This window comes from Onychomys torridus, chromosome 2, assembly GCF_903995425.1.
Source record: "Onychomys torridus chromosome 2, mOncTor1.1, whole genome shotgun sequence".
Lineage (NCBI taxonomy): Eukaryota > Metazoa > Chordata > Mammalia > Rodentia > Cricetidae > Onychomys > Onychomys torridus.
Window position 1 is genome coordinate 124,695,237 of NC_050444.1, and position 123,129 is coordinate 124,818,365.

General features: G+C 44.0%; 1 protein-coding gene across 1 annotated transcript; it reads right to left on the bottom strand.

Moving 5' to 3' along the window:
* Positions 1–7,439: 7,439 nt before the first annotated feature.
* Positions 7,440–97,187, bottom strand: Scp2 (sterol carrier protein 2). The gene is made up of 16 exons (XM_036179096.1): positions 97,001–97,187; positions 89,085–89,142; positions 87,609–87,680; positions 84,967–85,098; positions 81,771–81,835; positions 78,768–78,894; positions 70,763–70,826; positions 62,767–62,853; positions 61,607–61,757; positions 58,943–59,090; positions 49,858–49,965; positions 44,328–44,481; positions 34,114–34,216; positions 23,636–23,765; positions 11,397–11,476; positions 7,440–8,451 (listed from the first exon to the last, which is right to left on the bottom strand). The coding sequence occupies exons 1-16, from the start codon at positions 97,067–97,069 to the stop codon at positions 8,356–8,358; spliced, it is 1,644 nt and encodes a 547-aa protein (XP_036034989.1). The 5' UTR covers positions 97,070–97,187; the 3' UTR covers positions 7,440–8,355.
* Positions 97,188–123,129: the final 25,942 nt, after the last annotated feature.

Genomic DNA, 123,129 nt, shown 5'->3' on the forward strand with positions numbered 1-123,129 from the left:
GAACTAGTGATCTGCCTGCCTATGACTTCTCAAGTAAGTGAGCGTAAAGGCCTGCAACCATCACACCTGATGGAAGGCTCTTGACAGAGGCCAAGACTTGGGGTGGGGGAGACTGCTCAGTTGGTCAAGTGCTCACGTGAAGGCCTGAGTTCAGTTTCAAGCACCCACCCAAAAAAGTTGGGTGCAGTGGCATGTACCTACAGACTCAGAAATTGGAGTGGGGGCGGAGTAGAGACAGGATCCCTGGGGCTTTGGGGCAGCGAGTCTAGCTTAATTGGTGAATTTGAGGCTCCCAGAGAGACCTTGTCTCAAAATAAAGACTAGACACACAGATCATTTGGTAAAATGTTTGTATGCAAGCCTGAGGACCTTAAGTTTGGATCCCCAGCATCCATGTGAAAACCAGTCATGGTAGCACATGTCTGTAAGGCACCCCAATATTGTGGGGCTAAAGACAGGCCAATCCCAGGAGCTCATTGGCCAGCCAGTCTTGCCAAATCAGTCATCTTGAGGGACCCTGTATCAAAAACCAAAGTGGAGAGCAATTGAGAAAGACACTTGGATTACACTTCTGGCCTCCAAGGACATGTGTACACATGTGCTCGTGAGCACACACAAAGACAAAACTCATCAAGGAAGCAGAGAATGATGGGAAAACCACAGGCTGGGTCCTATACAAAGAGGTCTGGACTCTATTACATTTCACACAAACTGTTATTGGATTTGTGTATTTTTAATGTCCTTCACTGGGTTGAGCCCTCCAGGACAAGAACCTTAAGTCATGCTGGGCAAGGTCACAGGTAGAATGTCACATACCACCCCCCCCAATATACACACACCAGAATGCCTGCCCCTTACTCTCCACAACTTGAAAATACATGACAAAAGAGGCTTTGCAGATGTGGTAAAGCCTGTGGACATTTTCTTTGGGGAGAGGGGCTACTGCTGGGGATGGAACTCAGGGCCTCAAACATTACCCAAATCTCTAGCCCAAGGCTGTGGATTTTCCTACTTTGGTCATGTAAACTTATCGATCCATGCTGAGCCATTTTGCAGACTTGAGACAGGAGAAATGAAACAGAAGGAGCCTTCAAAAAGGTCTGGCGTGTGAGGCTTCAACTGTTCAACTGGCTTTAAAGATGAAGGAGTTGTGATTCAGGGAAGGAAATAGTCTAGAAGCTACACACACACACACACACACACACACACACACACACACACACACAGCCACCAACAAGGGCCTTCGGGCCTGGAGCAGCAGAGCTGAGCTCTGCTGAAATCCTCGCCCATCACACTAGCAGATTTTCTGGTGGTCTCCTCATAGCAGCTCAGGGCCGCAGTCACTCAGCTTGTAAGACCCCAGGCAAAGCAGCCAGGACAACCAACCAGACATCCTGAACCATATGGTATTATCTACCCCTTACTTCAGGAAACCCATGTCCAGGGAGGAAATGAAACTTGCCCAGAGCACCCCACTAATGAGGGCTGGGGGTAGAATACATACAGGAACAGTGTGGCAACACACGGCAGGCTGCTTACACTGAAAACTTGAAAGCTTTTGAAGATTCAATTCCTTCCAAAATTATGAGCAAGTATTAAGAGTAAACAAGAGGAACAAGTCTTGCTGGCACACAGAAGTATTTTAAAGAAGCCCTCAAAAAAAGCCGCCAATGAAAGGGCTTCTTCTTCATTCAGACAATCCTTCAGCCATCCCTGAAGTCTGGCTCACAGTGGATGTCCTCAGGGGTGAGACACCTCTGTGGCTGGTACCTCTAGTCTACTCACTACCAGTTTTTATTACCAAGAAGTTCAACTGATTTTTTTTTTCTTAAAAAAATTCATCTTACTAATTTATGAGTTTCTGACCTGCTGTATGTATGTTGCATGTATGTAGCTGGTGTCCAGGGTGTCTGATCCCCTGCCACTGGAGTTACAGAGGGTTGTGAGCCACCATGTGGGTGCTGGGAATTGAACCGGGGTCCTCTGGAAGAGCCACAAATGCTCTTAATCACTGAGCCAACTCTCCAGCCCTCAACTGTTTCAACCAGAGATTTCTCATCCTGTATTTCTTTCCTTTACTTGTAATAGTTAAGCAAGCTTCCACCCTCCTTGGTCTTTCCTTTGCTCACATTTGCTGGTATCACACCTTGCCCTTGGGAATCATTTCACCAAACCTAAGATGCCTAAGTCAACCATTCACTTACGGAATCTCTATGTCCATTTATTTCCATCCCAATGAAGTATCTTGAACAGATCTGTGCCTTTCATACTACATAAGGTGTCATTCTAAAAAGTGAATTATAAAATAACTTGGAGAAAAAAGGTTAACATTGGGTAGTTGATTAGTACTTACTTGGCTGCCTTTAACTTATATAACCCTGTTTTCTTTAAAGATTAAATTTTAATTATTTGTATGTGTGGGGTTTTTTTTTTGGGGGGGGATGGTATATGCACCTGAGTGCAGGTGCCCAAGAAAACTGGAGACACTGGATCTCCCTGGGGCTGGAATTATAGACAACTGAGATCCATTTGATGGTGTGGTGCTGGGAACTGAACTCAGTTCCTCTATAAGAGCAGCCCACTGTTGTGGGAATTTGATCCAGTTAGCCCATGGTATTGGAGTGACTAGCCCTATGGGCGTGGTCTTCTGTGTATGTGACCTGAGAAGCACTGGGGATGACCCCAGTCTTCTCTTGGACATGGAAGGTTTCCTGACGCCACAGCTCGATGACCAGGTGCGGAGCTTTTGCCATCCTTCCCTGCTGGACGAAGAGGTAGCAGTGCTGCTTCATTCTGTATTTGTGAATGTATTATTTCCGTTTCATCCTTAATAAAGGGTGAGCCCAGGCTTCTGTGGATTCTCACTTTAGCCCACAACCTTAACCACTGAACCATCTCTCCAGCCCAATTTTTTTATTATTATTATTATTATTATTATTATTATTATTATTATTATTATTGGTGTGATCAAACCCAGGGCCTCGCAAATACCAGGAAAGCATTCTACCACCAGGCTATGTCCCAGTCTCTTTGCCTGCACTTTAAACAAACAGCACAGTATAATCAATTGCCCCTAGGTCATTGTCCCTAATGAATGTTATGGCCATAAGTGCAGCAACTATGGGTCAGACATTTGCCATGTCTACATACTGAAGATGGTAACATGAACACTGGCTGTAAAGACTCAAAAGAACTGACTTATATGACCTCCACTGTGGGCAGTAAGTTTTGGATTTTCTTTCCTTTCTTTCTTTCTCTTTCTTTTTTTAATAGTTCTTCAAGAAGTCTGGCTAAAATCCCATACCAGATAAAACATCCAGCCAGGTGGAATCAGACCCCGCACTTCTCAAGGGCCAGAAATCTAGCCCAGTATCCTCTGCTCTTACCAGGAATTAAAGAGCTGTCTGTTGCAGTGGTCTCCAGACACATCTAAGATTGGACCATTCCACAAGATTTTGTAACTTTCTATTGAGAAAAACTCTAAAACTTGGCCAGACTTGGCTGTGGTTCCTGATAGCCCATAAATCTTTCAGGCCCCTCTCCGGCTGTCTAGTACAAATCCCTAATTCTTACCAGTGTGGGTCCGACCCATGGAGTACATGGAGGCACAGCCTGGCTGTTCCTTCTCTGGTCAACAATATCCGTGGACGTTGTCGTGTTCAGAAAGCAGCTGTTGCATAGGTCAACTATAACTGCAACATTTGGCAAAATCTAAGCCTCTGAATGTCACACTAAATAATTCTCTATCTGTTCATTTAGTTACTGTTTAGTTACAGAGGCAATTACATTTTAATGGTTCCTAGTTAGGCTTGATGAGGCACGCCTTTAATCCCAGCACTTGGCAGGCAAAGGCAGGTGGATCTTTGTGAGTTTAAAGCTAGCCTGGTCTACATAGAGAGACCCTATCTTAAAAAGATGGTTCTAAAGGAAAATGTAAGAATACATATGGTCAATAAAAGCAAACTGCTCTCACTCCTAAACTAAACTGGTTATTTGAACTCAGAATTCTCAGAATATCCCAAACCAGTAATTTCTTCATATAAAGAAACCTTTCTCAACCTTAGAATGATCTAGTGAGTACTAATGTGCACTTGACATTTTACTGCTAGCCTCACATACCTAGGGCAGGTACAATCACTTCAAGATTTATTATCTGTATGGGTGTGTCACGTGTGTATGGGTAGCCAAGGAGGCCAGAAGGCAGCACTGGATCCCCAGGAACTAGAAGCCACCCAACATGGATGCTGGGTCCAAACGTGGGTCCCTCAGTAGAGCAGCAAGTGCTTTTAAATCCAACTTAAAAAAAAGTGTGTGTGTGTGTGTGTGTGTGTGTGTGTGTGTGTGTGTATGTGTGTTGCTTACATGTACGTATATGAACCACGTGTGTCTGGTGCCTGCAGAGGTCAGGAGGGTGTTGGATCCCCTAGAACTGGAGTTAAGGATAGTTCTGAGCCACTGTGTGGGTGTTGGGAACTGAATCCAGGTCCTCTGCAAGAGCATTGAGTACTCTTAACAGCTGAGCCAGCTCTCCAGCCCCTCAATTTTTTCTAAAAAAGATGTATTATTGTTTTTATTTGTACATATATATCTATGTGAGTGAATGCCACATGTGTGCACGTACCCTAAGAGGTCAGAAGGGAGTGTCAGGTCCTCTGGAGCTGGAGCTACAGGCAGGTGCCAGGTGCTGGAGCCCAGGTGCTGGGATCGGAGCTCGGATACTCTGCAAGAACAGCCGGTGATCTCACTATTCTACCTCTTCTCCCTTATTACCGAAGGTCAAACTGGATCTTCATTTCCTATTAACTCAAGGTCATAAAGCTGTTAACTGCCAGTGAGAACCAAACCACACACCTGACAGACCCCCAAGTTTCTCACAATACCCGGCTCCTCTAAATGTCTCGTTGTCTACAAGTCTCAGAGGAGAGCACCGTTCCTGTTTTATTCCCTTAAGGTGACACACAGAGAGAAAAACAGAACACTTATGGAACTACCTTTTACAAAGTATTTCACATTCTAAAGAGAGCTCTTAAACTGGATGTGGTGGTGCATATCTGTTCGTAATCCCAGCACCTGGGCTGTGGAGGCAGAAAACAGGAGTTCGAGGTCATCCTCAGCTACACAATGGGTTAGGGCTAGCCTGGACTACAGGAGACTGTTTCAAACAAATAAACACTTTAATTATTACTGTCTAATCTTCATCTCTTCAAGAAATAGTTATTGGGGCTGGAGAGGTGGTCCAGTGGTTAAGAACTTGTACTGCTCCAGCAGAGGACCTGGGTTCAGTTCCCAGCACCCACATCCAGTGTGGGGCGTTTCCCCACCAACCCCACAGCTCCCCAGTTTTCTTGAGTGTGAGCAGCAGGAAATATTAGGTAGAAGGATTTATAATGCGAAGATAAACAGATAGAAAATAAAGGATAGCCTCAAGAGGGCCTGGAACCTTTTCCAACAGGCCCCCTACTGTCTCTGCCCCAGGGTATTTATAGAGACGCCAAGGGGTGGAGCAAAAGACCTCCTCCCCCAGCACAGCCAAGTGCAGACCATTTCAGACACCTGCACTCAGGCCCGCACTCTATGCGGACCTGCTGGGTAAAGCCACCAGTAACCCGAAAACGGGCTCTCACAATCCAATGGCTCACAACTGCTTGTAACTCTGGTTTAAAGTTTTGTTTGTTTGTTTGTTTTGTTTTGTTTTTTAATTGGCCATAAAACAAATTGCTATTGGCTTACCTCTAATGGATAATATTGACACTAGAGATGAGTTTCTAGAATATTCAAGATATTTACAGTCTAAGGGACCTGGTTTCTTCTTTGTAAAGAAAGAAACTGAAAGCCAATATAACTTGAATGCCTTATGCTAACTTGGCTTACAGGAGGCAGAGACTTCCTGGTCAGGTACCAGTCAGTGTCTCAGCCCGGAGGCCTCTCTGCCTCCAGGCTCCGCCTACCCAGACTTTCCATTATTCCTCTGCTTATCCGATGCAGATGGTAGGAATCTATGTGAAGTCATCTGGAGCAAACAGCGAGGCTAATAATTAATGCATCGACAGCCCTGGGGCTGCCACTTTTACCCCCAAAAGCACTAATAAACTGATCTTTCTTACTACTTAATTCAGGATTCTGTTTTTAGTTGAAAGACTTAGGAGATTCCAAATTTTTTCAAAGATCAGGACAAGTCAGGCTAAGGAAGAGTTCCTAATGTTTGCTTTCATCATTAGTGTAGCAGATGGTCCATTTTAAGACTAATTCTGTGACCAGGTTTCCACCCTCAGACTTGCCCTTCTGTTGAAACTGTTGGTAAGTTATCTCCCTCCCTCCCTTCCCCTTCTTTCCTTTCCTTCCTTTCTTCCATTCATTCAATCAATGACAGTCAAGACTGGGGAGGGGACATCACATTAGATGCACGAGGAGATTTTGCCCCTAACGAGCTCTCTGATGAGAGACAGGAACACAACACTATGTGAAGCGATTAGTTCCCTTTTGTGACTCATGGGGGCAACTTCCTGAAAGGATGAAATCTGAGTTTTCAAAGTGTGTATGGGAACAGGGTCTGAGTGACCAAGGGTGACAGAGAACAGCATAAGCAACCTCACCTGGGTTGGACTTCAGTATATCAAATAATGTGCCTGCTCATTCTTGGGAACCAAGCGTACTACTTCCCAAGAGAATTCTCATCTTATGTCACTGAATTTAACAAAACCAATTTCAGTCTAGCCTTCATCCCTATTGTGCCATTGAACCAATTTTATTTTGGTCATCAATGATCGCCATGTTGCCAAATTCTGTCAGACATCAAACTACTGGACCTCACTGACCCTTCCCAATTTTGGCTGTGCTCTCTTCTGGAATTCTCCATCTACCCCTCTGACTTCTGTTTAACTTGACTTCTGGTTTACCCAAGGGTAACCCAAACCCTAATCCCCAACTCCACACAATACCACCCACTCCTGCGACTTTAAACTCCACCCTTTTGTGCACAGGATCCTAATGTGCTCCGAATAACTCGGCTGACCTCAATTTGTCTGCTCAACACCTTCCCAAATATTTCTACCTGGTATTCGGCTGACCTCAACTTGTCTGCTCAACACCTTCCCAAATATTTCTACCTGGTATTTCTTGGGCTCCCCAGACTCAAGTTCCAAAGATAAGTGTTTCAAACACTCCTGTTTCAGGTTTCGCTGTGGTCCAGCTAGGGTCCGCCCTGGGAGTAGCTAGTCACCGGCAGTTCATCTCACCTCGGTATCTAGTTGCCAGGTTGTTAGCTCTACCTACTCTCTACATCTGTCTCCATGACTGACCGACGCCCCAGTCAAGAACTAGCAACTGTGTTAGAGCCACTGGGAGATCATGTCCATGTCACACTGGAATTCTAAGGCCCCAACATTTTCTTTGCTCCATAGACTAGAGAGCCCCGGGGAAAAAAGAACATACACAATAAAAACGGAGATAGGAAGAGCTATTTTAATTTTCTTTTTAAATCTTCCAAAAGCATTATTTTTATCCAAACCTAAGTTATAACAAAGAACATTAGAATCAGAAAAACTAGGAAGAAAGAGAGATGTAGACAATCAAATGTGTGAAAATTGTGAGACTCAGTTTATCAACTTATTAATAGGAAGTTAGAATTTGAAACCTGTCCCTCTGGAAGAAACTTTATTCTAGTATCTTTAGCAATGGCATCCAATGGCTCTAGTACCCTGATTTTTCAAAGGATGCCCATTTAAAAAAATATTTTAAAAACAGTTCTGTTCAGCTGTGAATTCCCTCCTAAGCTCTGACCATAATTCTTGTATTTTACTTGGGAAGAAAAGAACTGTTTCTGGTGGCATGAGATACACATTTTCAAAGTTTTCCTTTCTTTTTAAACTTAGTACAGAATTTTATTTTAAGAACTATTAATGAGAACTTGATGCAGGTAATTAAGGGTGAGACACTAACTCCTGGTAACTATGGAAGTCTGTTTCTTCTCCAGTCCCCCAAGGGGAACTCTCACACCACGCGTTCCGCACAATGATCCTTAAATATACTTCCAAGCAAAACAAAAGCTTTGTTTACAGTCTTTAGATTTACTGTGCTGAATTTTATTCTGAAACGGAATTTACCCCAAACCATCATTGACACAGTAGCTCTGTCATGCACAGTTGTACTCAAGTTCTCAAAGCAGTAGCAGCAGCAGTAGTCTGGGAGGCCCTATTCGCCCCCAGCTCAGGAAAAACTCGATTGGCCACACCCACTTAGCAACAAATCTACCTCATGCTATCCAGGAAGTGTCAGTCTAAGCCCTGACAATGAGGCGTGGATATCTACATATCTACACATCTCATCGTGTGCTCTGAGGTTGCCAGAGGGAGCTCTTCACAGCTTGGCTTTGCCAGGCTGAAGCTGAAGGTTCTGCAATTTCATCGCCAGACCCATGTTACCAGCAATTTTCAGTTTACCTTGAAAGAAGGCCTGTGAGTAATAAAAAATACAATTTATTAGTTGGTGGGTTTTGTTCAGCATTTGCTAGTGTTTCTAGATGATTCAGACCTGAGATCATCTATCAGGTCCTTAACTTTCTGCAAAATACAAACCTTAGCTTCCTGGGACAGATTTAGAACAAGATCCCTTGAAAGGAAGAACTCCCAACAGCCATGCTTTATGTAAATGGAAAGGGATTAGCAAATTCCCTTTTCTTAAAAGTTGGGGTTCTCTACCTCAAATGTAGGCAAAACAGATCAACACTAGATGAATTTGCTTTAAAATATTACTGGGCTTAAAACATGAAATGAAAATTTCAACAGGTTGCTTGGAGAGAAAGCACACTCAAGCCCATTTGGAAAGTCCTGGGATTCAGTGGATGGTTGAAACTCCACCATTAGCTCTGCTCTGCTCAACCTTCCCCAAAGGACTGGTTCCTGCAAAGGACAGCCCATGCTCACGAGGTATTTCTGTTCCTCTGGCTCAGTGAGAAGCCTAAGCCACTCTGAAGGGCAGAGCCACAAACTGTTCCATTTAACAAGGCTGGGGATTAGATCATATGACATTTGCTAAATTTACTGTGTAACAAAATCCTAGGGAGACTCAGAAGTAGCAAAATGAGGAACATACATGATTTCTGCTATGACTTTAGTGTTTTAACTCAGTCTTTGAAATAATTAAGAGCTGTCTGAGAAAGATTTCTAGGAGTCTCAGAAGCAAGCAGCGTAGCTGGGTTTTCCACACCCTGGTAGAGATCATCAACACTCCGACTCCCCCAGTGGGGACAAACTAAATATTTCCTTTTTATATGGCACAACTCCTTCTGTCTGATGACTAAAAGGTCAGGTGTCTCAGAACACAATATATTTAACATATGTTATTTAAAAATACAAACCAGCTGTACAACTGAAATGCACCACCTTCTCCTTTTAAAGCTACAGGAGAAAATAACGGAGAAAGCATGAGCGTCCTCCACGAGAATCCAAGCCTGAGGACCATGTTAATCTGGTCCCTAGGTATTCTTTGTGCTTCTCTGTTGGCCAGATCACTGCTTTGTTTCAACTACAGCCAAACACTGGAATTAGAATTTCCACTGCACTTAATGATTCCCAGTCAAATCCTCTACCAAGCATCAGGAAAGGCCATTAGCACATTAACAGAAAGGTCTGCTGCTTGAATCTTCAGGCCCTCTGGGTGTTAACAGGTGCTGAAGGGAAGTAAGCTGATACCATGCCCCTCAAACGCTTGTTCCTAGCTAAACTATAGGAGAGCAAGGATGTCTGAAGGGCGAGCCTCTGCCAGAGCTGTGTGGAGTGCAGAATGGGCGCAGCAGCTGGGAAGGGGATGACAGCCGGCTCCTGCGCTGGTGGCCTCTGTCCCATCCAGGTTTCTGGAGTGGACTGTGGGTGGTGATGTCAGCACCGGGGTTTGTGTCGCACTGAAGTGTCATAGATGCACACTGCTCAGTCATGGCATTGCTGAGACATGCTTAGTTGCTAAGAAAACCCATTTAAAAAGGAATAGGAGCGGGAGCCAGATTCAGTTTTGTCCAATCATCAGTTGCCTGGGAATACCAGAAACAAGATCTGAAGCAGCTAAGCCAACAACAAAAAGTGACGTTAGAATGGAGGGAAGGTCTTGGGCTTCTTTTCTGCTAATGGAAGGCTTGCTCTATCTAGTCCTCTTAGACCCTATTGATAAAGAAGGTTCCTTGACAACTCTGGAACCAGGGAGAACCATATGAGCCATGTGTACATTTCAGATAACTACACTTTTTAATCTAACAACTGTTTATAGCAACCTAAAACCATCAGGCACTGTACTGTTGTAGAAACCCCAAGGACACATGATTTGTTTGGTCTTCAGTGGCACTCAAGACCTAACGGGGATGAGACAGACGCATAGGACTCAGCTCAGCCAGAAGAGGAACTGTACTCAACAACTCAGTCAGTCCTGGAGGAACTGATTCGAAAAGGCAAGTCTGTCAGGGAAGCGGAGTTTAGGCAAAAAGATCTTGGGCCCCAAGAGGAACACAGAAGGCCCTCTGTACATTCACCACCCCTCTTGTTCCCTCCATGTGTCCCTTTCTACCGAGCCTCGCTAACTCTGTATGTGAAGCCTTTCCTGAGGCTGTTCCTTCCTTCATGTGGGCTGACCACAGACAGGAACGGTACCTTGGGCCTTCCCATGGATCTTAGCAGCTGTGCTTGGTGTGTGTGTGTACGTGCGTGCGTGCGTGTGTGTGTGTGTGTGTGTGTGTGTGTGTGTGTACGTGCGTGCGTGTGTGTGTGTGTGTGTGTGTACGTGCGTGCGTGTGTGTGTGTGTGTGTACGTGCGTGTGTGTACATGCGTGTGTGTGTGTACGTGCGTGTGTGTGTACGTGCGTGTGTGTGTGTGTGTGTACGTGCGTGTGTGTACGTGCGTGTGTGTACGTGCGTGTGTGTGTACGTGCATGCTTGTGTGTGTGCGTGTGTGTGTGTACGTGCATGCTTGTGTGTGTGCGTGTGTGTGTGTGTGCGTGTGTGTGTACGTGCGTGTGTGTGTACGTGCGTGTGTGTGTGTACGTGCGTGTGTGTGTGTGTACGTGCGTGTGTGTGTGTGTATGCGTGTGTGTGTGTGTGTGTGTATGCGTGCGTGCGTGTTGTGTGTCTTCTGCAGTTGCTCTCCACCTTATTTTCCGAGACAGCTCTCATTGTGAGCTCCAAGGATTCATGTGCCTCTGCCTCCCCACACTGAGATGACAGACGTGTATACACTATGCCCAGCTTCTTTCCGTGAGTGCTGGCCATCCAAACTCAGGTTCTCATGTTTGTGCGGCACGCACTTCATAGAAATCTGTTTCTTAGCACACTAAGTACAGGGACTACCTCAGGTCACCTGGCACTTCTAACACACAGGATGGTATTGTTCACACACGTCTGTGACATCGTACTTACCGACTGAGGATTCATTTTCCCAGTCATCAAAGCCAGCAAGTCCGAGTCAGCCATGGTGATGGTGCAGTCAGCCTTCTTATCTACAGCAGACACACACAAGAGAAAAGAAGAGAAGAAAGCGTTCAGGACATGGCACTTGGAGACCACTCCGTGCACGAGAATCACAGCTGGAGCAGAGAGGACACCGGCACTCAGGGACCCTTCTGCGGCAGTCTGGTAAGATGGGGTAACCCTGATGTTCAGTAACAGGAATGAGTTAAGAAAGCATGGTACGTTCTTATACTGGAACACAAGGCGGCCAGGGTCTGGACGGCGAAGGTGTTGTATTTGTGGCAACAGTGACAAAGTAAACCCCAACTATGATCCCATTTTGCTTAAAAATAGTATTCAACGATAGAAATGAAAGAAAAACAACTGTCATCTTAGACACAGACAGGTTATGGTTACTGTGGTTGACAGACGCAGGGTGGCCTTCATGACCCCTGCCTACCTTTGCATAATCCCCTTAGGCCAGTGTGAGCAGGACCTGTGCCTTGCTTCAGCCAAAAGGTGGTGCTGGAACGGAATCCCCGGGATCTAATCTAGTGAGTGCCCATCTTGCTGGCAAACTCACACTTGCACCCCTCCGGCTCTGACCTGCTGGCTGTACACATCAACTTCCCCGAGAGGCCACACTTTCCGGGGGACGGGGCCGAAGCTGTCATTCTCAGGGGAAACAACAACCTGGCTTAGCTTGGATGCCGAAGCCAATTAAGCCTCCAGGTGGGGCCCAGACCTGGCCAATAACTTGATGGCAGTTTTATGCAACCCTGTGCAAGAGAATCCAGCTAGGTTGTCATCAGCTCCTTAACCATTGGAAACATGAGGTGATAAAGAAATGTGTCCGTTCCCCCACTATATAGCCCAGGCTGACCCAAAACTGGAATTTACAAATACACACCACCAAGACATTGAAGTCATGATAATCTGCTTTGCAGCTAGAAAAATTAACATAATTACATAAATATGGGATTAATCAACATTTCTGGTAACAGATAAGACACTAAATATTGTAGGCTTTGAAGGTCACCAGGTGTCTATCACAATTCTATATAGTGCAAAAGCAGCCACAGGTAATATGCAAATGAGTAGCTGGGTCCAGTAAAGGGTGTCCTTTTTTTTTGTTTTTGTTGTTTTTGCATTTATTTATTCATTTAGGGTTTGTGTGTGTTCATATACATGTGCACACACTTATGCCCATGTATGACATAGTGTCATACATACATACATACAAGACAACTTGACGGAGTAGATTTTCTCCTACTGTGAGTTCCGGACTCAGGCCATCAGGCTTGGAGGCAAGCGCCTTTACCCACAGAGCCATGTCACCAGCTTCCCCAACAAAAACACTCAGAGCAGTGTCAGAGGGAGGGAAAGGTACCTACAACTCACAGATCTACCAACAATCTGTGTCTAGGACACTGCAAGAATTCCTACCACTCAAGCTGCGAGAAGTTAGGGGAGGGCTGGGGAATGGCTTGGGTACTGCGAAAGTATAAGGACCTGAGTTCGGATACCCAGCACCCACATCAAAGCTGGGTGCAGCCGGGCATCAGTGCACACCTTTAATCCCAGCACTCAGCAGGTGGAGGCAGGTGCACTTCTTCTGAGTTTGAGACTGGCCTGGTCTACAGAGCAAGTTCAAGGACAGCCAGGGCTACACAGAGAAACACTCTCAAAAAACCAAAACCCTGGGTATAACCTCAGCACTGGGGGGGGGGGGGTGAGGAAGGGAGGAGACCTGAAGGTCACTGGTGCTTGTGGGCCTCCAACCCTGCTCCAGGCTTAGGTTCAATGAGAGATTTTTGTCTCAGAGGAACAAGGCAAAGTGACAGATCAGGACGCCTGCTGTCCTATCTGGACCCCACATGTGTGCACTTGAACGTACACATACAAATGTGCAAGGCCGCTCTGGAACTCTCAAGGTAGACCAGGCTGGCCTTGAACTCACAGAGATCTACCTGCCTCTGTCTCCCAAATGCTGGGATTAAAGGTGTGCGCCAGCACGCCCCAGCCTAAAGAGGTTTTGTTTTGTTTGGTAGATTTTATTGACTATAAATTATAGCCTGATAGACATGACTTTAAAAAAACTGCCAGTTCCAAGTACTATAAAAAAAATATGAGGCAACTGAATATAAAACAGGCACTATAGCAAAATCCCGACTGTGACGCACTTTATGACCTAACACTCCAACCCCAAAGAAATGTCCGAGGATGTGATAAAATGTTCAGAACAGCTTTCTTCAGAAAGACCTAAATTGGAAACAAGGCAAGGCAGGCGCAACCTACAACAAGTAAATGTTGGGGTTTGGGCATGGTAAGGACGAGCCGTAGCTGCCTGCCATCATTTGACCGCATCCTACACTGCTGAACAGGAGACCAACGTACAAAGAAGCAACTACCGGATGATTCCATCGACGGCTCCTAAAATAAGTAACACTCAATCTGTGGTGACAGAATCTGGAACAAGGGTTCCTTTGGGGTGGATGGTATGAGGAGCGGCCTTAGGGAGGCTTCTGGAATGCTGGAATGCAGCAACATTCCGAAGCCTCCTGATCTGGGAGGTGTATTATTCTGCAAACATTTACCAAGAGAGTACTTCAGAGCTATGCCCTTTGCCACAGGCTAGACTTCAATAAAAGCTACCCAGGTGAAACAAAAAACAGGCAGTGGGCTAGACCTGGTCCGTAATTTTCCACTTCCTAGACTAGATGGTAGAGCCGCAGGGAGGAAACATCTACCCTCTTTTTATTTCTCCATCTTTCTCTAACCTTCTATACTAAGTATCCATTACTTAAATTGTGTCTTAGGGAGTATTTATTTTGGTATCACCAAGTATAATGATAGAAGAAGACTGGACAACAAAGATTAACATCTCATTGTTAAATTAGCCATAACCATGGGCAGCCAGAGGTTTCCAGCAGAACTGACAAGCTCTCCTTAGCAGTCAGTGTTTTAGGCAATCAGCCAGCGGAACAGGGAGCCAATAGTTGACTCCTCATCTTATAAGAGATTAGCTCGGGGCTGGGGATTTAGCTCCGTGGTAGAGTGCTTGCCTAGCAAGCCCAAGGCCCTGGGTTTGGTCCTCAGCTAAAAGAGAGAGATTAGCTGAAATAAAAGTTGACCTTATTCCCAAACCAAATCATCTTCTAACCCTCGATCTTTTACTTCTTACATTTATCTAAGACTTTATTATGTACTTGTATATATTTTCTATCTGTATTTGTACAAAGAATGACACTTCAAGGGGGCAGGATCCAACTCGGTTTGTTTATTATTATGTCCCCAAGTCCCCAGAAGAGGGTGTCGCAAATAGAGAGCAGACAATAAACTGTTCAGACAATCTGGACCCGAAGAAAAGAGACAGGGGCCAGGACTAGCAAACCTGTAACTCCAGCACCCAGAAGGCTAAGGCAGGAGACTGCCCAGACCGGATGGATGCTCTCATCATTGCTAGGCAGGCCAGGGTGACAGTGAGAACCAAAGCAGGCCTGGCTGGGATGCACAGTAATACCTGTCTCTAAAAGACCAGAGAGCTAGAGATGACTCAGAGGTTAAGAGTGTGTACTGCTCTCACAGAGGACCCACTTTCAGTTCCTAGCACCCAGGTCAGGGGGCTCAAGCTGTCTGTAACTCTAGCTCCAGGAGATCCACAATCCTCCTCAGGCACTGACATACACTGACACACACAGAGATACACACATGAACGTATACTTAAGAAGAAAAAAATTCAAAAAGAGAGAGAGAAGATGGTTTACCCGGCATGGTAGTGAACACCTTTAATCCTAGCACTTGGGAGGCAGAGGCAGACTGATCTCTGTGAGTTCGAAGCCAGCCTGGCCTACAGAGTGAGTTCCAGGCCAGCCGGAGCTTTTTTATACAGAGAAATCCTGTCTTTAAAACAAAAAACAAAAAACAAAAAAAACAAAACCCAAATGGGGAAAAATAAAGACAAACAAACAAACGAATAAACAAAACGAAGGTGCCTGACGTGGTGGTACACACCTTTAATCCCAGCACTTAGGAGGGCGAGGACAGCCTGGTCTACCTAATGAATTCTAGGAGAGCCAGGGTACATAGTGAGATTGTCTCAAAAAGAGGAGGGGGAGGGAAAGACAGGGTAAAGCATTAGAGAAGGCACACCCACATTACTAAATAACTAAAGCAAGATGGAGAGAAGCTTTCACATTGGGGACTGACATCCAATGGCCATTTCCACTATAGCTGCTAACAAAATTTTCTAATTATGAGGCAAAAGGTCTGAAACTTTAAAAATGAAGACAATTTACTGCCTAGAAAATCAAGTCCTACTGCAAATACCTAATATCAAAGAGTAGGTATATGGTGATATTTTATTTGTACTGAAATGTGATTTTATTGTATGTTAATAAATAAAGTTGCCTGGGGGTCAGAGCTAATAGCAAGCCATAGCAGAAGGTGGGTGGCGGCGGTGGCAGCGGCGGCGGCGCACACACCTTTAATCTGATCACATGACAGGCAGATCTCTGTGTGTTCAAGGATACAGCCAGCATGGAGACACACGTCTTTAATCTCACTTCCAACCATAGAAGACCTGGAGGTCTGTATAGACAGGCATTGACAAGGAGGTCATGTGGTTGGGTTTACAACCAATGAGAAGGCAGAACAGAAAGTCTATAAAAAAACAGAGACACAGGAAGTGGTCTCTTGCTGAGGGGAAGGACAGCAGTGGCAGTGAAGGGTAAGAAAGGGTTTTAAGTCTCAGCTCTCAGCTACTGCTCTGACCTCTTGGGCTTTTAACTCTGCATTTGGCTTTGTGTTTCTTATTTAATAAGGCTGTTACATCTACATAGGTAGGGGGTGGAGAGTGGGGGAGCTAACTGAGACAGCTGAACCTGATTCTGTCATTTCCAGTGACTTTGGGAAGTGACATCTGCTCTGCAGTGACTACTGAGATCTCATCATGCTGAGCATGGACAACTCTGTCTCCTCTGACCACGTTTACTGAGATCTCACCATGTTGAGCATGGACAACTCTGTTCTCTGACCACATCTACTGAGCTCTCGCCCTGCTGAGCAGGACAACTCTGATCTCTGACAACATCTACTGAGATCTCGCCATGCTGAGCAGGACAACTCTGTCTCCTCTGACTTTATAAAAACCTCATGCAGGTGAGAGAGATCAAATGACAGTGGCTGCATCTAAGAAGAATTAGCATTTAGCATATTGATCATGAAGTCTTACGATGCTAGGTGCTTTATGACCCTGTATCACATTTAATCCCCACAACAGCTCTTCTGACAGAAACTGCCCTCACCCATTTTCCAGAGAAGACAATTAGATGCAGAGAAGCAATGTACCTTCTTGCCTAAGAGACTTGCCAGGATCTGAATCCAGGCTTGAGAGCCTCCAAAGGTTCATCCTAACGTACCTGGGGACGGGAGGCCCAGAGACTTTCTGTACCCTGTTGTCCATGAAGGGTGAGAACTCAGTAACTTAGGGCAGAAGGAAAGAATGAAGAAATAACATGTCGCGTTAGAAATCAACTTCTGGGAGAGACGCTAAGGGAGTTGTTTCAAAGAAGTCAAGGGAGAGAAGGAACTCAGAGAGAAGGTAATAGAAGGCATCCAAGAAGTCAGAAAAGATGATGGAAAACACATCTATAAGTATTTAACATAATCATGTGTATACCACTACCACACTCTTAGAAAGCAGATGAACAAAATACGTGTATAAACCTTACATTTTAACAGTAACAAAACCCTCCTGACACTAACGTACACACCAGAGGAACTAGCAATTCTCCTCACGATGCCAGTTCAAACTAGGACATGTTACTGAGGCTTTAACATAGCTAGTATCTAACAAATGGGCATTTGTTGTGGATGTAAGGTGAACTGGCACTTTCCAGTGATGGCTTTTACAGGCTAAGCCCACATTTCAACATGACTCCGGGCTGCCAACAGGTGTCAGGTTTAGCAGCAATAACCCTGCCCCAGGTTACCCCCTTCAGGTCTGGAAAAAGAAGGCACCTGAAACAGAGAGAACAGATGGCAGGTGTCGTGTGGGAGCAAGGCCTTTCCGACATCATTCAGTAGCCTTCTATAAGCAAACTACCTTTCACGACCAAACAAGCAGCTAAACAGAACAGCACAGGAGAGCTTTCAAAGTGACTTAGAATTCTAAGTAACTATGAGCCTTTATTTATGTTTTAATTGCCACTACTGCTGGATATGGTGGCCCATGCCTTTAATCCTAGTGCTTGGGAGGCAGAGCCAGGTAGAGCTCTACCAAAGCCAATCTGGACTACACAGCAAGTTCCAGGCCAGCCAAGGGCACATAGTAAAAACCCCTCCACCCCTGCAAAAGCCATTACTGTATTCCCCAAAGCACCTTCTATTTTTAAAAGCTGCATTTAGATGATACCTTTAACAGCTGTTCTTCCTATACTGCTTCATCGTGGCAGCTCATGGAATATGAACAGATAGTTTCTCTGCCCTCTCATTTTTTTTGTGGGGAAGGGGGGAACGATATATAATTCAGGAACCTTTGCAATAAAGCCATCCTGCCATACCTGGCAGGCTCCCTGATCATTGGTCCTATTCAACAGTACACAAAGCAGTACCCCTAGGCATCCTCTCTTGCTCCAAATGCATCACACTAATCTAGGACCTCTGCCAACCACCAACACCCCCGCACCCCGTGAGTCTGGATACCTAAGTACAATTACAGGGAAAGGAGCGTCCATCCCTTGTAAGATAGCTCCTCCCCCTGTGCTCCTGAGGGTGTGCTCTCCTCCAGGACCTCCTTACCTAAGGCGTCAGTCAGTGAGGCAGCATCATCACCGTCTGTGACACCTCTCCTCCCTCTGCACAGCATGCAGGTCACTCTCAGCCAACTGTTCAGGCACCCACCCTTGAGCACTCACTTTGCTCTCTGCCACACCAAGCTATCCCTTAGTACATGATGACACCATTTTCCTAAATGTTCTCTCTGGCCATGCTCACCCCCTTTCCAGTTCGTCAGGCCTATTAGAGCTTCCGTGTTGCCAGCTCACGTGGTAACGGCTGGATCCCCAGCTGGTGGTACTACTGAGAGGTGCCTGGGCTGGGAGGGCTCAAACTTCACTAGTTTTTCACAGATGAGTCCAGGGCTGAATGGGCTGCTAGGAGGCGGGGCCTATCAGAGGAGATCATTCACTGTGGCTGTCTGAGGGTACAGTGTGTCCCTGGTGCCTTCCTAGCTCTCTGGTCCCTGGCTGACACGCAGTGAGCTGCTTTTGTCTACCATGCCCTCCTACCCCGATGCTTTTCCTCAGATGTACAGGTCAGCTGCCCTTGAGAACTGTGGGCCAAACAAACTTTCTCTTCATTTTTACATCCGCACAGCATCGGAACTGACTAGTGCATCCACAAGCAACAGTTTCGTACTCTGAAACACAGTTCTTCACTTCTTCTTAAAAAGCTTTAATGAGGTTGGTGTGGTGGTCCACAACTTTAATCCCAGCACTTGGGACACAGAGGCAGATGGATCTCTGTGAATTCGAAGCCAGCCTGGTCTACATCCTGAGTTACAGGACAGCCAGAGAGACCATGTCTCTTGCTACCGCTGTGTCTGTGCATGTTTGCCACTGCCATTTTTCTCTGGTATCTGGCGTGGTGTGAATGCATGTGGGGGAACCCCCACTGCCCTTAATGTAGTATGATTATCTCATGGAAATATCTCATTCTACTGGGCAATTTTACCTGTGGATTACTATGAAGATGATTTCCTCCTAAGCTGTACTGTTTAACTGAAGCAATGATTTTATAGTTTAAATAGAATTTTAATTAAGAGTTTCTAATAAATATAGTAAGGGATTATGATAGTGGTTAGTTTAGTAGGAAAATTAATATAGGTAAAGGTAGTTGTCCCTGCCTCTGATAAAGCAGGGGCTGAAGAGGACAGAAAATAAGAACAAGGAAGTATCACACATCTAGGACTTGAGTTTCTCTTGAGTGGCTTAGGTTAATGATTAAGCAAAATAGGCTGGGCGGTGGTGGCGGAGGCCTGTAATCCCAGCAACGGGGAGGCAGTGGCAGGTGGATCTCTGTGAGTTTGAGGCCAGCCTGGTCTACAGAGCTAGTCCAGGACAGGCTCCAAAGCTATAGAGAAACCCTGTCTCAAAAAACAAAAAACAAAAACAACAACAACAAAACCAAAAAAGAAAAAAAAGAAAAAGAAAAGAAAAGAAAAAGAAAAACAGTTGTGTCCCAGAAGTTAGGCTAGCTCAAATTCTTTTTTTTTTTTCTTTCTTCTTTTTTGGTTTTTCAAGATAGGGTTTCTCTGTGTAGCTTTGCGCCTTTCCTGGAACTCACTTGGTAGCCCAGGCTGGCCTCGAACTCACAAAGATCCGCCTGCCTCTGCCTCCCGGGTGCTGGGATTAAAGGCATGTGCCACCAACGCCCGGCCTCAAATTCTTTTAATCTTAATGAACACATGTTTTGATGAGTATCACAGCTAAAACAAAGACTTAAATAGTGACTTTAGGTTAAGATGTTTTGGTTATTGGCTTTGAAGTAGAAGATCTTAGGGAACAATTTAAAGTTTAGAGAGGCGCATAGTTGAGTGAGGGACTCGTTGAGGTCAAGAAATAAGAACAAAGACGGCCCAGTTATTATTGGCTGACATACCTTTCTTGCTAGGATGGGTTGATCAAAAGTGATTATTAATTCCTTGTACCCATTCCTGCACTCTGCTTCCTGATATAAAAAACTGTTGATGAGGAGAGATGCCTCAGTGGTTAAGAGCACTGGCTGCTCTTCCAGAGGACCCAGGTTCAATTCCCAAGACCCACATAGCAGTTCACAACTGTCTGTAACTCTGGTTCCAGAGGACCCGACACCCATGGCAAAACACCAATGTACATAAAGGTAAATAAAAAAGAAATAAAAAAACCCGATGAATAGGTATGCACCCTGAGGATTTAGAGCTGACTGATTGTTTTTCATATATAAAAGTTTAGATTTGTGATTCCTTTAAGATTTTTTTATGATTACCTCTTAAATAATTAAGCAATTGATCCTTTCCTTGTAGCCGCAAAATGAAGCCTCAGTAAAAAACTGGCTGAGAAAAGTACCTTGCTTGCTTACACTCTGTTAATCTAGAACAAGTTGCTTGGACATGAATGTATAATTTGTTTTTCACCTGTAATAGGTAAAATGTTTAATCATACAAAGGATATGAAAAACATGTTGTGTTTTTACTTGTATTCATTGTAATCATTCACTTGAAAAATAGAATGCAACCACATTGTAATTTTTAAACTGCGCGAAAGATTTTGCTGGGGTATATAGGCTGTAAGGGAAAAATTAAGAACACACATGGAAGGGGTACATCTGGATAGAGGTAAGAAAAGAAATAGAGAGATGAGAAAGAGAGACCCTGAAAGTGAATGTGTGTAAGTGTGAATGTGAATGTGTGTATGTGTGAGTGTGTGTGTGTGTGTGTGTGTGTGTGTGTGTGTGTGTGTCCCTTTTCACAGTCCCCAGAAAATTAAGTTTTATTCCCTCAAATAGAAAAGTCAAATTGAGTGGTTAGTTCACCGACTGGCGCGTCCTCATGGCAGCACTCTGCTTTCACAGAATGGACTCGGGGGTGGGAGAGCAGCAGCAAATGAGGGCAACTAGCACTACAGAGGCATAAGGCAGAAAACAGCAGCAGGTGTGGTCAGGGAAGGAGACTTCCGGCATAGACGAGGCGATGAAGCTCTCTGGGGAAGACGGTTCCAGGCGGACAGGTCAGAAGTTCCCAAGTGAGAACACCCCATGCTCAAGCTATAGCAGGAGGCCACTTACTAAAGCAAGTGAGTGAGAACACAGCAAGACAACAAGCTGGCCAGATCATCGGGTGTTGTCACGGAAACTGATTCTGCTTAGAGCTGAAGGCTGGCATTGAGCAGAGAAGGATACAAATCTGACTCTGGTTTCTGATCATCAGGCTGCTGTGGGAAGAACTGTGAGGGACAAGGACAGGAACAGAGACACAAAGCTCGGATCCAGCAGGCTGTGGGAGAAAATGGGATCATGGAGTATGAGAAGAACTGGGCCAAGGGTGACCTCACAGCTTTTGGACTAAGGAACTAAGAAAACACAGCGTATTGAGAAGAGGGCAGACCACAGGAGTACATGCCCTAGAGAAGCAGGGGGCCCAGAGTTCTGTTTCACACATGCTACCTTTACGGTATCTGTTAGGTGTTGACATGGTTTAATGTGCCCTCTAAAACACATTAAAATCTAGTTTCCAGTGTGTGGTGATATTTTGTGTACCCTAATAAACTTGCCTGAAGATCAGAGGATAGAGTCAGAGCCAGCCACTAGATTAAACATACAGGCCAGGCAGTGGTGGCACACACCTTTAATCCCAGCACTTGAGATCTCATGCCTTTGCTTGGGAAGCACATACCCCTTTAATCCCAGGATTATATAGCAGGGCAGAAAAAGGTTTATAAGGCATAAGGAAACAGGAACTCAACTCTCTTTAGGCTGAGGATTTTGTAGAGATAAGAACTAGTGGCTGGCTGTTCTGTCTTCTGATCCTCAGGCAAGTTTATTAGGGTACACAATATATCACCACACTAGTGTAGCAGTATTAAGTGGTAAAGCCTTTTAAAGGGGCTGAGGGCCATGATGTCTCTGCCCTCAGCAACAGATAGTCTATTACCTCAGGAGTAGGCTCCTAAAAAGGGTGTTGTCCAGCTCCCATTGTCTCTCCTGTTTAGCTAACCTCCCTTGTCCTTCCACTGGATCAGACCAGGGTAAGAAAACCCTCTCACCAGATGCAGCTGCTCAGTATTGGGTTTCCAGCTTCCAAAAAGGGAGCCAACTAAACTTATAACTTAAGTTTATAACTAAAGTTTACAACCAAGTTTATAATTTGCCCAATCTGCCATGTTTTGTTATAACAGTAGAAAACGCCCGAAGACAGGTGTCCATAGATACTTGTCAGCTAAACAGCTATGCAGACACCTCTGGATTCAGTGGTGGGGCCATGGTGAACACATAAACCTGGGAGTCAACAGCAAATTGTTTTTAAAACATGAGGCTACATGAGATCCCCAGGGAGTGAATGAACCAGAACTAAGCCTTGCAACACTCCAATGCCTAGAACTTAGGAGATGGAGAAATTGTCAAAACAGGCCAAAATGAGCAGCCAGTAAAATAAAGCAAAGCAAAAAAACATCCCTGGACATGTGATATGAAGGCTGGAACTAACAACTGCATCTAGCAAGGTGGCAATCACTAGGGACCTTAGCAAGAACAAATTTGGGAGACTGGACAAAAGCTAGATGGAATGGGTTCAAGAAAGAATTGGATGAGAGAAAGTAGAGCTAGTGAACACAGCCAGATCTCCTGAGGTCATCCACCATGCCCTGGATAATGAGATCTGAAGCTAATCAAGAGAGAATGCTCTCAAGCCTCACGTACACTCTGTGAAACAGGCAATCTTTATAGCCATTTACAGGTAAGACCGCTGATGCTTGGTGTGCTGGCTAGTTTAAGTCAATCCACAGTTATCTGAAGGATGACCCTTGATAAAGAAAATGGTGCTAAGAGATCAGGCTGCAGGCAAACCTGTGGAGCATTTTCTTAATTAGTGATTGATGGGGGAGGGCCCAGCCCATTATGGGTGGTGCCACCCTGGACTGGTGGTCCTGGGTTCTATAAGAAGGCAGGGTGAGCAACCACGGGGAGCCAGCCAGTAAAGGGGCCTCCTCCATGGCCTCTGCATCAGCTCCTGCCTCCAGATTCCTGCCCTGCTTGAGTTCCTGCCCTTCCTGCTTCTGATGATGAACTGTTATATGGAACTGTGAGTGGAATAAACCCTTTCCTCCCCAAGTTGTTTATGGTTACTGTATTTCATCACAGCAATAGAAACCCTACTAATATACTCAGAAAGGTTAAATAACTAGACCAAGGTCAGAACTGGAGTGACCAAGCCAGAAATCCAAGCCAGATGTGTCTGCACCCAGTCTAGGACTAGTACCTCTTGTGTGGAGCTCCCCCAACTTTGCAGGGGTGGTCTGAACCTCCATCTCTTCCAAGGGTAGAAGAGTTCTTTTCAAGGACTTGTAACCTCTACCCTGGCAGGTCTTTGTGGGAACACCAAAGCGCTCTGATTTCCCCAGCTGAAAGCCTTGTGAACTTGCCATCACTCTAAGTGAAGTTACCATGGCACTGACCTGAGTTGGGAATCACTGATCCTTTGCCATTCTTCACGTCCACCACCCAGGTGGCTTCTTTGCCCCCAGGGCCATCCTTCACTTTGAAGGCAAAAATACCACCGATTTTCTTCACGAACTGTTCCCCTTCCTGGAAACAGAAGGAACACAGGGAGTTACCTTATGTCTCCTCCTCTGGCTTTAAATAAGTATTTTAACAGGTACATGTGAGCAGCAGGGACGGCAGAGTCCCAAGACTCCAGTAGGATCTCTACTCAGAAGTCAGAAAGAAAGCAGGGCAACAATTCTCCCATCTGTCAACTCTGAGAAACAGCTGTATAGGTGGAAAGAAGGGGCCAAAGGCATGGCAGCTGGCAGCGTCTTCTGGTGAAAGACCTCCATTTGCTCCAACAGTGTGAGAGTCATTCTGGCCTGCCTCAGTGTAGGCACACCGGCCTTTGAGCCAAATCAGCTCCTTAACTCCTGATTTTGGTTCCCTACAATCAAAACTTAAAGTGATTTTAAAACCAAAATTTTTTTAAAAGTTCAATTCCTGCTTAGTAGAAGGAACTACGTAAATAATATTCCATTTGCCTCTTAATTTTGGATCTCAGGAATGCAGTAGCCTAATACAGAACACATCCCAGTGATCTCTAGCGGACAGACCTAATACAGAAGACGTCCCAACGATCTCTGGAGGACAGACCTAATACAGAAGATGTCCCAACGATCTCTGGTGGACAGACCTAATACAGAAGATGTCCCAGCGATCTCTGGAGGACAGACCTAATACAGAAGATGTCCCAGCGATCTCTGGAGGACAGACCTAATATAGAAGATGTCCCAACGATCTCTGGTGGACAGACCTAATACAGAAGATGTCCCAATGATCTCTAGTGGACAGACCTAATACAGAAGATGTCCCAACGATCTCTGGAGGACAGACCTAATACAGAAGATGTCCCAGCGATCTCTGGAGGACAGACCTAATACAGAAGATGTCTCAGTGATCTCTGGAGGACAGATTCCCCTTTTCCTTTCCTTCCTCTTCACATACCACTTTGTTCCCACTCCCCTTTCTTCACCTTCATTGAAACATAAATGGCCCCCGACTCTGTTGCAGGCACCCAGACTGCAGCGGTGAGGGGGTCAGAAAGCAGGCTGGCAGCATTCTGCACTGCTGACAAAGCCATCCAATAAAAGGGAGCACAGGGGCACAGTTGGCAGGGTGGACAATGAGAGAGGACAGCGGCACATGCATGCTGCTCTGAAGAGAAGCCGGGCTGGCCAGATGGTTCAATGCTTGCCTGATGCCCCGAGCTTAATCCCCAGAACCCATTATGAAGTTGAAGGAGAGAATAGGCCCCACAAGTTGTCCTCTGACTCCACAGGGGAGTCGTAGCATATACTCCTCCCCCACATCATGCACATAGACACAGCCTCTAACTGTAAATAAAATCTCTAATTAAAAAAAAAAAAAAAGAAAACCAGAGTCTGGAGAGGTGACTAAGTGGTTAAAAGGTGGCTGTTCTTCCAGAGGACCCAGGTTCGATTTGTAGCAACCACTTAGCAGTTCACAACCATCTGTAACTCTAGTTCCAGGGGATCCAACCCCCTCTTCTGGCCTCCATGGGCACCAGACACCCACATGGTACAAAGACATGCATGTAGGCAAAAACACTCACACACATAAAATAAACTAATTCAAAAATAAATGAATTTTTAAAAAGGAAGCCAATTAATTTTTTTGAAATATTTTTCTTTAGAAAAGAAACACACAGAAAAACGAGCAAATATTGATAAACAAAAAGAAAATACAAATCATTTCTAGTTTTATCTAAAGAAAAAAATCACAGCTGGTATGAATTCCATCTTTTTTCTCCACACATAGTTTTTAAAATGGATGTGATGGCTGGGCATAGTGGTGTAATCCTTTAACCCTGTCACTCAAAAGGCAGAGGCAGATGGATCTCTATGAGTTCTAGGCTAGCCTGGTCTACATAAGCAAGTTCCAAAACAGCCATGGCTATATAGGGTCGGTCACTGAATCCAGCAGGGTGGAGGTGGGAAATTAATGTAATGGCATATGCCTGTAATCCTGCTGAGGCAGGAGGACTGAGGATTCAAGGCCAGCCTGAGCTTTTAAAAAAAAAGAGTTCTAGGCTACATAATGAGAACCTAATCAAAAAGAGGGGGGGATCATCTATCCACTTTTCTGCTGCAAGCCGCAGGAAAACCTAATGGAATTCAGCTACTATCACAAAGCTACTACTTGGAAAAGTCAAGGACTTCTCCAAAGGTCAAGCCATGGCTAAAGGAGTCTTAGTGATATTTTAGCTTTTGTATATATATATATTAGCTGGTTCCTAAAATGATTTTCTTGTGTGCTTCCAAGAACTAATAGTGTATTTATCTAAAATGCCTATCAAGCATCCATGACCATACAAAAGAACACCTGTGATAGCTTTATTTCTTGTGCAATTTAAGGTGAGACCCTCCTTTCTTATACAACCTTACTAACAGACCCCTAACTTCTCACCTAACCACTTCTAGGAATCTAGACTGAGCACATAGATCCCCTTTTGATATACTAACCAGTCATTAGCACTCAGTTGACCTCCTCTTTTGGCACTCCCATTTTGGATTGTAAAAGAAAGCCTGGTGGTCACTGACTGAAGGAAAATTCTTACCTGCCTTTATGACCATGTAGAATTCAAGCCTGGTGACCTTGCTTGACCAGAGGCTTGCTATTGCTTGGGTTTATAACTGGATTCCTGGGAGACTTAGATGGAACGTGGTGAACGGAGAGGGATAAGGAGGATTTTGACCAGAGAGTACGTGTGGACGAGATGGAAGATGAGGAAGAGTCAGATGGGGAAGTACTAGCTGGGTAAGAACAAGATGAAAAGGACCCAGATGAGGCAGAACTAAGACAAGAGACTTAAGTTAGAACTTAGAGGGAGCAATAGATAAGTATAAAGAGAAACCAGGCAAGAAAGGAGCTAGGCACGAGAACAGAACTGAAGCTGTGTATATCGGATGTTATCCCAAAGGAATTAAAGCAAGTGGACTATAGAGCTTGATGTGCTGAGATTCTATTTCCCGAAAATAGTCCTCGCCGTTAGCAGTTCTCTCTCCTGAGCCCCTGGGGTGTAGAATATTAAGGCTGGACCCGCTAATATTATACACCTTTTCTAGCTAATATAAGCTTCTGCCTCTGCCTCCTGAATGCTGAGATTTAAGGAATGGGCCAGCATGTCCAGTTGGCCCTTTTATTATTCTACAAAGAAAAATATTTTTTTTACATTTTTTTTTTTTTTTGTGTGTGTGTGTGTGTGTGTATGGTGTAACAGCAATTGAGGTTATAATTTAGATCCTACAAAATTCACTCTGTTACAGTACACAATTTGGTAAATTTTGGTAAAATACAGTATACTTTTTTGGGGGTATACTCTAAGATGTGTATGACAGTTCATTACCAACTGGCAGGAATTAGGGTTGTCTAGAAGACATACCTCACTGTCTGTGAGTGCATTTACAGAGGTTTAACTGAGGAGAGAAGCCCCACCCTGGATGTAGGTGGCACCATCCTATGTGCTAGGATCCCAGACCAAATAAAAAGAGAAACAAGGGTTGGGGATTTAGCTCAGTGGTAGAGCGCTTGCCCAGCAAGCACAAGGCCCTGGGTTCGATCCTCAGCAAAAAAAAAAAAAAAAAGAAAGAAAGAAAGAAAGAAAGAAAGAAAGAAAGAAAGAAAGAAAGAAAGAAAGAAAGAAAAAAGAAAAGAAAAAGAGAAAGAGAAAGAGAAACAGGCTGAATACCAGCACCTACTTCTCTGCTAGAAGCTCCTGGCTGCAGAGGTGATGTGACTCACAATCCTGCCACCGGCCTTCCCACTGTGCTCAGACTGTGCTCAGACTGTGCCCTTCGTAACCATGACCAAAATAAATCCTTCTCTCCTTAAACTGCTGCCTCGAGTATGTTTACATACATAGACGGGGAGAGTGACTAACGTACAGTGCGCCACCCAACATCACCAACTTCAGAACATTCTCATTTTCTCATGTAAGCTTACACTCATTTGCAGGTCACCATTTTCTGATACTAGCTTCTGAAAACCACAAAGCTACTTTGTTTCTGTAAACTGGCTCATTCTGGACATTTCCTATAAACGGAACCATATGGTGTGTTCTCTTGTGAGTGGCCTGTCTCACTTAGCATGTTCTCAAGGTTCATGCTGGATTGTGTATCAGCCAGGACCACTCTCTGCTCTCCTTACTATGGTCAGATAATAGTCAACTGAATGTAGCTTCTTTTGTTTATTTACGGTTTTGTTGATTGTGTGCCTGTGTGTCTGTGGTGTCTGCTGTGCACACACGGGAGGAGGGTGTTCACTCATGCAGGCACATGTGGATCTCGTGCAGGCACATGTGGATATGCACACACGGGAGGAGGGTGTTCACTTGTGCAGGCACATGTGGATCTCGTGCAGGCACGGGAGAACCTGCTTTTCTACTTTGCTTCTTTTTTATTTTCATTTTTTGGTTTTTTGTAATAGGGACTCTCTCTCTATGTAGCCCTCGCTAGTTCCGGAACTCTCTGTGTAGACCAGGCTAACCTCAAACTCACAGAGATTCTCCCAAGGAATGCTCCACTATGCCCAGCTGCCACCTTCTTGAGACAGGGTCTTTCCCTGGACCTAGAGCTCAATGTTTGAGTTTGTTTCTAGCCAGCAAGCTCCCAGGACCCACAAGTCTTCTTCCCACAAACACCAGGATGTCAGATGTCTCGCTGTACTCTGCTCAGGGAATCTCACCTTGGGTCCTCATGTTGTGCAGCAAGCTCTTAACCCCCTGAACCCTCCCAGCCCTCTCCCTAATGCTCTCCCTGGCCCTCTCCTCAGCCCCCTCCCCGGACCCCTCCCCAGACCCCCCCAGCCCTCTTTTACTTGTTTCCACGTTTTGGTTTGACAGTAATGCTGCTGTAGACATTTGTGTGCATGTTTTTATATGGACAACAGCTCTAATTTCCCTTAGCTGGGTAGTTAGAAGGGTGCTGCTTGACTCTTCAAGGAACTAGCCAACTTTTTTTGAAGTAGTTACACCAATACTCCAACCCTACCAACAGTGAGCAGGGGTTCAAATTTCTCCACATCCTCATCACTGATTGTTACCTCTTATTAGTCAGTCCGCTGGGTGTGATAATAGGTTTTGTTTTTGTTTTTGTTTTTTCAGAGCTGAGGACCGAACCCAGGGCCTGAGCTAAATCCCAACCCCCCAGTCTTTTTCTTAGAAAATTAGCCTTTCTTATTACTTCTTTCTTATTACCCTCCAGCCTACCAGAAAGCGGCCGTGGGTCTTACAGCAAAGTAGCTGTTCTAAAGTATTTAGTCTGCACCCACTTTTCTCAGGAGTCACGGGCACATTTCCCCTCAGTCCTAAAGATCACACTCAAGCCAGGTTTCTTCTGGGGCCAGCAGTCAGTGAATGACTACTTCTGGTTATTCTCGGCCTGCTTGCACAGCGCCTCTCGGATCAGCCAGGAGCAGACAGCACCGAGTTACAACAGGGAAACTCCAGCAAGGATTTAGAAGTTCTGCCTTTTAGATGCCCAAGGAATCCTGCAGCCTCACTTTACCTGCTCACTGAAAGAGATGTGAGCTCACCATTTGGAAAACCACCTGACTCTCTTACAAACCCACACTCTTCCCTCAACACAACATTTTCATTTGGAATGGGAGGGAAAGTGGGTAAGAGTTGAAAGAAAAAAATGCAGTTGCAAAACTGGAGACCATTATTACCAAGAAGTCCTAAGTGCCTCTCACGGGAGGAAAAGCACTTTCTGGGCGGAGTGAAGGTCAGGGAGCAGGGGCTGCTGCAAAAGCAACAGGACAAAAACTGGGGACAGAATTCCAAGAACACCAGTGGAGTATTGCTGAGAAAGACAAAGAGGGAAACACGACCTCCTGCTAGGTTGCCTCCACTAAGGCGGAAAATGCATTAATTGTCAAAGAATCCGGACTAGCGCCTTCCAGCGCTGCAAACACTGAGGAACCCGACAATCGTGGGAAGGCCCAGACAGACAGGGATAAGGTTAGGAAGGAGTTCAGAATTTTAGAGAAAGCAGGAGGCCTAAGCTTGTACAGCTAAAGGCACAGTGCGAAACTGAAACAACACCTCATTGTTAACCCCAGTAAGGAAGTCCTCCATGATGGATCCATGGCTGACCTCAGACTCCACAGCAGGTAATCTCTATCCCAATCTTCTACTGACCTTTGAACTAGGTCCTCATTTTACAGTGGACACTCAATAATGAAAGACATTCAAACCACAGTTATGAGCTATCATTTTCTGACTCAGCTGACAAAGATTTTTATATAATAAGCCAATACACTATTGGAGAAGGTGCAGAGAAAAAAGCAGTTATTCTCTTGAGTTGTTGGTAAGTCTGCAAATTATATTCCTCTTTCTGGTGGGAGTCTGGCAATCTAGACTAAAATGTAAAATGCACACACTTAACTACCCAATTCTGCCCTTAATTATTTACACTACTTAGTACTTGGAGTACACGAGGAAATTTACAACAGCAATGTTGCACTTGCAAAATTGAATATAATCTGATAGTCATCAATAAGAGGCCAATTAATAAATTATGGCACATATGTGCAAACTATGCTAAGGACCTATATACATGGCCACAAAGCACACTACAGACAAAAACAGAATGAAGGCATCCCCCACAATGGCAGCCTGATGGTCTTGTAGCCCCTGTCCCACTGCCATGTCTGGAGCCATGCCCCTGGCTCTGTTCCAGCCCCTGAAGACCCTAGGGAATGCTGGTCCTTTCACAAGGCACACTAGCCACAGTGCAGTCAGGTGTTAAGAAGTCCTCAGACCTACAGTAAGGAACTTAGACAATGTGCTCACCTTTCCCTCTGTGGCTTTAACAGGAGTGGAATGCCAGCCTAAAGGCCCTGACTCCTTTTGTTTAGTTCAGCCCATTTTAATCACCTTCTCAGATGTGTGCTCTGAACTGTGGCTGTGACTGTAACTGTGTCTGGCTGGTCTAAAATCTAAAATAGTGACTTCCCAAAAGATTTCACATTTCAAACAAAGAAATAAATACCTAATCTTGCCTAAGAGTACCTCTTTTTGATTGCCCTCAGATGACTTTTATCTATCAAGAACTAATGACGGGGGTGCTGGAGAGATGTCTCAGCCAATAAGAGGTGTTCTTCCAGAGGTCTTGGGTTCAATTCCCAGCACCCACATGGTGGCTCACAACATCTATAACTGTAATCCCATGGGATCCAACGCCCTCTTCTGGTATATAGACATACATGCAGACAAAACACTCATATACATAAAATAAATAAATAAATCCTTCAAACAAACAAAAACTTGTTCTTGTAGTGGGCCTGGATTTGATTTCTAGCACCCACATGGCAGCTCACACTTACACACACACACACACACACACACACACACACACACACAGCATAATTCCAGTTCATGATGGCAAAATACCCATACACATAAACAAATCTTAAAAAAAAATTTTAAAAAGAACTAATTATGGTACATAAAAATAGATTTTCAAGTATAGTGAGTACAATAAACCCAACATGTACCATACAGGGCCATGTAAAATTCTAAGTTTGTATACAGGATGAGGGATGACAAGTAGAATGTTCAGTATGCTAACATTTTAATGAACTCTGGGAAAATTTGACATTTTCATTTTTTAAAAAATATTTACTTATTTGGTTTTAGTTTTTTAAAATAATATATTGCTAATGGATTTAGATGTGATATTTTAATTAATTATTTACTTATTTTATATGCATCTGGTGTTTTGCCTGCAAATATGTCTGTGTGAGGGTGTCAGATTCTAATATGCATACACTGCACATGTGCCTGGTGCCTGGAAAGTCCAGAAGAGGGTGCTGAATCCCCTGGAACTAGAGTTACCACAGTTTCAAGCCATTATGTGGGTGCTGGGAACCCAACCCCCATCCTTTGCAAGAGCAGACAGGGCTTTTTTTTTTCTTTCAAACAGTGCTCTTAACCACTGAACCATCTCTGAAGCTATCTAAAATTTTTTTCCTTTTTTATGTGTTCCTGTATATTGTGAACTTTAATAATTAGAATTATTTTTTGCAAGAAGGAAGTAGCAAATAAAAAAAAAAAAAAAGACTTTGAAATCTGCCAACTAGACGCTGGGTAAAGTGGTGCACACCTGTAACCCTAGCAGGGGGCACAGAGGTAGGAGGGAGGTCATCCTTGGCCAGAAAGTTGGAAGCCAGCATGAACTATATGAGGTACAGTTCAAAGTGGGGGAAGTCAATAAATAATTCCACTTTAAAAATGGTTCTGAGGAAAGGGGGGTGAGGACAGGAGGAACAACAAAACAAATTTTGTTTGAAAATGACATTAAGAAATCTAATATGTATATGCTAATAAAAACATAGTAATAAAGAAGTCAGATGTCATGTAGACTTAAGTTACGGGGTAAGGGAGAAACCAGGTGCTAGGGAAATCCAGGAGTCCACAAGGATGACCCCAGATTAGACTGCTAGCAACAGTGGAGAGGGTGCCTCCGTAGTAATCAGAGTGGTGAACACCCTAACTGTCATCAGAGAACCTTCATCCAGTAACTGACGGAAGCAGATGCAGAGATCCACAGCCAAGCACCAGGCCAAGCTCCGGGAATCCAAAGAGAGGGAAAGGGACTCTATGAGCAAGGGGGGTCAAGATCATGATGGGGAAATCTACAGAGACAACTGAACCAAGCTCATAGGAACTCATGAACTTTAGACCAACAGGTGTGGAATCGACATGGGACCAGACTAGGCCCTCTGCATATGGGAGACAGTTGTGTAGCTTGGTCTGTTTGAGGGAACCCTGGCAGTGGGATCAGGATCTATCCATGCACCATTGCCTTGGTCACCCTTGACGCAGGGGGAAGGGGCTTGGTTTCTGAATCAACTGAATTACCAGGCTTTGCTGACCTCCCATAGGAGACTTTACCCTTTTAGAAGAGGGGATGAGGGAGGAGACTGGGGGGAGCTGGAGGAGGGATAAGAGGGAGATCTACGGTTGGTATGTAAAATGAATAAAAAAATTCTTTTAATTAAAAAAAAGACAAAAAGGAAGAATTGAGGAAATAAAAATTAAATTCACAGCTCAATTTAAAAAAAGAGCTGGGCAGTGGTGGTGCACTCCTTTAATCCTAGAACCCAGGAGGCAGAGGCAGGCGGATATCTGCGAGTTCGAGGCCAGCGTGGTCTCCAAAGTGAGTTCCAGGAAAGGCGCAAAGCTACAGAGAAACCCTGTCCCGGAAAACCAAAAATAAATAAATAAATAATAAAAAAAGAATTCCTGAAGCATCTTCAGCATAAGCATTATTAGACAGTATTCCTTTCAAATGTGCTGATCAAATAGAAAGATAACCTTGAACATTCTAGAGTTTTACCAACAGGAATTTCCACATTCAGTGCTCATATGCATTGAAGTCTCAAAGGAAAACAATTCTCTATGTGTGTTTTCTTTATCTACCAAGTCCTATGATTATTGTAACGAAATAATACAGTTTGAAAGGAAAACTAAAATTTCAATTTAATACATTGCCATGATTGTTTTTCCTCTACTATGTTGGGTAGGAGGGGTCAAGTGAGATAAATAAAGAACCAAATCATAGAAAAATAATAATTAGTAAAAGAATGCTGATGTCCTGTAGACTTTATTATTTGAAATATCATTTGGAACGATATTTTTTTTTTTTTTTTTTTTGAGCTGAGGATCGAACCCAGGGCCTTGTGCTTGCTAGGCAAGCGCTCTACCACTGAGCTAAATCCTCAACCCCATAAAACCTCTTTAATTCAGAAGGAAATTATAAAGCTGAGTGTGATATTACACTGTCAAATCCAGTACTCAAGAGCTGAGACAGAAGGACTATTGTGTGTTTGTGGCCAACAATCTATCAACAAGACAAAACAAAAGGTTATATCAAAATATGGTTTCTTATATCTGAACTACACCCACAACTGGATATCTTCCTGACAAAGAAGACTGAAAGGAAAATGATTTTAAACATTATATTTACTACAGCCTTTACACTCAAATCTGGAGATGCACGCAGGGCGGTGGTGGCGCACACCTTTAATCCCGGCACTTGGGAGTTAGAGGCTGGTGGATCTCTGTGAGTTCGAGGCCAGCCTGGTGTACAGAGAGTTCCAGGACAGTCAGAGCTACACAGACCAACTCTGCCTCAAAAAACAAAACAAAACAAAAAACAAACAAACAAAAAAGAAACAAAACAAATCTGGAAATGTTTACATTTTCAAAATGCAGTCTTACTAAAATTACAAAGAAGCCCTACAAAACACCCAGGATTCTGAAACACAGACTATTTCAGCACATGACATGCAATTTCACCTTGAGCTACCACCAGCATCAGGTGAAAGTGTGTGCCTCCCACCCCTGGCTCTGTTCTCTCACCTCTTCAAGCTTCTTCTCAATCTCCTTAAAGACAAGATCTGCCTTGAATCCATCACCTGCAGAGCTGGTGGGCGCAGCCTCGATCTGGTGTGCTCTGAAGGAGCTGCAGAAAGAATCAGGGTCAGCTCTGGGAGTCACAGAGGTACCTGGGTTTTCAATATTTCTGTAACTTTCAAAAGGCCCAAGAACGGAGATGTTGCAACTCTGACCTACAGAAAATCTTTAGTAAGTATATAAAACAATTACCCAACTCTCATCCCACAACATATACTTAGTTCTTACTAGGTGAAACTACCTTCATGAAACTTACATGCCAGAGAGATCATTAACAAAACAAACAAACAAAAAGCATACAGCTACCTGGAAAAAACAAAGCAGCTAAGTGGCTAGAAAGAGAGGACATGTATGTCAGGCATGATACTGTAGACAGTGGTCACAGGGAGCCCCTCTAGGAGGTAATATTTATGTTACATTTTCAAATGCTAAATGAACCAGGCCTACAAGGAGTTTTGGTGGGAAAGCCAATGCTAGCCTGAAGGTACTTAGGTGTAACAGTGGAGAGGAAACACAGGAAAGGTAAAGGAGACCCCAGGCTGCCATGGCTACAGCAGAGGAGAAAAGCAGGCTGTGGAAACCAAAGGGCGGGGACCAGAACGGGGCCTGGATTCATGGTTTCTGTTTCTTTGGTTTTCTTTTTGTCTGTTTATTTATCCATTTATTTGTAGTCCTGGGGATAGCATCCAGACTCTTGGGCATGCTAGGCAGGCACTCCACCACTAAAGTGCCCCCAGCCCCTAACATTTCAGTTCTAAGGGTTAGTGTGTAGCCCAGTGGTAGAACATGCACTTAGCATGCGTAAGAACGCTCATCAAAAAAACAGACAAATAAACAACCCCCCACCACCAAGTTTCAGTTTTAAGTATAACCAAAACACTAGAGTATGACCTAATTTATGTCTGAAAAAGAAATCTAGCTAGAAAATGGACCTTAAAAGGACCTTAAAGGAAAAAGGGACCTTAAAGGGATATCAAACTGAGTCTATTAAACATCCAATGGAGAGAGGTTGGGAATCAGAGCCAATTACAAGGAATTGGATGAGGCAGAGGGGCACAGGCAAGGCTGGACTAGAGATTCACTTTTACCTGTGATAGGAGATAATGTGTTTGCAGACCTAGGAGATAGCCACTGATAATGGATGGCCTGATGTGGCAAGAGCAACATAGCTCTTTCTTTTCTTTTCTTTTTTTTTTTAAATTGTGTACAGTGTTCTGCCTGCATGTGTCCTTCCAGGCCAGAAGAGGGCACCAGATCTCATTACAGATGGTTGTGAGCCACCATGTGGTTGCTGGGAATTGAACTCAGGACCTCTGGAAGAGCAGTCAGTGCTCTTAACCTCTGAGCCATCTCTGCAGTCCATCAACACAATTCTTAAAGCTCCTAATGGCCTCTTCCATTCACAAGCTGTGGGATTCTGAGCAAATGACTGACTTCATCCCACTGCACAATGGAAAGGAAGGAGGGGAGGAGGGAGGGAGGGGACAGTGTGACTACATAAGTCAGCAGAGCCTGAGAAGCACCTAGCAGTGTGAAGCCCGTGGAAAACAGTAGCCATGAATGTTGTGGGCTACAGGACCCCAAGAGTTAGGACTAAGGGGGCAGTCAACTTTTATCTGTCAGCAGTTAGATCATTCCTGACAGGCCAGCACAGACTGGCTGGTGAAGGCAGGGGAGCCCAGAAGTCACAGGAGGGAAGCACATCTACTCCCATCTCACTCCTCCCTCCCCTGCTTCTCCCCCATCCCAATACACTTCTCTCTTTCTTCTTTCCCTGTTTCTTATCATCCGTCTGTCTATCTATATCTATCTACCTACCTACCTATCATCTATCTATTTATGTCTGTCATCTATCTTCCTACCTACCTATCATCCATCTATCTATCTATCTATCTATCTATCTACCTATCATCTATCTATTTATGTCTGTCTATCTATCTTCCTACCTACCTATCATCCATCTATCTATCATCTACCTCTGTGGGAACTGAACCCAGGACCTCATACATGCTAAGCAGGACTTAACACTGAGCTACACTCCCATCCCTCTTTCAGACATTTCATAACTATCTAAGCTGGTATGGCAGCATATGCCTGTAATCCCAGTACTTAGCAGATAGTCTGGAGGATTGAGTTCAAAGCCAACCTTGGCTACAAAGTGAGTTTCACGCTAACCTGGGCTTCCTAGTTAAGACCTTGTTTCAGAAAAAAGAACTAGCTGGGTATAGTGGTGCATGTTTCTGATTCCAGCATTCGAGAGACAGGAGCAGGCAGATCTCTGGCCAGCCTAGTCTACATAGGAATTCCAGGAATATATGGTAGGACCCTGTTTGAAAGAAAAAGAAAGCAAGCAAAGGAAGGAAGGAAGGAATGAACAGATGAAGGAAGGAAGGAAGGAAACCAAACACCAGCCATTAAACACATTAGCAATGTCCAGTGACTGCCTGCAACATGTAAGGCAACAGTGTTCAAGGAATGATCTGAGAGGTAAGGTCCAGCTACTACCTTATTAGAGCAAGGAGGGGACCTGCCTCTCTACAGACTAAACTGCCAACATCTCCAGGGCAGAAACACAGCACATGGGAGACTGGCACAGCATGAGGGAGGAGAGCTGGACAGCAGACACCGGCGTCACAAAGCTAGGGATCTGGGAGTAGAAGGGTGCGTGGGGACAGTCCTCCCCACTGTGTGCAGAGCGATTCACAGGGGACATGAACACAGGTGGAGGGAGTGGAGGCTGCTGCGGTGCTCTGGGTATAAGTGACGGTGGCCTGGACTGTGGGCGCAGTCTGCTAATGGAAATGAAGAGAAGGAAACAGCTTCCACACAAAAAACAGAACCGACAGACTTTGCTGCTGGGGCGAGGGACACGGGAAGAGGGCAGAAGGCTGTCTGGGGAGTTTGGGAGTGACTGGGAATGACAGTGAACTCAGGTGAAGGAGAGTGGGGTGTGAGCACAGAGGACTGGATCTACCTGGAATCAGCTGGGGAGTCTGTGAGGGCACAGGCAGGAGGAGAGGAGCGTCCAGAACACACAGATCCAGGCTGGAGATCAAGTGGGGTAATAACCATCAAAAGTGTTGAAGTCAGGCTGGAGAGATGGCTCAGAGGTTAAGAACACCATGTATACTCTTCCAGAGTTCCTGAGTTCAATTCCCAGCAACCACATGGTGGCTCACAGCCATTTATAATGAGATCTGGCGCCCTCTTCTGGCCTGCAGGCATACATGCAGGCAGAATACTGTATACATAATAAATAAATCTGTAAAAAAAAAAAAAAAAAAAAAAAAAAAAAGGGGGGGGGGGGGGATTTAGCTCAGTGGTAGAGCGCTTGCCTAGCAAGCACAAGGCCCTGGGTTCGATCCTCAGCTCCAAAACAACAACAACAACAAAAAACAGTGTTGAAGTCCTAGAATGAACTATAGAGAAGATAAGGCAGGACAATGGCCTTTGGAACCAATGAGAATTCATTCAGAAATCAGGCAGTGTCAGAGAAGCCTGGAGCAGAGAAAGTATAGGAGATAAGAGTCAATTATGGGGGCTGGAGAGATGGCTCAGAGGTTAGAGCACTGACTGCTCTTCCAGAGGTCCTGTGTTCACTTCCCAGCAACCACATGGTGGCTCACAACCATCTGTAATGAAGTCTGGTCTGGTGCCCTCTTCTGTGTACATAATAAATATAAATAAATCTTTAAAAAAAATGATTAGACAGATTTGTTTTAAAAAAAAAAGTCAATTATGTCAAACACTGCCCCCCCCAAAAAAAAAAGGTTAAAGTACCTACGGGCATGTGAAAACACTAACCTGTTTTCTGAGACACCCATTTATGGAACAGTGAATTGAATCCATCCCTAGAGCAGTGATTGCTAGGAAGGTTAAAGCTTGTTTAGGGTGGGATAAAAATGGAATCTTTGGGTAACCCCTTACAGAAATGCAGCATTTCCTTCTGGGTGTAAACACAAAACAGTCCTATCAATTTGTAAGATCTTCTCCAGTATTTTAAGTGTGTTAAGATATATAGAGCACAGCCAGATATAGTGGTGTACCCTTGTAACCTCAGCACTTGGGAGGTAGAGGCAGGATGGAGACCTGAAGATCATCCTCAGGTCCATAACGAGTTCATAGCCATATTGGGCTTCAAGAGACCATATCTCAAACATAAAATAACAAAAACCTCACATCACATACACTTCATCACCCAAACCACATTTAACTACACAGTTTGGTATGGTGATATTTTATTTGTGTTGAAATGTGATTTTATTTGTATGTTAATAAATAAAGTTGCCTGGGGATCAGAGCTAATGGCAAGCCATAAGAGCCGGCGGTAGTACTTTAATCCGATCACATGGCAGGCAGAGTCAGAGTGTTCAAGGACACAGCCAGCTTGGAGACATACCCCTTCAGTCTCAATACCAACCATAGAGACCTGGAGGTCTGTATAGACAGGCAGTGATGAGGAGGTCATGTGGTTGTGTTTACAACCAATGAGAAGGCAGAACAGAAAGTCAATAAAAGACAGGACATAGGAAGTAGCTTTCCTTCTCAGGGCAAGGACGACAGTGGCAGCTGGGGTAAGAAGGCGGTCTTAGTCTCAGCTCTTAGCTACTGCTCTGACCTCTTGGGCTTTTAACTCTGCATTTGGCTCTGTGTTTCTTATTTAATAAGACCGTTACATCTACAGTTCAGTGATGTTAAATGTTTTCAGAATGTTGAATAGTTATCAGCACCATGTAGCTCTATAACCCTTTACATCTTATAAAACTGAAATTCTGGAGCTGGAGAGATGACTCAGCAGTTAAGAGCACTTGCTGCTCTTGCAGAGGACTCAGGTTCTAGTCCCAGAACCCACATGGTGGCTCACAACCATCTGCAACTCAAATGCACTCTGCAGGCAATGCATGAATGTGGTTCACAAGCATACATTCTGACAAAACAGACACACACATAAAACAAATGAATGAGTCTTAAGGAAAACACTGTCTCATGGGTCATACATGCCTTTAATCTCAACACTTCAGAGACATAGGCAGGTAAATCTCTGTAATCTAGGCCACCCTGGGCCATAGCAAGCTCCAAGCCAGCCAGGACTACATAGTGAAACCCTGCTTTAAATCAATCAGCCTGGCTTTTAACCTTTAATCACCAGTGTGTCCTTTTCTAAGATAAACACTTGTTGACTCTATCTGGTAAAACAATTGATCCTGGCAGCCCAAAAGTGTACAAAGTATCTTGACTATGTGGTAGGTCCAATCATGGCAGCCCAAAAGTGTACAAAGTATCTTGACTATGTGGCAGGTCCAGACATATTTCCAAAGGTCAAGGTCTCCCTTGTTTGAAAAAGCTCATCATTGATTAACCAACTCAGATTATCTAAATTTAAAAAAAAGTTAACATGAAAAATACTGTCAATATTTTCTGAACATCCTTTCTTGATACATACCTTATTTAAAAGAAACTGAATAATAACTTAAACTCAGATATCTCTCAAACAGAAGATGCTTCTCCTGATTTCTTTTTGTTTTATTGATTACTTTTTTGTCTTGCCATGTTGCCCAGGCTAGCTCAAGTGATCTTCTCCTCAGTCTCCCAAGTCCAAGGAATACAAGTGTATGCGTGCCATTGTGCCAAGAATCTCATAACTTCTTTTGATACAAAATTTTAGTAGAAACTAAATTGTGGTTGGTTTTTATTTGACTCTGGTAAATACAAGTTTACTGGAATAAGTCTAGCAGTGCATACTATTGGAAGGGGCTTCAAGATTAATTTAAAGAATATTGGAGTTTGTGTTTGGATTCCCACTAGATAGATGGCAAGGTTCCCTGCCAGGCCTTCCCAGGCTCTGTATCCACAGTCACAGGCTGGAAGTAGAGAGGTAAAATGTAACAGGAACTCTATACTGTGATGGTGGCAAAGACTTACTTCTTAATCTGAAACTTCCTTTAGCTCAACTGTCTTAACTCTGGTCTCCAGTTTATCTACAGTGAGCTTGGTACTACCTAGCACGTGGGGTTTTTATACAAAGAAATGGGGCCGCAGAAGCACTGCTCAGTGATAAAACACTTTCCTAGCTCACACAAAACATGCCCTGGGTTTAATATCCAGCAGAGCCAGGAAATAAAAATAAAATGTTAATACAAAGCACCTAGTGTGTTCATGGCACATGCCAGGCCTTTTTAAAGAACTCTTACAATTCAACAATAACCCAATTTTGCCCAAGGCTCTAACGGATAGTTCTCCAACTATGATACACAAATGGCGAATAAGCAGCCCAGAAAATGATGTTCAGAAAATGATTAGCTATGGAGGAGACACAAGCCAAAATTGTGAGGTGTCACTTCCCATGCACAAGGACCGCTAAAGTAAAGAAGACCAGTAACGACAAGAGTAAGGCCAGGCTTTCACAAAAGGGGTATTAGTCAGCCCTCAAAAGGAGTAAAGCTCCTTGGAAATACTACGTTAAATCAAAGAAGCCAGTCATGAGAGAATAATACCATATGACTTCCTTCACATGAAAAATGCAGAGTAGGCAAAGGGACAGGGAGTGGGTGAGCAGCTGCCAGACTACCAGGGACACAGACCGGAAGTGAAAGCATTTGGGATATGTGTGGGGAGTCGAGGATAATGAAAATGTTCTGAAAACTGGTAATCCTGTAAATCACTGAACAGACTTTAAATGGTGAACTGCACAGCATAGAAAGTGTGTCTTAATAGTTTCAAATCATTTCTAAAAGGGCTACAGTTATTCTTAGTATTTGAGATGCATACGAAAGTCCTCCAATTCAGTCATTCAGTCTCAAATAAGTAACGGGTCATCGCTTGCTTGTTCTGATTTGAGAGGGCTATGCAATGCATGACTGCACTGCGGAGTAAAGGTCACAAACAATCAGCAAGGTCCTCTGACCTCTGAGCTGGCAGAGGAGCCCACGTGCCATTACAGATATTCAGCCTCAAGAGCTGGCAGTTAAAAGAAACCTCTTCAGGATATGGTGGGAAGTGCAACCAGATCCTCCTCGACCAAGCTGTGGGCTGTGACAAGGGGAGAGTTCCCATTTTGTACTAAAAAAATATCAAGTTTGTTTTTTCCAAACTCCTGAGTGATACCTCAAACTCAATAAATAATTTCAACCACTTGGCCAGGGGAGTGAACTAGAGGCCCAGGGAAGAAGGAAGGCAAATGTGCTGGGGAATAAACTCACGGTTCACCCAACACCTGCAGTGTGTGCAGGCACACTCTGGAAGTCTTCTGAACTCTGTAGTAGATACCTTCAATATTTTCTAAGTGACAAAAAGGTTCACAGGCTCAAAATGGTGACGAAAAGGTTAGCAGGGTGCTCTTTGTGGTCACCTCTCCCTGTGTCTGGAGAACAACAGGTAGACAAACAAACAGCAACAAAAACAGCAAAAAAGCCCTCACACAACTAAAAGGACAGTCTACAGATGGTATTTAACTAGTTTTCTAAATTCCTATTCCAACTGCTAAAAACTGGTGGCTATGTGAGTATAGAGACACATAAATCACATCATATTGTCCCTAAATTTCTGTGTAAAAAGCTATGTCTAAAAAAAAAAAAAAAAAAAAACTATGTAAAAAGCTAAGCTGATGCATGTATGTGTCTCCTGAGAAGGTCCTGAAGGGGCAAGAACGAGCACCTAGCTAGCTAGCAGCTGTATACAGTGTCTCAGCATCATTCTCCACTAAAGGAAACCAAGATTCCTTGGAGAAATGACTGATGCTAGGGACGGGACGTGGAAAATGCAAGAGAGGCTGGAGAGATGGACCTGAATTTCCTTACAACCATCTACAATTCAAGCTCCAGGGAATCTGGTATAGTCACTCACCTGCATATGCATGCCCAAATACACACACACACACACACACACACACACACACACACACACACACACATAAATATTAAAACATTTAAAAAGAAAGTACAAGAAGAGATTGGACTACCTTCTTGAGCCAAAAAAAAGGGGGGAGGGGAGAAAGTACTACAAAGAATCATGGGACACAAGTGTCAGCTTGAGGGGGCTCCCACTGGCCAAACCAGGGGCATTCTGAGCACCAAAATAACTGATACTAAAGGAGTGTGACCCCATGGATAAAGGACTCATGATTTCATACAGTATATAGGAATACATTTAAAAACAGGAGAGGAGGGAACGTTTTTCTTAAACAGAATATCAGTTGATAAATACAGAAGGGAAAGTTAGAAAAGCCACCAATGGCACTAAAATGGAAGGAGTGCCCAGCTGTTTGCCTTCTTTATGAATTTACTTACATTCATAAAAAGAGCAAACAGCAGAGGCAGAAAACCTCTGGATCCCCCCCCCCCCGGGGGGGGGGGGCAGTATTTTTGTTGTTGTTGGGGTTTTCTTTTTTTGTTTTTCGAGAAAGGGTTTCTGTGTGTAGTCCTGGCTGTCCTGGAACTCACTCTGTAGACCATGCTGGCCTCGAACTCAGAGATCTGCCTGCCTCTGCCTCCCGAGTGCTGGGATTAAAGGTATGTGCCACCACCGCCTGGCTCATTCTGTATCCTAACTGTGGTTTATAGACTATATTTATAGTCTACAGACTGTAGACACCATTATGCATATGAGAACTTGCAAGACTATATTAAGTTGAAGCAGGAAGACCACTGCCTCTAAAACAAGGTTAGCCTGAGCTACAATGTGAGACTGTCTCGAAAAAGAAATCTGTGGACAAACTTCCTAATCTTACTCTGAAGAAAATGAAGTATCTATGTCAATTATACCATCTGTGTTGGCTCTTCATAGCTTGACTTTTACTAAGGAGTTTCAACTACAAGAGTGAACTGGGTGGTATTCCAAGGTCGTCAGCACAGAAGGGACGACTCAGAACAAGATTCAACTTCCTTTGTTTGATTCAAAAGCATTTACTCACTATGAGGCAGACCCTAGGGGCAGGAAAAGCCACAACTTTAATGAAGCCTCAAGAGACCAGAACTGGAGCAGGACCTAAGGACCACAAAAGGCTGTGGCCATGTGAAAGGAGATAGTCTGAGATGGGTCTTAACGTTGGAAACAAAAATAAAATTCTGAGCAGAGAAAGAAGAGTGAGATCTTGGAGAGGAAAACACCCCCAAGTCTGTAAAAGTAAAGACTACAATGGAGTCCGTAAGAGTACCCTACAAAGTAGGACAAAATGTGCGAATAAATGATTAAGCAATTACCAAGAATTTCAAGAGAAACAGAGCCCATTAGTGTTAAGAAGCTACAGTGCGGTTAAAGGCTTTTAAGGATGGAAAATACAGTCAAGGATAATCAATTCATTCGGCTCAGAACACAACCTGACCCCAATGCAGACCCTGAGGTATACCAGCACACACCAAAGTAAAAGCGGTTCACTGTAAGAGGCTCATCATGGCCAGTGGGCATGCCCTTGATCCCAGCAGAGGCAGGCAGATGTCCGAGTTTGAAGCTAGCCTGGTCTACAACGTGAGTTCCAGGACAGCCAGGGCTACACAGAGAAACCCTGTTTCGATGAAACAAAACAAAAGGCTCATCATGAAAAGGAATAATTAAAGCAAGAAGAAAAGAAAAACAGACTTTGTGGACCAGGGGAGATTGGCTGGTGTTTGGTAACAGGTAAGGAGCCAGTGAAGAGAAAAGAGAGGAAGAGTCCAAAGAGGGTAGACATACCCCGGAACTAGTTACAGAAGGTGGTTGGAAACCAGGCACACAGAGGAAAGCTGGGTCTTAGAAAAGGAGGAACCCTGAGGGGCTGCAAGAAGTTGAGGGGTCCGAGAGGCACCTGAAGGGGCAGGCCCGTCAGGAGAGGAAGGAAGCAAGACACAAGGAATTCGAGCAATGAGGGCCTGATTCGGAAACGGGTCTGCAAGGGTCCACGGGTTTCTCCAAGGGAGATCGCCAGCCGTGGAAAGAAAACCGAAAGGAGACCTGTCTGGATTCTGCAGGCGTGTGGGTCAGCCATCCCTGGCTTCGCTGCCTCCTTCTGAACAAAATGTTCCTAAGGCTGCCTGAGCTTACAAACGAACAGTCTCAACTTGTAAAGTCACATTAGAGAAGTAATGTCATACTTGCCCTCAAATGCTTAATCAAATTGTGGATCTGTTTAAATAGGCAAGCGGCACTTACACTCAGGACAAAGTGACAGAACTTGAAATGCCACTTACCTGGCAGCTTCAGGAAAACCCATCCTGTAGAGTGTAACCACCACGGCTCCTCCGAGGCCTAAATTGTGCTGCAGAGCCACCTTTGCCCCAGGAACCTGCCTCTTTCCGGCTTCGCCTCTCAGCTGCCAGCAGAGCTCCGAGCACTGAGCCAGACCTGGCGAGTCGAGCACAGAGCGTCCCGGGCCGCGTTAGAGCGAAGTCTCCGCCCACCCGCCCCACGCCAGCCGCTAGTCTGGACTTCCCGCCAAAGCCACCCTCGCCTCAGGCATTTAAAGCCCAAGATTCGCAGCTAGTTCCCACGCTAAGAGATCTAGCATTTAAAAGAGATCGTGAAATGCTCGCACGCTTTCTTCAACTCACTCTTTTCTGGCATGTGGAAATCGAAAACACTGCATCTAGCCGATCATCGATCCTGGTGGCGCACACCTTTGATCCCAGCACTCCCGAGGCAGAGGCAGGCGGATCTCTGTGAGTTCAAGGCCAGCCTGGGCTACATATTGAGTTCCATGACTGCTAGAGCTACATAGTGAGTTTCTAAAGTTAACTCACTTGGTTCTTTTGAGATGGGAGCATTTGAAAAGCAATGAGAAAGGCTGAACTGAGCTCTGGAGGGGGACTAGGAAGATGTCGGTGATATTAAGTGGGAAATAGAAAAACTGGGTAGGAGAAGGGGTTCAAATTGGAGAGAAGAGAAGGAGAAAATACAGATGGAGAGGGAGGGATCTATAACACTAAGAATGTTTGAAATAGTCATAAGGGATCATATAACTTTATATTTACCTAAAAATACCTACAGTGCATGTAAGTGTCTGTGTATACACACACACACACACACACACACACACACATACACACATACACACATACACACACGTATTTATTGTTTAAATGAAGTTACACCACTTGGGATGATAAATCTTCTCCCAAGGGCCATAGACTGTCTAACAAAACAATCCCAGTGCCAAGCATGAGAAACCTCCCTTTGAATTGCTGGTCAAGGGAGTTCAAGAGACTCCCAAAACAATGAAGGCCTGTTGCCCTTGGTGTCATCCCAGAAGTCAAAGGTGAGTGCCTGTTGCTAGAGACAGCACACACAGGACACAGGACTCAGAGGAGCTGAGCTGGATCTAACCCAAAGCCTCCTTCCCGAGAACTTTCATAGTACCAGAAGGTGCTGTGCAAGCTGGAAATAAAAACGAGGATGAGAAATCAACAGTCCTACACGCCTGTGGTGCCTATGAACCACAAAATGACCAGCACAGCAAGATATCCCTGAAGGTGCAATAGTGACTCATATCTTGATGGCCATCAACTGCTGTCTAATTAGACTGAAGGCCCACTCGACAGGAAGGAAAAATGGTGAGGTCATGTGTCTTAAGAGAGACTACCGCCCCCACTTCCTGAACCAATATAATTCCTAACTGCATTCTAAACACTTATCCTCATACCCACAGAGAAGTGGAGCTCCCGCCCTCAGAGTTCTCTTGCTCCACTCACATTCCTACCCTCACCCTGAAACACTTCAAGATCAATCTGAAGATCTCCGTCAGTAAGACGCCACACAAGCTTGAGGACCTGAGTTTGGTCACCAGAACCCACATAAAAAACAGACAAAAACCACATCATGGTAGTGGATGCCTGTAATCCCAGTGCTAGGGAGGCAAAGAAAGAAGGACCCCGGGGTTCCCTGGCTAGCCAGCCTATCCCACTTGGTAAACTCCCAGCCAGTGTCTCAAAAATCAAGTGGATGGGTCGGCACCCCAGTGACACGTGGCACTGTCCTCAGGCTCCCACAAGCACATGCACTCATGTGCACCCACACACACATATGTACACATACACCTGTGCATATACACACCACACATCCACACACATGTGAATGAACAACAGAGCTAAGAAATGATACTACGGTATGTTTGCGTCTACCTTCAAAATATTTTAAAACTAAGTGCATTCTATGCTCCTGCCTGTTTTGGGTTGGCTTTTTTAGTACCCCTGGAAGACAACTGTGCTGGTTAATTTTATTTATTTAAATTATTATTATTATTATTATTATTATTACTATTATTATTACTATTATTATTATTATTATTTTGTCAACTTGACATTTGGTAGAACCATCTTGGAAGAAGGAACTTTAATTGAGAAAATGCCATCATCTGATTAGCCTGAGGCAAGGGGGCGAGCAGCTAGCTCACTGTGGGCAGTGCCATTTCTGGGCCAGTGATCCTGGTTTAAAAAAAGAAGCTGAGTGAGCCGAGGAGAGCAAGCCAGCAAGCAGTGCTCCTCCACAATCCCCGATAAGTGCTCACCTCTAGGTTGGACTGTGATATGGAAGCATAAGATCAAATACACCCCCCCACTCCAGGCTGCTTTTGGTCATGGTGTTTATCTCAGCAATAGAAAACAGACTAGGACAACTGAATGGCATGGCAAATTTTGTCAAATTTGGTAGGAAAATCCAATGTTAACAAGATCATAGAAAAAGACATATTTTACCTACTCTATGGATGGCATGTACGCTGGTATAATTTTCTTTGGAAGAAAGTTTGGTAAGCTTGGCTAATTTGTAAGTGTGTATCTTTGACACATCTGGAATGATTCCTACAGGTGTGTACAAGCATGCTTACTGCAACCTGTTTGTGAGAATAAACTAACACAACCCAGATGTCTGTCAGTAAGTGATTTTATAAGAATACTATGTGGGCATTAAAAAGAATAAAGAGGCTGGGTGAGGTGAGGTGGCACATGCTTACAACCCTAGCGCCTTCCAGGCTAAGACAGGAGTTCAGGTCAGCCTTGGCTATATTGTGAGTGCCAGCCTGAACTAAACAGCAGATTTTGTCTCAGAAAGAGGTTAAAAGGATCTAAGATAGGTGAAGACATCACTATACAATATATGCACTTACATAAACAAAAACTTGGGGTATGGTTTTGTTTGATAGCAGAGTCTCATGTAACCCACCCTAGCTTTTCTATACGGCCAAGGATGACCTTTTCTATGTGCGCATGCGTGAGCACACACACATAATTAAAATAAAATAACTCTTACAAAAGTCTAATGTGAGGGGTATGACATTACTGGAAGGCAGACTCTGGCAAGAGGAAGATACATCCTGCTTATCCCAGAGCACCCATGACAGACTTTTATAAAGAAAAAATTCCATAGAAGAGAGAAAATAGTACACCCCTGCCAATTTTTTAAATGTCATAATAAGAAAAAAAAAAAAAACAAAAAAAAACCAAAGAAGAGATAATAAGAACACCAATAGCAAGGTAGCACATCACACTGCAGTTACCTGTGAATATGCAAGTCTGCCCACCTGGCCCTCCCTCGTTTACCTTTTTTCTCGAAGAGCTTGGTACAGAACTCAGCGCCTTCTGTATCCTAGACAAGTGTTCTACCACTGAGCTAACACGACAGACCCTGCAACCTGTCACATTTTCTTCCTCTCTCCTCCCCAATCCATCTAGCTTTCCTATTTTCTACTATGTTATAAGCTTATAAGATCTGTGCGGTTTCTTGTTGTTTGTTAGTTTTTTTGGCACAGAGTACTTTAAATAGACCTGGCTGTCCTGGAACTCACTCTGTAGACCAGGCTGGCCTCAAACTCAGAGATCCTCTTTCCTCTGCCTCCCGAGTTCTGGGATTAAAGGTGTGTTGTGCAGTAGTCTTTTTGAACACTGTGAAGATGTGTCATTCTGATTGGTTTAATAAAAATCTGAACAGCCAATAGCTAGGCAGGATTTTCAGGCACACAGGACACTGGGAAGAAGGGGGGGAATTGCCAGCCAGATGGAGAGAAGCAGCATGGGCAGTACAGAGTACAGGTAATAAAAGCCACAAGGCAAAAAGTAGATTGATAAAAATTGGTTAATTTAACTTGTAAGAGCTAGTTAACAATAACCCTAAGCTATTGGCCGAGCTTTTATAATTAATAATAAGCTCCATGTCATTATTGGGGAGCCGGTGGTCCTCACAAAAAAGCCCAACTGCAAAGGTGTGCACCACCATGCTCAGCTGAAATTTGAGTTTTAAACAGAAATAAAACAAGGTTAACTGCTTTAATAATACACTGTTATACCTTCTCTCTTGTGGGAACTGCAAGAAGTTAAAATATTCCATTAATCAACACGTACAAGCTAATAAAGAAAAAAACACAACCTGTCTACCTTTACAGAAACAAACCACTAAGTTATTTTAGAAACTGCAATACTAAAGTTCTCATTTTTCAGCTAAAGACCTAAGGGTCAAGGTGATTAATTGCTAACTGGTCAGAAGAATCATGTGGCCAGTGGGCAGCAGACCCACAGTGAAATTCTTTTCTTTAAAGATGTATTTATTATGTATACAGTATTCTACCTGCAGGCCAGAAGAGGGCGCCAGATCTCATTACAGATGGTTGTGAGCCACCCTGTGGTTGCTGGGAATTGAACATAGGAACTCTGGAAGAGCCATGGATGGCTCTTAACCTCTGAGCCATCGCTCCAGCCAGCCCCATAGTGACATTCTTATTTCATAATTTCTAGTCTGGTTTTCTCAAGAGAAGATGAGTTCCATGCAGTGCTAACCAACATGTAATGAATGTGCTCATCTGAAATGATCTTATCTGGTTAGTCTAGCAGCTGTTAGGAAACATCTTGAGAATTAAGTGCACTGCAGGTAAAGGGAAATCAAGTGACTGCAGTTAAGAAGCATGTAAAGCTCCAGACACAGGGATGGATGGGATGGAGAGATGACTCAGCGGTTAAGTTCACTCGCTGCTCTTCCAAAGAACCTGGGTTCAATTCCCAGCACCCACATGGCAGTTCACAACTGTCTGTGACTCCAGTTCCAGGGGACCTGGTATCTTCAAGCAGGCAAAATCCCAATGTACATAAAAAATAAACAAATAAATAAATAAAATAAAGAAATCTTTAAAAAAAAATAAGAAAAGGAAGGAAGGAAGAAAGAAAGAGAGAGAGAGAGAGAAAGGAAGGAAGGAAGGAAGGAAGGAAGGAAGGAAGGAAGGAAGGAAGGAAGGAAGGAAGAAAGGAAGGAAGGAAGAAAGAGAAAACAAGGCTCTCGTCACACAGACATACTGAAATCACAGACTTCAGTCACTCACAGTGGCCCATACCTATGATCCCAGCATTTGGGAGGGGCAGACAGGGGAGGAGCAGGCAGGGGGGACTGCTGAAAGTTTAAGGTCACCCTGAACTACACAGTGAGTTAGGTCAAGCTGAGTTATAGAGTTAGACTGTCTTGAAAAATAAAAAGAAGAGCAAGATGGCTCAGCAGATAAACGTACCACCAAGCTTGACGACCTGAGTTTAACCCCCAGGACCCATAGAGAATTGGAAAGAGAGCCGATTTTCTCAAACTGCCCTATGATCTCCACATGTGTGTACTATAGAACATGAATGTGTACTCTTACATACACAATATATAAATAAATAAGTGTAAAAAAGAATTAAAAGACAAATCAGGGTCTAAAGTATAATTTTGACAAAAGTAATAAAAATTTCTGAGATCTGCATGTGTTGTTACCTGTCGCTCCCAGTGGGTGTCCCTTGGAAATGAGTCCACCACTAGGGTTTATGACCCACTTTCCTCCATATGTGTTATCTCCTCTGTCAACCAGTGCTCCGCCTTGTCCTATAGAAAGAAAAATCAATATTCACAAAAGTTAAAAACTAACATTAGACCAGATGCACGTTTGCTTAACTTTTCTATATAGCCGAGGATTTCTTAATATAAACATTTCTTAAGAGCTTAATAATTTATTACAAACGCTTTCAAGTGTTGAGTAATGATATTGAGCAATAAAGGCTTATCTTTCAAAAATGTTTTGCATGAAGCAAAGCACTTACAAACAAAGCTAATAGCCCTGTAGCTTCCAAATTGAGCAACTGTTAACAGAGAGGCAGACAAGAACCAATACAGTCAAAACAAATGCTCTGCAACACTTTAACTGGAAATTATAGTTTCAAAATTCCTAAGTTTCCAAAATGCATTGATTTTCTCTCTGGTTTCAGCTGTATTACTGTGTAGTATATAGTTTTTTTAATTTAAAAAAAGAGCATGCTGATTGTGGTGGCACACACCTTTAATCCCAGCACTCAGAAAGCAGAGGCAGGCTATCCCTGTGAGTTCAAGGCCAGCCAAAGCTACATCTCAAAAAAACAAAACAAAAGAGCAGGACTGTAGGTGTGGCTCAGTGGTAGAGTGCTTACTTAGCATGCTCATGTCCTGGTGTTTGATCCCATAACCACCAAAAACAAAAGCAAAAGCAAAAACAAACAAACAGACAAAAAACCTCACTTTCATGAAATTAAGGAAGACTAAAAACACTGTTGAACCATAAGGGTTAAAAAAAATTATTTCACAGTCACAGGAATGGTGCACAGGCCTTTTATCATAGCACAGAGACAGGCATATCTTTGTGTGTTCAAGGCTAACCTGGTCTACATATTGAGTTCTAGAACAGGCAGGGCTATGCAGTGAAACTCTGTCTCAAACCAAAGTCCAAACAAAAACCAACTACAAATTTATTTCACATGCTTGGTGGCCTCCACATTGCCTGTTAATAATGTGTTGGTTGTTTAGTGGAGGTTACAAAATACATACAAGTGCAAGAATTACATAAAATATTCTTCCAGATACTTTTCTGATCAAATAATAAGACCTGGGGGCTCCAGGTGTGCTGTTTACGGTACGGGTGTGGTCCAGATGACGGTACACAGAGTAGCCACTGCACCATGGAGAGAAGGAAAGAAAAGAGTCTGCGGGAGTGGGGACAAGGAAGAGAGTCCTGGACAAACCATATGGGGTTCTGGACTCAGGACCTGAGGGGAAAATGAACCTAGAGTGTTTGAAAAAGGAGGCAACGTGGCTGCAGGAGAGTGGTCACAGAAAGAAGGGGCTGGGGTGCCTAGGTGAGGAGTAAAGAGACAACATTCGGCCTGTGCCTCTCTGTGAGTGGAAGAGAGGAATCACACCGACCTGCTTCTACCAACCAAAGAGCCTGAAGGAAGGCGTCCACGCGCACTGGGGCAGCTGAGATGACCACAGCCTATGAAACCGTGCCGGCAGTGACAAACCGGGCAAGAAGCGCTATACTCAGACTTCTCTGCAGGCGCTCCAGCGCCAACAGGACTCCACAGGGAGGGGGGGGGGGGCTGGTGTGAGGAAGAGGACTCATTGATTCTGCAGAGGCTGGAAGGATGGCTCCGCAGTGAAGAGCACCGCTGCTCTTGCAACAAGTTTGGTTCCCAGAAACAAACTTGAGCAGCTGACAACCTCTGTGACCAAGGACTCCAACAGCCTCTTCTGGCCTTTGTGAGTACTTCTACACACATGTGCACACACACAAATAATAACTATTTAAGAAGAATGATTCTACAGTCTCCAGTGTGAGCAACTGGAGGATGTCAAAGATGGAAGGTTTGAGACGATGACAAGCCATCAAAAAGCAAATCAAAACAGCACAAGAAAGAGCCTGTAACACCCTGAAAAGTGGGCAGCTTGCTCACTGAATCTAGATTTCAGGGAAGCATTCAGAGCTGAGCTATGAACCTGAAAGTCATCATCACGTATATTTAACTGGGTTCTGGTTCTGCTAACAAAGCATGTTCTCCATGGTGCTCCTTCCCCACAGCGCTCCTCCCCCACAGTGCTCTTCCCCTCACAGTGCTCCTCCCCCACAGTGCTCCTCCCCCAAGTGCTCCTCCCCCACAGTGCTCCTCCCCCACAGTGCTCCTCCCCCCACAGAATGCTCCTTCCTCACACACAATGCTCCTTCCTCACACACAATGCTCCTTCCCCACAGTGCTCCTTCCCCAGTGCTCCTCCCCCCACAGTGCTCCTTCCCCACACACAATGCTCCTCCCCCACAGTGCTCCTCCCCCACAGTGCTCCTCCCCCCACAGTGCTCCTTCCTCACACACAATGCTCCTCTCCTACGGCCACTGCTGAAGGCATGTATACAGTGCTCCCTCCGCACAGCTACCTGATGACTGGCAAACAAACAGAGACAGGAAGATTAGCAAGGGAAATCTCAGGGAAGCCACTGCACGGGGTGAACTCCAGTTTTAACTTCTCAGGCTGTCCTCAGCAGTTCTGCACAGGGGAGCAGCATCCTGAGACAGCCCAGCCCGGCAACACAGGCAGTGTCAGCACTACAGAGCTAAGCCTTCCCCACTCCCTTTCCACCCGAGCCCACGTTTGGCTTTTTCAGACTGGCCTTGAACTCGTGATCCTCCTGCCTCTGCCTCCAAAGTGCTGGGATTTCAGGTGTACACCACCATCCCACTGAAACCCCACCTTTCCACCCAACAGAACCAGGAAAAGAAAACCCATAGGCTGTAAGCAAAGAAGGCCACAGTAGAGCGCGCCCGAGCAGACGCCCACCCCCATGCCAAGTGCAGACTCATGCATGTCTGAGGCTGGCTCCTGATGCACAGGATGGCCCCAAACCAGCACAGCTCAGGCTCAGGAAGTAAACATGGGTAGGTCGTCACCTCAGAAGGCAAGACAGAACTTGTCACGACAAACTGGACTGACCGCTCTCTACATCACAAACAGTGTGGATCTGGGGAGATAACTCAGTCAGTGAACTGCTTACCATAGAAGCAAAAAGACTGAGTTTAGTCCCTAGTACCCACATAAAAAGCTGGATTTGGTGTGTGTGTGCTTATAATCCTAGTGCTGGGGAGGCAGAGACAAGTGGATTCCTGGGGCTCACTGGCCAGCCTGCCTAACCTAAAACCAGTGAGCCCCAGATCCCAGCAACAGACTTTGTCTCAAAAATAAAATGTGGAGGAGATAATCCTAAAGATTGACACTGGAGGTTGCTGCCAGGCTTCCCCACTGTCCATGTTATACAGGCCTCACGGTTCCTCTCTAGAGAACACTGGATAAAGTCACATTCATACTATCCAGGCTTCCCCACTGTCCATATTCCACAGGCCCCATGGTTCCTCTCCAGAGGATACTGGATAAAGTCACATTCATACTATCCAGGATGCAATCTAAAATTATTCAACCTGCAAAGAATCTGAACAGAATGTAACCAACCCCCAAGAGGGAAAGAGCATCAGTAGATACAAAAGCTGGAAGTCCAGATTACAAAGTTCTCAAGGACTTTCAAACTGATGCTAGAGATGCGAGGTGAAAGAAATAAACCCCAGGACAGGAGTTCTCAACAGAGCCAAGAAGCCAGAAAACAGATCCAATATAAATTTGAAAAGTGAAATGTTTGAAATAAAACACTAAGTCCAAATGTGGTGGCCATGCCTGGGACGCTAGCACACATCATGCAGAGGCAGAGGCTGCAAGGTCAAGGCCGGCTCCCTAATAGTGAGCTCCAGACAAGCTGCACAGAACAGCCCTGGCTCTTTGTTCCTTTGTTCTTATTTTTTTCAGTACTGGAGACTGAACTGAGGTTCTCCTGCATGTGAGGTGAACACTGTGCCTACTGAGCCTGATCCCCAGCCTGAGATCTGTCTCCAAAAAGAAAGAAAGGAAAGGAAGAGAAACGAGAAAAGAGAACAGAAGACATCCTACCACTCTGGAGGCTGCAGCACGAAGATGGTCATGTGACCAAGGCCAGCAAGACCGTCTCCAAAAAGAGAGAGAGAGAAAGAAACAAACAAAAAGAAAGAGAAAAGTCTTACTGCAGTGGCTCAGAGCAGGAAGGGATTTAAAAATGAACAGATGTGCACGGCCCCAGGTTTGGTCACTAATTCTACAAGAACAAACAAAACAAAAAAGTGTTTCACAGACTTGTGGGATAATATCAAAACTCTAAAGCAGACATCACTGTAATCCCAGATTGTGGAAAAGGCAATCAGGGCAGAACAAGTATTAGGAACAGGGAATGTGGCACATGCCCAGAGTCTGGACACAAGCAGGAAGGTCAGTAGCTCCAGACTAGCCTGCAAACCACACACACACACACACACACACACACACACACACACACAAACATAAAACCTAGGAACAAAATTAGAAAGGAAGGAAGGAAGAGAAAGAAAGAAAGGGAAAGGAAAGGAGAGGAAAGAAAAGAAAAGAAAAAATGGAAAATTACCAGGGCCAAACAACTCAAAAGACTAAAACAAAATATATTCAAAGCTATGATAGCCGGGCGGTGGTGGAGCATGCCTGTAATCCCAGCATTGGGGAGGCAGAGCCAGGTGGATCTCTGTGAGTTCGAGGCCAGCCTGGGCTACAGAGCTAGTCCAGGACAGGCTCCAAAGCTACAGAGAAACCCTGTCTCGGAAAAAAAAAAAAAAAAAAAAGCTATGAGAAAATGTATAACATCTCAGAAATCTAAGTGCAGCATATATTTCCTTTAGGAATTAAGGCTTACTATAGACATTTGCAGATGAAACGAAAAGATGATCATTCATCTATAAGACCCGCTTTATAAAGAATGCAATAAGAGGGGTGACTCAGTTGGTACAGCATTTGCCTTAGCATGCACAAGCACTTGGGTTCAATCTCGAGAACTGAAAGAACCAGGCATGATTATGTATGTATGTAATCCAGTGCTTGGGAGGAGGGGAAGACATGAGGATCAGGAGTTCGAGTTCATTACACACTATCTCACAAAGGAAGGGAGGGAGGAAAGAGGGAAAGAGAGGGGGAGAGAGGGAGGGAGAGAGGAGGGAGGGAGTGAGGAAGGAAGGAAGGAAGGAAGGAAGGAAGGAAGGAAGGAAGGAAGGAAGGAAGGAAGGAAGGAGAAAAATGCTGAAAGACTCCTCAGGCTAAAAATATCATGGGTGCTCATGGGTGCTGGAAAAATGTCTCAGTGGTTAAGAGCATGTACAGGCTGGGCGTAGAGATTCATGCTTTTAATCCCAGCACTTGGGAGGCAGAGGCAGGTAGATCTCTGTGAATACAAGGCCAGCCTGGTCTACATAGTGGATTCTAGGTCAGTCAGGGCTATATGTTGAGACCCTGTCCCAAAGGCAGGTGGTGGGGAGGGGCAGAGGGAGGACCTTGGAACATTCAGCCCTAAATGGAATGTCTCTATCAAATCCCTTCCATCAGGGCAGAGGAACACATCCATCCACCCACCCACCCCTACCTCTGAGGAAGTGGAAAGAGTATAAGATCCAGCAGAGGGCATGGAGGATGACAAGAAAACAAGGCCCTCTAAATCAATATGATCAAAGCTCGTATGAACTCAGAGAAACTGCTGCAGCATGCACAGGTCTGCACCAGGTTCTATGAGTATATATCATGGCTTTCAGTTTAGTGTTCTTATGGGAGAACGAGTGGGTCTCTGATTCTTGTGCCTTCTCTCAGGCTCTTTTTCTTCTCTTTGTTTGCTTTGTCCAACACCAATGTGATAGTTTTTGTTTTAACATATTATATTTTATTTTGTTTTATTTTAAAAAAAGTATACACAAGTCTTGCAGGGGACTCAGGCTTAGTTCCCAGCACACACAAGCAGTCACACAGCTTTCACTCCAGTTCCTGGGGATCCGATGCCCTCTTCTGGCCTGCTCAGGCAATAGGCATATACTTGGTGCACATACAAACATTGGGCAAAACACATACAGAGAATAAAATAAAGAAGAAACAACATGGGTCTTGTTGGCAGCCAGGCCCACCCATGGCATCCTCAGAGGCCCTGACGAAAGGACAAAGAGAATGCTACTTCTGTGTCCTTGCCCAAGGTAGACTTGGCAGGTCCAGTCTGGGACTTAAGACAGGCCCCTCAAGAGAGTTAAGGGTTTGGTTCCTGGAAACCTGGCCTTTTCCCCAGGAAGAGACTGGACTTATCAGTCTCAAAGATGCTGTGTGCTTGGCCAGTGACGCATTTCCTATGTTCCTTTTGTGCAAACTGGCTTGATTAGCTCCCTGGTGACTTTGACCACTGTATGGTAGCTTTCTGCTGACTGTGCTCATTTTCCCTGCACACTGTATATAAGATGCTGTACTTTTCAATAAACACCTTTACATGAGCCATGCTTGTATGAGACCTGATCCCAAACTTTGTCTTCTTATTTATCATCCTTTGGTCCTTTTCTCAGGAACTTGTCACTGAAGGAAAACCTGCCAGTCCGAGTCAGTCTTGGGCTGGGAGATGATGGCTCAGTGGGTAAAGTGTTGCCATTCAAACATGAGGGCCTGGATTTGAAACAGGAGAATCCCCAGATGCTTGTAGAGCCATGAGCAGTAAAAGAAAGACATCTCAAACATGAAGAGTGTCCTTGACCTCAATAAGCATTCTGTAACACACACACACACACACACACACACACACACACACACACACACACAGACACACACACAGACACACACACACACACACACACGATCTTTAAGAATGAAGAAAGTAACAAAAATTATAAATATCTAGGTAAATATAAAAGAGACTTTCGTCTTTTTTTTTTTTTTTTTTTTTTTTTTGGTTTTCGAGACAGGGTTTCTCTGTGTAGCTTTGCGCCTTTCCTGGAACTCACTCTGTAGCCCAGGCTGGCCTCGAACTCACAGAGATCTGCCTAGCTCTGCCTCCTGAGTGCTGGGATTAAAGGCGTGCGCCACCACGTGCAAGGTGTTCAAGACTTTCCTCTTAATGTCTTCAAGATATGATGAGGGCAAAACATTATTTCACCATGTTAATATTCTCAATATAAACAGATGCAATACATCTGGCAACTACAACAATGGGGTCCATGAAGGCAAAGATGGGCCTATATGGTGGCTTGGCTTCTTCCTTGCATGTGAAGAGGCACGACGTTACAAGGTCGCTGAAGGTTAAGTACACACCATGACCTGGAGCAGTAGTTCCTAACTGGGGAGATTCTGCCACAGGAAGAGACTTGGTAACATCTAGAGACATTTTTGGTTGTCACAACCGTGGGAGACATTTGCGGCATTTTGTATGAGAAGGCCAAGAACACCCTAAAAAGTGCAAACTCCCCCACAGAATGACAGGGCTCAGGTGCCAACAGTGCTGAGGCCATGCTATTAGCAGCCTCCAGAGAAGAAGAAGAAACAGAGGGCTAAGGATGTAGCTCGCTTTGTGGACTGCAGAACTTGGAAAATAGAAGCAGAAGAACCAGAAGTTCAAGGTCATTGTCAGCTATGTAGCAAGTTAGGGCTAGCCTGGGGAAAAGGGAGGGCCTATGGGATGGCTCAGCAAGTAAAGTGCTCATGGCACAAGCCTGGTGGCCTGAGTGTGATCCTGGAACCCATACAAAGAGTGAAAGCGGAAAATAGCTCCATGATGCTGTCCTCTGACCTCCTAACATGCACTATGCCATGTGCACGCCAATGAACACAATACACACAATAATCATAACTAATCATTTACAAAAATTTTGAAAAGTCAAGACAAAGAGCCAGTAAATACATTAAAATAGTGTATTATAAATGTTCAAATAATGCAAAAGAAAACAGAAGGAGAACGGAGAAGGAAAAGTACAGAACACAAGTAGAAAACATATTGAAACAGTCAATCTAAACTGGGCGGTGGTGGCACACGCCTTTAATCCCAGCACTTGGGAGGCAGGGCCAGGCGGATCGCTGTGAGATCCAGGACAAGCACCAAAACTACACAAAGGAACCCTGTCTCAAAAAAACCATAAATAAATAAATAAATACATAAATAAATAAATCGGTCAATCTAAACAGAAGACTATGTTCTTGGACTAGAAGAAAATGTTCACAACATAAATGATTATCATTGACCTGTATCTGGAAAATATATATATATATATATATATATATATAGTATATGTGTTAATATTATGTTATATATATATATATATATATATATATATATATAAATTCTTGCAATATAATAAAGACAAATAACAGACAAGCAAAGGGCAGAGATTTAAATAGATATACAGACATGACACATGATACATAAAAAGAAGGTACATGAGGCCTAGAGAGAAGGCTCAGCAGTTAAGTACATGCACTACTCTTCCCTAGAGGACTCAAGTTTGATTCCTAACACTCCATTGGGTGACTCACAATGTAACTCTAGCTCTAGGGGAGCACTGAAGTCACATGTTCACATACCCACACACAGGTATCAACATATATACATAATAAAGATAATATAAATCTTTTTTTAAAAGAAGATAAATGAATTACCAATAAGCACATAAAAAGATGTTCAATAGCATTAGTCATGAGGGATATGCAAATTAAAAGTAAAATAAGATGCAACTATATGCCCTTGAGCATGCCAGAAATATAAACAACCGACCATGGAGTGCTGACATGAAGTGAAGCAACCAAAGCTCACTCACTAAGAATGGTGTACTTTCGAAAGGGAGAGGACCCTTCCCACCCCACCCATCAGTTTTCCGCTTTCCTCTCTGCAAGTCTTTCCCAATAAATCCTCTTTAAAATGTAACCGTACAGTCTAAGTACTGATTTGCATAATGTAAATGAAGTATACCCTCTGTTATGCCCGGGTTGGTGTTGTCCAAGACTGGATGTTCTGAAAACTCTCCCACCAAAACTTCTTACATCCCATTTGCATGCACAGTGTGGCAGAGCCAACATGCAAGGAAAGGCAATTAGTGACTTCTATTGTTTAATGATGAAAGTGACTCCTCAGTGGGCTTTACACAGGGCAAGGAGCCCTCTTTGGAGACACTACCTTCTGGACAGAGCCCCAGTGCTTCGTAAGTAAGGAGTTCATTGGCGGAGAAGCAATCATGGAGCTCTATCACATCGATGTCACTCGGTCTCAGGCCGGATCTCTCATAGCACCTCCTGGCAGCTTCTTTACTCATGTCATAGCCAACCTAGGACCAAAACGCCATTCAGGGGTAAGCAAGGGCACCAACACAACATTAAACCCAAAATACCACATATATTGAAATCTCCGCTGACTCCGCATTATATAAAAAGTCTAAATAAAATAAAGCCCAAAAAGAAGAAAGTACACATTGAATTTTACACCAGAAAGTACCAAAGTTGAAATAAGATATTGAAAAGGGACTTAGTATCTCTGAGGTTCTATTATGCTGTTATGAAAACTATGGAGTCATGATGTATAGCTGTACTGATGAAATCAAAATGTATAGTTGGACCGGTTGAAGAGAATTTTCAATATATCACTATGAGTCAGACACTGAACGTAATAGGACGATTTCTATAGGAAAACATGCAACCTTGTTTTAGAAGAAACCACTTTTGCACAGGCCATGTTCAATTTCTATTCAAGGAACAAGACAGAAATAAAACGTGCTATGAGAAAACCGGAATAAAATCTATGTGCCATAACCTAATTTTATGATCTTAGCTTTGCTGGTCAATACCCTATTGCTGTAACAAAATACCTAAGAGGACAACCAAGAGCAGGAAAGCTTTTTTTGTTTGTTTTGTTTTTTTAGACAGGACTTCATGTAGCCCAGGCTAGCCTCAAATCCACTGTGTAGCCGAGGATGACCTTGTGCTCCCATTCTTCCTGCCTTACTTCTCAAGTGCTGAGTTATAGGTATGTGCAGCCGTGCCCTGTAGTGGTTAGCCATCCCAGCATTGGCCTGGAAGTTCCAACCCCCATTGAGGCTTCAGTAATGATCACGCCCACAAGGCGGGGCAGAAGAGGGTGCGGAAGACCGAGGATGAAGAGGAGGTCGCTCTCTTGGTTCGGGGACCCTGGACACAGGAGGTAGACCAAGCAGAGTTCTCCAGAGAACACCGCCAGACTGCGCTATACCTTTGCCAGACCCTGCAACCTACCCCTTCATTTGTAAGTTACCCCACAAAATAAACCTCCCTTTTAACTACGTGGAGTGGCCTTAATAATTTCACCAATAGTGCCCCACTGGAAAGAGTTATTTTGGTTCATAGTTTCACAGGTTTCAATACAGGGTCACCTGGTGCTATCACACCAGACTCACTGCAAGGTTTAAAAAAAAAAAAAAAAAAAAAGAGAACACAGCAGAGAACACATAGTCAAGTAAGGCTGCTCCCTTCCTGAAGGCCAGCGAGCAGATAGGGCTAGCTTTGTCAACAAAGCCTCTTCCCTGAAACCCATTAAACTATGAATCCATCAACAAATTAATCCTTTGATTGGGTTAGAGCCCCCATGATCTGATCACCTCCCAAAGACTCCACCTCAAAACATTGCTAGATCAGAGATTAAATCTGTAATATATGAGCTTGTGGGGAACATTTTGGACCAAATTAAAGCACTGGTTAAGTTATGTGGGCATTTCAAATTTGTAGCATGTTGTAAAAACTATTTTATAAACTCTATATACTATCACAATTGTTTCTGTAGTTGAGGGGCGAATCTTCAATTGTTCAACTTACTGTAGCTCTGAAATCTTTTATCTTCCCTTTAATAAGGGCACATGCCTTTAATTCCAGCATTTGGGTGGCAGAGGCTGGTGGATCTCTGAGTTTAAGATCAGCCTGGTATAGAATTCCTGGACAGCCAGGGCTACATGGAGAAGCCCTTCCTCAAAAAAACAAAAACAAAAACAAAAACACCCGAGCGTGTCTAATAAATTGAAATATCCATAGTTCCGTCCTAAGTAGCATCTGGTTAGCAATGTAGCTGAGGCTGGCCTTGAATTCCTGATCCTCCTTCCTCCATCTCCCAATTACAAGAGTACACCAAGCCAATCTCCTTCACAGGTTCTCAAGGATGGGTGTGGTGGTCTGAAAGAAAATGGCCCCAAAGGGAGTAGCACTATAAGGAGGTGTGGCCTTGCTGGAGGAAGTGTGTTGCTGTGGAGGCGGGCTTTGAGGTCTCATATATGCTCAAGATACTGCCCAGTGTCTTAGTCCACTTCCTGTTGCCTTCTGATCAAGATGTAACTAGCTCCATGTCAGCCTGCATGCCATCATGCTCCCTGCTATGATGATAATGGACTGAACCTGTGAACTGTAAGCCACCACCTCAATTAAATGTTTTCTTTTATAAGAGTTGCCATGGTTGGGCTGGAAAGATTGCTCAGTGGTTAAGAGCACTGACTGTTCTTCCAGAGAACCTGGGTTCAATTCTCAGAACCCACATGGCAGCTCACAACTGCCTGTAACTCCAGGGCCCAATCCCCTCACACAGACATACATGCAGGCAAAATACCAATGCACATAAAAATAAAAATAAAAAAATTATTTAAAAAAGAAGAGTTGCCATGGTCATGGTGTTTCTTCACAGCAATAGAAACCCTAAGACAATGGGCTACATAAGAACCTTTCTAGATCAAGTTTTTATAATACCTTCTAGAGCTAATGAGAATAAAATGTCAGGTTGCAATTTAAAATATTTCCTTAATTTGATTTTTTTTTAATGAATCAGGTATACCATTTTAATAACGCTTTTTTCTTCAAATGTGCTTGGCAAATCGGTCACCATCTCCTGTGCCACGATTTCCACAGCTTTGGCTTGCAGGCCATACTTGCGTACAAATTCTTCACTAGCCAAAACTGCCGCCGCAGCACCGTCTGAGGTGGGACTAGAAGGAAGTGAGAAGAATAACTTACTCCAACACCTTCTCCTAGGGGTTCGGACTGGGAGAAGAAAGACGCGTATGTCTCCTGGCCAATCCACAGTCTTCTCTGTGATGTTTACTGTTAAATTACACATGCAGCCCACGGAAGCTGAGCCTCCAGCAAGCCTTCAAATGTGCCGCTCTGCTGTCTGCAGCCTCTCCCTCAGGCTCTCACTGAAGAATCCTGGATATGCCTCCACTGATGCAGGCAGGAGGCCATTTCTGGAGACTTTCTGTGGAGTGAGTCTAAAAGGCTGTTTCCTGTGTTAATACTATGAAGACACTGCTATGGACTCACACCACTCCAGCTTTGCTATTTCCCAGAGAGCTCAGTCTGGAGATCTTTTAGAGCCTGGGACAGAATGGAATGGGGACACTAAAAATCCAGAGGTAAGACCCTTGCGATTGCAACATAGGTCTACAGTGAGCTGTGAGGCGAGGTGGCACACAAGAGGCCCTCAATGAGTTGGAAAGGGTCTTCTAAGTGGGCTGCCCCTAAGACTGTACCAGGTGATAACTGACCCATTTTTCAACTGCATCCCAGACAGTATCTCCAGAGCTCAGCCAGGAATGTAGGCAGGATTACACAGTACTCAGTCAATGTTCCAAGGAACAAGAGAGTGACAGGCAAGTCTCAAGGTATGACTGAGCACCATTAGAGCTATGATCCCTTCATTTCGCTCTTATCACAGAGAAAAATTTTCCGTATCAGAAGTCTACAGGAAAACAAATGTTCCAAGAACCTTGGGGCTGCACTGGCCTCCTAAAGCATGTTTTTAATGAATAAACACAGAAAACCCAAAGCAAGTAGCAGTTACTAGAGAAGGAAGAAGTAAACCATACTTTGTTCTAACAGGAGGGGCATCTGAGACATTGGTAATTCTATAAAAACTACAGAGCCTAACAGTTACCCACAGAGGGACGGACAGGGAGAGCACTTACGTTTAGGAAAATATTAACATGCTTTCCTTACCAGCATTGCAAGACAGTCAGAAAATCGAAAACCGTTTTTGATCTCATTATTTCGTCTAAGTTGTATTCATTTTGGAACTGGGAATACCTAAATACAAAATAAGCAGTTACAAGATGTAAGGAAGAAACTGCAATTTTTGTTGACGATATCTTGGTCCACTGTTACAGGAATTATGTGAATTTTCTTTTCACAACCCACAAACTTACATTAAGAAGTTCCAACCTTAAATAAAGTCATTTGAGTGAAGTTTTAAAAATCAAGGAAAAAAAACAAAACAAAACACTTTACTCCAAACTCCTATGTTGTGCATTAAAACTTCTGTCCTAGTCGGGCATGGTGGCTCATGCCTGCAACCCCAGAACTAACACTATACTAGGCACTAACACTCAGGAGGAGGCAGGAGGGTTACAAGTTCAAGGTCATCCTCAGCTACGTAGTGAGTTCAGGACTAGCCTATATTTCTTCTTGAAACAGTCTCAACAACAACAACAATAATAAACTCTGCCTGGTTTTTGTCACCAGAGTGCCTAAAACCATTTCCTAAGTGACAGGGCTAGCTTTGTTATGCTAGTAAGAGGGCGGAAGCAGGGCCCCAGGTCGTCATTCCCTCCCCACTCTTCTCTCCTCCCTGACCCTGCCCTAGGAGGGTTGACCTTGGACTCTTCATTTTCCCGCCTCTACCTCCCACAGCTGGAATCACAGGTGTGCCCACATGCAACCTTTAAGATCACCTGATCACCAAAGAGACCAACCCTGTAGATTCATCCTTTGCTGAGGAGAGGAGGGCGGGACATTAGGGTCAATCATGTGGCCAGTCATTTATGAAGCATGCCCATATAACAAAGCCAATAAAAATTCTAGACACAGAAGGTGGGGAACATCTGATGTGCTGAGGAAATAACAGTGGGGGAAACAGGCCCTCTCCATCAGGAGAGAGCCCAAAAACCACACTGGGACTCTCCCAGTTAGGATCCCATGAGCTCCAGACTGGATTCAATCTCTCCACCAGGAGAGAGCATAAAAACCACACTGGGATTCTCCTAGTTAGGATCCCATGAGCTCCAGACTGGACTCAATCTCTCCATCAGGAGAAAGCATAAAAACCACACTGGGACTCTCCCAGTTAGGATCTCATGAGCTCCAGACTGGATTCAATCTCTCCATCAGGAGAAAGCATAAAAACCACACTGGGACTCTCCCAGTTAGGATCCCATGAGCTCCAGACTGGACTCAAACTTGCTCTGTAAACTTGTGATCCTTCTGCTGGGATAAGAGGCCACCATGCCCTGTTTCATTTGGCTTTTTTCTGACTAACATCTTTTATAATAACACTATAATCACAAACACAGCACTTTCCTGAGTTCTGTGTTATTCTAGAATCATAAAATCTGAGGGGGTCATAGGAATCCCTAGATTGTAGCCAGAGAGCCAGCAGTGTGGGTGGGCTGGCCAACTACCAGCAACTGGTATCTGAAGCGAGGACAGTCTCCTGAAGGACAGAAGCTGAACCGGGGAGAGTCTGCTATCTTTGGGTGGCTCATGCCAGCCCCAAGTAACAATGTGCCCAGCTGGTGCTAACGCCAGTTAGATGCTGTAACAGAATACCTTATATTTCCCCTGGTCAATTATAAAATGCCAGTCATTAAAATGAAATGACTTGGGCTCAGTGAGATGGCGCTGGTAACATGAGTACAATATCCAGAGCCCATATAAAGATGAAAGGAGAGAACTGACTCCACAGAGTGGTTCACTAAACCCCGTACACATGCCACACGCATCATGCACACAGCACACAAAAATAATAAGTAAATAATTTTTAAATCAAATGACTTATTGGTTAGGAAGGTAGCTCAACTGGAAAAGTTAAGGTGAGTTTGTTTGCTTTTATATACAGGGTCTCTTCATGTAGCCCTGACTGTCCTGAAACTTGCCTTGTAGACCAGGCTGGCTTCCAACTCAGATATCTACCTGCCTCTGTCTCCAGAGTGCTGGGATTAAAGGCCTGTGTCACCACACCCAGCTAGAGTACTTTTTTAGGATGCTTGAAGCCCTGGGTTCCCAGCACCACATAAACTGGGTGTGGGGGCACATGCCAGTGATTCTGACACTCCGGATGTGGAGGCAGGAGGACCAGACGCTCAAGGTCATCCTCAGATACATATCCAGTTTGAGGACAGGCTGGGCTACATGAGACCCTGTTTCAGAAAGAAAGAGAAAAATCCCTTGCCTAGCCTATGTGACGCCCCAGGTTCCATTCCTGGCACCCACAGCATAAGTAAAGTAAACTTGGACCATGACTTTCAGAAACTACCTTATTTGAGCCATACCCCATGCGAGGCAAAAAAGACACATATACAGTTCCTACCCTCAAGGAATTCTGTATGATCCCACAGTAAAGAAATATTCTGTTCTAATATTTACAATATATTCCATACTATGGCAGGAATGTTATGTGGGAGCACACAGCTGTGCATTAAGTCCAGATGCCCCAAAACAACTAACAAAGGGGTCCTGGCAGAAGTGAGCAGCAAACGCAAAACATCCTGAGGTGAAAAACCCATCAAGACAGGCAGGCTTGAAGTCTGGGAGGGGTGAGGAGGCCAGAGGGAAGAGGTGGGGCAGGAGAATGACCCAGGATTAGAGCAGGAAAGCCCATTTTATGACGTTCAGATTTCATACTGAAAACATCGAGGCATGGGGTACCAAACTGGGCTATGGCATGGTGAGATCCGTAAATCAACAGAAAGACTTGATATGCAAAAGGGATAGAAAAACAACATCACCAAAGCAAATCAGCAAAGAGATGGGGCAATTAGTTAGGGCCAGAAATGAAAGGGCCTGATGTGGGAAACTCAAAGTGGAAGGTGGAGAAGAGGGATAGATTCCAAAGACGGTCAGTAGGGAGGCAGAAGCTGTGAGTTCATCCCCGGCTGCATGTAGGACACTGGGAGAGGCAGATTCAAGGAGGGTCCAGGGTTCTCTCTTAAATGACAAGGTATACATTGATGTCAGTGACCATGGTGAAGAACCATGAGGGAACGCCAGGGTGGAGGGAAATGACAAATTCAGACTAGACCCACCGGCTCTGAGGAACCTGTAGGACATCTAAGTGGAGCCAACCAGGAGAAATGTCGGACGTAAGTGCAAAGCCTCAGGTGGCACAGGCTAGCCCCAGTCCTTCCTATTTATCACAGATCCTCAGTGCCTTGCAATAGCCTTATATTTTGTGGAAATAGTCTCAAAAATAGGGGTCTTTGGTGTTTTGTTTTTTTGGTTTTTTTTCCCTCTTTTGCAGGTAGGACCTCATGGAGCCCAGGCTGGCCTCAAGCTAGATTAGTAACTGAGTATAGATGACCTCATGCTCCTGATCCTCCTGCCTCAGTCTCCTGGATGCTTACAGGGATGTGCTAACAATGTCTGACTCAAGAATAGTTTAACTCAATCTGACATAGACACATAATACTTACTAGACTGGTGAACAAACATAGAATTCTTTCCTGGTCAAACAAAGCTTAGCATGAGACATGACTGGCTACTATTTATTTCCTTATTTATTCATTTATTTCAAAGCAAAGTCAGCGTTCATAAGGAAAGAACAGATCTAAGCATGAGGAGAGATGCCCAAGGGTAGGAGAGAGTGCTTTAATGGTGGGTAGCTATCTATAAGAATTTGATGGCTGCTGAGGTATTTTGTTTAAAGGGTTTTAAAAATCAAGTAGAAATGCTTTGGGTTTATTTGTTTGTTTCCTTCTTTCTTTTGACAGGGTCTTGCTGTGCAGACTTGTACTCACTACATAGCCCAGGCTGGCCTCAAAGTCACAGTAACCCTCCTTCCTTAGCATCCAGAGTGCTAGGATTACAAGTGCACCACTGCATGCAGCTATGTGCTTACTGTGATGGAAAGACCCTTCTTTGGTAAATGAGATTGTAAAGGGCCTTTTTATAAGGGGCAGACTGGGGCAGACTGGTGCAGACTGGTGCAGACTGGTGAGGGAAAGGCAGGTCAAAGCTGTCACAGGAGAAATGAGGACATGACTCGGTTGGTAAAACACTCTCCTGCTCAAGCATGAGGACTGGAGTTCAGCTCTGCAGCACCCATGCCAATGCCAAGCAGGCATGGCAGTCCACCTGGGATCCTGGCAGTAGTGAGGCAGAGACAGGGGATCCCAGCAACAAGCAGCTGGCTAGACTAACCAATCAGCAAGCTCTGAGTTCAAGTAAGAGACTTTACCTCAGTGTGTTAGATGGAGAGTGACTGAGGAACACCTGACATCAACCTCTAGCTTAAGCAACACCTGTAGGAGGCTACTAGATAAATATTTATGGAACAAATAAAATGTCTTAAGGAGAGTGCTGTGGTAGGTGCATTAATGGGTGGGTGCCTAGTTAACCAGGGGGTTGAGATGAAGACTTGGGAGATGTGTGTGCTAGCGACTTTTCCTTGTCACTGTGACCAAAATATCTGACATACACAACGTACAAAAGGAAAGTGTGCTTTTGCTCATGGTTTCAGAGAGTTCACAGCTGCTCAGCTCCATGCACTTAGGCAGCACATCATAGCATCAGGAGTATATGGAGGGGGGACTTTACCTCATGATGGACAGGGGGCAGAGAGAGGAAAAAGGGCAGAGGCTGGAAGCAGGATGCCTCCAGTGACCTACTTCCTCCAGGCTGGCCCACCTCCTAAGGTTTTCAGAATCGTGTAAAATAGCTGGGGAACAAGAATTCAACCCATGGGGCTGTGTGGAATATTTGGTGCCATATTAATTTGATTCTCTAGAAGAAGCCAAAATCTGCCTTTGGGAGCCCCAAAACCAGAAAAATACAGTGTTGTTAATTCCTCCACAATCCAGGAAATCAGAAGGCTCTTTAATAAATCTCCAAGAACTAAGGATACAGATATCGGGTCTACGCATCTTCACAGGCTTCAGTAGGCTCATCCCAGCTCTACTGCTCACTGCCAGCATTTCCACTGCATGCTAACTCTGTCCCAAGTACACTGCTAGGATCAGACTAGCGGAAGGAGAAGAGGAAGAAAGGAAGGAAGAGGAGGAGGAGGAGGAAGGGGGAAGGAAGAAGAGCGAGGAGGTCCCTGCAGGAGTCACAGCAGGCAGGGAAAAACGAACCATGGAGAGGTGAGGATGAAAAATCGGTTCAGCCTGACTTACTCTGCCAGACTGGACCAAACTTCCAGAAAGTTCGATGCCAGGCAGCTAATTGCCATCATATTTAAATACAATATAATGTGAAAAAAAAAAGTTACCAGGCGTAACACTATCCCTGGTGCACAAGGAGGCAATAACTATATTGAAACTTAACTCAAAGTACATGCCCTTTCCTCCAAGAAGATGGGTTCTAGAGATAGGCTACATGTATTAGCTTAAGGGTCTGGCATGGTCTCAGTCATGCAGATACTATAGAGGTCATCTGGGCTATTAGCCACCTCCCGTCCTGGATGTGGGAGCTTAGGGGAGCCTCTGGCTGTACAGGTAATATAATAAAAAGGTCACTAGCCACCTCCAGTCCTGGTTGTAGGCGTTTGATATGTCGTGGACCAACAGATATCACAGATTACCAGGCTATTAATCACCTTCAATTCCTATCCTTCTGGAAAAACAGGTTACACATCTTTCCCTTTGAAAGGACAATTCTGGGTACTTAACATTCCTGGTCTCTGGAGATCTGTGGGTGCAAGGACCTTGTGCTCCCCACAGAGGAGGAGGGAAAGGTGGTAGAGGAGGCGGCTATTATACATCATATAAAAGAGTCTGGATTTACCATATACGAAATGGGATTCACCAGGGCTTTCACAATAGCCTTCAATTTTCTATAAAAGACCCTCAGAATTGGGGATGGAATTTGTCTCCATTTCTTCTCCTGCTGCTATGATAAATAACCTGACAGAAGTAATGAGGGGAAAGGATTTACTTCAACTCACAGTTCAAGGTGTAACCCATCACGGCAAGGCAGCCAAGGCTGCAGGTTTGAAGCGGCCCATCACACTCCAACCGAGGTTGGAAAGCAGAAAGGGGTGAATGAGGTGATGGGATCAGCTCCTCCACTTCCCGCTGCTGTGACTTCTCTGCAGTGACGGGCCTGGAACTGCGTGTGAGCCAAAATAAAATCTCCCTTAAATCGCTTTTGTTCCAGCGACACAAAAAGAAGCTTAGGACAGAATTAGGTGTGCCCTAAGGAAGCTAACAGCAGCATGAAGTATTACAAGTGTTCGATGATGATGATGATGATGATGATGTGTGTGTGTGTGTGTGTGTGTGTGTGTGTGTGTGAGAGAGAGAGAGAGAGAGAGAATACAACCCTATTACAGTGTTACATTTAGTAAATGTGGCAAAGATAGTTCAGAAACAATTTTCTGATTATTTCTGTGCTAAGCATTAAGGACATAAGGATGAGAAATGGCTGTTGCCCTCAAGGAGTTTGTAATCTAGGAGGAAGAAATCAATAAAAAGTAATGTCGTTCCTCTTCAGGATGAAGCAGGAGGAAGAAAAGGGGGAAAGAGCTAATCTGACTATGGGGTTCAGAGGTGGGTCCTTGGGAGGTGATCTGGATTAGATAAGGTCATTGGGGAGAGTCCCCATGACTGGATCCAGGAGGCTTTATAAGAAGTGCAAGAGACCAGAAGAAACACAGATATACATACATGGCCCTAGTATGTTATTATATATATGCACTGTCCTATACCTTCTCAGAATTCTGCCAATAATAGTCCATTAACAAGCTGGACATGGTAGCACATGTCTTTAATCCCAGCACTCGGGAGACAGAGGCCAGCAGATCTCTGAGTTGGAGGCCAGCCTGGTCTACAAAGTGAGCTCCAGGAAAGCCATGGCTACACAGAAAAACCCTGTCTCAAAAAAAAAGGAGGAGGAGGAGAAGGAGGAGGAGGAGGAGGAGGCGGCGGCCACTGTGAGGTTTAGAACTTTGACTTGAATGTTTAGAAGCACAAGGCAAAATAAATTCCTTTTCTTTATCCAGTCTGATATGGTGTTATTGGCAAAAGAAAATGATCCAACATGTGTGGCATTGCTTTCATAGAGATCCTAGTCATGTGGCATCAGTTCAGTTCCCATGGACCACTTCCCCCAGCAAACACTGAGTTCATGCTATGAACCAGGCATTGCACCACCACTAAGCATTCCGAGATTGCTGATGGACAATACACTGAATAATCCCATATCATTTCCTTCAGATTATTGTTGTTGTTGTTGTTGTTGTCACTTTGGCTTTTTGAGACAGGGTTTCTCTGTGAAACAACCCTGGCTGTCCTGGAACTCACTCTGTAGACTAGGCTGGCCTCAAACTCACAGAGATCCACCAGCCTCTGCCTCTTGAATGCTGGGATTAAAGGCATAAACCACCAACACCCAGCCCTTCAGATTATTTTTAGGATATAAATAATTATATTGTTCTTCCATTAATAATACTAGAGTGACTGAAATTAATCTCAGTTATAAAATTGATATTAATTAAAAATTTTTTTTTTTGTGCAAAGGAACAAACCAAAGACCTCATACATGCAAATCACTAGCTCTAGCACGAACCTACATCATCAGACTCAAGGAAATTTTTTAATACCTGTCATTCTTATTTAAAAGAATCATTAAAGTCAGGTGTGATAAACCATGCCTATAATCCTAGCACTTAGGAGGCTGATGAAGAAGGATTGCCACAAATTGGAAGGTGGCTAGGGGCTACACTCTCAAACTCTGCTTCCCCTCTCCAAAAACAAACAACCCTCAAAACATAAATAAAATTTAAAAAGCATCATTAAGCTTTAATAGTATTTTAAGTATAAATAAGCCAAGAACTAGAATGGCCAAAGCAGACAATGTATGATTTGGGCACAAGCCTTTCTTTTATAAAAATCAACATCCAAGCCAATATCTTTGAGATCTTCCATTTGTTTTCCAAGGATACAATTGCACATTATACAGTGGGATGGACCAGATTTTCAAGTCATGTCTCCGAAGTACTTACGGGTTATTAACTGAGTGTTTGTGATTTTTCCATCCAATTTTTGCAAAGTGTTCAACTTTTGTTCCTGCAGAGAAAGCGAACATCAATCAATGTGCTGTTTTCTTTGGTTCATTATCAAATGTCACAGTGGAACTCAGTGTTTTGCTAAATATTTCCATAGTTTCTCTTGCACTGCTATCAGGGTTAAAGACAGCAATCACTCACATGATTTGTTATAATTAAATCCAAGCATCACACGAATTGAATCAAGAGACATATGAGATAAAAACAGTTCAAATCTAGTTGATATAATTAGGATTCAGTTTCAAAAACTAGAAATATAGTCTGGACCCACAGTGCTTGGCTGGAAAGTATTGCCAGCAGTGACCCAGTGCCTGCCAGACATTCCCAAGCCCCAGAGAGTGGGTGTACAAGTCACATCCTCCACCGCCTGATAAACAACCCCACAACTTCCCTTTACAACACAGCAGAGGGTCTTTAGAAACGTTACGGCCAATGAATTATACACACTTTCCAGATCTTTTTTGGTTTGTGTGTTTGTTTTGTGTTTTGAGACATGGTCTCACTGTTTAGCCTTTTGGCCTGGAACCCAATATGATAAGTATGATAGCCTGGAATGTACAGAGATCTGCCTATATCTGCCTCCAGACTGCTAGGATTAAAGGCATGTGCAACCACATCTGGCTCCCAGTTCTACTTTTAACCCCAAATAACCTTGGCAAAGGACACAGTGGAATAGGTTCTATTCTGAGCTTCTACTTAACTACAGACTAGGTGAACTGTAACTGTTGTGTATCAGAGATTTGTGTCCACAGGATAGGACTTACATTGTTTTCCAGGAGTGGTGCCCAACACCTGCAATCCCAACATAGGAGGTGGAAGCAAGGAGGATCAAGATTTAAGGCCAGCCTGGACTACATTGAACATTATCTCAAAATACAAAATTAATCAGGGCCAGATGTTGTGCTACATACACATCTTTAATCTCAGTACTCAGAAGGCAGAAGCAGGTTCTATGAGTTTGACGCCAACCTAGCATACACTTTCAAATTCCAGGTCAGCCAAGGCTATACAATGAGATCTTGTCTCCGAATAAAATAAAATAAAGACTGTGGGATGGCTGGAGAGATGGCTCCAAGGTTAAGAGCACTTCCAGAGGTCCTGAGTTCAATACCCCACAACCACATGGTGACACACAACCATGTGTAATGAGATCTGGTGCCTCTTCTGACATGTAGAAATGCATACATGCAGGCAGAACACTGTATACATAAAATAAATAAATCTTAAAATAATAATAATAACAATAGTAATAATAATAATAAAAGACTGTGGGTAGAAACTATAGGGAGACAGACTTGAGGGTTCGTTGTAGTTTCTTATTTTGTTTGGGTTTTTTTTTTTTTTGGTTGTTTGTTTGTTGTAGAATATTATTTTAAGATGCGTTACATTTGCTTATATGGTAGACCATTTGTTTAATGATGCAAAAATGTGTTGCATTCTTTTATGTTGCTTTTAACTCTGTGAGGCTGTGTTACTTTGCCTGTCTAAAACACCTGATGATCTAATAAAGTGCTGAATGGCCTATAGTTAGGTAGAAAAAAAAGGATAGGTGGGGCTGGCAGGCAGAGAGAATAAACAGAAGGAGAAATCTGGGAGGAAAGGAAGAAAGATCAAGAGAAGAAGGAGAGGAGGCTAAGGGCCAGCCACACAGCCAGTCACAGAGTAAGACTGAAAGTAAGATATACAGAGGTAAGAAAAGGAAAAAGCCCAGACGCAAAAGGTAGATGGGACAATTTAAGTTAAGAAAAGCTGGCAAGAAACAAGCCAAGCTAAGACCCGGCATTTATAATTAAGAATAAACCTCTGTGTATGATTTATTTAGCATCTGGGTAGGGGGGAGGTAAAGACCAAAGAGTAAAAAAACAACAACAGTTGTTTTTTATTTTCTTTTCATGGCTTTGTGGCTTTCTATGGAATCCAATTTCACATATAAAAGACCATCTCGGCCAGGTGGTGGTGGCACATGCCTTTAATCTCAGCACTCGAGAGGCAGAGGCAGGCGGATCTCTGTGAGTTTAAGGCCAGCCTGGGCTACCAAGTAAGTTCCAGGAAAGGCGCAAAGCTACACAGAGAAACCCTGTCTCGAAAGAAAAAAGAAAACAAACCATCTCCTAGAAAAGGATTCTGCCAATCACTTGCCACGTATTTCTTAAGCCTGGCACTAATCAAAGGCTGATGACCACTAAATCAGAACTGCCAGCTAATCTTTTTGGCTGTTGCCAGGAATAGAACACACCTGTAATCCTAGTACTTAGGAGGTGGAGGCTGGAAGATGAGGAGTTCAAGGCCATCCTTAACTACAAGAATCCCTAACCCACCTCCCAAAAGATGTTCCACTTTAAAAAAAAAAAAAAAAAAAAAAGAATTTGGCTATTCAAAGAGTATGCTTAATATAGAAAGATTCAAATCTCCTAGAATCAAATTATAAAAGCCACAAAAATCTGCTGATTCTATCAAGTTAAGTTCTAAGATGTGGTGGTTCATGCCTATAATCTTAGCACTTTGGAGGGAGGCTGAACCAAGAGGACTACATCAATTCCAGGATAGCCTGGGTTACACAGTAAGCCCCAGGACAGCCCAGGCCACAGGGCAGACCCTGTCAACAAACAAAAACAAATTCAAATATTTCAAATTTTAGACTAGAAAATTATTGAGCTATTCCAAGTAATATAAAACTTAAGAAAACATGTAAGTTTAAAAATACATCAGTACCAGGATTTCCAAGGCCAATGGAAGCTGCTACATCTGTCTCTAGAGCCTCCAAAAATAATACAAATAAGAAGGAAAAGCATGAGTGTACAGTACCATATAATTAGCTAAACCAGAAAAATGGTGATGCCCAAACCTCAACATCTCCTTAAGTTAGGAAAAAAAGACAAAACAAACACACACAAAGGCCAAATCCCAACCACAGACCTTTGGGGAAACAGGAGCAGCCTGAAGGAAAAGGGTCCAAAGGAGAAAGGGGAGGTACTAATGGCAGCCCACAGTCACTCAAAAACCACCCTGGGAAGAGAACACGCTCGCCCCAAGTGCGAACACCCGGAGAAAAAGTTCCTATAATAGAAATAAAGGACTTGTTTTTAAATTTTTGCTTACTGTGTGTGCATGTGTAAGTGCTATATTTGTGTGTGATGTGTGGGTCCTGGAGACCTGAACTCAGGTCCTTATGCTTGTACAGAAAGTGCTCTTCTCTGAGCCACCTTCCCAGGCCTCTAGAAATAAAACTTTAAATTGTAAATGATTTTTTAAATCAGTCAATAAATAATAGACAGTAGTGTTTAGAGTCCTTATCAAGCTGATTTTGAAAATCTAAGTGACATGGATGATTTCTTGGAGAAAGAGAGATTTACTAAACTTGATACCATTGGAAATAGAATATGTAACCTAAAAGGAATACAGGAAATTAGGCTGAAGACGTAGATCAGTTGGTAGGGATCTAGCATTTGGAGACCCTGGTTTCAATCCCAAGGACTACAAAGACTGGACGGGTGATGCAACCCTGTAATCCCAGCACTCGGGAGATTTTGGAATCATCCGGAGTTCAAACTCATCCTCAGCTACTTAAGAGTTAGAGACCAGCCTAGGTGGGATACATTAAACCTGTCTCAAAAAAAAGGGGGGGGGGATGAGGGGAGGGGACGGGAGGAGAGGGGGAGCAAGGAAAGAGGAAAGAACAAAGGAAGGGAAGGGAAGGGAAGGGCGGCTGCTGTGGCACTCACTGTGATCCCAGCATGCAGGAGACAGATGCAGGCAGATCTCTGTGAATTTGAGGCCAGTCTGAAATCCTGTCACAGAGAGATAAAAGGAAGAAAGGAAAAAAGAAGGGAGAAAGAAGAAAGGAGGGAGGGAGAGAGGGAGGGAGGAAGGGAGGGAGGGAAGGAGAAAAAAAAGAATAGAAAAGAAAAAGAAAAAAGAAAGAGCACACAGACATTTGCTAGACCACTACCCAAACAAAAAGAAAAAAAAATTGGATTCAGACCATGTCACATCAAATTTTACCAAATCTATAAAGATCCTGTCGTCCCCATGCTCCATAAATGGCTGCAGAGCATTAAAAGTGGAAATCAATCTTCTTTTTACAAGGCAAGTATAAAACTAACACCCAGGGCTAGTGGGCTAGGGCCCAGTAATAGACAGTCCCCAGTGACAAGGCACTTGACTAGCACAGGCCCAGAATTCCCAGCACCACAGAAAAAAAAAACTTCCACATGATTTCAATGTGTCGAATGAGGCCTAACTAGTGCAGCCCTAAGTTCAAAAACAGAATAAATTAACATCAAACTTGATGAACATAACCAAAATGGGGTTGGGGGTACAGCAGGGCATGGTGGTACACACCTGTAATATGGGTACTTAAGAGACAGGGCAGGAGGGATCAGGAGTTCAAGGCCATCCTTGAGACACAGAGTTGAGGCCAGTCGGTGCTGAATCAGACCCTATCTCTAAATTAATTAATTAATTACAAAGAAAACACTGAAACACAAACAACAGGGGCTGGAGAGATGCCTCAGCAGTTAAGAGCACTTGCTGCTCTTCCAGAGGATCCAGGTTCAATTTCCAGCACCCACACGGCTGTTTGTAATTCTAGTTTCAGGGGATCCAGTGCCCTCTTCTGGCCTCTTTGCAACTAGTGCACAGACATATATGCAAGCAAGACAGTCACCCAGGTTAAAAAGTAAAAATTTTTAAGTTTTGTTTTGTTCTGAGACAAGGTTTCTCTGTGTAGTCCTGGCTGTACTGGAACTCACTGTGTAGACCAGGCTGGCCTCAAACTCGCAGAGATCTGCCTGTCTCTGCCTCCTGAGTGCTGTGATTAAAGACATGCACCACTACTAGTTAGCAATTTTTTTTTAATTTTTAAAGAAAAGTAAACAACAAAATCATGAGGGGCTTTGGAGCCAGAAAATGGTATTTGTGGAATAAATTAGTGAAATTAGGAGTACGCCCTGCAGATTGGGTAACATGTTAACACTAATTTTTTTCTTGAAGTAGGGAAAGAATGGGGTTTTGCTATGGTGTCCAGGCTGGCTTTGGAGACCTGGGCTCAAGCAATTCTCCTACAACAGCTCAGACACAGACATCGATATACTTGACTTGATATTAATTCCTTTTTTTTTTTTTTTTTTTTTTTTTTGGTTTACGGAGACAGGGTTTCTCTGTGAAACAGTTCTGGCTGTCCTAGAACTCACTCTGTAGACCAAGTTGGCCTCAAACTCCTGAGTGCTGGGATTAAAGGTATGCACCACCACTGCCCGGCTGATATTAATTTCTTGATTTTGATTTTTATAAATTAGCTCTGAAAGTTTGTAATTTACTTTTTTTTTTAGACAGGGTCTTACTATGTAGCCCTAGCTAGTCTAGAACTCACTTTGCATATCAGGCTGGCCTTGAACTCACAGATATCCTGCTACCTGGGCTGGGATTAAGGTGACCTGCTCTCAAACATTTAAATTACATAATAATGTAGATAAAAGATACTAAAAAAAATAAGGATATCAAAATATAAATCATCTAGGAAAAAGATACTAGGAATTTTTTGTACTATTTTGTGCCACAGTGTCATGAAGTCTGAAATTATTTCAAAACAAATGTGAAAACTGCCAGGCAGTGGTGGTGCCCACCTTTAATCCCAGCACTTGGAAGGCAGAGGCAGGGGGATCTCTGAGTTCAAGGCCAGCCTGGTCTACAGTGTGAGTTCCAGGACAGCTAGGACTATATAGAGAAACCCAGTCTCAAAATAAAAAAATAAAAAATTTTAAAAAAAGGAAAAGGGAAAAAGTGAAAACCACCAGGGAAACAACTCTTCATAAGTCTCTAAGTTTAAAAGTGAATCAGACTTTCTTTCAAAACTGGTAATCTCTCAACTGACAACCATGAACAATTTCAATTTTTAAATTATTGGGCCAAGGAGAGGACTCTGTGGGTATAAGAGCTTGCCACACAAGCCTCGTGACCTGGGTTTGATACACAGAACCTACTTAAAAATGCAGATGGAGAAGCAAATATCTGTAACTCACAATGAACCTATGAGGGAGGGGACAGAGGCAGGAGAATCATCCGCATGCCCAAGGACTGCTAGCCTGCAGAACACAGCACAGAGCAGAAGCAGGAGGAGACCCTGCCTCAACAAGGTGGAGGGTGAGAACTGACATGCATGGTATGGCACATGAGTACCCACACTCACGTTCACAGATGCACACAAAGAATAAGAAACAAACAAAACTGTAATCTAGTCAAGTCCATTGTCTAGAAAGTGAGGAAACTTAAGGTCTACATGATAGTCAAACAATTTGTTGCAAAATCCCTTATAACTTCATTTGCAAGATAGATTAAAAAAAAAAAAAACAAACACCTAAGCTGATTACTTAACCCAGTGCTCTACTGAGGAATCTTCTACACACAGTGCTGTGATATCAACCACATAGAAACACCTTCCATACATTGGAAGGTAAAGCCAGGAGATCACTCATGGAAGAGGAATCAGTAGATTCCCATTTCATGTCCACCAGCAACATCTAACAGTTCCAATTTCCTATACTCTGCCCACCTGTGTTGCCAAGCTTACCATAGCTGGAGAGAGAGTATCAGCAAGATAGTTTTCAAGTTTTTCTGTTATTAATAGTTAAGATAAGTGTGTTTTTATGTTTAAAAAAACAAAATTGAAAGCTAGGCTTGGTGGACCCAATCCCCAGTGCTGAGAAGAAGGAACGGTAGAGCCTGGGGGAGCAAGGCGCTGCAGTTACCTGTCAGCACCCTAAATACAAACACATGAACAACTAAAAACGACTCTCCTTGCTACAGAGTAAGTTACTGGATACACCAGGATCTCCCTCCATTTCCCAATGAGATGTTAAGCTCTCATCTGTGACATTATCAAAGAACCTCAAAGATATTTCTAATATCTTCCCTCCTAAATTCTAATGTTGAAACCTGGCCTCAAAGACTGGGGGATGGGGCCTTCAGAGGGAGGCAGTAAACTGAATGCTCATGTCCCCACCAAAATTCACATGTTGAAATCTAATTCCCAAGGTGCTCGTACTAGTAGGAAGGACCTTCATGAACAGGATTAGTGTCCTCATAAAAGATCCCCTGGCAGGGCTGGGGTTGTAGCTCAGTTGATAGAGTGCATGCCTAACATTCATGAAGCCCTGGGTTAAATCCCCAGCACCCATGTCATGGCTGACAACCACCTGGAACTCCAGTTCCAGGGGATCTGATGCATTCTTCTCATCTCCAAGGGCACCAGGCATGCATGTGATGCACAGACTAACACACAGGCAAAGCACCCATACACAGTAAAAATAAATTAAAAGAGAAGCTATTTTATTGACATCTTATATATTCCAGTCTCTTCCACATGTCCTTAACAAATACCTGTTATTTCTTATTGCAGGAATGGAACTACTAATAAGCCTGAAAGGTGGTGCTGTTATTTTGAGGCAGGCTCTCACTATGTATCCTCGGCTGGCCTTGAACTCAAGCAGATTCAACTGTGCAGGAATTAAAGGTGTGTGCCAGCACACCTCTAAAGCAGTGGTTTTCAATCTTCCTAATGCTGCAACCCTTTAATACAGTTCCTTATGTTGTGGTGACCCTCAATCACAAAACTATTTCATTGCAGCTGGGTGGTAGTGGTGCATGCCTTTGATCACAGCACTTGGGAGGCAGAGGCAGGAGGATCTCTGTGTTCAAGGCCAGCCTGGGCTACAGTGGGAGTTCCAGAACAGGCTCCAAAGTTACACAGAGAAACCCTGCCTGGGGGAGGGAAGGGATTATTTCATTGCTACTTTGTAACTGTAATTTTGCTACTGTTATGAATCCTAATGTGCAGGATGCTCTCAGGTGACCCCTGTGAAACGTTCCTGTGACACACACGCACACAAAGGAGTCGCAACCCGCAGGTTGAGAACCACTGCTCTAAAGGGTGTTTTTAACATACCATATTTTTCCATATGCTCTTTCCCAGCACACCCAAACATCTGTGGAGCAATAGGGTGGGCAGACAATCCATACTTATTGATCAAGACATCAAGATGTTTGTCAATTGGATTGGATCGATCTGAAAACTTAAAGAGAAAAAATAAATTTTAATGAGCAGCTGATATAATAGTGTTTCTTGCAACTTACAATATTGCTAAGACAATAGCAATATTGGTATGTCAATAAAATCATTGAGAAATACTTTGTCACAGGAAAACATGAGAAGCTGGGTATGGTGGCACACCCCAACACGCAGGAGGAAGAGGTAGGAGGGTCAGAGTTTAAAACTAGCCTTGGCTACATAGCAAGTTGAGAGAGACCAGCTCTCTCCTTTTCCCCCCAGGTACTCTTGAGTAGGGAGAAATGAGGAATATGTAGATCAAAATATAGAGGAAAGAGACAGAAAACACAGGATAGCCTCGGGAGGGCCTGGGTCAAAACCCACCAGCCCCTTCTGTCTCTACTATAGGGCTTTTAAAGGAATGCCAAGGGGTGGAGCAAAAGACCTCCCCCAGCATGGCCAAGTGCAGACCATCTTAACCACCTGGTGACCACGCACGTGGTCAAGCCATCCCCTAATGCAGCCCTGCCATGTAAAGCAAGCTCCAATCTCACTAGGAAACTTTTGTGGGCTCCCACAGCAAGTCAGAGGCCAGTTCGGGTCACACGAGACCCTGTCTCAAAAAATATATATACTTCCTTGATTATTATTTTTTCCCTTTCTCCCTTTTCTCTTTTTGAGAAAGGGTCTCTACATAGCCCTGGCTGTCCTGGACCTCACTATGTAGACCAGGCTGGCCTAGAACTCACAGAGATCCTCTGCCTCTGCCTCCCCAATGCTGGGATCACCAAGCTTGGTTTATTAATTCTTTTAAGAAATGTTTACAGGGCCAGGGAGATGGGTTAGTGGGTAGAGGCTCTTCCCACACAGTCTGATGACTGAGTTTGATCCCTGGCACCTACAGGGCATCTACAGGGTAGAACAGGAGAACCAACTCCTGCAAGTTGCCTCTGACTTCAAGCCATGACAAGTTCTTCACTCACAAGAACACACACAAAACAATACATGTGAATCTAAGTTTTTTTCCTTAGGTTTTAAAAATATTTTGTTATTTTATATGTATGCATGTTTTGGCTGCATGTACCATGTCTTGTGTACCATGTGGTGCCCCCCAGACAGTATGAGCCACCATACAGATGCTGGAAATCAAATGCAGGTCTTCAGGGAGAGCAGGCAGTGCTCCTAACTGCTGATCCATCTCTCCACCCAGTGAATTAAAAAAAAAGAAAATGTTTATCAAACATTTGCTATCCACCATTCAAGCACTAACTATTCAAGACTCAGGGAATAAAGGCATGAACATGTCAGCTTAAGATTCTGCTCATTGGGGCTGGAGAGATGACTCAGAGGTTAAGAGCACTGGCTGCTCTTCCAGAGGTCCTGAGTTCAATTCCCAGCAGTGACATGGTGGCTCACAACCATCTGTAATGAGATCTGGTGGCCTGGCTTTGCCTCCTGAGTTATATTCTTTTATCAAATTAAGTCATCAAAATACTGTGAATAAGCCAGACGTGTTGTTGAATGAATGCCTGTAATCCCAGCACTTGGGAGGCAGAGACAAGTGGATCTCTGTGAGTTCAAGGCCAGCTTGGCTACAAATCAAGTTCCAGGACAGTCAGGGCTACACAGAGAAACCCTGTCTTAAATAAATAAATAAACACACACATACATACACACACATACATACATACATACATACATAAATACACAAACACACACACAACAAAAACCCAAAAACAACAACAACAAAGCTGTATATTTTACACCTATGACACATCCCAATTTAGAAGTAAATTTTCATCAGGAATATTTAATACACATTACATTTAAATCTTATGAAATCACAGTTGTAAAAAAGATTTATGGGCCCAAGTTATCCCAAATACACTCAAAATGTTTTAAGTGATGGAACAGAGTATTAATTTAAGCTTAAATTAGTTAAATTTAAATTTAAAATTCAGTCCCTCAGTTACTCAACAGCAAAGTGTACTAATGGTTCCCTGACAGGTACTGCTGCTGTGACTAGTATTCTCAGTGAAGCAAGCATTCCATTTAAAAAAACAAAACGTATTTGGGGTGTGTGGTGGGGTGGTGGACATGGTGTCAAGGCATGTCTGTGGAGATCAGAGAACAACTCGAGGGAGCTAGTTTTCTCTCTACCACAAGTGTTCCAGGGATCAAGCTCAGGTCAGTAGCTTGGCAGCCCAGTGAGCCATCTCCCCAGCAAGCTCTCCTTCCTGCTCAAAATAGTAACTCTTGCTTCTATTAGAAGGAAATGTTGCTTCAGTGCATGGCAACCCATAAAAAGTAGAAAGTTGTCCTATGTTATACCGTAGGACAAACATGGAACTGAGGCCAGGCAGGAGCTTCTCCACAGAGATCCACCTAGGGGAGCACACATAAATAGCCAGTTGTTTTCTTAAAGTACCAAGGAACCTGCCTAGAGAGCAGGGTCAGAAGTTCAAGACCATCCTCAACTACAAAGTGAGGTTGAGGCTGGTCTGGGCTTAAGAGACCCTGTAATAGTAAAGTAAAATGTCAAACCATGGGCTGGAGAGTCGGCTCAGCAATTCAGAGAACTCAAGCAGCTCAAGCTCTGTTCCCTGCATCCACACTGGGAGGCCCAATAACTCCAAATCCAGGGGATCCCATACCCCATTCTGGCCTCTGCAGGCACACACGCACACATAGCACAAAATATCTCACACACACACACACACACACACACACACACACACAAACACACACGCTTGCACAAATAAATAAAAGCAAGTAAATCTTAAAATATATGTATTTTTTAAAACATCAAATCATGTTTTCTGTTGTTTACTAAGAGACTATTTATGATGGTCAGATGGACAGTTTTCTCATAGTGTTAAAACAATAATAAATGAGACTCACTTTTACTCCAAGGGATCCCTTCTCCATCTTCTCAAACCCAAGAGCCAACACACAATCTGCCACACCTTAAAGGAATTGTAATTTTTTTGAAATTTTAAATTTCTAGGCACCAAACAAAATACTATTAAATACTTCAATATAAATATTAATCTACTCCAGGTATGTGGCACACACCTTTAATCGCAGCATGTGGGAGACAGAGGCCGGTGGATCTCTGAACAAGAGAACCAAACTACAGCCAGAACTACACAGAATTTGTCTCAAAAAAAAAAAAATATATATATATATATATACACACACATAAATTTACATGAAATAAACAGGCATACCATAACCCTATAGAATTATTTATTTGTGCATACACTTGTGTTTGTGTATGGTGCACATGCAGGTATACATACTTGTGCTTGCACATGGAGGTGAGAGGTCGATGTTAAGGGTCTCCCCCAATCACTCTCCACCTTGTTATTGAGACAGGTCTCTCTGAACCTGAAGGTCACTGCTTTGCCTACACTAGTTGGACAGCAAGCTCCAGGGACCCTGCTGTCTCCACCTTCCTGACACTGGGATTGCTGGTATATGCTACCATGCCTGGCCCTTTTATTTTTTTGACAGGGTATCACTATGTACCTCTTTGCTAGCTTGAACTTAGTGTTGGGATTAAAGGTCTGTGCCCCCACTCCTGCAAGACAGGATTTTCTACATGGCTGCCAGGGATCGGTACTCAGACCCTTACATGTGCATAACAAGCATTTTACCCAGCCATCTCCCAGCCCCTCACATGTAATCACCTAAAAACTACAGTGACAATTATTTTCCACATTTATTGAGTTAGCTGGTTAGTGTGTGTGTGTGTGTGTGTGTGTGTGTGTGTGTGTGTGTGTTCAAGCAGCATGTGTGGAGGTCAGAGGGAAATGTTGAAGAGTTGGTTCTCCTTCAACTATGTGCAATCCAGGGATCAAACTCAGGCTTGGTGGCACACACCTTTACCTACTGAAATATCAAGAAGGAGCTTAATTCCGACCCTGAGTCTCATTATACTAAGAAAATTTTCCACTAGTGTGAAATGTTTCAGTAAAAAACAAATATAAAGAGCTATTTACAGAAGCTGAAGAGATGGTTCAGCTGTTAAGAGCACTGACTGCTCTTCCAGAGTATCCAGGTTCAATTCCCAGCAACTACATGGCAGCTCACAACCATCTATAACTCCAGTTCCAGGAGATAAAACACCCTCTTCTGGCATCCATGGGCACCAGCTATGTACTTGGTACATAGACATACATGCAGGCAAAACACCCATACACTTAAAATAAAATAAAAAATGTTAAGTTATAATTTTTAAATATTTTAAATTTAACTATGATTTTAATTAAACTTAAAAGGGATTCCAAATAAAGTCTCAAAAGAATTAATCAAGGAAAAGGACATCTAAAAATTATGTTAAAGTTCAAGTGAAGAGCAAAACATGACAAAAAACTACCAAAACTTTTCTTTTTAAAAAAAGAAGGAAGGAAGGAAGGAAGGGAGGGAGGGAGGAAGGAAAGCAAGCTGCTGGAGGATACAGCTTGGGGGTCGAGCACTTGACCAGCAGGTATGGAGTCTCAAGTTCAGTCACCAGCATGAGGGATGGGGGGGAGGGGACAGGACGGGACAGAGAGAGGGAGGAGGAGGAGGAGGGGGAGGAAAGAGAGAAGGAGAACAAGGAAGGAGAAAGAGAGGTATCAACTTTATCAGACGATAAGGCGACGGTACCAGGAAGAGGTTGGAGGGTACCAGCTTACACGGTAAGATTATAAGCTCCAAAATTCAGAGCCCTAGGCAGTAGACCAACAACCATCAAGTCAGCAGACTAGAAGAGGGTTCAGAGCCCTAGGCAGTAGACCAACCATCAGGTCAGCAGACTAGAAGAGGGTTCAGAGCCCTAGGCAGTAGACCAACCATCAGGTCAGCAGACTAGAAGAGGGCCCAATAAAAGGCCCAGTATTTGGAAATGAGACAATGATACATTAATACATACTTTATGTAGCTATAAATAGATATAGACATATGCATGTGCACTTGAAAATATTTGGCCAACAAAAAAAACTAAAAAAAACCCTGTGCACTGATGCTTATGACTGCATTCTTCATAACAGCCAAAAAGGAGAAACAATAATGTCCATCAAAAGATGAACACACAGATAAGCTAAAGCTTGGCCATGAAGCAGAATGCTATTTGTCCATAAACGGGAATAAATACTGGCACATGCTCTAAGAATGAACTTTTAAACAACCGACTGAGTGAAGGAACAAAAGACTATGTCTCATGACGCCACCGAGAGGAGCAGATGAGCTCACAGCACCAGGAAGCAGGAGCGAGGGCCCAAGGTTGGTAAGAAACGAGGATTGACAGCCGCTGGTCTTCTGGGGCTTGTGATCTTACTACTTGAAACAAGGTTTTCATTACAGTGATGGAGTGCTCTAAAACACACAGTGACGGTGGCTCACCGTACGACTATACCTCGCCACAGTAAACTTCATGACATGGGAACTTTATCTCATCAAAGCCTTAGGGAGGCACTGGGGACACTGCTTGGTGGTAGGGTGCCTGCCTGGTGTCCTCAAGGACCCTGGTTTCATTGCCAATACCACAAAAACAAATAATAAAAGGTTCGTTCTAAAAGCAATACATTTTATATGTCAATATGTTACAGAGCAATCTGGTGGCAACACAGAGAAGTGATTGAAAGGAGACATTAACCCCATATTCATTTAAGAACCCAAGACAAGGATCAGCAAGATGGTTCTGCAGGTGAAAGTCCTTGCCACCAAGCCTGACAACCTGAGTCCAATCCCCAGGATCCACACGATGGAGGAAAAGAACCAACTTTCGTAAGTGGTCCTCTGGCCTCAATGTATGTATGTGCCTTGGCGAATTAGGACACACAAACAAACAAATAAATAAATAAATATTTTAGAAAACTTTTTAAAAGGAAATTAGAGCAATAAGCAAACACTCGGGGCTGGAGAGACAGCTCAGCGGTGAAGGGCACTAGTTGGAGGCTCACAGCCATCTATAACTCTAGACCCAGGAGATCTGATGCCCTCTCCTGGCTCTGTGGTCACAGCATGTGGGGCAGACACATGTGCAGGCAAAACACCCATACATAAAATAAAACAAAACTCTAAATAATAATACTAAGTAAACACGCCTTACCTCCTTGAATCAGTTGCCGGGCCATAAACAAAGCAGTTGAACCAGTGGAACAGTTATTGTTGACATTGATTATTGGAATGCCGGTCAATCCCAAACTGTGATAGATAGCCCTCTGCCCACAGGTAGAGTCCCCTACAGAGAAACAAGAAAGAATGTCAACACCCACAGCACAGAAATTGTGGAGCTGCAGCTCAGAATGCCCATGTGACAATTCTTTCACTATTAGAGACTGTCCTAGTGTCCGACACAGGCAGGACAGTGATGCACTATGACCTCTGAGTCAGAAACAGCCATTGCACTGACTATCTCTGAGTGTGCAAACATAAAAAGCAGTCACAACAAAACTTTACATGCACTCTCTTTCCTTTTTTTTTTTTTTTTTTCCCTTGAGACAGGGTTTCATGCAGCTCAGGATGGCCTGGTGCTCACAGCAGTCCTTCTGTCTTAGCCTTCTGAGAGCTGAGGTTCCAGGTCTGACCCTCACAGAGGATAGTAAAGAAGCATGCACTTCTGATGTCTTCATCTTCCTGTCTCCTCCTGTTTCAGCCAGGATTGGAACCCGGACCCTAGTACCTGCTAGACTGTGTCCCTGATCACAACCTTGCACCTTATACTTTCTTTATATGATACAGAGGTGGGGAAGGAAGTAAATAGCCAGGTAACATAGATATGGTTTCTATTGCTGTGAAGAGACACCATGACCATGCCAACTCTTATAAAGGAAAACATTTAATTAAGGTGGCAGCTTACAGTTTCAGAGGTTTAGTTCATTATCATCATCATGAGGGGACATGGCAATGTACAGGCAGACATGGTCCTGGAGAAGTAGCTAAGAGTCTTACAACTTGCAAGCAACAGGAAGTTGACTGTCTCACTGGGAGTATCTTGAGCATAGGAGACCTCAAAGCCCACCTCCACAATGACACACTTCCTCCAACAAGGCCACACCTATTCCAACAAAGCCACACCTCCTAATAGTGCCACTCCCTTTGGGGGCCATTTTCTTTCAAACCACTACACCAGGTAATAGCAAATAATTCACTCTCACAGAGCTGTAATAAAAGACATGATGGTTCATGGAGACTTGAATCTCACACATAAATTGTAAAAGGCCATCATAAGGCCTCTATTTACTTTTCATATAAACATTCCATGATTTAAACCACATATGGTAGCACAGACTATAAGTTTTGGCTTCCCGGGAGGCTAAAGTGGACGGATTGCTGAAGTCTATAGGTTAGAAACCACCATGAGAATAATGTGACACTGCATCCAAAAACACTTCAGGAAGCTTTGGAGCTAAGGATGTACTCCATTAGTAGAGTGCTTGCCTAGAATGCAAAGGACCTGGGTTCAATCCCCAGAGCTGCATAAATCAGGTATAGTGGTGCATCCCCATTATTCTATCATTCAGTAGACGCAGGGAACAGGATCAGAGGTTCAAGACCATCCTTGAATTTGAGGCCAGCCTGGGCTGCGTGAGACTGTGTCTCAAAAAATTTCACTAAGTTGTAAAGATTCTGTATGCATCCAGGCCTTACAGAAATATATGACCCACACTGAGTACAAACATGACCTTCCCTCCCAAGTAACATGGCCCACAAGGCAGGAACATGGGAAAAGCAAGATGACAGCAGCTAGGGGTTCAGTCTTGCCAGGAGTCTTCTACAAAAATGACAAGGCTCACCAGTGCCATGGTAATAAACGCATCCTGCACACCTTGCCCCATTAAGTCTACATCCTGGGATTCTCCTGGTATCTTGAAAAGTAAAGGAAATAAATGATGGCTATGCCCAAAGACTCATCAATAGTATCATACATTTTAGTTATTTTGACTATCTAAGAACAGGACACCATTACTTCTAACATATAAGCTAGTAGTTTTAATGGTAAAAATACCAAATTTTTAATTGTATAATTTAAATTTTAAATTGTATTAATTTAAAAGTATAATTGCCAATATGTAGCAGAGGGCTGAGGAAATGGCTTGTCTAGTATGTACAAAGCTCTAAGTTCACTCCCCAGTACTTAAAGTGGAGTAGGGTATGAGAAATGGGTAGATATGAGTCAAAGGGTACAGACTTTCTTCTTCTTTTTCTTTCTCCCCAAGACAGGGTCTCACTATGTAGATCTGACTATCCTGGAACTCACTAGGTAGACCAGGCTGCCTGGAACTCACAGACATCCAGCTGCCTCAGCTGCCCAAGTGTTGGGATTACAGGCACAAACCACCATACCCAACTAAAAATTCTTGTTTGTTTTGTTGTTGTTTTGAGATAGGGTCTCACTATGTATCTCTGGCTGTCCTGGAACTCACTCTGTAGACCAGGCTGGCCTTGAACTCACAGAGATCCTCCTGCCTCTGCCTCCTGAGTGCTGGGATTAAAGGCATGCACCACCATGGACAGCTAAGAATTGTTTTATAAGTGCTATAAAAAAGCTTTTACCAACTGAGCCATATTGCCAACTCCCAAAAACAGTATTGTAATTTGCCTCCTGTTTTGATACCATACTGGCGAGAACAAGCCACACCGAGCCAGCACACAAAGGTAACCTTTGAGTTCTGTCCTGAGGGTTAACGTTCACTTATGAATTTGCGGCTAGATTTTATGAGCATAATTTAGAGCACTCTGCTTACATACCGTACACATAGCCAACGCATGCCTGCTCCACAGTGGAATAAGGGATCTGGGCGTCTGCCAATGCCTTCTGGCCTGTGGAAACAAGACAAGTTCATCAAAAAGCACTTGACAAAGTGGCTTCAGGTAAGGCACATTCGGAGCAGCGTTTCTTCAGACACCATTTACTTACTTCTTTGTCATCTGTCCGGTTCTAATGACAAAGTCACCCCGAATCCTCTCAGAACTCCCCTTCTTTCTCTGAGCCACTGCACCACTTTTCCTTATCTTCTTTTTGATGCTTTCTCTCCTAACTGCACCCCAAAGTAAATATACTAAATTCTAAGAGTCTCTATCTGCATGCAGCCCAGGCCTGCCTATAACTTACTATATAGCTAAAGCTGACCTTGAACTGCTAATCCTCCTGCCTCCACCTCCCAGTGCTGGGGTGACAGGGGAAGGCCACCATGCCATCTTCTATGGTATGTATGGGGGTGGTGAGCCCAGAGCATAATAGGTTAAACAAGTGCCGTAGCAACTGAGCTACATCCTAGTGCAGAACCAACTCTATATGACCATGTTGGAGGAGGTGTGTCACTAGGGTGGGCTTTGAAGTTTCAAAAGTCCAGTTAGCTTTCTCCCTGCCTGCTGCCTGTGGATCAGGACGTAAGCTCTCAGCTGCTGCTCCAGCGCCTGCCTGTCTGCTGCCATGCTCCCCACTTTGATGGTGATGGACTTACCCTCCAAAACTGTAAGCAAGCCCCCAGTTAAAGGTTTTCTTTTATAAATAGCCTTGGTCATGGTGTCTCTCCATAGCAAGAGAAAGTGACCGAGACAATGACCCTGCTTTCCTCTCCCCAGCGCCTCTGCCATCTGTCCCAGTTACCCTCTGTTGCTGTGACAAAACATCTGACCAAATGCAACTTAGGGAAGGACAGGGTTTATTTAGCTCACACCTCCCTTCACTGACTATCACTGAGGGAAATCAGGGCAGGAACTCAAATGCAGGAATCACGGAGGACCACTGCTGGCTAGCTCCCTTTCTGTCTTGTTCACAAGCTCATGCTTAGCCAACTTTCTTACATAAACTGGGACTACTTGCCCAAGGAATGGTGTCGCCCATAGTGGGCTGGGCCTTCCTACATCCATGAACTGTCAATTCCCCACAGACTAATCTGACCTGGGCAATCCCTCAATTGAGACTCCTTTTTCAGGTGACTCTAGGCTGTGTCAACTTGACAACTAAAGTTAAGTAGGACACCATCCCAACACACAGCTTAGTAACACATGAAAGTACAGAATGATGTCTGCTTTGACTATATGGTGCTAAACGTGACCATATGTCTTTTCCTTCCCTTTCCTCTACACCCCCGGACAAGCTCCATGGGAGTTCTTCCCCACAACGGTGGTTCTTTTTGTGCTTGCAAGGCTGTTCTACTCATGGAATAAGCACAGACCACACAATAAGCTATTCAATGCTCAAAAATATTTTTCTATTACCTGCTTCCTTTGCCATATCAGGATAATCTCTTGAATTTTGACCTCCAGGCTTCATGAACTAAAATACAGAAGAGGATGATAAATAGAAACAGGTACAGAGGGTTTTGTTTTGTTTTGTTTCACAAGAGTATCACAGAAATCCATTCAGTTATCCATTCAACAAAAACACTACTGCACTAAGGCTATGTCTAAGTGGGTAGAGTAATGAGGCATGGTGGCCAAGGCCTGTAACCCCTGCAGGAAGCTTGTTACACACCAAGTTCTGGGGCAGCCTGGGATTTATGACACCATCCCAGGACAAAAAAGGGGGGGCAGCAAGTGAAATACTTCCGGTACAGATCTGAAAATCTACATTCAAGCCTCATTCTCACCATGGAAGGAGAGAACTGAGTCCCAAAAGTTGTTCTTCACACAGTATACATGCATCATAGGGCTTGTTCTCTCTCCCTCTCTCTCTCCCTCTCTCTCTCCCCCTCTCTCTCCCTCTCTCTCTCTCTCTCTCTCTCTCTCTCTCTCTCTCTCTCTCACACACACACACACACACACACACACACACACACACACACACACACACAAGCATCTGCCATGTTCCTTTACTCTGAACATAAAAACACCCAGTCCTTACTCTTAGGGAGCTTCCAATCTAATACAAAATAGGCAATAACACTACCATCATAAGTATAGAATAACCTGGCAAAGACTAATTTAGGAGACAAAATAAGAAAGCTTCCCAGGGAACCATTTTTTCCCCATTTATTTATTCTGTGTGCAGTCAGAGGACAACTTGGAAGAGGTGTTTCTCTCCTTCAGCTTTAGGTCAGGGATCTAACTCAGCTCACCAGGAGTGGTGGGACACACCCACTGGACCATTGCACAGGCCCCACATCTCTGTTTTCCCTGTTGATATCTGGTTTACCAAGAGACAGATTCATAGCTGATACTTGCTCATATCTTCAGTTATACACTGTTTTGTTTGAAGTCTATGAAATAAATCTGACCTGACACAGAGATACAATTAGAAAAATATTTAAATATTCTTTCTCTTTTTCCATGTCTGTGTGTACTGTGCATGTACACAGGCATACTACATGTGCACACACATACATGAAGGCCCAAGGTTGATGCAGAGATTCATCCTCCTTTGGTTGCCCACCTCATTCACTGAGGCAGGATCATTCACCCAAATGCAGAGCTTTCAGCCTGGATAATCTTGGAGGCACTCCAGCTCTGGGGATCCTATCTCTGCATTCCATAGCTAGAGTTACAGGTTGGGCACCTGCTTGGCATTTACATGGTTCTAGCAATCCAGACTTGTGAAAAGCACTTTAGCCGCCCAGCCTTCTCCCCCGCCTACTCCTTTCTTCAAATGGTGCTAGGCATTAAACCCAAAGCCTCGCCAGGCATGGTGGCACATGCCTTTGATCCCAGCACTAAGGTGCAGAGAAGAGGCAGGCAGATTCATGTGAGTTCTAAGCCAGTCAAGTGTGCATAGCAAGCTTCAGGCTAGCCAAGGCTACACAGTAAGACCCTGTCTCAAAAACAAGAAAAGCAAAACCAACAAAAAACAATAGCAAACGAGGCCTTGATGTGTGGTAGGTAAACATTCTGCCACTGAACTACAACCCCTGCCATGGATGTTTCTTTGTAATACTAAGTAAAACTTAACAGGTAGAAATTATTTTAACGTGGAAGTTGTATGTGGAATTGTAATGTGGAAATTGTAATGAGCAATTGAAACCATACCAATGAACTCTTCATAATGTGTTATAATAAAATCCTGTACTTTGATCTAGGCAAGGTATTGAGGAAGGCTGAGGCAGCAGGGTCACTTGAGCCCAAGAAGTCTGGGGCCAACCTGGGCAAAATGCAGAGACCATATCTCAACAAAAAGGGAAGTGGAAGGGGAGACTATGAGATGGCTTGGTAGTAAAAAGCACTAGTTCAAAGGCCTGATGTGAGTTCAATCCCCAGATCCCACAAGGTGACAGGAGAGAACTGACCACACATACACAGAGAGAGACAGACAGACAGGCAATCAAATCTTCATTGAGCCAATTAATGGATCCATAAACAAATGAACCATTCATTTAACAAATGTGTCTTTTGGCACAAACGTTATCCATTGGTCACCTACAAAATAATGGTTCCAGGGCTGAGATTGTAGCTCAGTTGGTAGAATGCTTTCTTGCCATGCATAAAGCTCTGGATTTGATCACCAGCACTGCACAGACCACGTGTACAGGCTCACACGTGAAATCCTAGCACTCAGGAGGTGGAGGGAAGGGGATCAGGCTTGGAAGGGTCATCTATTGTTATATAGGAAGTTGGAGGCCAACCTGGACTACATGAGATCCTGCCTCAAAGTAAAATAAAATTTAAAAATCGGTAATTCTAGCCGGGTGGTGGAGGCGCACGCCTGTAATTCCAGTACTCGGAAGGCAGAGGCAGGTGGATCTCTGTGAGTTTGAGGCCAGCCTGGTCTACAGAGCAAGTTCCAGGACAGCCTCCAAAGCTACAGAGAAACCCTGTCTGGAAAAAAACAAAAAACAAAACAAAACAAAAAATCGGTAATTCTAGCTAGATGTGATGGCTCACACCTTCAGCTCCAGCACTCAGGAGCAGAAGCAGGCAGATCTCTAAGTTCAAAGCCAGCCTGATCTACATAATCAGTTACAGGACAGTCAGAGGCATGTAGCGACCCTGTCTCAAAAATCAAACAAAATGGCAATTCTGTAAGTTTTATATATATATATATATCTTCCAAATTTGATATTATGTAATTTCCCAACCTCACCACTCACCTCATCAAAAATATTTATTTGTCCAGCAGATACAGGATTCCTAATTTTCTCCTAGGAACTGTTTCCTTTTAATTGGTTTTTAAGAAAATGAATAGGTTCATTAATATCCTACAAAGATTTGCTTTTTGTTTGTTTTTTGTTTTTTGTTTGGTTTTTCGAGACAGGGTTTCTCTATGTAGCTTTGTGCCTTTCCTGGAACTCACTTGGTAGCCCAGGCTGGCCTTGAACTCATAGAGATCCACCTGGCTCTGCCTCCCGAGTGCTGGGATTAAAGGCATGCACCACCACCGCCCGGCTAAAGATTTGCTTTTAAGGTATAAATGAATTATTTGGACACAATAGAACTGGGCTCTAATTCAATTTAAACCATTATCATGTTTAAAGGTCATATGGTTAGCCTGGGGAAGCAGCTTAGCTGGTAAAATGCTTGCCTTGGTGAGGATGGGAGGGCATACTTAAAAAGCCCCAGTGTGGTCACCTACTTATGACTCCAGCCCCAAGGTTAGCAGAGACAGACAGGTCACAGGGGCTCACTGGAAGTCACAGACAAGGGAGAATCCATCACAACAGAACAAGGTAGACAGAGCCTGAGGAATGGTACCTAAGGCTGTTCTTTAGTCTCTTACACACGTGCACACACACAAAGTTCAAAGTTCACACTGTCCTAGTTTTGGTCACTGAGACCTTTGTCAAGTTGGCACCTGAATCTTGACATAACCCAAGGGGACTCTGATTTCTTCATAATTAATATGATAAAATTCTCCAAACTTATCTTGATCATCTCTTACCTCACCTAGATTTTGCAATTTCTCCAACCAACACGTTCTCTTCATAGAAAAAGATGTCAGGGGTTGGGGGTCTAGGAGCTTGGAGGTATAACTCAATTGGTAGAGTATCTAACATGCATGAAGCCCTGGGTTCCATCTCCAGAACCACATAACCAAGACAGGACACTCACGTCTATAATCTGGATATTCAGGAAATAGAGGCAGGAAGGTTAGAAGTCATTCCCAGCTACATAGTGAGTTTGAGACCTGAAATGGGACTAATAAGACACTTTCTCTGGAAAAAATAAACGATATTTCAGAACCTCAGTCTTAACATCAAGAGCACAACTGATTTGGTTACTTTTCTAGGTCTCTTCAAGTGATAGAGCTAGGAATATTTTTAAAAGGTGAAAGATCTCATAAACTCACATTAATACCTCCCACTCAACATTAGTATTTAGTGTGTTTTATCTGTTGGTTTGTTTGTTTGTTGAGGTTGTTTTTTGTTGTTTTGGGGGGGGGGTTGTTTTTTGGTTTTTCGAGACAGGGTTTCTCTGTAGCTTTGGAGGCTGTCCTGGAACTCACTTTGTAGACCAGGCTGGCCTCGAACTCACAGAGATCCACTACCTCTGCCTCCCGAGTGCTGGGATTACAGGCATGCACCACCACCGCCTCGCCGAGGTTGTTTTTTTTGAGACAAGGTCTCTTCTATGTTAGCTCAGGCTAGCTTCAAACTCACTATCTCCAAAGATTAGGTTCTTGTGCTAAGGCATTTTCCTGGCATGCTCAAGGCACTGGGCTTGATAACCTGTATCAACAACTAATTTAAAAATAACAAAAAGTTGGAACAGGGCTGGCAAGATGATTCGGTAGGTAAAGGTACTTGTCACACAAGGCTGGTCACTTGGGTTTCCCATAGCCCACAAAAAGATGGAAGGACAAAAATCAACTCCATAAAGTTGTCATCTGAGTGCTCTTTCTCTCTCTTTCTTACACACACACACACACACACACACACACACACACACACACACCACAAAACTTTTTGTAAGTTTAAAGGACGATTTCTGAGCATGAGTAGAGCTTATCATCTACTAAGCTTCACTGGAAGACAATGTCGTAACAAGTTGACTTTTCCCTGGGATCATTTCAAATAATTCCCCCAACCCACGACAGGAAGGTAGTGTATTTTGGGGTGTGTTTTCTAAGAACAAAGCTAGGAAGCACTGTATCACATCGAGAATTTTTGTGGTAGTTGGGTTTTATTTGGTTTTGAGATAATTCTGCTACCTCCCGCAGAGTGCTAGAATTATAGTGTGCCACCAAACTGGCTTCTACCCACTTTTAGGTTTTTTGTTGTTGTTGGGTTGTTTGGGCTTTTTTTTTTTTTTTTTTTTTTTTTTTTAAGTTTGTTTTGGAGTGAAGGGTTTGGAGACAGGGTTTCTCTATGCAGTTTTGGAGCCTGTCCTGGATCTCACTCTGTAGACCAGGCTGGTCTTGAACTCACAGAGATCAGCCTGGCTCTGCCTCCCGAGTGCTGGGACTAAAGGTGTGTGCCACCGCCACCACCACCACTACCACCACCACCCGGCCTTCTATCCACTTTCAATCTTCTAAATATTTTCTGGCATCTCTCCTTATAATTTCTGCTCCAACGCACATTGTTACTCATTGACTTAATGAGATTGGGGGAGGGGGGAGCCAAGAGATAAGTTCATGTTTTTAATCTTCCATGCTTAACTAAAAATTCCAAATTATCTTTTGTTTGTTTATGTGGGTTTTTAAAAATCTACCTTCAGTTTGTTAGTGTGTAAGCATGAGTGAGTATGTGTAGGGGTCCACTTGCTCTACAGAACATGGGGAGGTCAGAGAACCTAAAAGAGTCAGCACTCTCCTAGCAGTGTATGAGGACCAGAGATCAGGTTGTGAAGGCTGATGGAATGGACTTTTACCCACAGATCCTCTTGCTAGGCCTTGGTCTTTGTTTAAGATAAGGTCTTACGTAACCCAGGCTGGCTCAGAACTTGCTATGTGAAGTTGGGGATGACCTTGAACTTCTGATTCTGCTGCCACCTACCTCCAAGTGCTGGAACTTTGGTGTGTACTGCTATGTCTGGTTTATGCAAGAGTGGGATGGAACCATGCCTTCACGCATGTTTGCCAAGTACTCTACCAAGTGAGTTAGATCCCAGCCCAATCTTGCTTTTTCCCCTCATCGTTGCTCACATATAACACGTAGCACCCATACTGAATATACACTTAATGATGAAACCATTTTTATTCCTTTCCTCTTCCCTAAGGAATTTTTTTTTTTTTTTGAGACAGAATTTCTCTGTGTAAGAGAGCCCTGGCTGTCTTGGAACTTGCTTTGTAGACCAGGTTGGCCCCCGAACTCACAGAGATCTGCCTGGCTCTGCCTCCCGAGCGCTGGGATTAAAGGCGTGCGCCACCATGCCCAGCTCTCCCTAAGGAATTAATATTAATGCCTCTTTCACCTCAACCTCCCAAATGGAAAAAAATAAGCATACTTTATTTGTTTCTTATTTTTTAAAAAAATGTGCTTTCTCTATACAGTCCATATAAAAAGACATTAGACAACCAATGGAAGACTTTAAAATGGAGTATACTAGCAGGGTGTGGGGGGACACCTACAGTCCCAGGGCTGGGGAAGTTTAAAGCCAGCCAGGCCTATATAATAAGATACTGTCTTTTTTTTTTTTTTTTTTTTTTTTTTTTTAAGCTAGAAAACACTTTTGAAAGTTTTACTATCCCATGCACTAAGGACAGGTCCCAGTCCCACTGCCTGGGTGCCTCCCAAACAGTGCATGAGCTGGCTGTTTGGAACCTGGGGCTTATGCAGGGACACTTGGCTCAGCCTGGGAGAAGGGGACTGGACCTGCCTGGACTGAATCTACCAGGCTGAGCTGAATCCCCAGGGGAGTCTTTGCCCTGGAGGAGGTGGGAATGAGGGAGTGGGCTTGGGGGGGGGGGGAGGACAAGGGAATCCATGGCTGATATGTAAAATTAAATTAAATTATAAAATAAAATTTAAAAAAAGAAAGTTTTACTATCCACCTGTATCAGAAGCTCCCCCTCTAAAAAACAGTGGGATGCTCTCTAAGTTTCATAAGATATTAGTCAACTTTTCTATTTACATGTTTTGAATGAATTGCATGCTCTCAGCCTGATACTAAGATACTAAGATAATATAAAATTTGCCAGGAATGGTGGTGAACGACTTTAATTCCAGCACTCAGGAGATTTTATATATATATAATTTAAGGTTGTTTTTTTCACAGAAAAAAAATTTCTCTCAAGTAACTCTTTCACAAAGTATATCCATCTAACACTGATCAGCAGGGATTATCATTGTGGGGATACGGTAGTGAATAATCATGGTACCCACCCTGTAGGAATACATTAGGAGACTATAGATATCTACACAAAAAAATTCAGTGCATCAAAGTAAATTAGAGCTAAGCTCAAGGCTCTGTGAGAAAACCAGGATAATCAAGGGATTACTTGAAGATAAGATCTCAACTGTCCCTTTAAGAGCACAAAGAAGTTAACCGGGGGTGCCAGCTGATGCAAGTAGACGCAAAGCAGCAGAAAGTTAGGCCAGAAGCCACGGGTAACTTGGCATTACTAGGGCACGGAGGGGAGTCGGGGGATTGAGAGGGGTGGCTATGGGAGCTTCTGGTTGCCATAGTACCAGAGAAACAGCAATATGGTCCGAAGATGGAGGGACCTGCACCTGCATTAGGAGCCGTGCGGCGCTAGTTCTACCTGCATCCACACCCGCTGCTGTGTGAGAAGCACTCATAGCCACTGCAGAGCTGTGGCATTCACAATCTCTTCTGTCACACAGCCCTGGCCTCCGTCCAAGCTCCAAATGTCTTTCTGTCGTTTGGTTTGCTTTCTTTGGTGAAAACAAAGTCTCGCTACATAATCCTCTAAGAGCTCGAACTCCCCGGTCCTGGCTGCACCTCCGAAAGCTCACACTACAGACAGACGTGAGCCGCCCGGCCGGCCTACCTCGGGATTTAGAATCTAAGGAAGTATGAGGTCTGGGTTATCTTGGGGGCGCCTCACAGGCTCAGCAGAGAAAGGCGAAACAGGAAGGTGAAGAAAACAATAGCCGAGGGAACAAACCCGGGACACCGCGACCCCAGGAGCAGCACCATGAAACCCATGAGTGGCCTCTCCGCAGCCCACGCGACTCTAGGAAGGATGGGGACGGCAGTGCAGAGGACGACCGTCCCCCGGCCACGCTTCCCTGTCACCTCGGGGCTGCCGGGCATCATCACAGGGGCAGATCTCCCCCGCCGCGCCTCACAGCTCTGTTTACCTTGGTCATGCCCACGCCGACCACGAACACCCGGCGCAGGCGCTTAGACTTCAACGTAGCAGAAGGCATGGCGCCAGAAGCGGACCCAAAGGAAAGCGCAACGGGAACCGTCCACCGCAGACTGAAGCCTGAGCGGAGCGGGAGCGCTTTGAGGTCCCGGTACCCAGCCCCGGGCGTCGGGGGCGGGGCCGCGGCGTCGGGGGCGGGGCCGGGTTATGGGGGCGGGGGCGGGGGAGAGGAGGCAGCGTAGAGCGTCTGCGCGTGCGCGGCGATCCTAGTGGCGAGTCGTTGCCTTCTGAGTGCCTGATCTAGACCTAGGCGAAGTTTCTCCAGCAGGAGGGGAAACGTCCTATAACCTGGCATCTGCACCACTCCGTGTTTGTTTCTGTGCTTCCGCCCTTCACAGGGAGAGAGGGAAGGCCCGGAGTGGAAGGGCCGGCCATTGAGGGAACTCAGAAGCCTGAGGATTCTTTGGAGTGTCAGAAACGTTCTGAATCTGTTAGAGAGGATGGTTTCAACAATCGGTGTGTAAGCTACAACCCGAGGAACACTAGTAAAGTCAGAATTCTACAGGTGGGTAACATGTTTTTAAAAAATTAAGTCGGAGCCCGGCTTAGTGGCTCATGCCTTTAATACCCCCACTCTGGGAGGCAGAGGCAGGCAGATCTCTAATGAGTTCAGTCCATCCTGGTCTACAGAGCGAGTTCCAGGACAGCTAAAGTTACACAGAGAAGCCCTGACCAAAAAAAAAAAAAAAAAGGCATGGCAGTGAGCTCCCGTAATCCACTCAGGAAGCAGAAGCAGGTGGGTCTCTGAATTTTTGCAAGCCCCCCCCAGACATTAGCCTAACTGACCCCATGTTAGAGGTGCCATTCTGACCTTAAAACCCAGCACATAGGACTCAACACCTGCCAAAAAGGGTAGAAAGACCTAATCCATCAAAGACCTGGCCCCCAGTTCCAGGATCCAGGAAAGCCCCTAAATGTGCTAACCTTGTCTCTTTTTTTTCTATAGCTCTGCTTCTTGCTAAATTGTTCTTCCTAACTGAAGTGTGTCAACCAGGATTCGGTTTTTATGCATAAAAGAAAAAGAACTGTGAGGATCAGGGCTGCATGATTTGGGCAAATTCCCTGTGTAGCCTCAGGCCAATAATACAGACTATCTATTTGGCTTTAGGATTGTCTGTGTGTTGTTTTCTGATGCATATTGATAGGAAATCACAACATGTCCACACGGTTGGGCTTTCCCGGAGGACCGCCTAGTTATTTCCGGTCCAAAATAGCCATTTCCAGGTTAGAACATCTCGCGTGACTAGGACTCTGTGGCTTTACATGCTTGTGTAAAGCATGTGTGGCCATGTAATCTACGCGCATGCGTGGAGTAGCCACATGCGATCCTGTAGGCATGCGAGGCTCACTCTTTAAAAAGCCAGCGCCATGTTGCACAGGTCTCTCTCTCTTCTCTTCTCTCCTCGTCTTCTCTTTTCTCCTCTCCTCTTCTTCTCCTCTCTGTCTTGTCTCCTCACTCACGTGTGTGCTTCACACAGGCCTGTCACCTCTACCCTATATTAATAAACAGCTCTTCTGTGGATTTGTCGTGTTCAGGGTGTGTTTCTCGCGGGGTAAGAGCGCCAATAAATAACTAACATTGGTGCTGTGAGGGAATGGGTGCTTCTGGGAACTTTGCGCCTGGAAACCCGGGAACCGGGGACATAAACTCTGGCCTACACACACCGGGAACTCCGCTTCGTTCACGACAGATCACTCTCCATTAGCCTGGTCGCACAAATCCTCATGCAACACCTCTACTGATTGGCTAGTTTTCCCCTTTTCGGCTAGCGTAAACGGTTTCCTGAATCCATGAGAACGACCGTTGAGCGTCCGGCGCCTCACTGGTTATTCTTGAGACCGGGGAACCCCCGGCCACGGTCTTCACTGGCTACGGTCGGCCCCCATCGCAGACCCAGATTTCCAGCCACCTCCCACATCTGCAGCTTGAGATATTTTTCGCGAAAGGACCACCAACGTCAGGTGTGTCCTGGGGCTGTGTGAAGCCGGCACGTTCTTCATGCCTGACGGGGCAGCTGAGAGCGTTAAGGGCTCCCGGGGAGTCCTTGCCTCACGGGGGGGTGGGGGGGGGGGGGTGGGGGGGGGGGGTGGTTATCAGCTGATGAGCTGATAAGGCGGCTTTTGCCCGAGATCTGTCCAGCCTCCGGGAGGTCTTGGCTCCAGATCATGTTTGTTTTTTCCTGCCTCTCCGCTGCAGACATGGGAAATAAGGCTTCCAACTCGATCAGCCCTACTTACAGATTCCTAAGCTTATCCGTCTCTGTACTGAGAGATGGCCCAAATATGCTTTAAAAAATAACAAAAAATCCCAATCTTTTACGGGAGTTATCTAATTCTGGCCAGCGAACAGGCAAATGGAAAGAGTTGCTCTTTATCTTAGCTTTCTCTCTCAATAAAGCTCTAGAAAGGTAACCATGGCTTGTGATTCTTCCGCCAACCAGCACGCACCTCCAGTTGGCCACTGTGGGTGGTGGCCAGCCACGAGAAGCGCGGCTTTCCACTATTGATACCGCCATGATTTTTTACAGTGAGTCTGCTGTTCTAATGGCTGAAATCTGAGCTATATGTTTGCGACAGACAATCCCGGGGGTTGTCCAGGCTGTGCTGGCAACGGCAGGCACATTTTTGCTCGGAGCATAATGTCGTCTGGGGTCTACCGGGTGGACCACTGCAGCACAATCACAGCCCTTCCCATCCATTGAGGAAGAGGATGGCGAACTTGAGCTGATTCTTAGATCTCTCTCCATTGTTTGGGGACGCCCAAGATTGGAGTCTGATCCTGGTTTGTTATTTTAATTTTTTATTTTCCACTCAGCTACAGCCATGGGACAGAGGGCAGATACCACCCACTTACATTGGCGGATGGGGTGGGTACCGGTAAATCTGGCTGCTTAACAGCTTTGCGGTACCGGTAAACCTGACCACATAACCGTGTAGCAGGTACTTTAGCCAGCGAACAGGAAAATAAGAGTTGCTTCATCTCCAAGCTTTCTGCTAAAGCTCTAAACCCTTTCTTTCCTTTCCCACTAAGGTGTCTGCCATGTGTAACCTTTTCTGTCTGACTTCCGCGCCCTTGGTGGGCGGGCTCAAATGCTTGGGCTTGGGCGGTTTCTAAGACTCGCCCTAACTCACCTTAACTCCACCCACTCATTCTCAAACTGCCTTGAGAACCACAGATGGGTCTAAAAGCAGCTGAGATCTAAACAATTAAGTTTATAATAATCAGGAGGGCTCCTAAGCCAAAAAAAAAATCAGCTTATAGCCTCAGGCAAGTCTTCCAAAGGATCAGTTTACAGTCTGCCTACTGGCAGATCTTCCAAAAGCTGTCCTTAAGCCACCAATCGTCAGGAAAAAATTCAGGACACAGAGTAAAATCCGTCTCTTGTTCCCGGCTAAAGTTAAGCATCTGGAGAACAAGGCTCCTGACCCCACAGGCAAAAGAGTCATCTGTGGCATTTAAGGTGTGCCAGGGAAGAGATAGAAGCCCCAAAACAAAATTGTCAAATGCTGGCACTCACTGACTCCCAAAAGCTGTTGGGTCCCTGTTTTAAATGAAAAAGGCCACGGGCTAGCAAATGCCCTGCCCATCAACAGCCTTGTCCTTGTGCGGCCTAGAAAGACAACCAATCAGCTGACTGCCCCCAGGCACCAAGACCCATGGGTACAGCAAGCTAAGACCTCCAGCAAACCTAGGCAGGGAACCCAGAACTCAGCAGGGAAGCGATCAGTTTCTTTCCTTCTGGACACCAGAGCCATTGACTCAGTCCTGGGAGTTTTAGGATGTCACTCCTCCTTTCTATTGTCGGGAACAGAGGACAGCCTTATTTACCTCACCAGATTTAATTGTACTTCAGAGTTACTTAATGAAAAAGATTTCCAACTAAGATAAGAGCTCATTGTCTCATTTCAAAGTTACCGCCTGTGTTTCTCATGTGCATACAGACAGGGCCATCTTTGCCTTGTCCCTAATTCAAAAAAATAAGTTCTCTTCCACTCTCAAGCTCCAGAGGACACCAGGATCCACTGCCTTGTCACCAATTCCAGAGGAATAAGGTATCACCCCTTTCCTTTCCCAACTAGGGCCACACAGGGCCGGAGGCAAAAGGGACCATCAAAATATCCAGGCGGTAAGGATATAACAGTCTATCACTGTTCAATACTCAGCAACTGATCACCTGTGTTTCCTAAATGCTAAATTAACAAAACAAACAGGTGCCTTAAATAAGGCTTGTCTCAGGTAAAAATTAAGCAGAGTACTAAAACATCACAGCCACCTTTTTAACATGTCTCCATCCAGACAGGCCAGATCCACCTCAGATAAATGTCAACTCCAAAAACAAAATAATAATGAGTCTTTTCTCTAAGCTTTTATGTCACCAGTGTCCTGTCAGACAGAAGGTTCCCAGCTACACCATGAAGGACGGACAGCTGCAGGACAAGGCATGACAGAACTTCATCCCAGGACCAGCCACACCACGGAGGATGGACACAGCTGCAGGACTTCATCCCAGGACTTCAGGAGGCAGCTTCCCCACCTCCCTTCAAGGACCAATCGACGTCCACCGTTCAGCCTGAAGCAGTCTTTGAGAGAAACATCGCCCCATACCCATCTATCCACATTTTTTTCTTTTATTTTTATGAACATATGAGTCAGGAATGATAGGAAATCACATGTCCACACAGTAGGGCTTTCCCAGAGGACCGCCTAGTTATTTCCAGTCCAAAATAGCCATTTCAAGGTCAGAACATCTCACGTGGCTAGGACTCCATGGCTTTACATGCTTGCGTAAAGCGTGTGGGGCCATGTAATCTATGCGCATGCGTGGAGTAGCCACATGCGGTCCTGTACGCATGCACAGCTCACTCTTTAAAAAGCCGACGCCATGTTGCACAGGTCTCTCTCTCTCCTCTCTCCTCTTCTTCTCTCCTCTCCTCACTCACGTGTGTGCTTCACACAGGCCTGTCACCTCTATCCTCTACCCTATATTAATAAACAGCTCTTCTGTGGATTTGTCGTGTTCGGGACCTGTTCCTTGCAGGGTAAGAGCACCATAATAACTAACAGATATACCTTGAAACAAATTCAAGTCCAGCCTGATCTATACAGGAAGTTCCAAGCTACAAAGTGAGACCCTGTAAAAAAAAATCTAACATGACTCTCTTTATATATACTGGTTTTTGGTTGGTGGTTGGTTTTTTGTTTGTTTCTCAAAACGAGGTTTCTCTGTGTGGTATTAGCTCTCCTGGAACTCACTCTGTAGACCAGGCTGGCATCGAACTCACAAAGATCCTCCTGCCTCTGCCTCCTGAGTGCTGGGGGATTAAAGGCATGCACCACCACATGTTAACTATGTATATTTTTATAAGAGCCAGATCTCAGTCAATCATAAGCATTTCCTAATTGTTCAGAGCATATCCAAATAAGACAACTGCTTGCCTGTCACTATTTACGTACTTTCCTTCACTTGTTCTGTCTATAAATATTGCTGAGTTCTCTGAGCCGCTTTTGATTGTGAATGATACCTGGCTTATGAATCATTCCTTGTGTGGAGGTCCACACCTTTGACCCCAGTTCTTAGGAAGCAGAGGCACGTTGATCTCGGTGAGTTTGAGGCCAGCCTGGTCTATATAGTGAGAGAGACCCTGTCTCAAAAATAAAAAATGAAATACCCTTTTGTAATGGACTGCTCTGGTGTTCTTCTCAGCCTATGGGCTGTTCTTGAAGAGTCTGCATTTGTCAGCTGGCCTACTCACATTTATCTGTAACTCCAAAATCAACACTTCAGGGGATAAATACTTAAGTTTCTCAGAGCCATATTCTCGGGTGAGATGGGGCTAGGACACCATCTACCCTCTTCATCCAGTTCTCACACTGCAAACAAGTGTTTGACGTGGACTTACTTGGTCCCCGTCGTTTGCATTTTTGCCTTCCGGTGCTTTGCTGTTCCTCGAGTGCCCCACACATAGTGTTGCCGTCCTTTCTAGTGTTCCCAGGTGCACGAAGTCTCGGTGACAAACCTTATGAAGAAGAGGTTTATGTGTTAGACAAACTCGCTTCAGACGTGAGTTACAGTGCTCCTGGCCTTGTTTTAGTAATTTAAAAAATCAGTAAATAGTAATTGTTTTATACACAGAACAAGGAATATTCTGTGTTGCTTGGCTGACAGAATTGTGACCTGACATTCTCAAGAAAGCTAACCCCATGTTTCCTCTGGGAGCAGTGGTTCATTAATTCAGTGTTTGAATTGACTTCTTCTTATGCAACTGCCATGAAAACCAGAACTGAAAGCCAATTGCCATGGTGCATACCTGTCATTATAATACTTACCTGGGAAGCTGAATCAAGACAGTAGCTTGAGCTTAAGAATTGAAACCAACTTATGTAACATAGAAACAGAACACACAGAGAGAGACAGAGAGATTTGGCTGTGTGGACTATGTTTGTTCATTTTTATAAAATTTCTGCGGTCCTTTCTAACTCTCAGGACCTGTGGTAAGAGCCTCTCATAGATCTCCATGGCAGAAAGCATCATTTAGCCAGAAGAGCACTCTCTCTAGAATACCTCTTGTGATTGTTTTTAGACTGCTAGAATTTAAGGGTGGGCATGTGGAGCTGGAGAGAAGGCTCAGGGGTTAAGAGCACATGCTGCCTGTTGTTCGAATCTTAGATGATCTTTAATAAAAGAGCAAGATATCAGGATGAAAGCTCAAAGATCAGAGAAGCAGAACAGCCAGCCACTAGTTCTTACTTCTACAAAATCCTTAGCCTAAAGAGAGTTCCTGTTTTGACATTCAAGTTGTGGGGCATGAATTCATGAAAAAGCTGCTTGCCTGAGGCCTTGCAGGCCCCAGCTCAGGCCCAAGCTGCACTCAACGGAGTCTCCACCCATGTGGGCCAGAGTCCTAACCCAATGGCTAAGTTTCTGTTGCAGCCTCTCTGCAGCAAACTCCCCAAACCCAGGCTCCAAACACACTGGGATTAGCTGCTTTTGCACATTTCCCTGTGCAGACTGCTGGCTCTTTGGCTTTTCCCCTCTCCTGGTGGGTCATGGCTTACCCTGGGCCCCCTCCTCGGACTGCTGCCATACCATCATCTGAATCACCCTGTCAGTAGACTTGGTGAGTTAATTGGGATTTCTTAAAGGGAGGAATTAGTTAAAAGAAAGTTTTTTCCCCCCCACAATAAAAAATGGGAAACATTTTTACAATGGAAGGCCTTGTGTCTGTTTAACTATACATTAAATGGTCTGAAAATGGAACAATTAAATGAGAGGATAATTAATGTTGATGGGATAGATGTAATATCAATTACAAATACTATTTGTTTAATCATTTTTGTTTTATCATTAAAAAAGTCTGTTAATATGAGTGCCAAAGTAAAAGTTTTAGAAAAACTTATTAAAACAGATCATAGAGATTATGGAGATATGCGGACAGAAGAATTTAAAGGAAAACCAATCTCAGTATTGCATTATAAAGTTACAGAGAAACAGCCTAAGGCTTTTAAATAGCCAACCTTAATCTATCCAGTAACCTTACAGGAACTGCCAAATGCTCAAGGCTGTGTAAGAGCTGATTGGACTCCTGTGCAAATGTTATATTTGAGGAGATTCAAAGAAGCTATAGTATATATAATGGTATGCATTCCCCTTTTGTGAAGCAGATGTTAAACTCATGGTCAACTTGTAATAGAATTATCCATCAAGACTGGAGAGATTTTGTTACAGCTGTCTTAGAAGCTGATCCTCAATTATAATGGAGTACCTGGTGAAGGATGAGGCCAAGACCATTGAACAATGAAGTAGGGCTAGAGATATTGAAATCTCCCAAGATCAACTTCTTGGAGAGGGAGATTATGCTAATTTAGAAAGGCAATTGCTGTATGCCACATGGCAGCCTTGAATGCTTGGGATACAATTGAAGAAGTAGGGAAAAAATTGAGTCATTTACAAAAGTTATATACAGCCCAAAAGAAACCTTCACTGATTTCTTACAAAGGCTGTCTTCAGCAGTAAATATAATGATAACAAATTCAGAAGCTAGACAAATAATAATTGAATCTCTGGGTTTTGAAAATGCTAATGCACAATGCAAAAGGGTAACTAGGCCCTTGAAGTCAAGATCAGCACCCTTGAGGAATGGATCCAAGATAAAATGAACATTGTCTCTCATGACCATGATGATACTTGAATAGGAGAGGTGATTTCCAGAGGTTTGAAGGAAAATAGTAATGTCAGATGTTTCAAATGTGGTAAACAAGGTCACCTAAAAAGGGACTGTAAATAGGGCGTTCCTAGAAACACTGTTTTTTGTTTTGTTTTTCAAGGAATAATCCCAAAAGAATGCCCCTCCCTTCTGGATTATGCAGAAGGTATGGCAAAGGCAGACATTAGACTAACAAATGTAGATGAACCAGGGACAGACAAGATAGTCCTTTGCCTTTGCCATCAGGAAACTCCCTGAGAGGTCTCTTGAGGGCCCCCATGACAAATTCTGTTCAGTCCTTTCCTGTCATTAAGGAGGGAACTCCTTCACAAAGCAATTAAAGAATCTAATTCCTATTGTAAAAAACCATATAGCTCTGGATGATAGAACAGCTTTAGAAAATAAAACAAAAATTTATGGAGAAACCATAAATCAAAATTGATAAAGATTAGATTTGGAAACTCTCCAATAAGGGTTGGGGAAGGGTTTTGTTTTTGTGTTTCAGGAAAATAAAGGCATCCAGCTAAGGAATCGGAAGAACACTGGACAAATGAGACACTGAAGAAAAAGGACAAATCATCCAGAAAAATTGTCCCACAAAAAGGTTTTCTGCAGTGAACCATCACCACACCTTTGAAGTCTCCAAAAAGATGATGGAACCCCACAATGATGATTCCACATTGACTATGATAAGGCAGTTAAGCTGAAAAACACCACCTAAAGATCGGCTTTGGACTACAAACTACTCAGGACAATTTCAAGATGGCTATCTGAGATGATCCAGCCTCACAGATTACTCAAGCAAGGACTTGAGACAAACTCTGCACTTTCCCATTGTGTTGAGACTCTCACAGGACTTGACAACCAAAAAATTTTCTTTTCAGGATTCCCTAAAGATGCCTTTGCCCCTCCCACAGCAGGAAGTAATTTTAAGAACACAGCATCTACATTCCAAAGAGGTGGGGTGGGGTGGGTGGTTTTGGTCATTCAATGGGTTATGGATAATTGTCATTGTTTAAGATGGTTGGTTACAAGTTGTTAGTTGATAATGGTCAGGAAAAAAGTTAAACAACAGAGATTAGTTTTAGGGTTCTTGTTTGAAAAAAAAGAAGAGAAAAAGAAGAGGATATAGATAAGAGGTAGATTATTGAATCTTCTCTGAAAAAGAAATGATAGAATAAAAGGGAAGATTATTGAATCTACTCTGAAAAGAAAAAAAAGAGAACATGAATATGATAAGATAAAAAGGTAGATTATTGAATCTACTTTTAAAAAGCAACTGCTAGTTTTAAATATTTTATATTGGGTTGGATTTTTGTATATTGTATACAAATTTTATATATTGATACAAATTTGAGATTGACTTCGTTAGAAAATACTGTACATATATTTCTAATCTTGTTCAAGGTATTGTACCTATACAGCTCATTTAACAATGTAGTACAAATTGCTAGTCCTTGAAAGTTATTATTAACAACTAATTAGGATATAAAGAAATACAAGTTAGCAGTTAGTCATTACAATCAAACTTGTAAGTCATATTAGGTATGTTTTTAAGATCAAACAGAAATATATTTTAGGTACTCAGACCATCTGCAAATACTTCAGAGATCTACAGAATATGGCATTTAAGGTTTTTAATAACATAGATCCTCAAGAGGTCATGGAGGAGTGCTGCTTACTAGCTTGCTTCTCATGTCTTGGTCAGCCTGCTTTCTAATCCTGGACTAACAGCCCTAGGTGTATCACCCACAATTGGCTGGGCCCTCCCCAATCAATCAAGCCCTACAGGCTTGCCTACAGCCAATCTTCCTTTTTAATTAATTAATTTATTTTTCTATTATCAGCTTGATACAGCATAAATTCTTATCTTAATAGTGAAATGTTTCATTGAGGCTTGCCCAGTAATTGAGTAAAACCAAACTTATTATAAGCCACAGTCATCCTAGAGTCCCCCCTGTTATATAGTCTCCCTGGTTCTGTGGGTTGCAGTCTGATTGTTCTTTGCTTTATATCTAGAATCCACTTATGAGAGAGTACATACCATGTTTGTCCTTCTGGGTTTGGGTTACCTCACTCAGGATGATCTTTTCTAGTTCCATCCATTGCCTGCAAATTTCATGCTGTCATTATTTTTCTCTGCTGAGTAGTACTCCATTGTGTATATGAACCATGTTTTCTTAAATCATTCTTCAGTTGACAGGCATCTAGGTTGTTTCCAGGTTCTGGCTATTACAAATAATGCTGCTATGAACATAGTTGAACATATAGCTTTGTGGTATGATTGAGCACTCCTTAGGTATATGCCCAAGAGTGGTATGGCTGGGTCTTGAAGTAGATTGAGTCCCAATTTTCTGAGAAACTGCCATACTGATTTCCACAGTGGTCTACAGCTAATCTTATGGATGCATTTTCTTAAGTGAGGTTCTCTACTTCAGATGATTGTATTAAGCTTGTACCAAGTTGACATAAAACTATCCAGCATACACACATAATTAAAATAATAAAAATAACATATTTTTTAAATCAGGGTAAGAGCTAGTAAGATGTCTCAGTGGATAAAGGCAAATGCTGATAAAGCCCACTATCTGAGTTTGATACCCTGCTGTGGAACAATCCTTTTCTACACTATGAATATGTATTACTCTCATTGGTTAATAAAAAGCTGACAGGCCTGTAGCTGGGCAGGAATTTAGGTGGGAAAGCCAAACTAAGAATGATGGGAAGAAGGAGGACAGAATCAGAGAGACTCCAGCCAGCCGATGAGGAAGCAGGGCATATAAAACATGAGGTAACAACCCATGAGCCACGTGGTGAAGCATAAAAAAAAATGGGTTAATTTAAGTGTAAGAGTTAGCTAGTAACAAGCCTCAGCTATCGGCCAATCATTTTTAAGTAATATTATGTCTCTGTGTTGGTTATTTGGGAACAGACAGTCAGGACAGGAAACATCCATTTACAATCCTCATGACCCACATGGTGGAAGGAGAGAACCAATCTGAATGTTGTCCTCTGACTTCCATATCTACTTCACCTCTTGTCTATACACACACAATAATAATAATAAATAATAATAGTATAAATATGTGAAATTTTTAAATATGTGTAAGTTCAAAATATCCATATCCTGAGTCCATTTAGTAAACCAAAATGACTAGGAGAGGAGTCTCCTCTTTTCCTACGGATCCCTAGAACCTAGCATGAGGCAAGACACTTATTCAGCAGGTATTTTGTTCTTGAAAGTGTGATTGGCTGATGAAGACAGCAATGTGGTTAATACCACCGACCAAATCAAATCTCTCTCTCTCTCTCTCTCTCTCTCTCTCTCTCTCTCTCTCTCTCTCTCTGTGTGTGTGTGTGTGTGTGTGTGTGTGTGCGCGCGCACGTGCATCTGTGTATGCACATGGAGACAAGAGGTGAAGGTGGGGTGTCTTCCTCAATTATTCCCTACCTTGTTGTTTTTTGCCTGAGTCTCTCACTAAACATGGAGCTGAACAACTTGGGGAGACTGGGTGGCCAGCAAGCCCCAGCGACTGCCTATCTGTGCCTCTCTAACACTGGAATTATAGGATTGCTGCACCCAGTTTTCACATGGATGCTGGGAAGCAATCTTGGATCCTCATGTTTCTTCCCCTTCTTCTTCTTCTTCTTCTTCTTCTTCTTCTTCTTCTTCTTCTTCTTCTTCTTCTTCTTTTCTCCTTCTTCTTCAAGATAGAACCCCGTCTCAAAAAAACAAACAAATAAAAAAGTGTGCGGGGTTGGGGATTTAGCTCAGTGGTAGAGCGCTTGCCTAGCAAGTGCAAGGCCCTGGGTTCGATCCTCAGCTCCATATTTAAAAGGGGGGGCTGGAGAGATGGCTCTGAGGTTAAGAGCACTGACTGCTCTTCCAGAGGTCCTGAGTTCAATTCCCAGCAACCACATGGTGGCTCACAACCACCCATAATGAGATCTGGTGCCCTCTTCTGGCTTGCAGGAATACATGCAGGCAGAACACTGTAAACTTAATAAATAAATAAATCTTTTAAGAAAAAAAAAAAAGTGTGCATTACCATGCTGGGTTTCCAACAAAATTTCTTAGCCATAGAGTTCAGAGCAATTGTTATGTAAAAAATACTGGATGTTCACTAGATATTGATTTCAAAATAGGAATCTTAAGAGGTGGGGTAGGGAATAAGAAAATAGGTAATAATAAATATGAAAAGGATTGAGAAAAACAAATGTAGCAAATTACACCATTTCGAATACTTAGAACTGATGTAGTAAATACAAATAAGGCCAGTGTGGTGGTTCATACTTGTAGCCCTGTGTGGTGCTTTGAATAGGTATGGCCCTATCCTAACTCACAAGTTTGAATGCTTGGCCAACAGGGAGTGGCACTGTTAGGAGGTGTGGCCTTGCTGGAGGAAGTGTGCCACTGCAGAGGCGGGTTTTGAGGTCTCCTACATGCTCACCCCAGTGTGGCAGTCTCTCTGTCTGCTGCCTGTGGATCAAAATGTAGAACTCTCAGCTCCTCCTCCAGCACCATGTCTGCCTGTGTGCTGCCATGCTCCCCACCATGATAATAATGGACTAAATCCCTGAAACTGTAAGCCAGCCCCAATTAAATGTTTTCCTTTATAAGAGCTGCTGTGAGGGCAGTGGTGGCAATACTGGCACTCAGGAGGCAGAAGCAGGTGAATCTCTGTGAGTTCGAAGCCAGCCTGGTCTATTGAGTTAGTTCTCTGTATACAGAGAACCCCTGTCTCCAAACACTAAAAAACAAAACAAAACAAAAAAACAAATAAGAGTTGCTGTGGTCATGGTGTCTCTTCTCAGCAATAGAAACCCTAGTTAAGACACCACAGCAGAGGGTCACAAAGGCAGGAAGCAGAGGCAAGCAAGCTGCTACAAGTTCAAGGCCAGCCTGATCTACATACCAAGTTCCAGGACACCAGCCTACAGTGAGACACTATTTCAAAACACCAACTAGAGCTGGAATGTAGCCTGAAGGTTTCTCCAGTCCTGCCTGGGCCCTGCAGTCAGGACCAATCTCTCCCACCCATACCCCACAGTTGCTTAGTCCCAAATAAACACACAGAGCCTTATGTTATTTTCAAGCTATATGGTCTAATGGCTCCGGTTTCTTGCTAGCTAGCTCTTACATCTTAAATTAACCCATTTCTATAAATCTATACTTTTCCACATGGTTTGTGGCTTACCAGTACTTTACATCTTGCTTCTCCCGGTGGTGGCTGGCTGGCAGCGTCTTCATCCTCACCTTTCTCCTCCCTCTCTCTCTTGGATCTTCCTGCCTGGCTCCATCCTGCCCTGCCATAGGCCAATGCAACTTTATTTATCAACCAATCAGAGCAACACATATTCACAGCATACAGAAAGACATCCCACAGCACTTCCCCTTTTCTGTCTAATCAAAAAGGAAAGTTTTAACTTTAACCTAGTAAAATTACATATAACAAAACAGTTTTCAAGCAAGAATTACAGTTATAATATCTAGTCTATTTAATTTGGCAAATTCAAAGAAAATATGTTTATCATATATTTGTGAGTCAAAGGATTTATATCTTTTATCTTTTATGGTGACTAAGGAAAACTATAATTATAACTATCTAGTCTTCAACCACATCAAAGACTCAGTCTTAAGCATGAGAACCTGAGTTCATTGTCTAGAAGCCACAATGCCAAAAAATAAATTGCAGGGGGCCAGGTGTGGTGGCACATGCCTTTAATCCCAGCACTGGGAGGCAGAGGCAGGCAGATCTCTAAGTTCAAGGCCAGCCTGGTCTACAGAGTGAGCTCCAGGACAGCCACGACTAAACCCTGTCTCAAAAAAACCAAAATATATGTAAATTGCAAGAAGAGTTAGAAGGAAGGGATAGAGTCCACAGGGGAAGAGAGATTTAAAAGTTTGGCCACCAACTCTAGTCCACAGTTCCAGTTTGAATCCTGACTCAAATAAACTTTAAAAAAAGGAGCCCCTAAGATGACTTAGCACGTAAAGGTGATTGCTGTCAAGCCAGATAAGCTGAGTTCAATTCCTGGGACCCACATGGTCAAGAGAGAGTTGTTCTCTGAACTCCACACATGCACCATGACATATGCATATACACATGCAAGTGCATACACACACACACACACACACACACACACACACACACACACACATGCTGACATCCCAAGAATAAATAAGTTAAAATGTAAAAATAATTTTAAAACACCAAATAAATAAATATTGAACAGCTGGGCACAGGGGTACATGCTTGTCCTCTCAGCCCTGGGGAGACAGAAGCAGGGAAGGATTTCAAGCCCAGCTTGTGCTGTGCAGGGAGACTCTGTCTCAAGGAAACAAAGCGCTACCCCGTATCATTGAGTGTCTGGCAAATACAAATGGAGATAACAGTGGTGAGTCCAAAGAGGACTCTGCCCCAGCCTGGACTCTAAAGCTGCTTGATCTCCTCTATGTTACAAGTAAAGAACGGACAAGGAGAGGCAACGTTGACACCAAAAACCACAGCTCTTACCTCAAAGGGAACAAGAGAGAGTTTATTCCTGGAGAGTAAAATACAATGGCCACCGTTCCCGGAAACATGGCTTTTCCCTGAAGAGACTGGATTTATCAGTCCCGAGACCACTGTGTGCTGATCCCTGACACGCTTGAGATGCTCCGTGTTCCTCTTATGCAACATTACTTGCTTAGCTTTCTAATGACTTTGGCCCATTTCTCCCCTACAAACTGTGTATAAGATGCTGTACTTCTTACTAAACATGCTTGCCTGAGCCATCAGCCTGGGTGAGACGTCCTAATCTCAAATTCATTGTCTTCTTTCTTTTCTCATTCCATGGCCATGCTATGCTCATGCCGTGGTCCCATTCCACGATCCCCATAGGACTTGTCGCTGAAGAATGACCTGCTGGCACAGGTCAGTCAAGGCAAGTTTAAAACACCTTGGTGGATACATCAGAAAGAAGGTTACAGAAATATGGGGTGATCTCTCCTCTAGGCCTCAGATACATACAAGCTTTTGGGTAGTGGAAGATAGTGGTCTGTTAAGTTAATAGGTTCTGAAAGGTTTTTAATCTGTTTTATCTATTAGCCATAGTTCTGACACACAAGTGGGCAAAGAGTGGCTGTTTAGGAATAAAGCTAGCCCAAAACACGGTAGTTAGGCTCCATCCCTGCCACATTTCAGCCTCCTCACTGCACTTCTAACCAGTCTGCCTTTGTAGACACAGCTTCTTTTCTGTTCACAGAGGCAAAGATACAACTTGTTAAACTTATTAATCAGTAACTTTTCCCTTGGTGCACAGAACTCGAGATAACTTTTCCCTAGATGTGCAGAACTCCATAGGACAGACTTCAGATAACATCAAAATTTGTACCCAAAACTTGCTAATCGGGGCTGGAGAAAGGACTCAGCAGTTAAGACCACTTGGATTTGCAGAGGACCCTGGTTCAGTTCTCAGTACCAACCTGGTGATTCATAAACATCCATAACTAGTTCCAGGACATTCAACCTCCTGCTCTGACTCCAGCATGCCCCCTTCACCTAAGGCACACCCTTCCTTGGCCAAGGCCCATGCAGCCTGCTGTAGGGTAGCAGTGAGTGGCTGTGGCTTAGTTAACAAGGCTGCTTTCCCCAGTGTGGAAAACAGCTTCCTAGGACAAGATGAAATTTCAGGTGGTTTCATTTGGGGGCTGGAGAGATGGCTCAGTGGTTAAAAGCACTGGCTGCTCTTCCAGAGGACCTGGGTTCAAATTCCCCCCACGTGGCAGTTCACAACTGTCTATAACTCCAGTTCAAGGGAATCTGATCTGATCACTCCATTCCCAGGGGATCTGGCCTCCTCAGGCACTACATACATGTAGGCAAATACTCATATACATAATACAAAAAATAAATAAAAAACTCAAAAACATTTAAGTGGTCCTAATTCATTTCACATTTCCTTAATAGCTAGGCACGTTAAACACAAATATTTATTGGCCATTTGTATTTCTTCTTTGGACAGCTCTGTAAGTGAGTGTGTTGCAACTCTGGGGGAAAGGTATTCTGACTGTTCAGGAGACTAAGGCCTGGAGCTGCTGGGACAGCTCAGCTCTGGAGAAAAAGGTATCCTGACTGTTGGAAAGTCAGGCGATACCTGGTGTGGTGGGGGATGGTCTCCCTGCAGGATATAGCAATCCTGCTCCTCTCCTGGAGAGCCACAGCAGCTGAACCTTGCTCAGCCCCCACTTAATGGGGCTTCCCAGCTGAGCTCTGCTTCTTCTCCAGCCCAAGATGTTGCTTCTTATGCTTCACTCTGCTAAAGGAGAAACCACTGCAGAAATGTAGCAGTCTCCTCCGGCTTTGATGAAAAGTTGTTAATTTTTCTGCTCCACTTTGCTCAGCCCACCTAAGGGAACATCTTTGCAAGGGTTTTTTTTATGCTCGTCCCCTAAGGGATGTCATAGCCAGGTTCTTCTCTGTGCCAGCAAATGAAGATCTTCACACCTAAAACTCCTTTGAGAAAGAGATTTATTTGGGAAGGAGGAGTCCAGGACAGTGGCTGCCTCTGCCAGGGTGGAGAAGGACAGCCCACATCTGAACAGGCAGAGGGGCTTATATAGGGTTTCTTTTTCTTTTTTCTTTTGGTTTTTCAAGATAGGGTTTCTCTGTGTAGTTTTGGTGCCTGTCCTGGATCTTGCTCTATAGACCAGGGTGGCCTCAAACTCACAGAGATCTAGCTGCCTCTGCCTCTGCCTCTTGAGTGCTGGGATTAAAGGTGTGCACCACCACCTGGCATATATAGGATTTCTTATGGGTGGGTTTCTCCAGGGAGAAGATTTTTCTGCCCAAGGATTGGTTAGGTTGGTTGGTTGGTTGGTTTTTGGGGTTTTTTGCTCAGGGATTGATTAGTCTTGTGTGTTAGGAGCAGAGCTGGCCTTGATTTCAGAGCCAAACTGTGTTTCTTTCGCTGGCTCTGATTCCAGGGACAAAGTGTGTTTCTTTGGCACTAGTCTTATAGCCAGGGCATGTTTCATTGGTTCTGGTTTCACTGAATCAGGTCCCAGATCCAGGATGTGTTTCTTTCCCTGGTTCTGGGCTCCAGGGTCAGGGTGGGTTTCTTTAGCCAGCCCCTTTTCCCTACACCATTTTCGGTAGGTCTTTGAAAGATTTGAAGACCATCTATCTATCTAGACTATATCTCTATGTGATCTTGAAAGCATACCTAACATAACTACAAATTTGGTTATTATAAATGACTAACCACTGACCTATATTTCCTGATTATCCTTATAGTTTATAATAACATCTTTCAAAAACTAGAATTTTACCTTATATTTTTAAATAAACTGCAGAGGTACAATGTGGGTATTGTGTTCCCTGAAATATTGTGTGTTCCCCAAAATAAACATATCTGGGGTCAGGGACAGCCACTAGAACAAAGCCAAAAATGGTGGCTAGAAAATGGGTCAGAGCAAGCTATAACAGAAGTTGGGTGGTGGTAGCACATGCCTTTAATCCCAGCACTTGGGAGGCAGAGCCAGGTGGATCTGTGTGTTCAAGGCCACTTTAGAAACAGCTAAGCATGGTGACTCACGCCTTTAATTCCAGAAACCCAACCTTTAATCCCAGGGAGTGGGGGCAGAAAGAGAAAGGTATATAAGGCCTGAGGACCAGGAACTAAGAGAGAAAAGCATGTAGTTAGTTAAGCATTTGGTTGGTTAAGCGTTCAGGCTTTGGAGCAACACAGTTCAGCTGTGATTCATGTGGAGGACTCAGAAGCTTCCAGCCTGAGGAAAAAGGATCACCTGAGGAACTAGCAAGGTGAGATAGCTGTGGCTTGTTCTGTGTCTCTTATCTTCCAGCAATCACCCCAATAACTGGCCTCAGGTTTGATTTTATTGACAAGTACCTTTAAGATTCATGCTACAGTACAATTCCTTAAACAAGAATAGAAACATATATACAATATGTTGTAACAAAAATAACCTTAAATTTTTATCAATATACAAAAACTGTTTAAACTAGAGTAGAAATTATATATATATAATTTGTTACATATATATGTATATGTAACAAAAATAACTTTAAATTTGTATCAACATTTGCCAGGCAGCAGTGGCCCATGCTTTTAATCCCAGCACTCGGGAGGCAGAGCCAGGCAGATCTCTGTGAGTTTGAGGACAGCCTGGTCTACAGATCGAGGTCCAGGACAGGCACCATAATTACACAGAGAAACTCTGTATGAAAAAAAAAACCCAAAAATTGTATCAATATTCTATATTCCCTTAAATGATAACAAACATCCATAACCCACTAAATAACCAACAGCCACTTATACCCCCCAATTCTTGGGAATGTGAGCATAGTTTTGCCCATACTGCTTCCTGCTGTCTGTGTCAAGGTATCTTTAGGTTCCCAGAGAGAAATTTTTGAGATAATGGTCAAGTCCTGGGAAGACTACCAATAACCTTTGCTGACAGATATCACCTGTCAAGTTTCAGGAGGTTTTGCCTGATCAAACTTGATCTACATTAACCCCAAAGGAATCCACAACCTCTCATCTCATGTGGGAACAAAACTCCAAAGCGTTTTTGATTTCCATTTGACAAATATATTTTTTGACTTTTTAAAAGTTAAGGCAGTCGGGTTGGGGATTTAGCTCAGTGGCAGAGCACTTGCCTAGCAAGCATAAGGCCCTGGGTTCAGTCCTCATCTCTAAAAAAAAAAAAAAAAGACAAAAAAGTTAAGGCAGTCCTAAAGCATATAAGCTGATTTATTTTAACAGTCCCTCTTTCAATTCCAGGTTTCTATGCAGCTGTCCTTTGCTTTTCAACAATCAAAAGATTCAAAATCGGGCGGGCTGGAGAGATGGCTCAGAGGTTAAGAGCACAGGCTCATCTTCCTGAGGTCCTGAGTTCAGTTCCCAACAACCACATGGTGGCTCACAGCCATCAGTAATGAGATCTGGCTCCCTCTTCTGCCATACAGGCATACATGCAGAAGACTATATATATAATAAATAAATAAATCTTAAAAAAAAAAAAAAGATTCAAAATCGACACAATAACATACAGGATCCAAACTTCCTGTGTATTTCCCATCTTTGAGGCTTTTTTCTTTTACTCTCTCTTTAAAGACTTCATTTTACAAACTATGACTATACCTATGTCTATTCCTTTTTCCTTTTCTTAAGCCTCCGCACATTGTTAAACACACTGTAACCTGTTTGGAGGCTTTTCCATCTGGACCTCTTTCATGTATCTTCAGCTTTTTCTGACTGTGTGAGCAAACCTTTAAACTGCTAACCCACGCTGGATTCTCCTCATGCGGCTCTCAACAGGCAGGTCGGCTTCTTGGGTCATGAAGGCCAAGCGTGAAACTGGCAGCCAGTTGGAGGTTTGTCTGACCAGGAACTGCATTCAATGTTCCTAGAGCTCTTGAATGCTGATGCTTGCACTGTGGCAGGCATTTTTACTCAGTCTTTTGTTCCTACTTAATGTACTAGTTGCTCAAAGGCTTGCTGATTGGCAGAAACTGTCCAGACAAAACTCTTAAAGGAGCCGGATATTCTTTGTTGTTCAGCTTTCTCAGGCTCTACATGGATATTTGAGCCCCATGTTGGGTGCCAAAATGTTGTTGTTTTATTACTCTTTTGGGGGAAAGGACAGCCTAAGTAAATTACACATGGAGTCGTCTTCTTTGGTTTTGGATTTTTGAGACAAGATTTCTCTGTGTAGTTCCTGAAACTCACTCTGTAGCTCAGGCTGGCCTCGAACTCAGAGATCCACCTCTCTCTGTCTCCTGAGTGCTGGGATTAAAGGCATGTGCCACCACCGCCCAGCTAGAGGCTTATTTTTGATTATGAATGCCTAGCCTTTGCTTGGCTTAGTTTCTACCAGCTTTCTCAAATTAAATTATCCCATATACCTTTGCCCCTAGGCTTTTCCTGTTCTGTTACTTCTGTAAATCTTACTCTGTGGCTAGCTGGGTAGCTGGGTGGGTGGCCCCTGGAGTCCTCCTCCTTCTCTTCCTTCTTTTCAATTCTCTCTTCCCAGATTTCTCCTTCTATTTATTCTCTCTGCCTGCCATCCCCCCCTATCCTTTCTTCTGCCTTGCTATTGGCTGTTCAGCTTTTTATTAGACTATCAGGTGTGTTAGACAGGCACAGTAACACAGATTCACAGGGTTAAACAAATGTAACATAAGTAAAAATAAGACACCTCAAAATAATATTCTGCTACACCCCACCTCCAGGAAAACAGCAGAGTGGTGGCTCAGGTACTCCTGGAACGTCATCTCTCAATTTGGCATGCTATCCCTCCAACTTCTGGGATATCAGTGCTGGTACCACTTCCCCAGACTCAAGTGAGCCTCTACCCAGGATAACTGGGCACATCTCTGTTTCTTTCTGGCAGTCTTCACCCTTCCCATGGCTCGCACTGTTCATAGGGCCACTGTTAATAGTCTGTTTTGTTGTTTTTTTTCCCTAGCCACTTACCTCCTCTGCTTCCTTGAGGAAGAGTACTGTAGATGTAACCAGCTTGTTAAATAAGAAACACAGAACCAATTGCAGAGTTAAAAATCACGAGGTCAGAGCAAGAGCAGAAAACCTTACCCTTCACTGCTTCTGCGGTTCTTCCTCTCCGCGAGAGACCTACTTCTGTGCGTCCTGTCTATTTAAAGACTTTCTGTTCTGTTTTCTCATTGGTTGTAAACCCAGCCACATGACCTCCTCGTCACTGCCTGTTTGTACAGACCTCCAGGTCTTCTATGGTTGGTATTGAGATTAAAGGCGTGTCTGCCATGCTGGCTGTGTCCTTGAACACACAGAGATCCGCCTAGCTCTGCCTCCCAAGTGCTGGGATTAAAGGCATGCACCACTACCGCCCAGCTTCTGCTCTGGCTTGCTCTGACCTCAAGGCAACTTTATTAACATATAAATAAAATCACATTTCAATACAAATAAAATATCACTATACAGTACCATCCTGAGGATGGCAGCTAATTGAATATTTCTTCACCCACACCTCCTGCTGAGTAACTCCAGCCTTCTCCCCATGTCACTCCTTGCCAACCGGAAGTAGCCAGACTTGAACCAGTGCCCATATATCCAAAAAGGTTGGGATGTTTAGCTGGGAACCCTCTTTGGCACCACTCTCTCTCTCTCTCCAGACCTCCCCTCAGAAAACCTGACAGGCAGCGACTGCTCCCCGGGGCTCCTCAAGATCATGCCTACAAGGTGTTCAAGCTCGGGTCTGCAGACCTGCCATGTGATTTCTCTTCCTCCATGATCACCCAGGGGTGCCTTGCTCATGAAACCCGGGCTTTTGATTCAGCTTGATCTGGCAGAGAAACCCACAAATACTTACCAATACCAAGGACTGAAACCAAGGCTTTCTGCAGGCTAAGCATGCACTCTCCTTTTGCATGGAGGACAAAGACCTGCTTTTGTAGAACATCATTGAGTGCATTTGTTTTACAGTGTCTTGGTTTCTCATAGGTGTGAGAGAATTGCCTTCTTAAACCAAGCATATTAGTGCGTGGCTATAACCCTCACGTTCAGGGTCAGGCAGATCTCTGAATTGAGGCCAGCCTGGGTTTCAGACGAGTCAGGGCTACGCAAGGAGAACCTGTCTCAAAAAAATAGAGTGGAGGGGCTGGAGTGCACGTTCAGCAGCGCAGAGAGATCGATGCTCTTTCAGAGGATCAGAATTTATTTTCCAGATCCGTGTTGGTCGGGCAGCTCACAACTGTAACTCCAGCTCAGATCTTACTCTACTGGCTCCTTCAGTTGCATGCATGCACGTGACTCCTTCTAGACAGTCTATATTTTATTTCTATTATTAAAAACCTCAAGAGCCAAGTTCAAAACTTAATTTGGAGTGCCTGGGGTTCCCACTGACTGCTTTTGTAGCCTCCTTCTAATGTGTAAAGAACAATAGGGTGTGGTGTCATGGCGCACGCCTTTAATCCCAGCACTCAGGAGGTAGAGGCAGGTGGGTCTTTGAGTTCAAGACCAGCCTGGTCTACAGAGTGAGTTCAGAATAGTCAGGGCTACACAGAGAAACCCTGTCTTGAAGGAGGAAAAGAGCAACCTGTTGAAATAAGCACCCAGCAAACCCTGCTCTTAGGAAACATGATCTTTAACTATAGTGAACTCAATCATTTACACACCACCTTGTTTGCCTCCTGCTGTCTTAAGAAGCAGGGTGACCAAAAGCAACGTGGGGAGGGAAGGGTTTATTAGGCTTACAGATCTATCGTCCATTTGTTGAGGGAAGCAAAGGCAGGAACCCAGAGGCAGGAACCAAAGCACTGATCCTGAAGGAAGGCTGCTCTCTAAGGCTTGCTCAGCCTTCTTCCTTATGCAACACAAGACCACCTGCCCAGGCATAGCAGTGCCCACAGTGGGCTGGTACCTTCTACATCAATCATTAACTAAGAAAATGCAGAGCCAGGCTTGGTGGCACAGGCTTTTAATCCTAGCACTTAGGAGGCAAAGGCAGGCAGATCTCTGTGAGTTCAAGGATATCCAAGGCTACATAGAGAGACTGTCTCAAGATCAAAAAAGAAATGCCCCTTAAACATGTCCAGAGGCCAATCTGATGGAGGCAATTCTCCAGTGAGGTTCCCTCTTCCTAGGTCACTCCAGTTGAGGTTCCCTCTCCCTAGGTCGTCACTCCAGTTCGTGTCAAGATACTCACCAACACACTATCCTTTGTATTTTATCTCATGTAACGTCTGCGCCTTATCAACACCTTCTGTAATATACTTAGGCTTTCGGTTTCTTTCCTCATTTCTACTTCCCTTTGAAACAATCTTTACCCTCAAACAAAACTAATTTACTACCTAACCATTAGAAGAATTTCCTCCTTTTTAAACCTTTCTTCCTTTCTTTTTTGACAAAAATACATTTCATATGTGTAACTTTTATATCTCTTCCTCTTATGTGATGATTTCTATTGATTTTGTCTTTAGAAAACATTTTTTTCTTAATAAAATAGCTATATTCCAATGAAAACCCATGATGCTGTATAGGAAAAAAATGTTAACAGTCTGTGATACATTTCTATATTTTCTTCAGCTCAGGAGTTGGGGCAAGTCTGGTCTCCACTGTCTTTGTGTTTGGCGTTGCCTTTGGGCTGCCTGGTAACCTCCTCAGAGAAGCGCATCAAAGCTTGTCGTAACTCTGCAGCCACTGTGGATTCCAAGAACTGCAGAGCCGACCAGGACCACCCTCAGATGGGGCCAGGCTGTGGACCGGAGCACACTCCTGTTTCCTGGCAGTCAGCCCCTCCCCTCAAGCACCAGGGATCTTTGGAACATCTTGAAGAACCATGAAAGATAGCGATCAGCCAGACAGCACTTGGCCAAGACATCGCCGTGCACAGACTTGGTCCCTTGTTTGGTTTTATTTTCCTCTTCACATGTACCACTCATGTCAGCACCCGAAAGACAGACATGGGCTATCAGGCCCCTCTGTGTCTCCCCAACACTGTCACATTGACCAAACCTCCAAACCTCCTTTCTCGGTCCCGTATCACCCTCCCCATCTCCCTCCCCGACTCTCCCTCTTAAAAAAAAAAAAAAAAAAAAAAGCTGGGCGGTGGTGGCGCATGCCTGCAATCCCAGCACTCGGGAGGCAGATCCAGGTGGATCTCTGTGAGTTCGAGGCCAGCCTCGTCTACAGAGCGAGATCCAGGAAAGGTGCAAAGCTACACAGAGAAAGCCTGTCTCGAAAAACCAAAAAAAAAAAAAAAAAAAAAAAGAAAGAAAGAAAAAGAAAAAGGAGGGGGCTGAGATGGTTTTGGAACGTTGTGTCGGACAGCCCTAACCTGATGGCACTGTTTTTTTTCCTGCCCAGAAATAAACTACTCTATCTCAGTCATTAGAATGCTCAGACCTGAGTAATAATTTACACAGATTCCCTGTGATAGATAACTAAGAAACTTAACATGGAGCCAGGCATCCTTTGAGGGACGCTGACTTTTTTCTCTGGAATGCCTGGGAGATGCTAGTGGCCTGCAGGCGAGATCAGAATAAGGATAATGGAGCCAGGACTTCACGCACTTGGCAAGCAGAGGCAGGCAGGGTTCAAGTCCAGCCTGGTCTACAGAAGGAGTTTCAGGGCAGCCAGGGCTACACAGAGAAACCCTGTCTTGGAAAAAAAGAAAAAGAACAAAAATAAATAGTAATAGGCTAGTGGGCTGAGTTATTAACAGCCGCCTTTCTTCTGTGAAACCTGCTTATCCCTCGGGGAAGGGGATGAAATGGTCTTTTACTACTACATGGCAGGAAGGAAAAACCACCGAGGGAAGTAAAACCACTCCTGGCGGGCTGTGAATTCCATGGACGTTTGTCATGTCCAGCTTTCTGATGTCTTATACCCTCCCTTAACCTGCGCTTCTGCGGACACGCGCTTCCGCGGGCACGCACACGCTTTCGCGGGCGTGCGTGTTGACTCTAAGGCCACTGTCCTTCTGCTTGCCGGAAGAATAAGTTCATCTAAACTAAATCTGAATTAGGCCTGAGTCGTTGGTCTTTCAAACACCACAACAGTTTCAGGTTGTAACACTTGTAACTCTTCAAAGGACCAGGATCCGGTATCTGGCACCCACATGGTGGCTCACGGCTGTCTGTACCTCCAGTTTCAGGAGAACTCATGACTCTGATGCCTCTGGGGGCACCAGACTAGCACGTGACACACAGGCATACATGTAGGCAAAACACTCATACACAAATATAACAAAATAGTTTTTATTTAGGTTGTTGTATTTTTAATTTTGAGTCAAGGTCTCGTTATGTACCCTGGCTGCCACAGCAGTCTGCCTGTCTTTCCAGTTCAGGAAAGGTGATGGCTGACTCTCTTCTGGCCTCCGGTGGAAACCAGGCACACACGGTACACAGGCAAAACACTCAAACACATAAAAAAGTCATTCCGGTTCTCTTTTGTTAACTGTTTGCATGGATTTTTTTTTTTTTTGGGGGGGGGGGGTTCGAGACAGGGTTTCTCTGTGTAGCTTTGCGCCTTTTCTGGAACTCGCTTTGGAGACCAGGCTGGCCTCGAACTCACAGAGATCTGCCTGGCTTTGCCTCGGGAGTGCTGGGATTAAAGGCGTTTGCCACCACCGCCTGGCTTGCATGGATTTATTTTTTATTTTTTATTTTTGACAGTGTCTCAGTGGAGCCCTGGCTGATCCAAAACTCAATGTGTAGACCAGGCTGGCCTTGAACTCACAAAAATCTACCTGCCTCAGTCTCTGGAGTGATGGAATTAAAGCCACCAAACCCAGCTTCTCCTTCACTTTTAAAAGACAGTTTGCCGGAGGGTGGTGGCGCATGCCTGTAATCCCAGCACTCAGGAAGCAGAGGCAGGTGAATCTCTGTGAGTTCGAGGCCAGCCTGGTCTACAAAGCGAGTTCCAGGACAGACTCCAAAGCTGCAGAGAAACCCGGTCTCGAAAAACCAAAAAAAAAAAAAAAAAAAAAAAAAAAAGAAAAAGAAAAAGAAAAAAAAGACATTTTGTTGACTTTGGGATTCTTGATAAACAGGTTTTTTTTTTCCTTTTAGCGTTTTGAATATAGATTGTACAGTTTGCTGTGTTATTTGCTATTTTGCGTTGTTTGACCCGGCCTTGAGATCACTGCCTAGTGATTATATCTGGCTATTTGTGGTTTGTTTAACAGAGACACTCTCCCTCTGCGCGGGGCGTGCACACACAAATAATCAGTGGCGTGAGTTTTACTCTTAGATGGCTTAATAGTGCGTCCGTAGCCTGGCTGTGGGGTGTTCTCCTCAGACACTTGATTGATGGCCCAACTAGGTTCCTGCAAGGCCTCTACAAAGGTAGGTTAGGTGGACAATCGGAGTT

Excerpts from the sequence above, each read along its gene's own strand:
- Scp2 (XM_036179096.1), bottom strand. The coding sequence starts at position 97,069 with ATGCCTTCTGCTACGTTGAAGTCTAAGCGCCTGCGCCGGGTGTTCGTG. Across the intron at positions 87,681-89,084 it reads TGATATGGCAAAGGAAGCAG|GCCAGAAGGCATTGGCAGAC; the intron begins GTAATAGAAAAA and ends TTGTTTCCACAG. Across the intron at positions 23,766-34,113 it reads TTGAGAAGAAGCTTGAAGAG|GAAGGGGAACAGTTCGTGAA; the intron begins GTGAGAGAACAG and ends TTCTGTTTCCAG.